The sequence below is a fragment of the Clarias gariepinus genome, chromosome 20 (genome assembly GCF_024256425.1).
Source record: "Clarias gariepinus isolate MV-2021 ecotype Netherlands chromosome 20, CGAR_prim_01v2, whole genome shotgun sequence".
Classification (NCBI taxonomy): Eukaryota; Metazoa; Chordata; class Actinopteri; order Siluriformes; family Clariidae; genus Clarias; species Clarias gariepinus.
Genome location: NC_071119.1, coordinates 7,570,645 through 7,714,823, shown reverse-complemented (window position 1 = coordinate 7,714,823; position 144,179 = coordinate 7,570,645). Strand labels below are relative to the sequence as shown.

The 144,179-nt window shown below is 40.3% G+C and overlaps 1 protein-coding gene across 1 annotated transcript; it reads left to right on the top strand.

The window, feature by feature from the left end:
• The first annotated feature begins 29,724 nt into the window (after positions 1-29,724).
• LOC128508498 (C-type lectin domain family 4 member K-like) lies at positions 29,725-118,040 on the top strand. Its single transcript, XM_053479844.1, has 5 exons — positions 29,725-29,887; positions 116,598-117,107; positions 117,437-117,561; positions 117,693-117,799; positions 117,896-118,040. The coding sequence occupies exons 1-5, from the start codon at positions 29,725-29,727 to the stop codon at positions 118,038-118,040; spliced, it is 1,050 nt and encodes a 349-aa protein (XP_053335819.1).
• The last annotated feature ends 26,139 nt before the right edge of the window (positions 118,041-144,179 follow it).

Here is a 144,179-nt window from a genome sequence, read left to right as displayed (position 1 = left end):
ACGACTTTATGTTTCCGTTTACCTTTGGATAAAAAAAAGCTGTATTTTGTTTGTTTATATAACAGCAGACAATTTCTTCACCTTGTTGGCAGTTGCAAACAATCTTTTGCGAATAAAACTACCATTGTTGGCACAATAAATAAAATCAGACGAGAAATGCCCTCTTGTACAAAGGCACAGTCTGAACGATATTTAACCAGGTTGTTGAAGGCTGGAAAGGCCACGCTCACGATTTAGCAGGCAAAACGAAAGAAAAATGTATGCGTTCTGAGCACAATGCATCAGGCAGTTTCAACTGATAATGGCGAAAAGAAACTACCTGAAACAATTTCCTACTACAACAGCACTAAAGTTGGCGTTGATGTTATGGATCAAATGGCGCGGCTGTATTCAGTAAAGGGAGGCACCGGGCGCTGGCCTGTGGCTGTGTTTTACAACCTCCTAGACCTGGCGATATTCATTGCACATATTCTATATAAACAGTGCATGAATGTGACCATAAGCTGTAAAAGATTTATTCTGGAGTTAGTAAAGGAGCTATGTGCGCACCAGAAAACGGCAAAGGCAGCAGGGGCAATGGCATGCAAGCAACCTTTACCTGAAACTCCTTCTTCACCTGCGAAAAGGAGGCAGTGTCAAATTGGCAGTTATGCGAGGAACAAAACCTTTTATGTCTGCCAGACCTGTAAGCGGCTTGTCTGTGGCAAATGCTCAAAGAATGCACCAAAGCTATGCTTGGAATGTTAATAAAGCGATGCAAGCATCATGGTCAAAATTCAAAATGTTGAAGGGAACTTGTGTTCGTAAGCAAATGAAAATCAAGTCAGCAGATGTTCAGGAAACAAAACTCATGGCATTTGCTAAAAATCTAAAGTAAATGAATTGTAAGCCTTTGAATGGTGATAAAAATACTTGCAAAACATTAGCATACATTGGAGGGAACTTCTGAGGTGGTCAGTGATTTATGATACGGTCGTTCGGAGGGGGTTGTGATCACACCTTTTGTTCTGGGCTGTCGGTCAGATATCTCTCCACTTGGAATGGAAGCACAAAATGGAGGGGCAACATGCAAAGGATTTCAGCATCTCGACGCACAGTATACAAAGCTGTTTATAAAGTAGACACTAAAAAGTTTTTTCATTTTGTAATCTTCTTTCTTGTGTTTACCCTGTACTGTAGAATGTATATTAATTTTTTTTATGAATTACTGTAAATAAACTACATATGCAGTTGATTTACCATAAAGGACTTTTCTGTTTTTTGTGTGCTAAACTAAACTTCAGGGTCAAGTAATAGCAATTTTATTTAGAAAGTATATATATATATATATATATATATATATATATATATATATATATATATATATATATATATATATATATATATACATAAAGCCGGCCTTAATTACACACACACACACACACTCACATATATAATAGCATGCATCTTTATACATCTTTATACATTTGGAATCTGCATCTACATTTTCTGTTACATGTAGAGAATTAGTATTAGCTGAAACTCATGATCAATGTTGTTGGGGTACTTATGTAGTGATAAGTAGTTTCTGCCAAATCTTTAAAACCAACAATGGACTATGGCACTCTCTTGAGAGGTGATTGTTATTCATTTATTTATTTTCTAGGGGCACTAACTACACATCATACAGTATGATAAAACCTTTTTGTGGCATTCGATTTCAGTGTTTCCACACTGTAAGGTGTAAATGTGTAAATTTAACTAAGGTAAATGAAACATGTCTTGAAACATAATGCACAAATGCAGATCAAACATACAGCACAACCACAATAAATTGCAGTGGAAAAAAAAATTAAACATTGTAAATGCGCTAAGGATTTTTTTTTTTCAATTTAGATCAAATTGCAATTTTGCTTTGAGGAATTTTGGCACTATTATAATTCCATACAGATTATGACTGATTTATTTTGGCTGTTGCCGTTTTGCCGCGACCGAGTGCACGGCAGTCATAGACATTCCCCTTGAGCAGTGGTTCTTAAACTGGGGGTCGCAGAATAATTTCAAGGGGTCGCGAGAGGAATAAAAAAATATTCTTTTTTTTATTATAATACACACTTTTCAGTATTACAAGTAAATGCTATAAATAAATATTTTCTGATTTATATATTGTATTTGTATGATATTACTGATTGAGTGTGAGTTTTTAAATTAAGTGTTTAAAAAAAATGTATTCGCCACTCAAAGATTTGACATCACTGTGCAGCGACTGGCTCACTAGTTAGTGCTACAGCGCACAACTGCATGTGAAAACCACAACTGCCGAGATGGATAAATTTGTTATTCGCAAATCTAAAAATGTTGAGGAAATTGTGGACAGTTTGCCTGAGTGATCAGAACCATGTACATCAACCAAGCAAAAGAGCAAGACCCCGTCAGACCAAAGTAGGAAACGTTGGAAATATCAGGAAGAATTCATAAAGTGCAGTTTCAGTATTCACTAAATTGCGGTAGCAGATGAATACACAGAGTTGTCGCGTGCAGTTATGGATGTACTGCTTCAATTTGGATCTACATATTTGTGTAAGCAGTCTTTTTCCGCTGTTACATATATAAAAAATAAATACCGATTACGTCGCCACGAATGAAGCTTTTGTGTTGCCAAAAACAGGTACACCCTTCTCATTAAAATGTAAGCCAAAATTATTTTGATGTATAGTAAATGTAGTCAAAATACTGTAAACAGCTTGGTATGTTTATTGCTTGTTGTGGGGGTCGCGAGATCTTGTCGATCTTCAATTAGGGGTCACCAACTTGAAAGTTTGAGAACCACTGCCCTTGAGTAACCACTGTATGTGTTGCAAACTATTTATTGATGCCCAACTACAGGGTGGGGGTAAAGTAACTAGGCATTTAAAATCGGTAATAAAGTATATATTTCTAATACAATTTTATTAAAACAAATTGTACATGTACTTTATTATATAGGTAAATGAAAGCAAATCTTTACATTACACCGGTGCTCCCAACCAGTTTCCTCAAACAGCCGGGATGGAATACTATATATATTCCACTTTATTGCCAAAAGTATTTGCTTGAGTAACATTCAATTTTTAATCCATAGGGTTTAATATAATCTTGACTCCACTACCAATTTGCAGCTTTAATGGCTTCAACTATTCTGGGAAGGCTTTCCACAAGGTTTAGGAGTGTGCTTATGGAAACTTTTGACCATTTTTCCAGAAGAGCATTTATGAGGTCAGACACTGATGTTGGACAAGAAGGCGTGACTCACAGTCTCCGCTCTAATTCTATCTGGTTGAGATCAGGACTCTGTGCAGGCCAGTATAGTTCTTCCACACCAAACTTGCTCATCCATGCCTTGCTTTGTGCTCTGGTGTGCAGTCATGTTGGAACTGGTGTGGGGTTGTTTTTTTACAGGAGTTAAACTCAGTCCCTTACTTCAGGTTGAACACACACACACGCACATATAAACACAAACAGTTCAGAGGAGAAAAGTTAATGGAGTTCTTTTATTAATGTTCTTCACTGGTGCTTACTAGAGAAAGTTACAAGAGCAGAGTCTTGGGTTTAATCTTACGGTTCAGTTATGAATCGAGCACCAATTTTCAGCAAGGTATGCATCTATAGTTGTTTACTTGCGTTACGTTTCATTCTCATCCAGTAGTTTGCCTCCAGCAAAGGGAATCACAGCGTTGGTGATTGGTTGGTGCGCCGTTGTGAGATGACGGTTTTCAGGAAAGCCCTTCGGTGAGGCGTTGGTTGCCTAATTACTGATGGTCGCACTCTGGAACTTCTTCTGAGAGTTTGTACGTTGCAGGACATTGGAGTTCTGGCACGATGTCTCGTTGAGTGTTCTTGAAGATCGGATGACACCCTCAAGGGTGAAAGGTCGAGCTTGCTGGTTACCTTCAGACACCCATGACAAATCTCTTTCTGATGACCCTGTTGTGCTGCTTGTCCTTCGGGTATTTAATATCATGGCGTGGGTCTGTCCCACAGCCATTTGTCCCAATCAGAGGAGGGTTGTGGGCATAGCTACGCCCACATGGTTTCTCCTTTTCATGCATACATTTAATCTGTGGTTTGGTCTGTCACTTGGGAGGCTATCTCAGTGGAGTTTTAATATTTTGGGTAAAGTGCATCAACATAAGTCTGGTTCGTACGACTAAGATTTCATACACGTCAACGTTCTTTGACTACACAGAGCTTTCATTAGATACCAAACATCCTATATCTTGCATACCCATCCATACCTTTATCTATAACAAGGGTTATACCTGTTAATGACTCTTCTTAAGTTTAGGATAAAATGTTAAACACAACATAAAGACATCAAAAATCCTATGTGAGTACATACATATAATTTTAGATTTGCCCCACTGACATACTTTAATTGACTGGCATTCCATTTGTCCCTGAAGCATTGTATGTTTTCTGTTCTGTGATGTATGCTGCTGTTGTGTTCTCCTGCTGACACTGCTAATGCTATGGATCAAAATTATCAAACTGAATACAGAAAAACAATCAGACCAGTTAGAGCAACTTTTTGTTTTACTTTAAAAGTGATACTTATCTTTTTTGCTGTCTTTCAGAAGCAAGACTCACTTCACTGTAACATTATAAAGAGAAATAAAATTAGTTAATACTACAACAATTTACAACAAGAGACACATAAACATTTGTTCGCAAGAGACACGAGATGTGCCTTCTGTGTGCAGGAAGCTGTTGTCTTCTTATTCTCTGGTATACACTTCTGAACTTTGTTCTAGAGACCATGGATGTATATGTGGTCAGATTTTGTACAAAAAATATTAAGGAGAATAAATGTCACAAGAAAATGTTGATATTCTTTGTTTGGGGTTGTATTTGCAATGATGTTTTGCCGTAATTTATTACAACAATATGACTATGCAAAGTAAACTATCATGCAAAGTAAAGGTTCCAACTGGTATGTGACTTTCAAGCTCAGTTTGGTTTCTCGGGAAGAGGAGTGGGTGAGGAGGAGGGTGTTGTTTAAGAGTAGACTTTTCTTTTCCATATCGGAAATTATGTTCATAACTATGGATCTATGAGACCAAATAATGACCGTCACCACGGTTTCATTTGAAATGACACCATCTTCCGCCTATCCTTGAGACCTAATAACAACAATGTTAGGTGACTGACCTTAGGGGCATCTATCCCCAAGGGATCTCCCTGGTGGCTCAGGAAATACCACTGGTTACGAATGAGTTGTCTCTGCCATTGCAAACAGATTGATCTTTACCATACAGAACTGTCCCTATATAAGTCTCACCACTTCAAGATGGAGACGCCACTCTCCTGAAAGTGGTCTGGTTCAATCTGATGCCCCCCTGGTGATGGATGTGATACCCTGCAGACCATAAATGCAGACAATCTCGAAGAAGTGGCTAACAGCATGCGCAATATTTATACCAGTACATTAGACACTGTTGCTCCCATCAGATTAAAAAAAAGTCAGAGATAAAACACTTGCACCATGGTAAAATAGTTATACTCATGCCCTAAAAGAGCAACCTGTAACCTCAAGGGCGAAAATGGAGAAAAACTAAATTAGAAGTTTTTAGAATCGCGTATAAAGATGGTATGTGCAGCTATAGACAGGCTGTAAAAGCTGCTAGGGCTGAGCATCTGAGCTGACTGATTGCAAGAAACAAAAACAATCCCAGGTTCTTATTTAGTACAGTGGCTTCCTAAAAAACCTTTGATGCCTGCAGAGTGTATCCCATCACAGTTTGGAAGTAAAGACTTTATGGACTTCTTCAATGAAAAAATCGATAGTTTCAGTAAGAAAATAACGGAGGTTTAACCTCTAAAAGCATTTCATAATCCAGTCCAGTCTAAAGCTTCACATTAAGATTTTCAGTGCTTTACAGGTATAGGACTGGAAGAGCTGTATAATCTTATCACCTTGACTAAATCAACAACATGCTTGTTAGACCCAATCCCAACCAGATTTTTAAAACAAGTGATGCATACGGTTGGAGAGCCACTTCTAAACATTATTAATGCTTCATTATATCAAGGTCACGTCTCTAAACCTTTCAAGTTGGCAGTTATTAAGCCTCTTTTATAAAAATCTAATTTAGACCCGAATGAAATAACAAATTACAGACCAATTTCAAACCATCTGTTTATATCAAAAATATTAGAAAAGGTAGTATCAGCTCAAATACGTACATTCTTGCAGGAAAACAATATCCTCGAAGAATTTCAGTCAGGTTTCAGGCCCCATCATAGTACAGAAACCGCACTGGTTAAGATTGCAAATGACTTGTTTTTAGCTTCGGACCAAGGCTGCATCTCAAGTCTTACTTGATCTTAGTGCGCATTTAAGACCGTAGACCATAATATTCTCATAGATTGCTTACAAAATCAAATAGGTATTCAGGGACAGGCATTAAAATGGTTTAGATCGTACCTGTCTGATTGATACCATTTTGTAGATCTGTTTGGTGTAATGCCGGTGAAATATGGGGTCCCACAAGGGTCAGTTTTAGGACTGCTGCTGTTCTCAATATACATGCTTCCCTTGGGTATCATCATTAGAAAACATGGGATTAGTTTCCATTGTTATGCTGATGATACCCAATTATATATCTCAACTAAACAAGACGAAATACCCAAGTTGTCTAGACTAACTGAGTGTGTCTAAGATATAAAAGATTGGATGACCGATAACTTTGTTTTACTAAATTAAGATAAGACAGAGATATTACTTATTGGCCCAAAAAACAGTACACAACAGCTTTTTACAATTTAGCTTGCGCTTGGAAGGATGCACTGTTACTACCAACTCGACAGTGAAAGACCTGGGAATAGTATTAGATAGTAACTTGTCCTTTGAAAATCATATCTCCAATATTACAAAAACAGTCTTTACCACCTTAGAAATATTGTCAAGCTTAGGAACATCTTATTCGTATCTGATGCAGAAAAGCTAGTTCATGCATTCATGACCTGCAGACTGAACTACTGTAATGCATTACTAGGTCGTTGTCCTGCATCCTCAATAAACAAGCTACAGTTAGTCCAAAATGTAGTCGCCAGGGTTCTCATTAGATCCAGAAAATATGATTATACTGTATAACCCCAATTATCATCCCTGCATTGACTACCTGTTAAGTTTAGAATTGATTACAAACTAGCACTATTTATGTACAAGGCTCTAAATGGTTTAGCTCCGACATATCTAGCCAGTCTTTTGATACGCTAATAGACCATGTTCCTTAAGATCACAAAACTCCGAAATTTTGGTAGTTCCCAGAATATCAAAATCTACAAAAAGGTGTAGGGCATTTTCATATTTAGCTCCAAAGCTTTGGAATAGACTTCCAGACAGTGTTCTGGGCTCAAGCACAGTTTCCCAGTTTAAAAGTAGACTCAAGACGCATCTCTTTAATCTGGCATACACGTAATTTATCCCATAACTCCAGTACATCTATCCTGAATGGCAACTATGCTAATTCTTTCCATCTGTTCTTTGTTTTTCTACCTATCCTGAGGCATCTGGAGATTGTGCCAGCTTCAGTAGACAAAAGCCAACCCTGAGCTACACATGCTGCTCCTGTGCTCCCAGTGATCCAGACCCCATCTGCTCTCTGCACCTGCTGACTCATCTCTTTGCTGAACTGGACTTTGTGCAAATTTAAAGAATGTCTGCTATATTGAACTTTCAGTTCCATAACACACATGATGTCACGTAATTTCTATCTGTTATCACCCAAATGAGGATGGGTTCCCTGTTGAGTCTGGTTCCTCTCAAGGTTTCTTCCTATTGCCATCTCAGGAAGTTTTTCCTTGCCACTGCCACCTTCACCCTTGGCTTGCTCATCAGAGACAATCTCATTATTATCTAGACACATTTTTCCCACACATACACACTTCCATAAATTTTCTTTCATTTTTGTGAAAAGCTCTATTCATTGTTAAAAGCTCTATATAAATAAAATTGAATTGAATTGAGTGTGGGGGCCAAAAGGACTGAGCACCTCTATGGTCAAATCTAGTGGATCCCACATGACCAAATGTTTGCTGGACTCTTTTCTGCATCTTGCTTGGTCAGCGGTATCCAACAAAGACTGAGAGTCAGAGTAAAACTCTACCAGGAATCACCGGCATATTGGTTAATTCCATCCTAATAGTTTGAGGCAAGGATGTCTGAGCCAACCGAAGCTGCCTTCACCGAAGACATAGATGCTCCAATATCCCTGGTAAACTGTGAATGTGTGATGAGTGCCGCATCAACCAGATTCACAACATCGTGATCTTCTAAACTGATCACTTTTCTCAGAGCTGCCAAGACTATTGGCAGAGCATTTCCCAATCAGGCTGCTCGAGTCGCTGCATTGTATGCCTGGCACTGAAAATGACTGAGAGTCAGAGTAAAACTCTACCAGGAATCACCGGCATATTGGTTAATTCCATCCTAATAGTTTGAGGCAAGGATGTCTGAGCCAACCAAAGCTGCCTTCACCGAAGACATAGATGCTCCAATATCCCTGGTAAGCAGTGAATGTGTGATAAGTTCCACATCAACCAGATTCACAACATTGCAATCTTCTGAACTGATCACTTTACTCAGAGCTGCCAAGACTATTGCCAGAGCATTTCCCGATCGGGCTGCCATGGTCACTGCATTGTATGCCTGGCACATTAGTTGATCTGTCTTTTGACATTCTTTACCAGGGTATCTAGGGTTACCTGTAACCCGGTCAGACCCTAAAGAGGTTATTGCTGCAATCTCGCTCTCCACTGGAAGCATTTTACCCATACCACACTTGGGGCATAATTTTATTTTGGTGAATCACCTACATTAAACTAGGGTGCCACTTTTTAATTATTCCAGGTTTTTCTCAACATCTGAGAATAATCATCAGCCACAGGGATAGACACAGAGAGCTGAACATGGGAATTACTTGCCCACACACCTTGCTGTTGGGCTGAAACATTAGTTTCTTCTCTAGTGTCAAGACCCAAGAAAGAATGACAGAGTGTGGGCTCCCCACCTCAGAAGCACAAATCCTTGGATTCATCCTTGTCATTCTCTCCAGCCCTCCCCTCACTACCATAAAGAGAGTAATTTTCCTGCAGCGAAATATCTACTGAAGCATCATCACCCAAAGAGGTTGCAGGTGGTTGTGTATTCCCAGTAATTGTGCGTGTTTCAAATTTAACAGCTGCTCACATAAAGCTGCTAAAATTTGTAACTTGGTATCATTTTCAGATTTTTTAATTACTGTGGTCCCCTCACAGACATTTATCCTGTACGACATCAGAACATGAGGACATAGCAGAGATTTTTTTAAAAGGTGTGTCCCTCTTGCGCTTGCAAGGGCGTTCCTCCACGAAGGATCCCTTATCTGCAATGGCCTTCTTGTTATCATTTGAGTGCCTGGCTCTTTCCTGAACTCTTTCCTGAAACATTAACCCTACTGCTGTTGCACAGGGATGCTCAATATTATTAAGCAAATGCTACAGGATAAGCATTCTCTATGTCGATTCTGTGGATGCATCTCAGCCTGACAAAAACAACACTTTGAGTGGCTCATTTAAATAAACCAGTGTGAGCTGTAACGAGGTACCGTATTACAATCAGCTCTAGATGGCTGCAGTAGTACTTGGCATAAATCAAAAGCATACAATCAATTAGTACATGAATCAAGAATAAAACAAATTAACCTGCACTTTACCATTAAAAAAAGTACAAATAAGTCCCGTCAGGTAAGTGTTTCCGTTTGTGCACGCAGGTGCTGTGTGTGTGCGTGTGTGTGTGTGTGTGTAGGTGTGGGTGTGACTAAAGAAGCACAGTGTCAAATTACACACACACGCGCACACACACACACACACACACACACACACACACACACACACACACAAACCCCTCCCACCCCCCACCCCCCCCTCCTCTTGGCTTCTCACACAAACACACACTCTCTGCCTTGAAACTCTACAAGCCCCAGCAGGGGAGACTATTACCTACAATTCCGGAAGAGAGAGAAAAACTGTTGGCTCAGTTGTGATCACGTGACGCTCGGCATCAAAACAAGAAGCGCATGCGTGATACATGATACTTGTCTAACCAAGACAATGCTCGTTTTCCAAGTCAAAATTTATATAAAAAAAAACCTTTGCTCGTCTTGCGGAACACTCGCAAACTATGTTACTCGTAATCCGAGGTTCCACTGTGTGTGTGTGTGTGTGTGTATATATATATATATATATATATATATATATATATATATACATACACACACACACACACATACACTGTCATGTTTAGAAACCTAATTTTAATTATTTTAGCTTTGTGACATGGTGCGTTATCATGTGTGCGCGCATGTGTGTGCGCGTGTGTGTGTGCATGCATGCATGTGCTACAGAAAGATGTGTAAAAAAATATTTGATGTGCAGAAGAGAGCAGTCATGACTGCTACTTTTAAATGTGTTAACATCTCTTGCAAACTTTAAGTTAAACTACATGGAAGCTTTCGTTTTCAGAAAAAAAAATAGAAATAGTTAATGTATACATTTTTAACATTTCCTACAATACCGAATGCCAGCTAACTCCTGGCATATCATTCAAAATCTTAGTCATATATACATTAATCTAAATTGCAGCAAGTGTAAATTCTTATATTATAAGGACAAAATATGAAGGTTTTTCGCAACAAATGCATCTTTATAACTCAACAGTCTTACTTACTGTAAATACTGTAACTGCTGGACTAACAATAACATCTACAGTATGTGTGAGAACTGCAGCTCAACCGTGTTTACACTTTGACCACAAGTGAGAAGGCCCCAACGCCCATCCTCTGACAGAAGCAGTCACATCCACAAAGGGAAGCAGTTTTATGTTTTATTGTGCATTTTATAGATAAAAGATGATTCAATGTTCTATGTTTTAGCCCTGTATTCGACGTCTTTCTTATGACTCACATGCAGTACATTTGTAGATGTGTGATAATTAACATAGAATAATTTCATCCAAAATAATAGTTTTGCATCATATAACCTTAAACTTATTGATTTATTTTATCCAATATCACTCACTCACTTACTCATCTTCTATACCGCTTTATCCTGTATTTAGGGTCGCGGGGACATGGAGCCTATCCCAGAAGACGGGGTTGGGTACACCCTGGACAGGGTGCCAATCCATTGCAGGGCAAACACATACACACACTCACACACCCATTAACAAACTACGGGCAATTTGGGAACGTCAATTCACCTTACCTAGATGTCTTTGGAATGTGAAACCAAAGTTCCCGAAGGAAACCCACCAAGCACGGCGAGAACATGCAAACTCAATGCACGCAAAGATGGGAATCAAGTCTGGCCAGGAATCGAACACGGACCCTGGAGGAGCAAGGCGACAGTGCTAACCACCACACCAATGCACGGCCTTTTCATCCAATACGACTTACTTTATTCTTTATGTAAAAAAAAAAAAAATTCTCGGGTTACTTTGCTGTAAACCTGTTCCCTAAAAAAGTGGGAACGAGATGCTGTGCTCCAATGCCGCACAGCTTGCGTGATTGGACGTCCTTTCAGACAAAATTGATCTGAGGAATGTTTCCGGTTTACTCCTATTTATAACCTGCAGGTGCACTTCATCGGTTGACGTCACCTGACCGAGGTTATATATGCCAAGATTTGGCGTGTTTGATACACACATGCTTCGCAACCGGCAACACAGAAAGATATTAGCGTTTTCACGCAGCATCTCGTTCCCGCTTTTTCAGGGAACAGGGTTACAGCAAAGTAACCTAAGACGTTACCTTTCAAAAGCTACACTCGATGCTGCGTGAAAACACTATGGGAACGAGAATACCAACGCCTCTGCACTGCAAGTGTCTGGACCCCCAAGGTTGTGTAGGCCAAGGTGGTTTCAGAGCTAGCTCTGGGAGGCTGACTCAAGGACCTGTGAGTAGCACGAACATCCAGAATATAGAATCTCACAAATGTGTGTGGAGAGGACCAACCTGCTGCATCATACACTTGCTGCAGGGGAACACATCTTGCCAGCGCAATAGATCTCCCTGGTCGAATGAGCCCTGATTCCTTGAGGTGAAGTGTGACCACGCGCCTCGTAGGCTAGGGCAATAGCATCTCTCACACGATGTGACAGCATTTGGCATAAAAAAAGCTGCCCTGACTTACACCACTGGCTAGTCCAGTGGACGTAAATCTGAATAGTGCATACTGAAGACAGTAAGTGAAGACCCCGGCTACGTACATTTTAAGGGTACTAGGGCATAAGCCCGAGGTCAACTTTTCTTGCAGAACTCTGAAACAATTCAGCAGTGAACTGGGTCTACATGTTTCACCATGCACCACTTTCAAATACCCTCACCTTGAGGGCATACGTTTTTCTATTGCATGAAGGTTCCAGGGCTCCCAACTCCATGTGCCCTGGAGTGTAAATCGCCTTGAGAGACAGAAACTCGCCCTGTGCCTAAAGCAGAACCTGATGCGCTAGCTTATTCAAGCGGCACAAGCACAGTTCGCCCCGCGATTATGTACAAGACTACCGTAGTGTTGTCCACTCGAACTAGGACATGGTAGCCTCTCAACTGCTGGAGGAGGTATTTCAGGGCCAAATAAAGACATCTGTTCGGCGCAATTAATGTGCCACGTGAGAAGATGGCCTCTTCAACTGCCTTGGGCTGGACGGCCATCCAAGACGGCACCCCAGCCCATGAGGGAAGCATCTGTCATTAGCATCTCGTGACAACAAAACACACGTAGAGTGGGACCCAAAGTCAAAAACCTTGGCGCGTAACGCTTATTTGCCTCCTTGGATTGGCCTTGAGTAAAATCCCCGTGCTTTTAGCCACAACTGAAACCGATCTTATGTGCAGTAGGCCCAAAGGTATCATCGTGGACGCAGCTGCCATGAGACCCAAAATCTCTGAAAGTGATGAACAGTCACTTTCTGGCCTAGCTTGGTTTCCTTCAGGGTGTTAAAAATGGATTCGACACACGCAGGAGACACCTGTGCCCGCATTACAATCGAATCCCACGTGACACCCAAATATAGTGTGTTCTGAGCAGGAAAGAGAACGCTTTTCTGGCGTTGAGTCTTAATCCTAAGGAACGGAGATGAGCTCGGACGACATACCGATGTCGAAGCGCTAGCTCCTGAGACTGAGCCAGAATCAGCCAGTCGTCTAATGTGTGGGGTGAGCTAGACCAAATGGAAGGACCCGATAGTGGTAAGCTTTGCCCCCGAAAGCGAACCTCAGGAACTTCCTGTGTTGAGGCAATATTTCTGTGTGAAAATGTGCGTCCTTTAGATCGAGTGTCACAAACCAATCCCTTGGTTGGATTTGAGAACAATCACTTTGACAGTCAACATTTTGAACCTGTCTTTTTTGGATAGCAGTTCAGCCCGTGAATATCTGGCATGCCGCACCCCAGTCTTACGAGGGGGTGCACGGCTCCTTATGCTCTCTTTCTGTGCTTCACGCCTCGCGAGAATCAGACCCGGTGGGGACTGCGTGGCCGACAGTCCCAACTCTTGAGCACGGTGGGGAAGGAATTTCTCGAAGGCTTGTTCATATTATTTCACCTCCCGAACCTAGTGGCAACATTAACAGCATCGACAAACAGGCCGGAGGGCGAGATGGGGGGATCAAGGAGGAACGCACGATCCTTATGTTTGATCCCGTGAGATTTAGCCACAGGTTACTCTCCGCGGAACACCATTGCAGTCAAAAAATAGCCGATAGCACAGGCCGTCTGCATTGTTGCACAAAAAGACAGATCTGTGGCTCAGTGTAATTTCAGGAACGACGTCGTAGAGCCCCGCCAATGCTTAAGTCTTTCAGCAGGTCAGCCTGGTAAGCCTGCAAAACCGCCATGGTGTGCAGTAGAGCACCAGCGGTATTAGCTGCCTAAAAGCTTTTTCCCACCAGGGAAGATGTCAGTCTACACAGCTTGGTGGGGAGTGTGTGCTTTTTCAGGAATGATGATGTCCCAGGAGAGAGGTAGCCCCAAGCGTTTCTTCTATCTGGGACATCATCATATAACCACGCCTTCGCATCAACAATATTCGAATAAATCGAAGATGATGGCATGAAAACACGGGATGAATAAGGCTATTCCATGAAAGAGTTAACTTGTCATGAAGGCTGCCAAGAAAGAAGGGAGAGAGAGAGGCTCCTCCCCCCTGGCCACCCGACAGAAACCTGTCGTCTATATATATATATATATATATATATATATATATATATATATACACACACACACACACACAGTGGAACCTCAGATTACGAGTAATGCGGTATACGAGTGTTCCGCAAGATGAGCAAAGATTTTTAATAAATTGTGACTTGAAAAACGCGCATTGTCTTGGTTTACGAGCATTGAGTATCATGTTTCACGCATGCGCTTCTTGTTTTGACACCGAGCATCACGTCATCACAACTGAGCTAACGTTTTTTTTCTCTCTTGTGCTGTGGAATTTTAGGTAATTGTCTCCCCTGAGAGAGAGAGAGAGAGAGAGAATGTGTGTGTTTTGGTGTAAGTGAATGAGCGCGCGCACACACACAAACACACACACACACTCTCGGTTTTATAGCCCCACTCGCCCCCACCCGGCTTCAACCACAAACACACAGAAACTCAGCTCTCTCGCCGCGATTTAAAAGAAAGGTGCTGTTTAATTTGTTGTTGTTGTTTTCCTTTACAGCAGTGATTCTGTTCGTATGCGCTTACGCGAGTGTGACTAGCGATGTTCCTTGCTCATTTTTAAACGGTTAATTTTTAAACAGTTTTAAAAATGGTCTCTCCGGGAATTGTGTGTCTGTGCACGCACATTGTAAAGTTAAATAAGTGAAAGACTTAACATACAAGCACCATCTGCGGCAGAGAATCACGACTTCACAGTATCTACTATGATGTAACTATGATGTAACAGTATAGGGTCTGTGTATAAAAACTTGTGTGTAAGAGACTGCAGTCAGTAATATGTGAGACAGAGAAGCGCATCAGCTGCTGGTCATCTCAGGGACACTGATGGTATGATAATACCGCTCTTTACTTATACGAAGGACTGATCACTTGAATCTTGATTGAGTTACTTGATATTTAATTAATTCACTATAGTGCTCACTACAAGAAAAAGAGTAACTTATGGTATACTGTGATTGTTGTTTAAGCTTTAAATGTATTCACAAAAAATTTAATATGATGTTGTGTATTACATGTCCTTTAAAGGATTAATAGAATAGTATGTGTTAATTGTCTTAGAAGCTTAGTTAAATAATTTAGTTGGTGTATTTGTTTAAATTTTATTTAACTGGTGTGTTTTAGAAGTAGTGATTTGACTGTTATTTACCAGGAATAGTGATGTACCCTTTTTTCTGGTTTTCATTTAAGGTTATCGACCTTGCTCTCTCTCCCTCACTTAGTCAAATCTATTTTAAACAATTGTTTTGTAACTGCAAAGCTGTCAGACACAAGAATTAAAAGTGATTCCAGAGTTGATTCCCGTGTCCCCTGTAGTTGGCTATGGCTTTTTTCGAGTTTGAAGCAGAGGCTGATGTGCAAATTCGCAGATAACTCGACAGTCGATAACCAAGTGTAGCAGTATGGACAGAGATCAACAGATCAGTAAAGTCCGGAGACAAAGCACTGCTGACACAGGATTAAGAGGATAATATCCTAGGAAAATGGCAGAAGAAACCTTTGGAAATACAGTTGAGCAACTGAAAAGGGAGAGAACCTCTGCTAAAAGTAGCTTCACCAAGCAAGCTAACTTTCTCAACAAAGAAGCACATAATTTGCCAGAATCAAAACTCAAAAAGGAATTCAAAAAGCTCTCCACTGGAGGAAGGAAAGTTTTTGAAACCAATGAGGATTACAAGCCTGGGTTACTGGCAGAAATCAAAGCTCATCTAAAAGACGGTGAAGAGGTTTCACTTTCAGCACAGCAAGAAGCTGTTTTTAAAGAAACAGAGGAAGAATGTAATGCGAGGCTTGAGGAAATTGACGAACTAGTACAAACTAACCTCTGGAAAAAATATGGACAAGGCGAGATGGCGGCTACTATCTCCACGGCAGAGACAGCTTGTGAACGCGCTATTACCATGCCTGTCGATACCGTCGGCTATAGTATGCAACTGGAACTCTTGATGAGACTGGTGAAAGAGGCAGCCAAGGCTCTGACAACCTGGGAAAGGTGGACCCAGACAACTGTAAGAGCAGAGTTAGAGGGTCGCGTATGCAAGCTGAAAGAGCTTAGTAATGAGTGTGAGGCAAGGAAAATTCAATTTGCATGTACTCAAAAGATTACAGAGAATGCACAAGCATTAGAAACCGATGTAAAACATAAGGTGGATGTAATAGCGTCTGCAGCTCAGATTATGCCGGTAGTAAAAATCAAACCTACAAGCCTACCTACGTTCAGTGGTAATAAGAGGGACTTCTACCGCTGGAAGAGGGACTGGGAAAACCTTCAAAGACAAGGAGAACCCACAGGGTCAGCTGAGGTTAAAAAGATTCAACTGGTGGACAGCATCGACAACAAAATCGCCGAAGAGCTCAGGCTTTCCTCTTACGACACAGCTGGTGACATCTTCAGAGTGTTGGAGAACCGCTATGGAAACAGGACCACAATCGCTATGGAAATTGTCGAGGAGCTAGAAAGGATTCCTGCAGTGAGAGATCATCAGCCAAGGAGGGCTATAGAGTTAATCCAAACGGTAGAAAAGGCCCTGGCAGATCTGACGGACCTTGGAAATATCAGCGCAATCAAGAACCCACTTGTAATAAAGTCCGCTGAGAGCAAGTTACCTGAGTTTGTGAAAAGACAATGGTTAGTCTATATGACAGATCCTGCAAATGGCATCACACCAGAGAAACACTTTGATGCACTACTAGAATTCCTAAAGAAAGAAAAATAAATTCTTGAAAGGCCCGAGCTGCTCAAAATTTCAGAAAAGTGAGAAAGGCCAGAAAGAAGTCTGAGAAGTATACCATCACCAGAATGACAAAGAAAGTTTCTACAGAAAGTAGATGCATCGTGTGAGGAGAAGAGAAGCATAGAGACAAAATCTTTTTCTGCAAACTTTTTAAAGAACTAAAACTAGCAGAGAAGGAATCCATTGTAAGGGAACTGGTGCGTGTAAAAAGTGCTTGGGATGTCACAAGGATTCACACAGGTGCAACGACAACTATCTTTGCAGAAACAAAGACTGTAAAAGGAAGCCCCGTCAGACCACTATTACCTTCTTTGTCCAAAAGGGGAACTTAAAAATATGGGAAAGAGCCACCACCAGAGACCCCAGGAAAAGAAGTAGATTTACAGATGAGCAAGAGGAGCTTTTGGCAGAACTCTCACCAGAGCTAGCAGAAAAGTTCAAGAGAGCATACACCAACAAAGCTAAGACAGTAGACTGCTTTGAGAGAGACAAAATGGGATTTTTAGTCGGGAGTGGATTAAAGGAACTCCCTGTTATTATGATGTTGATGGAAGTAACCACTAATGCAGGACAAAAAATTGGCACTCTGATAGATCTGACCTCAGACACAAATTATATTACGCACAAAGCTGCTAATAGCGGTTCTCTTTAAAGAATGCGAGTCGCGCACGAAGCACTCAAAACAACGGTGTGGAAATTGCGCTCCTAATGAGCGGAGGTATGGATCTCCTAACAAACTCCACCATATTGGGGAGTTAATACTTTTATATTCGCTTGCACACATCACACGGAATCACAATACAGTCCTAAAGACATAAAGATCTGAGGAACGTTTCTGGTTCACTCCTATTTATAACCTGCAGGTGCGCTTTATTAGATGACGTCACCTGACTGAGATTTTATATGCCAAGATTTGGCATGTTCGATACACACATGCACAACCGGCAACACAGAAAGATGTTCCCATAGCATTTTCACGCAGCATGAGTGTAGCTTTTGAAAGGGAACTTAAATATTTTCCAGTGGTAGCAATGATGTCAATGCTGACATTATTTTAATCCTAGAAACTGCAAAAAAGCAGGGGGGTTGTACTGAACTCCGACCCCCCTGCCAAAATTGATAACTTCTTGTCCTACTGTGACACGCCTGTGTGCAAGTGTCTGTGAAAACTGTATGTGATAAATACAAATGTGTGAACTTCTAATTTGTCAAAGAGAGCAGTGGTTACCACTGATCTTAGATCAGTAAAACTTTTCTTGTAACCTTAATGTAAAGCAGCAGAGAAGCTTGGTTGTTCATTCAATCTAATTTAATGTGAATTTAAACTGCTAGACATACATGCATGACTCTACAATGCAGCAAGGGAAAGTTTTGTGTTTGTGTGCAATATATGTTAATAATGCATATGTTGAACTTGTACAAAAAATGTACAGTATAAGTGTGAACTGCAACTCAAAATTCTTCACTACAAGGAGCCACTGATGCCCCTCCTCTGATGTGTAACTTTCTCTGATTTCCTCTACTGACAGCAGCACATTTATTTCCCTACATATAGAGTACAGAGAATCAGTCTGTCAGGCATGTCCTCTAAGAGACACAGCATCTTCATGTTTAATACATTCAATATGTTTTTATTTATTTATTATTATTATTATTATTATTATTATTATTAAACTTAAATTTTATTTGTCACATACACAGTCATACACAGTACGATATGCAGTGAAGTGCTTGTACGACTGCCAGTGACCTTAAAAAGAAAATAAAAACTATATATATAATGAATAAATATTAATAAAAAGAAATACAAAAGAAAATAAATATAACTAGTAAAATAAAGTGTACAAATAAAGGCATAATAAAAATATTACAAAATATAGAAATATAGGAATATAGGGGGGAAGGGGAAAAAAAGTATAAATAAAAAATTTTAAAGTGGCAATGGCTGTGCAAATATGCATAAAAAGTGAGTTATGAAAGTGTCATGTGCAATGGTTTTGGATATATAAATATGTATTGCATGAATGTGTCCATGATTGTCCAGTCAATGTCAATGTTTAAAAGATATTACTCCTGTGTGGTGGTGTGATTGAGAGACTTTATCGCCTGCGGGAAGAAGTTCCTTTTCAGTCTCTCTGTGTTGGCCTTTAGGAAGCGGAATCGCTTCCCAGACCGCAACAGAGAGAACAGTCCATTGTTGGAAACTCAAGCATCTGAGGTGGTAAAGACGCTGCCGGGCCTTTTTCACCACGGTGTTGATGTGACAGTACCATGACAGGTCCTGCATGATGTGAACACCGAAGTATCAGAAGCTGTCCACTTTCTCTACTGGGCTCCTGTTGATGATGGAGGTCTGGTAGTTCCTCTCCTGCTTTGTACTAAAGTCCACTATCAGCTCCTTTGTCTTGCTGACGTTGCTGACGTTCTGGCACCAGTTCTCCAGATTTCCAATCTCCTCTAGGTAGACCGACTCATCATTGTTGGTGATCAGGCCCACCACGACAGTGTCGTCAGCAAACTTGATGATAGCGGTGGAGTTGGTAGTGGCCACGCAGTCGTGGGTGTACAAAGAGTACAGCAGGGGGCTCAGAACACAACCCTGGGAAGTGAGGGCTACAGATAGTCATTGAGAGAAGCAGGATAAGGTTTCTTCGGGACAGGAACAATGATGGACTCTTTGAAGCATGTGGGGATCACCGACTGAGATAAAGAGATGTTGAATATCTCAGTAAACACAGGTGCTAGCTGGTCTGCGCAGGCTCTGAGAATACGACCTGAGATGCCGTCTGGTCCTGCTGCTTTCCTGGTGTTCACTCTCTTGAAGGCTCTCCTCACGTCATGCTCAGAGATGATGAATGCATTTCAGGTGTTGGCAGTGTCTTCCTGTCTGTAGCTGTTAGCGCCGCTAGCATTTGCATTGCTAGCGTCTTTAGCTGCAGCCTCGAAATGAGCATAGAAGGTGTTCAGCTCGTCTGCCAGAGTCACGTCCGCGTTTGTCATACCGATTGTTTGTGTTTTATAGTCCGTAATTGTCCTTAATCCCTGCCACAGACTCCTAGAGTCACTCAGTTGAAGCTGTAACTCTAGTTTTCTCCCATAGTGCTGCTTCGCCTCTTTCACCGCCTTCCGGACATATGACGCAGCCTTGTATGTGCGTGTATGTGTATCTTGCGGTGCGAGATCTCAGAGCGTCGCGGATGGTTTTATCCACCCACGGCTTCTGGTTGGGAAACATTCTAATAGTCTTTTTTTCCACGGTATCATCCGCTAGTTTCCCGATGAATCCTGCAACCGCTTCTGTAAACACGCTGACGTCATCATCGGAACTGTTTCGGAACATGTCCCAGTCTGCGTCATCAAGTGCGTCCTGTAACGCGGCCACCGTTTGGTCCGTCCAGCGCGTGACCTCCCTCAGAACAGGAACTTCCTGTTTCACCCTTTGTTTGTATTTTGCCATGAGGAAGATGGAGGCATGGTCCGATTTACCAAACAAAGGACGAGATTGTGCCTTGTAGCCGTCCTTGACTGTAGTGTAACAGTGGTTCAGTGTCTTTTCACCCCTGGTGGGGCAGGTAATATGTTGATGAAAGTTTGGGGCTGTGCGTTTGAGGTTGGCACTGTTAAATTTCCCCGCTACAATAAGCGCAGCGTCCCAGTTTTGTGTTTGGTGCTGTGTTAGTGCCTCATGCAGCTCGCATAAGGCAGTGTCCGTGTTCGCTTGTGGTGGAATATAAACGGCGCTGATTATGACCGATGTAAACTCCCGAGGTAGATAAAAAGGACGACACATGATGGACAGTAGTTCCAGATTTGTTGTGCAGGAGCGTGTGAGGGGAACAACGCTCGCGCTGTTGCACCAGCTGCTGTTCACCATTAAACACACGCCGCCTCCCCTTGACTTCCCAGAGTCCCGTGTCCTGTCCATGCGGGAACCAAGAAGGACTCGGACGGCTGGATGGCGTGGTCCGGCACCGCTGGGTTCAGCCATGTCTCGGTGAAGCAGAGGAGGTTGCAGTCCCTAATTTCTCTCAGGAACTTTATCCTGGCCCTGAAGGTCATCGAGTTTGTTCTCCAGTGACTGGCCGTTAGCGAGCAGGATGCTAGGCAGAGGTGTGCGGTGTGCACAGGCTCTCAGCCTGTTCCTGATGCCGGCTCGTTTCCCTCGGGGCCGCCGCTTCACGTCGCCTCCATTGTTCTCCCTCAGGATCTCACTCAGCCAGCTTGGATCCGGAGTTAAAAACGTCGAATTATGAGTACATTGTACACCAATAGAAATAAGAGTGTCCCTATCATACCTAATGTACTCAATGGTGGTAATTTTGCCGATTTTAAAACACTGAAAACTAACTTAAAAAACAAAAAAACAAAGAAAAGGTGGTCGGAGCAGTCATGACGGCAGCCGACCTCACCGGCGCCATCTTGATGTACATCCATCTTGAATAATATTATTATTTTTATTATTATCATTATAATTATTATTATTCTTATTCTTATTATTATCTGCCAGAGCAGGATGAAATAGTCATAGCCCTGACACAGAAAGAAGCAGGTATGTTGAGATGCCTAGAAGCACTGTTTTTTTTTCAACGCAAAATGAAAATATAGTTGCAAGCAACAATGAGCTGGCTGAATCACCTGTGCCATCGCAACCCGGATGCTCTAGTTGTGTACAACATACAACATGTTTGTGTTTTGAGCATGTTATGATCTTCAAAAAGCCTTGGATGCTGATGTCACTCAATGTGATGTCACTTAATATGATGTCAGCCAGGAAGTTATTAGCCAATTTTCAGAATACATTTACGGCATCAAAATGGCTAAAGAGTTTTAGATATCAAAAATCTGTATGTACTGTAATGTGTCCATTGTGTGGGTTTTGCAAGTGACCCAAAATATCTGACCTTGTGTTGAGTTCATAGTAAAAATTTAGAAATGCCTTGATCCCCAAAAGGGCCTGAATGTTTGGAAAATTATTATTTTAGTTATAGTTAGGTATAGTTGCAAGCAATGATAAGTATGTCTAAGCACCTGTGCCATCGCCATTGTGCCTTTTAAGCATGTTAAGACCTCCAGGGAGTCAATGCTGCCTGGGTACACTGGCCTTTTGAGCATGCTAGAACCTCCTTTAAGACACCCAGACGCTAATGTCACTAAATATGGCACAAGTTTAAGGTTGGACGTGTCTTTCTGGTGCGTCATTAACAGCTGTGCGCAACATACAACCTATGTGCCTTTTGAGATTTTTGAAAAGCCCCAGTTGTTAAGGTCACTCAATGTGGGACGGATTTGTTGGTGATCATAATGGCACAAGTGCTTGGGCTGGTCATCGTTTCTGTGGGATGTGCACTCATTCTGGTTTGCAGAGATGAAATAACTCATTCTTGCAATTGATTAGTGAGTGGAGAAAATGGTGAATCACTATGAGAATAAAGATTCTGTCAGAGGTAACACCAAGACACCAGACTAACTCTTCCTCTATACTTATTTTCTTGTACAGGAAGGTTCTGGAGCCTATCCCAGGGCACAAGTCAGGGTACATCCTTTGATAATGTGCCAATCCACTAAGTGTAATTTGGAAATTTTTAAATTATACTAATCTGCATGTCTTTGGATTGTGGGAGGAAACCTTAGTACCAGGAGGTAACCCACCAAGCATGGGGAGAACATGCAAACCCCACACATGGGCCCAAAAGCAGGATTCAAACCCTCAACCCTGAACGTGCAAGGCCAAAGTGCTATCCACTATGCTACGGTGCCATGAACACGGAAAAGATAACATTTAGGTTGCAATCTCTTCTATGTCTTCTCCCATGTTTAAACATGCAACAAACCTGCAACAACCTAAGACTGCATACTTTGCACAAGAGACCAACTCCTCTACTATGACACAGAGTGACTTGTACTTGGTGAGCTTGTAAGAGTGACCCCACTCTTTTGTTGCTAAACACTTTCCTGAACCTACATTTTCCTGGAATTAGTCACTGACTTTTGGCGTCTGTGTTCTCACCTAAAGGTCAATTCTTACACAACCAAATGAAGACACTGTAGCACTGCCATATAAGGGGCAATTTTAAATAGTAAAAATAAGTCGGCTCAAAGATAAGGAAGCTGCAGCACTTTATTAATTGTGCCCGATAAGGTTTGCTTGTGCCTATGTATTTGTGTATTGGTTCCCGCTCTAACTCTCGTGAGCCTGCATTGCCGGTCGGCACGGGAAGACGGTGACGCACGTAGTCACATGAACCAGATATAAATGCCGGCCCGGGAAAAAAAACTCGCAGAGGGTGAGTATGAAGATACAGCGCGCTGTTTATATGTTTATTACAGAGTTCGGAAAAAGACTGACAAAGGCTGTTTCCTGCGGGTTTTCCGCTCCATCCAGATTAACTCCGACTGGACTGCTTCGCCAGAGTACTCTTGCTCCGGCATCAGCCACCCAGTTGTATCCCATCATTTCCGGTGAGTCCGATTCATCTCCCTCACACACTACTACAATAACACGGACTTTGGACATTCTATACATTCACACACACCCCCCGTTTTTCATTGTATATTTTGTAAATATTATTTTTTTTGTTTTTTCTTGGTTGGTGCACCATTATGTTTAGTTTTTTCTATAATATACATTGGGTTTATTTGAATTGGTCTTGGTTGTGTTGTTCTTGTTCATTGGTTTTTAAAGCACACTGACACAAAGATAAAGATCTCTCGTTTTTTGTAACATCAGGTAATTATATTTTAGCTAAGCGTTACAACACAGCAGCTAATTATTAATTTGTGTTGTTATCTGTCTTTGAAACTTTCATCTCCCATGCAAGGCCCTGTGACCACTAGACTGTTCACTCACTCTCCTGGGTCTAGCCATATGCTCAGTGTTCAAAAACTATTCTAGTGTGACCAGGTAATTTTTAGATGTGTCTGCTACCTTTGCTCTGTAAAACCTTTATAACGGCTTTAATCTGTGGTGGTGTTTGTTAATTACATGATTTCTGAGGCTGGTAACTCTAAATGAACTTAAGATGAGTTTTGGTCTTGCTTTCCTCGGATGGTCTTCATGAGAGCCAGTTTCATCATAGTGCTTGATCAGTTTTGTATTTGTACATGACAATACCGTGTAACGGTACGCCGGGTCACGCCCACGGTTCGAGCCAAGCCATTATCATCGCAACTCCATTCCACACTCTGTTCCGCTGCTTCTGTTTTGCCACCTCATTCACGGGTTTGAGCACACCGGCTCCCAATTTTCATTCATCACTTCGCTCTATGTAAGTGTCGCACAAGCAACCACTCATTGCCGAATTATTGCGTGCTCCAAGGTCTGTATTTGTTCGTGTCTAGTTCTTGCCTAAAATACTTTGTTGCCCTTTATGCCCTTTATGTTTTTGACCTCTTTTTGGCCAACATTTCAATCCTGCGGGCACCGTGTGACATACTGTTCTTCTTGTTCTTCTACCGCTCACTTTTACATCTTAAAATAACAACTACAATTTTTGTAGTTTTACTTAATTACCTAATGCCATATGTGTTATAATTTTGAAAGATTCAGTATTGTTCTAGAATGTAGAAAATGCGTCCAAACTTGTGTCCAAACATTTAGCTGGTACTGTATGTGATACACACATGGGAAGTAATCAAGCATCTCAAGACAGTTGGGTTTATCTCAACCAGTGACTTTGGTTGCTGAAGACATGTGTCTTACTTTATCTTCATAAGTTGCAACTCTTCACATGATGCCCTTTCCATGATTGGTGTATCTAATGGAGTAAATATATAATATGTAGCCAATATTTCAGACATCAAGGATGCTTCAGTGACAGTGACCTTATAGTTGAAGAAGGCATGAGTTCCCTTTCAAAGGCTACACTCGATGCTGCGTGAAAACGCTATGGGAACATCTTGTCATGTTGCCGGTTGTGAAGCATGTGTGTACCAAACACGCCAAATTTTTGGCTTTTATAACCTCGGTCAGGTGACGTCATCTAATAGGACGCACCTGCAGGTTATAAATAGGAGTGAACCGGAAACATTCCTCAGATTCTTGTCTTCACCTAGTTGTGAGCATGTGTGTCTAACCAGCAAAATAAGTGTTTAACTCACCGATAATGAGTTTAAACGAGATGTCCCTCCGTGTGTATAATCCATATCGGAGGGCGATCTCTACACTTTACTGCTTCGATTAAGTGCTACGCGCGCGCCTCGCATTCCGAGCCGCCGCGCATTCCTGGGGCTTGAACTCGTGCATCTGGCAGAGCAGTGAGAGACGGATTTAAAACTCCTTTCTTTCGCGTTCTTATCGGATCGGGAAATCCCTCTGTCCGCTCGCAAGCGCGTGCTGCACTTCTTGTAAATGGGCAAGGATAAACATCCTCTCTTGCTTCCGCGGAGATGGTAATAGCCTCTAAGCACTTAAAAATAAATAAATAAAAACATAGACGGCAGGTTCTGTCGGGTGGCCGGGGGGCGGAGCCTCAACAACGCTCTCCCCCCTATTTCTTAGCAATCTCCATATGAGTTAACCCTTTCATGGAGTAAGCTGTATTCATCCCGTGTTTTCTTGCCATCAACTTATTTATTTATTTAAATATAATTGAGGTAGAAACGCAGAGTTATATGATGACACCCAGATAGAAGAGACGCTTCCAGGCTATCTCTCTTCTGGGACATCATCCTTCCTGAAAAGCTATAACTTCCTTTCAAGCTGTGTAGACTTTTTATCTTCCCTGGAGGGAAAAGCTTTTCAGGCAGCAGGTCAGGTTAGCGCATTGCACACCATGGCGGTTTTGCACGCCTACCAGGCTGACATGCTGAGAGACTTGAGTACTGGCGGGGCTCTGCAAGGTAAGGCGTATTGGACTTACGCCGGGCCACAGACTTGTGCTATCGGCCGTTTTATGGCTGCTATGGTCTCCGCGGAGAGCCACTTGTGGTTGAATCTCAGGGGCATTAAGGAGAAGGATCATGTATTCCTCCTCAATGCCCCATCTCGCCTCCCGGCCTACTTGGCGATGTCGTTAACTCGGTCGCCACTAGGTTCATGAGGCGAAGTTATATAACAAGCCTTCGGGAAATTCCTTCCCCGACTCAAGAGTCGGGACTGTCAGCCACCCAGTCTCGACCAGGTCTGACTGTTGCGAGGCGTGAAACACACAAGGAGAGTGTTTTTGAGCTGGGCACCCCCTCGACAAGATTGGGGTGCGTCACGCAATTCGCGTCAAAAGAGGTCAGACTGGCATATTGTCTTCACTAAGAAGCCCTGAGGTTCATGTGCCCAGGACTGTGGGGGGTGGCCCCCCAATTGGGAGAGGCACGCAGAATTCCTTTTAAAGAATGAAGTGTTCTCCCTGGCACCCCCAGGAGGTTGGTGTTCTTGCTCCGCCACCACTGGTGTTTCGGGCAACTCCAGTCTCCAATAAAATGTTAGTTCTTCGGTTTTTCCTGCCGTGTTTCAGGATGCCGAACATCTAACATCCCCCCCATTTAACCAAGCCGCTGAGCTTTGCCCTTTCAGAGAAACTGGCAGCGTGGAAGCTACTGCCAAGTATATCTCCTTGGGTACTAAGCACTGTACAGCGAAACTACAGGATTCAGTTCTCACATCACCCTCCGCGTTTCAATGGCGTGGTCTCCACTTCCATGAAACCGGAAAGTGCGCAAGAGGAATGGGGGGCTGCGTCCAATTTTTTAGATTTTGCAGGGTTTACCACTATCTAAAAATGAATCAATAGAAATATTGCCACAACACAAGAGGTTCCTGAGGTTTGCTTTCGGGGGCGAAGCTTACCAGTATCGGGTCCTTCCATTTGGTCTAGCTTTTTCACCCGCACATACACAAAATACAGGGATGTGGTTCTGGCTCTTACGACTCCAGAGCATTCGTATTGAATTACATGACTGGCTGGCCCAGTCTCAGTAGCTAGCGCTTCGACATCAGCATGTCGTTCTAGCTAATCTTTGTTTCCTAGGATTGAGATCCAATGCCATGAAAGCATGCTCTTTCCTGTTTAGAGGACAACATTTTTGGGTGTCACATGGAATTTGAGCGTAAGCGGGCACAGCTGTCTCCCGCTTGTGTCAAATTCATTCTCAACACCGTCAAGAAATCAAGCTAGACCAGAAAGTGACCATCACTTTCAGAGATCTTAGCTTTCATGGCAGCTGTATCCACGGTGACGCCTTTATACCTTCTGCACATGAGAGCATTTCAATTGTGGCTAAGAACCAGGGGATTTTACTCTAGGGCCAATCCCCAATAAGGGCTACGCGCCAGGTGCTTCGTACCCTTCCTATGTGGCTCAGACCCCGGTTTCTGACTCTGGGTCCCACTCTAAGTTCGTCTTGTCGTCGCAGATGCTAACCACAGACGCTTCTCTCATGGGCTGGGGTGCGGTCTTAAATGTCCGTTCAGCCCAAGGGAGCTGGAGAGGCCATCTTTTTGCGCGGCACATCAATTGCCTCAAAATCATGGCTCTATTTCAGGCCCTAAAGCACTTTCTCCAGCAGTTGAGACTACCATGTCCTAGTGCGGGTGGACAACACTATGGCAGTCTCATATATTAATCGCTAGGGGGGGATTGTGCTCGCGCCGCCAAATAGCTAGCGCACCAGGTTCCTCTCCCTCAGAGCGATTTACATTCTGGGAAAATTTCATGTAGCGGAGGTGGACCTCTTTGCCTCGCAAGATCAGAAAATGTCCCCTTTACTACTCTCTGACTTCCAGCCCCTGCGTCTGGACGCCTTGGCAGTCCCTGAACAGGACCAACTAAGTCAAGCTGGTCTTCCAGCCAGCGTAATTAAGACTATTCTAAGTGCTAGGGCTGCCTCCCCTCAAATAGAATGTATTTGAAAGTTGGTGCATGACGAAGCAGGTAGACCCAGTCCGCTGCCGAATTGTTTCAGTGCTGGAGATTCTGCAGGAAAAATTTGTCCTCTGGCTTGTGCCCCCTTGTTAAACCACTAGAGTCAGCACCTCAGGTTTCTGACCCTCAAGATGTTTTTTCTAAATGGTGTTACCTTTCTATTGTTTTTGAAGCCCTCTGTCCTCCGCCTTTACAGCTTCGGAGCAGGAGAGACTTTACTCACTGTGTCCAGTACAGGCTCTTCAGATTTACGTCCACCGCATCAGCCAGTGGCGTAAGTCAGAGCAGCTTTTACATGTTTCGGGGCCACAAGCTGCGTGAGAGATCCTATTGCCCTCTCCTATGAGGCGCGTGGGCTCACTTCGCCTCTAGGAATCAGGGTTCATTCAACCAGGGGAATCGCCTCATCTATTACACTAGCAAGAGGTATTCCCTTGCAGCAAGTATGTGACGCGGAGGGTTGGTCCTCTCCGCACACATTTGCCAACATGCATACTATTGTTTCGAAGCCTTCTGTCCTCCGCCTTTACAGCTTCGGAGCAGGGGAGACTTCACTTACTGCGTCCAGTACGTGCTCTTCAGATTTACGTCCACCGCATTAGCCAGTGGTGTAAGTCAGAGCAGCTTTTACATGGTCTGGGGCCGCAACGGGGGGTGGCCCCCACTACACTGGGCTATTGCCCCCTCCTATGAGGCGCGTGGGCTCACTTCGCCTCTAGGAATCAGGGCTCATTCAACCAGGGGGATCGCCTCATCCATTGCACTAGCAAGAGGTATTCCCCTGTAGCAAGTGTGTGACACGGAGGGTTACCCTCTTCGCACACATTTATTACATTTATAGTTTGGATGTTCATGCTACTCCAGGCCCGCGGATCCTCGAGTCAGCTACCCAGACATAGTTCTGAGACCTTCTCGGCCTTGTGCGCACACGCTACACAACCTTGGAGTCCAGACACTTGCAGTGCGGCGGCGTTGGTACTCTCGTTCCCATAGTGTTTTCACGCAGCATTGAGTGTAGCCTTTGAAAAGGAACGTCTCGGGTTACTTTGCTGTAACCCTGTTCCCTGAAAAGGCGGGAACGAGGGGCCCAATGCCGCACTGCCTATGTGACCGGACGTTCGTTCAGACAAATTAATCTGAGGAATGTTTCCGGTTCACTCCTATTTATAACCTGCAGGTGCGTCCTATCAGATGACGTCACCTGACCGAGGTTATAAAAGCCAAAAATTTGGCGTGTTTGGTACACACATGCTTCACAACCGGCAACATGACAAGATGTTCCCATAGCATTTTCACGCAGCATCTCCTTCCCGCCTTTTCAGGGAACAGGGTTACAGCAAAGTAACCCGAGACAATCTTCTGGATGATAGACGGATTATAAAGCTTGAATTATTTTAAACCATTTTTTGTTCATATACTATGCACAAACCTTTGAAGGCTTCCTAGAAGTGCTAAAACCTGGTCATAATTTTAATGACTTTGCTGCAATTACTGTAAATTCTGATTCAAGCCCCAGGGGAAGTCAGAGTCACATAAATAGTTTTGTGTTACATGTGGATGGGTAATTTCAAATATGGTTGTAGCTGCACATTATATGTGTAACCTGGCCCAAAATTAAAATAATTGTAAAGTAAAATAAAATGAAATTATCTTTACCCACAACCCACTTTGTGCTTGAAGTGTCTTGCCATTTTGTCAGAACTGCACCCAGAAATCACCCACGATGTTCACACATCTTACTTGCTATGAAACACATAGGTTAAAATTAAATTAATAACACAAGAAATAGGCTTTCACCATAACCGCAGCACACCCAGACACACAGGCAGTGTTCCTTAAGACAGCTACTCTGAGTGGAGTTTTAGACAATTAAGTCTGTTTATTACAAATTTTGGTTTATTGAAAATAGAAGAATGGAAATGATTGAGGATATTTACGCAAATATGGGAGCTCTTCGAGACAATGGCGCTGATTCCAGTGACATGGATGGATCATATGAGAATATGTATATTAATGAAGGCAATTTGGAACTTCAGAGGACCAGAAGCCCTAAGCAGTCTGAGACCTCACAGTCAGGTAAAATATCATAAACACCTGCTTATAAAATATTTATAAAATCTAATTGGACAAGCTGTCCAATGTGTCCAGCATTAAATGAACACTAACAAAAATCATCTAGAGTTTAAAACTGCTGTCATATAGTGTAGTAGTATGCACACAACATGGCTAACCACAAATTAGGCTCATGAACCACAATTATACAACATCAAGCCATTGCTTCTATAACCCTAAAAAGCTTCAAATTGAAAATGTCTTCTAAAATCAAACTTGTACATGCACACATGATAGATCTATTCCTTTTGTTTAGCTGTCTGAAACAGTAAGCTACTCTGTAAATAGCATCACTTACAACTGATGTACTGTATATGGATGTTATTTTGCAATGACATTTTAAGTGTTTATCAGTTTAGTGATTAAAAAAATGAGTATTATAGCATTAGTATTATATGGATATATATATTGCACGTGTTTACTGGTTGGTGCAACAGGAGAGCATCTCGAGTTACTTTGCTGTAACCCTGTTCCCTAAAAAAAGCGGGAATGAGATGCTGCATGAAAACGCAATGGGAACATCTTTCTGTGTTGCCGGTTGTAAAGCATGTGTGTATCAAACACGACAAATCTTGGCATATATAACCTTGATCAGGTGACGCCGTCTGATAAAATGCACCTGCAGGTTATAAATAGGAGTAAACCGGAAACATTCCTCAGATCAATTTTGTCTGAAAGGACGTCCAAAACGCAGCATCTCGTTTTCCGCTTTTTTAAGGAACAGGGTTACAGCAAAGTAATCCGAGACGTTCCCTTTCAAAAGCTACACTCGATGCTGCGTGAAAACGCTATGGTAACGAGAATACCAATGCTGCCGCACTGCAAGTGTCTGGACCCCCAAGGTTGTATAGCGTGTGCGCACAAAGGCCAAGGAGGTCTCAGAGCTAGCTCTGGGAGGCTGACTCGAGGACCCGTGAGCCCTGAGTAGCATGAACATCCAGAGAATCCTACAGAATCTCACAAATGTGTGCGGAGAGGACCAACCCGCTGCATCACACAATGGCTGTAAGGGAACACCTCTTGCCAGCGCAATAGATGAGCCAATCCCCCTGGTCGAATGAGCCCCAATTCCTAGAGGCGAAGTGTGACCACGCGTCTTGTAGGCTAGAGCAATAGCATCTCTTACTCGATGTGACAGTGTTTGGCATAAAAAAGGCTGCTCTGACTTACGCCACTGGCTAGTGCGATGGATGTAAATCTGAAGAGTGTGTACTGAACACAGTAGGTAAAACCTTTTCTGCTCCGGAGCTGTAAAAGGTGGAGGACAGAAGGCTTCGAGGAAAACTGGGTGCATGGTCAAGAATGAAAATAGTTCGGGTGAGGATTTTTTTTTTTTTTTTTTTTTTTTTTTCTCTTGGCTCTTGACGAAGGCGGTCGCATCTGCTCTCCCTCCCTTATCTCTCCCCGCTTGCTTCTCTTGTCTGTCTTGTGAATATATTCAGAGACTCTCCTCGTCTTGCTCTTGAAAATTAAAAAGGAATATGGATTTGATCAACTGGTCTCTGAATGCAATTGACACGATCTTCTCGACGAGAAGTGTGGGTTCTGGGGAACCTACTTGTCCTGCTGGGACGTTTGCTGCTGGATACACGATGGACAGTTGGGAGAAGTGGCGCATTGTGTGCCTGGCCGCACTGTCTCTGGAGGATGTTGAAGATATCTACCTATTCGGAACTCTGATAACTGGGATTCTGCTGATTGGATTAGGTGGGATACTTGGATATCGAAAAATCTTAAAAGCAGTCAGTCTCAACCCCAAGAGACTGGCTGGCTGGGAAATAGTGGTGACGAGAGCTGTCGGTAATCAGACTGTGGTTCTGGACCGCAAATTGGATAATATCTTGGAGAGACTAGCAGCTATGCAACGTGATTTGGACAGACCTGCAGACCAGTGATGGACATTAAATATCTGTGAAATTGGCAGATATTGTTCGAAACCTGGAAAATATGATTTTCTTTTCGGCTGCCCCTTTTTTTTTCTTCCAGCTACTGCATTCAAGGCCGTGGCTGGAGTCATAACAAACTCCCCGAAGACCAAGATAACGAGACGCTCTGGAATCTTACTCCCTCCCCCCTCAAGGACACCTGGCGCAGACTATTACGGGATGCTACAGGCTTACAAACTGATACGCACGCACTCACGCACACACATAACAGCTACAGATAGACACTCTACCTTCCCCATATCCAACGCCTTCGTGTGCTTATTCCCTTCAGTGTGGGCAGGCGGAATCGGGACCAGCGCTCTCTAGCTGCAGGGACTGGAGCTGTTTGCCTACATTGGACATTTCCTATCCCCTGTACCCTAATCGTTGCAATGTTTATGTCTTGTGTTAACATGTTTTTATGTGCTTGTTGCTGAGGTATTTTTGTACCCCTGATCTCACACTGCCCTTTTCGAAGGACAGTCTGGGAGGGGATTTTTTACCCTCGTTATCCTAATGTATCTTATTCCTTATTTTCTATGATGGCGCCCTAGTGGCTGACGTCGCGACTCTGTGGTCGCAAAATATTTTCGCTGCATATTGTACTTGTATGATTGTGCATGTGACAGAAAATAAATCCTTATCCTTATCCTTATCCTGAATAGCTCTGACTAGCCCAGGGGCAAAGTCTAGGCAGGACGGGAAACCTGCAGATCTCCAATTCTCTTAAAATAAGTATTTATAAGAAAAACCATCTTGAGGGTCAGAAGCCAGACAGGCGCTGACTCTAGTGGTTTGGAAGGGGTGTCAGCCAGACACCATCAGTCAGAACATGATGAGCCGAAATAGCGGCTACGTACATTCTGAGGGTAATAGGCCATAAGCCCGAGGACAACTTTTCTTGCAGAACTCCAGCACTGAAACAATTTGGCAGTCGACCGAGTCTACATGTTTTGTCATGCACCACTTTCAAATACATTCACCTTGAGGGCATAAGTTCTTCTAGTACGTGAAGGTTCCCAGGCTCCCAATTCCATGTGCCCTGGAGTGTAAATCGCCTTGAGGGACAGAAACTCGTCCTGTGCCCAAAGCAGAACCTGGTGCGCTAGCTTATTTAAGAGGCAGGAGCACAGTCCACCCTGGCAATTATGTACGAGACTACCGTAGTGGTGTCCACCCACACTAGGACATGGTAGCCTCCACTGCTGGAGGAGGTGTTTCAGGGCCAAAATAAAGCCATCATTTTGGAGAAATTGATGTGCCACGCGAGAAGATGGCCTCCCCAGCTCCCTTGGGCTGGACGGCCATCTAAGACTGCACCCCAGCCCGTGGGGGAAGTGTCTGTTGTTAGCGTCTCACGACGACAAAATGCACATAGAGTGGGACTTAAAGTCAAAAACAGGTCTGAACCACATAGAAAGGGTACAAAACCCTTGGCGCATAACCCTTACAATCCCCTTGCTTTTAGCCACAACTGAAACGATCTCATGTGCAGAAGGCCCACAGCTGTAGACGCAGCTGCCATGAGACCTAAAAATCTCTGAAAGTGATGAACAGTCACTTTCTGGCCTAGCTTGGTTTCCTTCAGGGTGTTGGAAATGGATTCGACACGCGCAGGAGACACCTGTGCCCGCATTGCGATCGAATCCTACGTGACACCCAAATATGTTGTGTTCTGAGCAGGAAAGAGAACGCTTTTATGGTGTTGAATCTCAATCCTAAGGAACGGAGATGAGCAACAGTAGGTGGACAAGCGGTATGTGACTTTTACCGTCGCGGTGCACAGCAACTGCATTTAGGTTTGTGCATTTGCTGGCTTTTACTGCTGAGTGGCGCTATATAACTTTAGACTGACGCCTCAGGCCTTAGTTCGTTCTCTCTAGGATTAATGAGCAGCAGCTCTTCTAGAGCCGCACGTACGTACTGTACTGTAGTTGCAGATAAAATCAAGTGAAACATTATAATTAAATAAATTTATAATCACAGTAGTAACATTACAGTACAAATTTATAATGTAAATTAAATTAAATATTTTAGGATCGAATTTAAGCTAGTTCTTAACTAGACGTTATTACAGTGAGCCTTTATCAGGTTTTATCACGTGTAATTACAGTAGAAAAGCTTTTGTACGTGTGTAGGGTTTTGTGCCATCTTATACTTTGTGTAGCAGATTTATTAGCTGAAATAAGTGAAACTAAATGACCTTACAATTCAATTCGTTATTTGTATAATTCGTTATTCGTTATTAATTCGAATAATTTGTTATTCGAATTAATAACGAACTTATTTGTTATTATAAGAATGAAATGCAGTAGGCTGTTGTGAGCATCATAAATTAAATTTAATAAATAATAAACATTTTACCAAAATACATTTTACATCCCAGTAGCACCTCCGGCAAAACCTTCTGAAAATGATCAATATATTTATTGCACGCATTTTCGGTCAAGCGGTCTCTCCAGAAAGTTGCAATGGCCTGAAGAAGCTTATCTTTGTTCTGTGGCTTAGCCTCATGTCTGGACACATGAAACATGGCAGGAAAAGACCGAAAAACTAACTATTCTAAAAATAGTTAAACTAAATTTCTTGGAGACCGGTGTTGTCCGAAACACCAGTGGTGGTGGAGCAAGAACACCGACCTCCTGGGGGTGCCAGGAAGAACATTTCATCCTTGAGAGGAATTCTACGCGCCCCTCCCCGGGGGAAGCCACCCCCACGGTCCTGGGCGAATGAGCCTCAGGAATTCTTCTTTGTGAAGGAGACAGTCTGTAGGTTCGACTTCTTTGAAGCTGATTGCGAAGGGTGGCATGCAGCACCCAAGTCTTACAAGGGGGTGCCCGGCTCATAACGCTTTCTTTCTGAGCTTCACGCCTCGCGAGAGTCAGACCCGGTCTGTTCATATTTTTTTCGCCTCTCGAACCTAGTGTGCTGTTCTATTGATTTAATCACATTTAACCTTGTATAAAGGTGCAGTTTAGTGACACCTTCTGGACAAAGATCGGTATTACACTTAGCGTTAGTGTCCTTGTTTGAGTCTAGCAGTAATACCGAAGAGCATATTGTCATGGCTGATATCGATCCCTGATTTAAGTTGATTTGAAGGCACATTCAGTATGTAGACATTGTATAATTATTATTTTACTTATGTTCACGTATACAAAGGCTATATTCATGTTATTTTACATGTTGGATGTATAACTTTATTCTTTATTTAATCGAATGTATTACCTATATGGTTTAGGGAAGTTAAAGCTAATATTATGTCTATAAAAGTTCCCGGTTGTGCTTGTGCGTGTACATATCACTATTTTGTATACTTACATTCTGTAATTTGTATGTTTTGCAGTTTTACGTCATTCCATAAGCAACAGTAAAGGCTAAATATTATCTCCTGAGTCTGTTGTCTTTTGGGGAAACGTTATCTGACTGCCGAGTCAAGCAAGGCGTTTGATGCAGAGGGCAGAACAGTAAAATGAATATCTTTAGTGATCAACTTCCAGTTTATGACTCCATGGCGGGGAGCAAGTCAGCTCATGAGCATCTTTCACCAATGTCCAAACCAAGCTCCAAGTCTGGATCAAGGAAGCGGGTATTGTTGTGGAAAAATACTCAGAGTCAGGCTTTGCTTACAGAAGATTACGACCTTTATTATCATGCAATAACGGCCGGAGCTGCACCATGGACACAACTAAATCTCTGGTCCGTTTTCACCATTATATATGCAGGGCTCGCTGTACATCCCTTCAACATCTGTTTCCCATTAGGGGCCGTCTTTAGCTCACAAAGAAGGTGCCCCAATGTAAAGCTCTGGTTTCCTATGCACGCGCACACAGAGAAGCCTATGTCTCCTCTTCGCACGCACATCCCTGATTATATACAGATATGGTACCTTCTATCCCGCAAAAGTAAGTAAAATCAAATGAAATTAAATAAAAAATTCTCCCATATCCCCCCCTCTGGGGCTTATAAGTCCCACACTAATTGTTTACTCTAGAGTGTGACTCCATGAGTTAGTCTTTCTTACACTAACTGGTGATTAAATTAAATCACTGGATTTTTATCAATGACCAACCTATGGATTCGTACTCTAGGGAAGATCAAGCCAAACTTCTCCGCCCTTATTTGACTAGGACAGAGTAAAAGACTCGACCTCCATGACCTTATACTTCCCATAACATGACATGAACATGTAAATAATACAGTGATTTTCTAGGATTACATCAATTGGATAAATCATATAACCTACAATGTCACATACATAACACAATACAATGTTTAAGAATAGATAGAATTTTAAACAGCCTTGTCGTAATATAATAGTCTTCAACCCAGATGCTTTGCGCATCGTAGAGAGTCAGTTGGAGCCCACAAGAGAGGTTGCCAGCACGTCATTATGGGCTCGTGCCATGGACGATACGTATTAATATATGAACCAGTAAAGTCTCTTATAAAAGTTATATATGGGTGAGTTAGGGATATCCTTGATGACTGTGTCCAGAAATTTATCCTTGTCTGTTGTTGCTAGGAAATGCTGTTAATTTTAGAAAACCTTTGGTTAAATATAAATCACATTCATAAAATTCATTAGACACAATAACATCACCCATTAGCTGCTTTAATTAAATTTCTGCATCTGGAATAAAAGAGAACGTTGTTTAGTGGCATTACACATTGTCATAATTTGTTTAAGGCTTGCTTCCTTCTCGTGCACTTTTCCTGTGGAGGAAATTAAAATTAGTTGTCGCTTCTGCTGTTTTATCTGTGAAAGCAATATAGTGTTAGTTGAACAGAAATGCATTTATACAATATAGAGGACATGAATCATTGTCACACATAATCTGTACAGTTCTTTGTCCTGTCAATTGTGTAAGGGGGAAATCTGGTCTCAGTCAGTCAGTCAGTCTCGTCTGTATCAGAAGTGGGATGCTGCTCTTAAGCAGATTCTTATACTTAATTTGGAGCAGCGGCTCGTTCAACACTGCGCAATTTGGTATCAAACTTGTGCCAATAGTTGGTTATTCCCCAATAAGGATTTAATTTCTTTGCACTTTTGTTACCATTTGATGTTAGGTCCTTCTCTCTTTCTTCCTCAGTTTTCGGTACTCATGTTTTGGGGATTCTTGTGTAATGGTTCAAGTGATACCACGTGGTTTTGCCTGTCACTTGAATCACTGTTGGAGTGGCTGCCACAACTTTGTAGGACTCCTCCCTCCTGGGCTTGTGCCATATCCCCCTGAACACTCGCAGATAGACCTGGTCCCCTGGAGTGGTGGGACATGGAGCGTCTTTTCCTTCATCGCCCTCTTGCTTTTTTCCTGCACATAAATTGCTTCATATATGGCAGTTAGTTTCTTCATATAAGATTTTTGCAGTTGTTTTAGCGGTGGGCCTTTATATGGCTTCTACAGAATAACACAGGCATGGGTCGACCCGTAAGCATTTCTTGCAGGGTTAAGTGTGTATTTCTGTTAGTTTGCATGCTTGTTAATTCATTGGTGCAAAAAGTAAAGCCTCAACCCAATTAAGCCTTGTACTACTACAAATATTATTATATTATTATTATTATTAAACTTTGTTGCTCGCTTTGTTTCTAAGTCTGCTATATTGTTACCCTTAGTGACATAGTCATTTCCCTTTTTATGGGCCTGGCATTTAATGACAGCCAACCGTCTTGGTAGCATCATAGCAGATATTAGGTTACTTGTTTGTTCAGCATGTTAAATGGGAGTTCCTTCACTCCTTTTTAAACCCCTTTTTGTTTCCATACTGCTCCAAACAGATGACATGCACCATGTGCATAGGTTGAATCCGTAAAAATATTTGCCATTAGTCCTTTTCATAATTGGCAGGTGGCTGTGGGCACTTTTCAGCTCAGCTAATTGAGTAGAACACGGTTACGAACAATTCTGAGATAAGACGGTTTAAAGTCTTCTCCATTCCTCATTATTATTGAATACCCAGTGTGACTTCCTACATGGTCTTTAAACTAGACTCATCAACAAAGTAAGTGATTTCTGCATCAGATATCGGTTTAGACTCGATCAGGCCGTAACCTAGTAAATAGCAATGAATTGTCCACACAACCATAAGACATTTCTTTATTGGCAAGTATAACTGTCCCAGTACACCTTTAACTAAAATTTAAGGTAAATTGGAAATTATGGAGCTAGGTTCCTAAGTCTTCCAGTGTTCCTTCTTTGTTTCCAACTGCCCATATTAAATAACACATCCTCTTCACCATCATCCCCTCTACTGTACAAAGACCTATGCCCAGTCCTTAATGTTGTATCTATCTGACTTCTTACTTGTCCTGGTGTTTTAGTGCTCCTGTCTAACCTCTCTCACTTATTTGCACCTTTCCTGGTTCTTTATCTTATCCTCTTTCCCACATAGCTTTTTCACTCTCTGTAAATCTGCCCCTACTTTCTTATAACAATCTAACGGTGTGCTTTCCTCTCTACTCCTTCTCCTCTCCTTTCTTAACTTCACACCTGGCTCTCTGTCGTCTCCATCTAAATCAACATGACCTTCCATTTGCATTTCTTCAACATTCAACATTCCCTTAAACATCTGAAAATGACCTTCTGTCTGCACATAAGTAACTAGCGTTTTCTCTCCATTACTCTCTTTTTCTGTGTCTGACTTCCTCAACTTTTTCTCACTTGCTTTTTTTTTCTTATCAACTCTACTCATTCTTCCTTAAACAGAGCTAGGACCTTTCTTTCCTGCTGTCTTTTCAACTCCTCTGGACACGCTTTTTCTCTCTTGCTGCCATTTTATAATTGTAATTAAGGTTCCATCTCCTCACCATGCCACATCTAAGGTCCCCTCCTTTGGCCATTTTGTAATCATATCTTTAGTTTGCTTTTGCCATTTATTGGAGATCTTAGTTATGAGATCTGCACACAAAGGATGCTTCAGCACTAATATTTTCACTGGAGAGGCTGCCATTATGCTTTATAGACTGTCACCACAACTTAGATATTCTTACGTTATCTTATGCTTATACACTTATTTAGCAACTAAATTAACTAACAACATACAATATTATATAATCACAGAGATATCCACCTTCCTTAACAAGGCTTAACAGTTATAATCACTTTTTAATATACAATATTTCACTATTTGCCTATTAGCTTGCCAAAAAGCACAGTATTCTTATAGACAGTGAACACTTCCATCAATAACTAATTAATGCCACAGTATTAATATGGGGTTCAGACACATGCTATTTATTTATTTATTTATAGGCTTATGCATTCATACTTTGTCCCTCTTTTCCTAGAAAATAGGGCTTATTCTTTGCATACTTGTCCCCTTTGCTAATTAGGGCTCATACACACACATCTCCGGTCCGGCAACAAGCTGCCCCCCCCTCTGAGGGTTGTACACACAATTCCCTCGGGAGGTCCAGCCATGCTCACTGGACACAGAGCTCATGGTATCACTTACCCAGGTTCCATCTCTCTCTCTCTCAGACACACATACTTAGGCGAACATATAGCTCTCACACATTCAGACAGCAACAGACAGACACAACATCAATTAGACACAAACAATTGCAATTGCATTCAACTTAATGGCACAAAATAGTGCTCCACATAGAAAAAAGATATAAAATAAAAGCCACAAAACCTCATACAATACCTATTTTGGGTGGCTATACAATGCTTATGATGTACAACAGTACATTCCTCATAGGAAAAGATATAAATAAAAGCCACAAAACTCATACAATACAAATTTTAAGGTGGCTACAAAATGCTTACGACACCAAAAGGTGTTCCTCATACGAAAGGGTATTTTTTATTAATTGCTGTGTATCCTCACACAAGCAATATTACTAATTAAGCGCAATTCCTTATTAACTTGCTTTCCACTCCTTGTCATCCATCAAGGCCCACTTGACAATGAGTACAAATTAATATCGAGATTATCTACCTTTATTTTGCATTGACATCTATCAAAGCCCACTAGTAAGCTGATGCATGCATTCTCTTCTGGAAAAAAAAAAGCCCATTTTAAATTACTTGAGTTGGAGAGGCCTTTATCAGGCGTCCTTCCCACCATGGGTGATCCCCAGCAAGCAACACAACCTAAGTATATAAGCAAAAGTTGCTTACCTTTGTAAGTGGCCACTTGTTTGTGTTGCTGACCAAGGAAGCCCATGCTGGTTAGTCACCTTTGCCCCCTTACCACCCTGCTCGCAGCGCCAAGATGTTGTGGAAAAATACTCAGAGTCCGGCTTTGCTTACCGAAGATTACGACCTTTATTATCATGCAATAACGGCTGGAGCTGCACCATGGACACAACTGAATCTCTGGTCCGTTTTCACCATTATATATGCAGGGCTCGCTGTACATCCCTTCAACATCTGTTTCCCATTAGGGGCCCTCATTAGCTCACAATGAAGGTGCCCCAATGTAAAGCTCTGGTTTCTTATGCACGCGCACACAGAGAAGCCTATGTCTCAGCTTCGCACGCACATCCCCGATTATATAAAGATATGGTACCTTCTATCCCCCAAAAGTAAGTAAAATCAAATGAAATTAAATAAAAATTTCTCCCATAGTATCGAAAGCATCATGTTTGTCACATCACTCAGGTGGCTCGGCAGCGGTAATCACTGCTGCTGCAATGGCGGAGAGAGCTTTCGCTGAGAGAGAAAGTGAACTAAAAATACAACAAGCTCACCTTGAGACTTCATTGGAGGCTTTAAGACTGGAGAAGAAACCTGCTGCTATACACGCGAAGGCAGAGGCTTTAGAAACAGCTGCAGAAGTAGGAAGCACAAGAAGATTCAGTTTAACGGAACTACCTACAGAGGATGCAACAGAAAAGGCTTACATATCAAAACAGATAGTTAATGTTGAGGAAGCTGAGATGCTATTCCTGGATGGCCTGTTTTATGATAAAGTCAAAAAGGTTTCAGAAAAGCAATAACCACAGTTTACTTCATTCTATGTGCCGCAGGAAGGCCAGAGTGCTTTATATGCCACACCATCCAGTTTTCAGGTTGTTAATGCGGAGAGCATACAGAACCCTGTCATATCTCAGTCTATTTGTATACCTCTTACACTCCCTAGTCGACGTAAGGCATACCCACAGCCGCCAAAGGATGTTCCTCACACATATGCTGCAGCAGGTCAAGATAGTGGAGAGAGGAGCAGAGACAGGCAGGTGGTACATGACTATTCTCAAACAACGCCAAGTACTCACTTGTATACAAATAATCAAATGTTGGATGTGGTCAGGTTCATTGCAAGACGTGAATTAGTGTCTACTGGTCTTACACAATTTAATGATCATCCGGAGAACTTCAGAGCATGGAGAGCATCGTTCTTAAATGTTACTAAAGACCTTAACCTTTCCCCAAGCGAGGAAATGGACTTGCTAGTAAGATGGTTGGGATGTGAGTCAGATGAACACGCAAAACGCATCAGAGCTGTCCACATTAACTATCCGGTACAAGGGCTCAGACTTATCTGGATAAGGCTTTATGAAACATACGGCTCACCAGAAATGGTAGAAAGTTCTCTCTTCTGGAAACTGGAGAATTTTCCAAGAATATCAAACAGAGACAATTACAGATTGCGTGAGCTGGGAGATTTGCTTATGGAGATCCAAGCAGCTATGCAGGATGGAGATCTGACGGGTCTTTCCTACCTAGATACACCACGAGGCGTAAATCCAATAATACAAAAACTGCCATTTAAATTACAAGAGAAGTGGCTTACAGTGGGATCTAAATACAAAGAGGACTACAGTGTTTCTTTTCTGCCCTTCGAGTTCTTAATAGATTTTTTTTGTCAGCAAGCAAAAATGCGCAATGATCCAAGTTTCTCCCTTACAACTGTGCAGGAAGAGTCTCGGAGACCAAACAAAGAGTTAAATAAATCAGTTTTCCCCAGAGCTGTTGCAACACACAAAACCCAGGTCTCTTCTGAGTATTCTGAACCCAAAAATAAGATAAATCCTGCTAAACATTGCTTTTTGCATGATAAGCCTCATCGTCCAGATGTAGAGGATTCAGAATGAAATCTATGGAAGAGAGAAAGTTATTGCTCAAACAGCAGGGCATATGCTTCAAATGTTGCAGCTCCATTTCACCCATGGCAAAGAACTGTGACGAAATCATTAAATGTTCAGAATGTGGAAGCACTACTCACATAGCAGCGCTTCATCCAGGCCTAGCACCATGGGCGACTGGTCCAAAACACCCTGTAGCTGAGATTCAAAAAATGAATGAAGACATTCCTGTGGTATCAGAGGTCTCCTCAGCTTGTACAGAGGTATGTGGAAATAGTCAACTTCCATGATCTTGCTCAAAGGTCTGTCTTGTGAAAGTCTATCCTGAAAACCATCCAGAGAAAGCAGTCAAAGCATATGTCATACTAGATGACCAAAGCAACAGATCACTCGCAAGACCAGAACTCTTTGATTTGTTTGACATAACAGAATGTAACATAGCCTATACCCTCAAAACATGTGCAGGCACGCTGGTAACCGAAGGCACACTAGCTCAAGGCTTTCACGTGGAATCTCTTGATGAAGGTGTAGTCTTACTCTTACCTGCGCTTCTTGAGTACAATGAAATTCCAGACAACCGTTCGAAAATTCCCACTCCAGAAGTGATCAGTAAGCACAGGCACTTAAGACATCTTGCAAGGTACATTCCACAGCCCAACCATCATGCTCCGATTCTTCTGTTGTTAGGCAGAGACATTATCCGGGTTCACAAAGCCCATAAACAAGTAAATGGTCCACCAAATGCCCCCTTCGCACAAAAGTTGGACTTAGGGTGGGTAGTTATTGGGGATATGTGCCTTAGGAAAGTTCACAAACCTAACTTTGTCCAAGCTTATCACACCAACATTCTGGAAAATGGACAGTGTACGCATTTCCATCCATGTCCTAATAATTTTAACATAAAGGAGAAATCGCAAAGGGTGTTGTTTTCTGAGTCTCGGTTCAGGGAGAGCATTCAAGGTTTAAAGGAATAGGATCTATTTTAGAGAACAAAAGATGATAAGAAAATAGCTCTATCTATTGAGGACAAACTATTTCTCCAGATTATGGACAGAGAAGTCTGCAAAGATGATGAAAATTCATGGGTTGCCCCACTCCCATTTAAACAGCCAAGACAATATCTACCAAACAACCGTCCACAAGCTGTGGAACATCTTAACCCTTATATTATGTTGAAAAAAAATCACATTGGTTATATTGCAGGTAATTTTGACCCGCACTGTGTAAATCCACTCAGAACTGTCAAAAAACTGGATTTAAACAACAGCAACTTTATTTTCTATTAGATAAACATTTTAAAAACTGACATACAACCAATTTGAAGTTTCAGAAAAATTTTTGTAAAAACTATTTTGTTCAGTTTTAGATTTTTAGTGTTCAACATTTTCAATGTTGTCCACATGATGGACATAATGTAAATGTGTGCTTTCTGCAAGAATCTATGTAATTCTTGCATTTCACACAAGATGTGCTTGTTTTACTGTCCTTTCCGGAGGGACAGACCTGGCATCTCTTCCGTTTCTGTACACCTGTATCCACTGCAGATTGTATGGATGGCACGAACTTGACTTTTTTAATTACAGCTGCCGGTGACCGAGCTGGCCTGGCTCGCCTCTGGATCTTGGGAGTGACAAAGCTTTTGCCTAGTTCTTCCAGGAAAAGCCGTCTTCGGTAGAATTTGCCAGCATTCCACTGATGATGGATTTCAGTCCACAGGACATACAGTAGGCATTGTAAGCAGACATATCCACAATGTTGTAGAAAATAACCAAGGGCCAACGGGCTGTCCTGTGTTGGCAGCTGTATGTTGCTGTGACTTTGTCCAGATTGTCAACTTCTCCTTTGGTCGAGTTGTAGTGCAGGATCATTTGTGGCTTCTTGTCTTCTCTTGTGGTCAGAGATGCATCTGTGTGCATTGTGCTCATGACAAGAACATTCTTGTTTTTTTTTGGGCAGTATGAAACAACTGTTTTAAATATTGAGGAATGCAGAGATCTTCCCTGCATTTTCAGTATTTCACTGGAAAGTTCTGGCTTATTTCTTCTTATTGTACCCAACATAGTCAGCTTTCTCTTCTGAAGTTCATTTGCAAGGTGGTAGGATGTAAAGAAGTTGTTCTCAACAAGTGATGTTGTGACCTTGCAACCCTTCACTCATCTCCAGCACCACACGGATCCCCTGATTCTTCTCAGATACTCCTCCAGGTAGCTTTCCAGTGTATACTTGCATATGCATTGCATAGCTAGATTTTGCATCACAAGCTGCCCATATTACGATGCTATACTGTACTTGGAGGCTTGCTGGGCATATACTGCCGAAAAGGACAGCGACCCCTGAATGGAACAAGGCGTTCATCTACAGTAATATGGAGGCCAGGATTGTACATCAAAGGAAGGATTTCCTCATTCCATTTATTCCATACATCCCTGATTGCAGCCAGTTTGTCTCTTTCACGTCGACCAGCTCTGGTGTCACAGTTGTCAAATCGGATCACATGAGATATTATGTGAAATGTTTCCAGAGACATTGTTGCACGAAAGATTGGCCTTCCATTCTCTTCATTCCACAGACTTGCAGTTGCTTCTCTCTTAGACCTGTTTTCTCCAGCTAACACCAGAATTCCAAAATAAGCACGCAAATCAATCTGATCCAGTGGCTTCCATTTCTCTTGAAATACACACCTCCCCTCCAAGTTACTCATGTCAAGTATAATTCTCTCTATTGGTAGGGATATGAAGAGCTGAAACGTGAATTAAATATCATCAGCTCGTGTGATGGCAAATCTTGTAGGACCAGGAGTCATTTTGATGACATTGGAAGATGACAGTCTGCCTCGGCGTAGGTGTGGTGATGTTGACCATTTTATAATACCATCTTTAGATGTCCATGTGCCTTCCGTGGATGATGATTGCTGCAGTACTTGGTTTTTATCTGATGTAGAGACTGCAGCAGACTCCTCCTCTGAATCTTCCTCATCGTAGGACAATTGACAGTCAGGATCATCAATAACATTGTTCTTGGGCTCTAAACAATCCTCTTTCTCTGAAATCTCTTCTTCTTCATCACATCCCAGTTAAAAATCTCTGATAAAACTTCTTCAGCTGTAAACCTTCTGGAGCTCAATTTTGGTGTGCTTCTCTAAGAGATGACATGAGAACAGTGACAAGGACAAAAAAGCTTGTCCCGTACACACACCTGGGTCTTTGGGTCTGAATGTTTATTCAGAGGCTATTCAAAACAAAGTACATCAGAGAGATATTGGATTTTGGATCTGAACAGCTTCAAAGTGCCCGGGTCAAAATGACCCGCAACATCATCTTTGTATACAAACTCTGCACTGACATTCCAGGACACATCAGAGTGTCCATATTTTACACACCATTTTATAACCCCAGATGAGGAAAAGTCACAAAATTTCATGAAGATAAAAGAAGGATAAACAGTATTTTGATCAACAAAAAAACTGAAATGGGTCAAATTGACCCTTAACATAATATGAGGGTTAATGTGCTTAAGCGTTCTTTCAGAAAGAAGCCAGAGATGGAAACAGACTTTGTAGCTTTTATGGAAAATCTATTCCAAAATGATCATGCAGAGATAGCTGCTCCAGTCAGTCCTAACGAATAGTGTTGGTATTTGCCTTCTTTTGAAGTATACCATCCCAAAAAGCCATCTCAGATTAGAGTAGTCTTTGACTCAAGTGCGCAATATAAAGGTATCTCATTAAATGGGGTTCTTTTGTCAGGTCCAGACCTCAATAACAGTTTCCTTGGAGTTCTCATGCGGTTTCGCAAAGACCCTATCGCTTTCATGGTAGACATAAAACAAATGTTCTACTGCTTCAAAGTTCGACCTGCAGATAGTAACTACCTCCGATTCCTTTGGCTCCATGAGAATAACCCAGAGAATGAACCCGTTGAGTACCGTATGAAGGTACATGTATTTGGCAACAGCCCATCTCCAGCAGTAGCCATTTACTGTCTTTGATGTGCAGCTCAAGCAGGAGAAAAAGAGTTTGGACAAGATGTCAGACAGTTCGTGGAGCAAGACTTCTATATGGATGATGGACTGAAATCCTTACCCACGCCGAAAATGGCCATCAGCTTGCTAAAACGTACACAGGACATGCTGGCTGATTCCAATTTAAAGTTGCATAAATTGGCTTCAAACAGTAAGGAAGTCATGAGAGCATTTCCATCTGAGGATTATGCCAATGCATTTAAGGAACTGGATATAAGCATCAAGTCACTTCCTATGCAGCGCAGTCTTGGCCTAATTTGGAATTTGGACACGGATTGTTTCAACTTCCAAGTTCAAAATGATGAGAAACCTTGTACTAAACGTGGACTGCTATCGGTGATAAACAGTTTGTACGATTCGTTAGGATTCGTAGCTCCTGTTACAGTTCAGGGCAAAGTATTTTCGAGGGAATTGAACGCAAATGACTGACTTAATGACTGGGATTCACCCTTGCCTGTGAGCAATCAAGAGCTGTAGGAATCATGGAAAAACTCTCTGCAAGATTTGCAACATGTGCAGATGCCAAGAAGTTACGGATCAACATCACTGTCAGATGCCAAATTCACAGAGCTTTCTGTGTTTTCTGATGCTTCAGAGAAAATAATTGCAGCAGTCGCTTACCTAAAAACTGTCGACTCAGATGGTAACTGTCATACAGGGTTCATCATAGGCAAGGCAAGGTTAGCTCCACGACCAGAGCTCACTATACCGCGACTGGAGTTATGTGCGGCAGTGTTGGCTGTGAACATAATGAAAACCAGTACTGAGGAGAGTGAGGAGTACTGCTGTTAAGTTCGACGAGATAAACTTCTACACAGATAGTCGAGTTGTTCTTGGCTATATCTACAGTGAGGAACGCAGATTTCATGTCTATGTGAGCAACCGAATACAGATAATTCGGAGAAGCACTATGTAGCGTTTTAACAATGATAATGACCATGAATAGCTTCCGGCATTCTTTATTATTAATACGTAGGGTTTACATAATAAAGACAACGAATGACGGTTGCATTGTCCACCAATATATCTAGACATTTTAATGTGGACACAATGCCAACGTATCCGTCATCATTAATAAGTAATGTTTAGCTCTGGGTCAGAGTTGTATCGAATCTTTAACGATTCGGTTTAATTTGATTAATTGAATCAAAATTTATAACGTACACTATATTGACTACCCGTCCAGCGTTTAGCGCAACTTAGTGTATCTTACCAGTTCTGGTTATCACATGGCCAACGGCTATAACACAAAATCTAGTATATAAATCTAGCAATTTATGAGCAAGGTAACACGATCTGGGCAAATGTTTAGACTTTAAAATACATGACCAAGACAACAGTACTTTATAAAGAAACAAGGATTTATTTGACTAATCTACGATACATGAAACTACACTACTTAAACGCACGCACACACACACACACACACACACATACACACAAACAGTTTGGCAAGTGAAAATGAATAAAGTTATTCTAGTACTGGTTACTAGATCAACGAAAGTCACAAGAGCAGAGTCTTGGGTTTAATCCTACAGTTCGGTTATGAAACGAGCACCAACTTTAGCAAGGTATGCAGCTTTGTTTGTTTACTTGCATTACGTTTCGTTCTCATCCGTTGGTTCGCCTCCAGCGAAGGGAATCACAGCGTTGCTGATTGGTTGGTGCGCTGTTGTAGAGATGACGTCTGTCTGGAAAGCCCTTCAGTGAGGCGTTGGTTGTCTGGTTACCGATATCTGCGCTCTGGAACTTCTTCTGAGGGAGTCTTCGTTGCAGGACTTTAGTGTTCTGGCACGAAGTCTCGTTGAGAGTTCTTGAAGAGCGGATGACGCCAGCAGCCGCGGCGCAGCGCCCGCAAGGGCAGAAGGCCGAGCTGCTTAGAAGATGTTGTAGGTTGCAGTTGTGATGATATCTTCTCTTCTTCTCCTCACTGTGGACTTCCTGAGGGTTTTTGTCCCTTGGGGGGTCAGTCCGTCCCACAGGTGATTTTTCCAATCGGATGTGATTGCAGGGCTTAGCCACACCTCACGTGGTTCCTCCTTCCATGCATAAATTAGCCAGGTGTTTCAGCTGTCACGTGTGACCCATCCGGTTGGAGTTTTTAATACTTTATAAGAAGGATTTTTGCATGAGCTCTGTTCCTGCTACCAATTACCCATGTTCACCAACATTCTTGAAATAAAGCCAGCTTGAGATTGACACCAAACATTACATATCTTACCCACTCATTCCTTCCTTTATCTAATAAAAAGGTTTGTAAATGCTGATTACACCTTTAACGTTATGCAGAATAATCAAACATATACACAGGAATATAAGGAACTGAGTAAATATATGTGAATACGTTTTGCCCTACTGGCACACTTTAAAGATGTTTAAAATAGTGTCCATGCCGTATGCCTTTGTTCATGGAAAGGCATGTCTTCCAGAGGTCAAGAGAGTGTCCAGGTGTGATGAGGCCCCTTTCTCCCCAGCTCGGGGTGAAGCTGTAAAACTGTCTTCTTTGTTTACCGGATCGCCGATTTACACCCTCGGTTTCGGGGTCTACTTTAAAGCATCTGGCCTTGTAGAGTTTCTTAGTTTTACAGACGTCCCCTTTAAGATAGCAAACCAGATAAGGTTATCAGGATGGTGCCATGCATGCTGGGAGAGGGTGTTCAGGAATGTGATCCATTGACTCTTCTCTCTATGGGAGCCCTGTTATTTGCTACACTACTCCAGAACAGTGGCATTATGTTAGTTTAGAGCATAACCCTGCGGATATTGCAACATGGCCCATAGCACCAATGAAATTGCGAAACACAATCTGGTTTAGTGGACCTGCATTTTTGCATCGACCAAAGACAGAGACTGTCGCTAAAGATCCATATGCACTTGTCGATCCTGATCAAAATCTAGAAATTCGTACACATGTAACAGTGTTGAACACCACTGTCTCAAAACGCTTTGAACGTTTTTCTGGTTGGAATCGTTTGATCAGAGCTATAGGCAAGTTGATTTACATTGCACACTCTTATAAGCAGGACCCAAACAACAGCACTCCAACATGCAAGGGTTGGCACTGTTGTGAACTGCCCCTGAGTACTGACACAATACATCAGAGCAAAGAAGTTGTTGTAAAGCCATACAACGGGAAATGTACGCAGAAGACTTGCAGTGTCTGAAACAGAACAAATCGCTTCCAAAAACTAGTGCGCTATAGAAACTAGACCCTTTTGTGGATGAAAGTGGACTCTTAAGGATCGGTGGTCGTCTGTTTAAAGCAGATTTAAGCTCTGAAGAAAAGAGGCCCCTCATCATACCTGGTAAGAGCCATGTAGCTTTACTCCTGATACGACACTTTCATGAACAAACACATCACCAAGGTCGTCACCTTACAGAGGGTGCGATAATATTTGCCGGCTATTGGATAATAGGAGGTAAAAGACACGTGAGCAGTGTCATCCATTCCTGTGTTGTACGTCGTAGACTCAGGCGGGGCTGTGAAACTCAAAAGATGGTGGATCTGCCCAAAGACAGACTCGGTGCAGAACCTCCTTTCACACATGTGGGAATAGATGTGTTCGGCCCCTGGTCAGTGTCTGCTTGGAGAGGTGGCGTCACAGAAAATAAAAGATAGGCAGTGTTATTTACGTGTCTAAGTGTCAGGGCCATACACATAGAGGTGATTGAGTCTCTAAGTACCTCTAGCTTCATTAATGCCTTAAGGAGGTTCTTGGCAATCCAGGGGCCAGTGAAACAGAGTCGCTCTGATAGAGGAACTAATTTCATTGGAGCTTGTAAAGATCTACAGATACCTTCTAATGTGGATGAAAAGGCAGTGGAACGTTTTCTGTCAGATCAGGGCTGTGCATGGATATTCAACCCTCCTCATTCATCACATATGGGTGGCGCATGGGAAAGGATGATTTGACTCACTCGTAAGATCTTGGATTTTATGCTCCTTCAGATGACATCCTCCAAACTCACTCATGAAGTACTTTCCACCTTTATGGCCGAAGTCACTGCCATCATAAACAACAGACCTTTGATACCTGTGTCAACTGATCCAGCGGATCCTTACATCTTAATCCCGCGACATTACTCACCCAAAAGCCTAGTACAGACTTGATTTCTCCTGGGAATTTTGAGAAGCCTGATCTATACAAACAACAGTGGCGTATGGTGCAAAGCCTTGCAAGTACGTTTTGGGACAGATGGCGTAAACAGTACCTCGCTAAACTACAGTACAAGCAAAAGTGGCAACATCAACAACCCAACGTCGCAAAAGGATGTATAGTCCTGCTCAAAGACTCTCAGTCCAAACGGAATGACTGGCCCTTGGGTATCATAACGGAAACTTACCCCGGTCAGGATGGACGAGTCAGGAAAGTACAAGTGAAGATCATTGGGAAGGATGGACCCTAATTGTTTCCCAGACCAATTAATGAGATCATACTACTCCTCCATGAAGATCCTAAACAGGATGTTAAGAGTTAATCACATTTAACCTTGTATAAAGTTGCAGTTTAGTGACACCTTCTAGACAAAGATCGGTATTACACTTAGCGTTAGTGTCCTTGTTTGATGACATAAAAAATGGGAGTCTAGCAGTAATACCGAAGAGCACATTGTCATGGCTGATATCGATCCCTGATCAGCTGCCTGAAAGCTTTTTCCCACCAGGGAAGTTGGCAGTCTACACGGCGTGGTGGGGAGTGTGTGCTTTTTCAGGGAGGATGATGTTCCAGGAGAGAGATAGCCCCAAGCCTCTCTTCTATCTGGGACATCATCATATAATCGCGCCTCCGCATCAACAATATTCGAATAAATCGAAGATGATGGCATGAAAACATGGGATCAATAAGGCTATTCCATGAAAGAGTTAACTCAACATGAAGGTTGCCAAGAAAGAAGGGAGAGAGAGAGGCCACCCGACAGAAACTTGTCGTCTATTTATTTATTTTTTTTGAGCGCTTGGGGAAATCCCGCTTCCGCGGCCAAATACGATACATGCTTGCTCAATCGCATGCATTACTTACCTGCAGAAGCAAGATTACGTCTTTCCTTTCCATTCACAAGTAGTGCCAAAGCGCGCTTGAGAAGTGGACGGAAAACTTCCTTATCTGATGAGGACACGAGAGAAAGGGGGATTCCCGTCTCGTGCATGCCTGCCAGATTGCACTGTTTAACCCAGGAATGCGGCGTGGCTCGCGGTTCTCTTTAAAGAATGTGAGCCGCGTGCGAAGCACTCGAAACAATGGTGTGGAAAACACCCTCAAAAAGAGCGGAGGTATGGATCTCCTAACAAACTCCACCATATCGGTGAGTTAATACTTTTAAATTCGCTTGCACACATCACACGCAATCATAATACGGTCCTGAAGACAAAAAGATTTGAGGAATGTTTCCGGGTTAACTCCTATTTATAACCTGCAGGTGCGCTTCATCAGATCATCAGGCGACGTCACCTGACCAAGGTTATATATGCCAAAATTTGGCGTGTTTGGCACACACATGCTTCACAACCAGCAACACAGAAAGATGTTCCCATAGCGTTTTCATGCAGCATCAAGTGTAGCTTTTGAAAGGGAAGATGTCTTTGCCTCTTAATATGATGTAGACGCCACATGCTTAACTTATAATCACAAATTTGTGCAACACTTAGGTGGAGCTGAATTACGAGCTTTTTCTGGAAATAAAAAAATAATTAACAGTTAAATTCTAAAAGTGTGTTTACATAGAAAAACAATATCCAAATTTATAGAGGGACAATTGGAGTGGATGCACCAACTAGTAAACATGTGCAAAGAATAAGATGTTGTAATATAATCCACTACAATATAAGCACAAAATACAATATGGCCTGTAATATGGCTGTCACGTAATGTATTTGTTTGTGATGGGAAGGAGGGAGACCCTAGTGATAATCTCAGCTGTCCTTACCATTCACTGCAGGGAACTGCGATCTGAGATGGTGTAATAACGCAGTTACTTAGGATGCTCTTGATTGTTCCTTTGGAGGATGACATTTTCTTAGGCTTCTAAGAATGTAAAAATGCTGGTGGGCTTTTTTTTTAATTATTATTGTTATTTTTTTTGCTATGGTCTATTTATGGAGGACTAAACATAACACAATTGTGTATTCTTGGACCACGGTGTAAGCTCACATTGTCCCAAATGATAACATACATGGGATGCTCTGCCTGCTCAAAAATCTCTTCGCTCAAGCAAAGCATCCCGTAGACCACCCAGGAATGTTAGTAGAATTTCGGTGTTGTATGGCCCAACAGTAACATGACTGTAGAGAAGCCCATAGCTGCTGATGGCAGTACAGATAGTTACATATCCACCACACTGACCAGGCAGTTCAATAATGGCACGTTGACCTATGACGTTGCGACCTTTCCCACCTCCTTTTGGCTAAATTGAATCCAGCTTCATCCACGAAGATGTATTCATGAGGCCTAACCATTGAGTCAAGCTCAAAGATTCTCTGTATACAGTGAAAACAAACTACATTTAGTTCTGTAAATTAGTTCACAGTATGATGCACATGTGCTGCTTCTCAGACAATACAGTATACATTCTAGTACTGAGTTTAGTGTAAAAGTTGACATACTTGCACATATTAACATTGCTGCTCTTTCACTCTCTCACAGTTTCGCCTCAAATGGTACCCGATAAACTTGTTTCATCCTTATCTTGTTGCATTGCAGAACACGGTCAATTACAGTTTTTTTGGATTGCTTAAGCACGATTTTTAAAACAGGCCCCTGTTTTCAAAACAGTAAACACAATTAGCACAACCACACACCAAATTAGCAAAACACTACAGATCCTTTGCATAATTAAACACTCTTGTATAAACTATACACTTGTGTTTAAAAAACACACTTTTTTTTACCATAAACATGCATTTCACATTTACCATACTCTGTTTGCACGAGTTACACTCTGCTGTGATAAACCTAAAACACTTTTAGTACTTCTACTTCCCTATGATTAGCGTAGGCTACCATCAAATACCAAAGTATAAATTTAAAGTAAATCCACCAAACACTACACAAGACCAATGTTGCACACTGAAGAAACTCATTTATTTCTCAACATGCCCAAAATGTTGACATGGAGATTCAGAGCACTGTAACATGTCACTTTACATATTGGACTGTAAGTGTACTGTTACAAAAAAAAAAAAAAAAAAACACTAGACATTGTCTCTTCGCCTAGCTGGATCTGCCCAGAGAATTTCATCAACATCGCAGGCAATGTTGTCATTAGCATGACACCTTGGAAAGAAACGTCTTGAATGACGAATCCATCCTTGTATTGCTGCTACCTCCATCTGGTCATAGGCCTCCTCCATGTCTTGGATGAGGGGTACCTCAGCCTGGAGACGGAGATCATATACCTTCGACCGCCATGACGAGAAAAACTCTTCTATAGGGTTGAGGAATGGAGTGTATGGTGGAAGATATAGGACGATGAAATGTGGATGTTGCTGAAACCAGTTCTGAACCAGAGCAGAGCAGTGGAAAGACACATTGTCCTAGACAACAGTGTATTGTATATGATCGATTTGATTTGCTGCTGCTATGTTGTGGAGTTGGTCCAAGAATGTAAGTGTAAGTGCTGTGTTGTAAGGGCCCATATGGGCATGGTGGTGGAGGACCCTATTCTGTGTAATGGCTGCACAAAGTGTTAAACATGGCCAAAACCATGTTTACTATCTCCCTCTCTTGTTGTTCTGTGAACATAGGAGGCCTTACCCCTTGTCGTTCCTGACCCTCAATCCTATGTAGAAAAAAAACAAACAATAGTACAATATTTTCACAGGACAAGGTAACAAAAGTGCTGATACTGCATAGAATACAGAACTGTAAGCAGTTACTGAAGCCGTACAGATGTTTTTAATATGGTGATACTTTTAGAATACCCATTTTCCAGTCGAAATGTTCTCATCACACTTGCCACTGTGTATCGGCTTAGATTTGGCTGTACTCGCAGTCCAGCCTCCCTCAGCGTCAGGCCGTGGTTGATAACGTGGTCAACCATTGTTGCGCGGATCTCATTTGTCAGATTTGGTCCTCTTTGAGCACCTTCTTGTCTTCGTCTTCCTCTTCTTCTCTCTTCAGCATGGCCTCCTCCCCTTTTCTTCCTCTGTTGATTCCTCTTCCTCCCCTTCCTCCTTCCCCTTCTCGTCCTCCTCCTCATTGTCCTCCTCGTCGTCTTACTCTTTCTCTGACTCTTTCCGCAGAGGTGTCTAATCCAGGTGCCATGAGTAAAAGTCCTCCCCAGTATTTTGTTCCAATCACCTGGATTTGCTAATTACATTTGCTCTTTCCGTTGTGCTTGAAGAACAATGAACTTACCTGTTGCTTTTTATAGTGCTTAAAAACCTGATTGGTGTATCTACAATTAAGCTAACAAGTGTTTAGCACACCTGATGACTGTGTTGAACCAATTGGTTGGACGGTGCGGTAATTTGACAGTCAGTGCTTTCTATTGCAAGAAAGTAACTTCATGATAGATTTTTGTGTGTAATGTATGTTAAGTGTGTTTAGTGTTTTGCAAATCACTGTGTGTAGCGTTTTGTAAAAAGTGTGAGGTTGTCAATGTGCTTATAGTTGTGCAAATATGGGCTGATGTTTTGCTTCTTGAGTGTAAGGTTTTGCTAATAAGGTACTACTTTTAATTTTAGTGTGTAAGCAATCCAAAAAAAAATTTATTACAGTTTTCCTCGATTGCTAAGACACATTCTTGGAAAGCTGCTCTTCTTTTCCCTAAACCATGAACACAAAACCCAATTTTCAAGCTGTACATTTACAAAACCTCTGACTCTTCTTGCAAAACCAAACTTTTACCCCAAAACAGTTCAATCTGTGGTCAAAACTGAACTTTGCTGTCAAATCTTGCCTCAAGTCAATCTTAATTAAATACTCTACTGAGTAGTCACTAAACATTACAGAAAACATAATGCTGAGGACATGAAGTGGTAGAAATAAATGTTTATTTAGACTAAATGCATGTTGCAAAACAAAATACCTGGGCATTTTTTACACTTGTACATAGAAAAAAGAATTAGCAAAAAAACAGAAATCCTGTCCATTTATATGTAGCACTTGTACGTAGAAATAAAGGACAAAAATATACAAATAAAGTACAAAGAAAAGTGCATTACTCCACCACAGCATCATTTCTCCGTGATGGGTCAGGCCACAGGACTTCATCTACATCACAGGCCACATCACATTGCCAGGCAACGGAGTAAAAAAAACCCGGCATGTCGTATCCAGGCTTGACATGCCTCCACCCCCATGTCACCACAGGCCAGTTCCATGGCTTGCAGGAGTGTTACCCTGGTGTAAGGTTGGTGTTCATATGCCTTCCACAGCCATGAGAAGAATTCTTCACTGGGGTTCTGGAAAGGGGAGTACGGTGGAAGGCAAAGTTTGATAAAACCTTGGTTCATATTGAACCACTCTCTAACCTGGAGGCCTCTGTGAAAACTCACATTGTCCCAAACAACAACATAGATGGGCTGCTCATCCCACTGCCCTAACAGAGAATCCCGCGTGTGATTGGGGAAAATAATGAACTGGTGAGTGTTGTAGGGCCTTAGGTTGGCCTGATGGTGGACAACACCATGATTGCTGATGGCAGCACACAATGTGACATTGCCACTACGCTGCCCAGGGTCACCAACAATGGCCTGTTGGCTAATCACACTAAGGCCTCTCCTTCTCTTTTTGATGAGATTAAACCCAGCTTAATCCATGGAGATGTATTCATGGAGTTTTTCCATTGCATCCAGTTCAAAAACTCTCTTTAGAACTAGATATATATTTTTGTAAGTGTTGTAGGCCAGCTACAGTAAATCATTACTTACAGTAACCAACATTTATGTGTCTGGATATATACCAACCTGTACATACTGGAATCTTTGCTTTTTGACTCTATCAGAGTTGCGTTCAAAGGGCACTCTGTACAGCTGTTTCATGCGCAGTCTTATGCGCTTGAGGACAAGGTCAACAGTAAAGAGGCTGATACTGTCGATAGCCTCAAAATGCACATGTTCCTTAATGATCCTCTGCTAAATTTCACGCAGTTTAATGGTGTTGTTCTCACAGACCATGTCGACCATTAGGGTCTCTTGGTGTGGGGAGAACATAGATGTCCTACCACCCCCATGTGGCAGTCTTTCAATTCTACAAAAAGAAAACATGCACTTACAAAAATACATGCATGGAAAAGGCCTACAAACAGTCAGACCTAACCCTCTATTACAATACTACAGTACACTGGCACAATGATGTGCTGAAACATGCTTACTGTGGTACAGTATATAGTTCATATGTATCATTGTACATATGTAATTGTTGTCTACATTTACATACTATAATGTCAAAAAAGGTTACTACCTGTTCTCTTCTCTAAATCTTCGGATTATGGTGGACACAGTGACTCTACTGATGTTTGGTTGTACCCTTAGTCCGGCCTTCTTCATTGTCATACGATGGACAAGAACATGGTCAATCACAGTAGCTCTGTGATTTTATCTGATGTTACTGTTCTTTGTCCTTGTTGACCACCTCGACCACCTTGACCTGCCCGACCTCCTCTCACACGAACTCCTCTTCTAGATTTCTATCCATTGTAGTGCCTCACAAACCAGGGCTCTGGCTTATATTTACCTTCACATCATTAGCCACAAGTGTGATAAATTTTGAGTTGTTGTGTTCAACCGGTGACACCTGAGCTTTACAGTTTTTTCCAATTGCTAACACACAATTTTTTTAACTAGTCTGGTTTTATCAACATACTTAACACAATTCACAAAACCACACACCCAAACTGCAAAATACCTCATATATCCTGCAAAATAAAGCACTGCAACCGAAACTACACATAGCATTATCAAAATCAAACTTTTGCATGAAATGGCACACACTTTATTCATATTACTAAATTTTGGTTGGGCATAATGAAAAGCACCCCCATCTTTAGGAAAAGCAAGGCAAGTTTATTTGTATAGCACATTTTATACACAATGGTAATTCAACGTGCACAAAAGAGAAGAAAATAATTATAAAAAAAATAGAAAATGATAGCACTAAAACTTTAAAATGACTTAAATTTGATTTAAAATAAAAATAAAAACAGCTCGTAATGACAAAGAAATAGAAAATAATAGCACTCAAACTTTTGAAATTATTTAAATTTGATTTAAAATAAAAACAGTTCGTAATGACACTTTTAAAACTACTTAAAATTTGATTAAGAAACAGTTAAAAGAAAATTATATGATAATATATAAAGTAAACCTAAAATCCTGTGCAGTCAGTTCGGACGTAGCACAGTGCTCATTTAATAAATGCACAGCTAAACAGATGAGTTTTAAGTCTCAATTTAAATGTGATTTATGTTTTAGTACATCTGATCTGTCCTGGAAGCTGACTCTACCTGCGGGCAGCATAATGGCTAAAAGCTGCCTCTGTTTGTTTTGTGTGAACCCTTGGTATTTTTAACTGACTCGATCCTAACTATCTGAGTGGCCTGTTAGGTTCATATTCAATGAGCATATCTGCAATGTATTTAGGTCCCAGGCCAATGAGTGATTTATAAACGAGTAAAAGTACTTTAAAATCTATCCTAAATGTTACAGGAAGCCAGTGTAAGGACCTGAGGACTAGTGTGATGTGCACATTTTCTGGTTTTAGTCAGAATTCTGGCAGCAGCGATCTGGATGAGCTGCAACTGTCTAATGGTCTTCTTGGAAGGGCTGGTGAGGAGACCATTACAATATTCCCCTGCTAGTGATAAAGGCATGGACAAGTTTCTCCAAGTCTTGAATGGAAACAAAACATTTAATTCTTGCAATGTTTTTAAGATGATAGTATGCTGATTTACTTACCGCTTTGACATGACTACTGAAACTAGATTCCCCAAGATTCTTGACTTGATTTTTTGTTTTTTGACCCCTAGAGTGAAGGTATGCATTCACCTTCAGAGCTTCATCTTTGTTTCCAAATGCAATGACCTCAGTTTTCTCCTTGTTTAACTGAAGAAAATTTTGGCACATCCAACTGTTAATTTCATCAATGCATTGGCAGAGGGAGTCAACTGGGCTGTAGTCATTTGGAGATAAGGCTAGGTAAATCTGGGTATCATCAGCATAGCTGTGATAGGCAATTTGGTTCTTTCTCGTTATCTGACTTAGTGGGAGCATACACAGGCTAAACAGGAGGATGCAAGAATTGAGCCTTGTGGGACTCCGCATGTCATGGACGTCCACTTAGACTTATGCTCTCCTATACTCACATAATAACCTCTCCCTTATAAGTATGACCTAAACCATTTTAGTACCATCCCAGAAAGCCCGACCCAGTTTTCCAGTCTTTCTATTAGTATGTTATGATCGTCAGTGTCAAACACAGCACTAAGATCTAGCAGTACCAGCACGGATGTTTTGCCAAAATCAGAATTTAAACGTTTATTGATTATCTTTATGAGCACTGTCTCTGTACTGTGATGCGCTTGAAGACCAGATTAAAAACTGTCCAGTTATTGATTTGAGTTTAAGTGGTTGTTCAGCTGATTAAAACAACCTTTTCAATAATCTTGCCTATAACAGGAAGATTTGATATTGGTCTGTAGATTTTCAATATTGTATTATCAAGATTGCTCTTTTTCAGGAGTGACTTTACAACTGCGGTTTTTAGAGAGTTCGGAAAAGTCCCAGTAGAAGAGTTGTTCACCGCTTCTAATAAATCTCTTTCCAAACAGTTAAACACACTTGTCGCAGGTTGACAATTTGAGGTGCTGTACTACTCCTCCCAAGAAGTAGTACAGCACTACTTGGATCCAAGATGGTGGCGTGGCAGTAGCACGCAGCGGCCGCTCCAGAGCCAAAATGGTGCTACATTGTTTACGTTTTGTGTGTAGCGCGTTTATTTTACTATGTGTATGGATATCGTCGCAACTGGTGTCCGTACATACAACAGCCAGACACTTTTCAACCTAAAGAACCCGGTTAATGATATCCACGATGAGCTACACGACCTCGGCTTGCTGCGTGAACCAGGCCTCGAAGCCTCGGCGTTGCCTGATGCCGGAGGAACGGTCATCGGAAGCGGTGCGTGAGAAAGCGGAAGCGCGGCAAGTGGGCGGGAGTCTGTGCTAGGCTAAAAACAAACCCTAGCCGGCCGGCTCTCCCGTCCATCATCTTATCTAACGTCTGCTCCCTGGACAATAAACTGGACTACATCCGACTCCAGCAGGCTACACAGCGTGAGGTTAGAGACTGCTGTGTCTTTGTTTTCAAGGAGACATGGCTCAGCGACAAAGTACCGGACGCCGCTATTCAACTAGACGGGCTAGCCTCGTTTCGCGCCGACAGAAATGCAGCTCTGTGCGGTAAGACTGCGGGGGCGGCTTATGTGTTTACATCAACACGAAATGGTGCAAGAACTTTGTGCTAGTTTCTAGTTATTGCTCATCGCTAGTGGAGTTTGTGACTGTTAGATGCAGTACATTCATTCCACCTAGCGCTAATGCTAAGAAAGCGCTATAGGAACTGTATACAAAGATTAGTGAACTGCAAAATACACACCCGGATGGACTGTTTATTGTTGCTGAAAATTTCAACCATGCAAATCTCAAGTCAGTGCTCCCAAAATTCCATCAGTACGTGGATTTTGCAACGAGAAGGGATAACACACTAGATCTCGTTTACACAAACATCCCAGGTGCATATTGGGCAGAGCCCCGGCCTCACCTCGGGTACTCAGACTACATCTCAGTTATGCTAATTCCAGCATACAGACCACTCGTCAGGCGCTCAAAACCTGTTCTGAAGCAGGTGGAAACCTGGCCAGCAGGAGCCATCTCTGCTCTTCAGGACTGTTTTGAGAGCACTGACTGAACATGTTTAGGGAGGCTGCAACTAACGGCAACTTCACTGACTTGGAGGAATACACATCATCAGTGACCAGCTACATTAACAAGTGCACCGATGACGTCACTGTCTCCAAGAAAATCATCTCACAACCCAACCAGAAACCGTGGATTACTGCGGAAGTTCGTGCACTTCTGAGAACCAGAGACTCTGCCTTCAAAGCGGGAGACAAGGTGGCCCTCAGAACAGCAAGGGCCAGACTTTCTCTGGCCATCAGAGAGGCGAAGCGCGCACATGCCCAGAGAATCCACAACCACTTCAGAGACTGCGGCGACACACGGCAGGGCTTACAAGCCATCACAAACTACAGGACGACATCACCTGTCTGTGACAGCGCTGCCTGTGACCTGCCTCATTCCCATGTGCTTCAAGGCCACCACCATCGTCCCCGTGCCCAAGAAGTCTACTGTGTCCTGTCTCAATGACTACCGCCCCGTTGCACTCACACCCACCATCATTAAGTGCTTTGAGCAGCCCGTCATGAGACACATCAAGACCCTGCTGCCCTCCTCACTGGACCCACTGCAATTTGCGTACCGTCCTAACTGCTCAACAGATGACGCCATCTCCACTACACTACATCTTGCCCTCAAACACTTGGACAAGAAGGACACATATGTTCGAATGCTGTACATAGATTTCAGCTCAGCATTCAACACTATCATCTATCTATTTATTACTATCATCTATCACCCAACAACTGATTGGGAAGCTGAACCGGTTGGGCCTGAACACCTCCCTCTGCAACTGGATCCTGGACTTTCTGACCGGTAGGCCTCAGTCAGTACGGATCGGGAACTGCACCTCCAGTGCACCACCACACTGAGCAGTGGGGCCCCACAAGGCTGTGTGCTCAGTCCCCTGCTGTTCACACTGCTGACTCACGACTGTGTAGCAACACACAGTTCGAACCACATCATTGAGTTTGCTGATGACACGACCATGGTGGGTCTTATTAACAAGAACGACGAGTCAGCATACAGAGGAGAAGTGCAGAGGCTAACGGACTGGTGTAAAGACGATAACCTGTCGAATGTCTCCGCTGAGCATCAACGGCTCCCCTGTGGACATTGTCGACAGCACCAAATTCCTGGGTGTCCACCTGGCAAAGAACCTCACCTGGTTCCTCAACACCAGCTCCCTACACAAGAAAGCCCAAGCGTCTCTTCTTTCTGAGAAGACTGAGAAAGGCCCAGCTTCCACCACCGATCCTGATCACCTTCTATAGAAGAACTATCGAGAGCATCCTGAGCGGCTGCATGACTGTCTGGTTTGAGAATTGTGCCATATTGGACCGCAAAACCCTACAGTGGATAGTGAGGACAGCGGAGAAGATCATCGGGCTCTTTCTTCCCTCTATTGAAGACATCTACACCACACGCTGCATCCGCAAAGCCACCAGCAAAAAGGTACCGAAGCATTCAGCCACACACATCAGGACTGTGCAACAGCTTTTTTCCACAAGCCATCCGTCTTCTATTCAATTCAATTCAATTCAATTTTATTTATATAGCGCTTTTAACAATGGTCATTGTCCCAAAGCAGCTTCACAAGAAAAAAATGAAAGATTTTTTTTTTTTTTTTTTTTTAAGAAAGAAAAGAAAAGAAAATATTTGGAAGTGTGTATGTGTGAGAAAAATGTGTCTAGATAATAATTAAATGAATGAATGATGAATGAAATGTCTCTGATGAGCAAGCCAAGGGTGACGGCGACAGTGGCAAGGAAAAACTCCCTGAGATGGCAATAGGAAGAAACCTTGAGAGGAACCAGACTCAACAGGGAACCCATCCTCATCTGGGTGATAACAGATAGAAATAACATCAAGTGTGTTGTGCAGGTGAAAGTTCAATATATCAGAAGTTGTGTAGATTCAGTTCAGCAGTAGGTGCAGAGGGCAGATGGGGTCAGATCACTGGAAGCACAGGAGCAGGATGTGTAGCTCCAGCCATCATAAAGCAGAATCTAGCTGGAGCAGGTCCTTCTCAAGATGCTTTAGAAACCTCGCAGGGTTGGCCTTTGTCTACTGAAGCTGGCATAATCTCCAGATGTCTCAGGATGGGTAGAAAAATACAGAAAAGATGGAGAGAATTAGCGTAGTTGCCATTCAGGATAAGTGTAATGGAGTATGAGGTTATGGGTTGAGTTACGCGTATGCCAGATTAAAGGGATGCGTCTTGAGCCTACTTTTGAATTGGGAAACCGTGTCTGCTCCCCAAACAGTGTCTGGAAGGCTATTCCAAAGCTTTGGAGCCAAATATGAAAATGCCCTGCCCCCTTTTGTAGATTTTAAAATTCTGGGAATTACCAGAAGTCCGGAGTTTTGTGATCTTAAGGGACGTGGTGGATTATAGCGTATCAAAAGACTGGTTAGGTATGAGGGAGCTAAACTATTTAAAGCCTTGTATGTAAGTAGTACTATTTTGTAATTAATTCTAAATTGAACAGGTAGCCAGTGCAGGGATGATAATATAGGTGTTATATGATCATATTTTCTGGATCTAGTGAGAACCCTGGCGGCTGCATTTTGGACTAACTGTAGCTTGTTTATTGAGGATGCAGGACAACCACCTAGTAATGCATTACAATAGTCCAGTCTGGAGGTCATGAATGCATGAACTAGTTTTTCTGCATCAGATACGGATAGGATACTCCTAAGTTTGGCAATATTTCTAAGATGGAAAAAGGCTGTTTTTGTGATATTGGAAATATGATTTTCAAAAGACAAGTTGCTGTCTAATATCACGCCCAGGTCTTTTACTGTTGAGCTAGTAGTAACAGTACATCCTTCTAAACGCAGGCTGAATTGTGAAAGCTGTTGTGTGCTGGTTTTTGGGCCGATGAGCAATATCTCTGTCTTATCTGAATTTAGTAAAAGAAAGTTATTGGTCATCCAATCTTTTATGTCCTGGACACACTCGGTTAATCTAGACAACTTGGGTATTTCATCTGGTTTTGTTGAGATGTATAATTGGGTATCATCAGCATAACAATGGAAACTAATCCCATGCCTTCTAATAATGTTTCCCAGGGGAAGCATGTAAATTAAGAACAGGAGAGGTCCTAAAACTGACCCTTGTGGGACACCATATTTCACTGGCATTACATCAGACGGTACTCCATTTAGATCTACAAAATGGTATCGATCAGACAGGTATGATCTAAACCATTTTTATGCCTGCCCCTGAATACCTATATGATTTTGTAGGCGGTCTATGAGAATATTATGATCTATGGTGTCGAATGCAGCACTTAGATCAAGTAAGACTAATATTGAGATGCAGCCTTGGTCTGAAGCTAAAAACAAGTCGTTTGCAATCTTAACTAGTGCAGTTTCTGTACTATGATGTGGCCTGAAACCTGACTGAAATTCTTCTAGGATGTTGTTTTCCTGCAAGAATGTGCATATTTGAGCTGATACTACTTTTTCTAATATTTTTGATATGAACGGAAGGTTTGAAATCGGTCTATAATTTGTTATTTCATTCGCGTCCAAATTAGATTTTTTAAGAAGCGGCTTAATAACTGCCAGCTTCAAAGGTTTAGGGACGTGACCTAGATATAATGAAGAATTAATAATGTTTAGAATTGGCTCTCCAACTGTAAGCATCACTTCTTTTAAAAATCTGGTTGGTATTGGGTCTAACAGGCACGTTGTTGATTTAGCTGAGGTGATAAGTTTATACAGCTCTTCCTGTCCTATACCTGTAAAGCACTGAAAATCTAAATGTGAAGCTCTTGGCTGAACTAGATCATGAGATGCTATTAGAGGTTGAACCTCTGTTATTTTCTTCCTTATGCTATCGATTTTTTCATTAAAGAAGTCCATAAAATCTTCACTACTAAAATGTTGTGGAGTACTCTCTGCAGGCATCTTAGGTTTTGTTAGGCAGGCTACTGTACTAAATAAGAACTTGGGATTGTTTTGGTTTCTTGCTATCAGTTGGCTAAGATGCTCGGTCCTAGCGGTTTTTAGAGCCCGTCTATAGCTGCACATACTGTCTTTAAACGCAATTCGAAAAACTTCTAATTTAGTTTTTCTCCATTTTCGCTCAAGGTTACGGGTTGCTCTCTTTAGGGCGCGAGTATGACTATTGTACCAAGGAGCAAGTGTTTTATCTCTGACTTTTTTTAATCTGATGGGAGCAACAGTGTCTAATGTACTGGTAAAAATAGTACCCATGCTGCTGGTCACTTCGTCTAGATCGTCTGCATTTAGGGGTCTAATAAGAATTTGGGACAGATCCGGTAGATTACTTGTGAATCTGTCTTTAGTAGTCGGATTCATATTTCTAACAAATCGATAACGTGGAGAGACACAGCTAATCTGTTCTACGGGTAGAGTATATATCAGGAGGTGATGATCTGTAATATCATCACTTTGAGTTAAAATCTCTATATTAGTGACATCTATACCATGAGATATAATTAAATCTAGTGTATGATTACAGCGGTGAGTTGATCTATTTATATTTTGTTTAACCCCAAAGGAATTTAGTAAGTCCATAAATGCGAGGGCTAAAGTGTCATTAGCATCATCTACATGAATGTTAAAGTCACCTACTATCAACACTTTGTCAGAGTTAACAATTAGGTCTGATAGCAGATGTCCAAATTCTTTTAGAAAATCGGCATATGGCCCTGGGGGTCTGTACACGGTGGCCAGAGTAAAATATAGCGCGGGATTATTATGTATTTTATTAAGTGCAACATTAATGACAAGCACTTCAAATGAGTTAAACCTGGGCCTTATTTTCTGAGTAACAGTGAGTACATCTTTGTAGATAGTGGCGACACCACCACCGCGACCAATTAGACGGGGCTCGTGCTTATAAAAATATCCTGACGGAGTAGACTCATTCAGACCAATATATTCATTTGGTTTAAGCCAGGTTTCAGTGAGGCAGAGTGCGTCAAGGCAATGATTTGATATAATTTCATTAACAATAACTGCTTTAGGCGTAAGGGATCTAATGTTGAGAAGTCCAAACTTTAGAGGTAGACTTCGATTACTTATTTGGCCTTTTTCTGGTTTAATGGTTACCAGATTGTTTCGGCTGGATTTAACGAATTTATTCTTTTTTCTCACTAATCGGGGAATAGACACAGTTTCTATAGTACAAGCTATGTGTGTGCGTCTATTAGTATGGTGAGTTGTATTGTGGCTGATATCTAAAGAATCTGAGGTATGACTTACCGCAAGTCAGATGGTTCGTAATGTCCTGGAGATGTTGTCAGAGAGCACCGCTGCTCCAGCTCTGCTAGGGCGCAGGCCATCTGTGCGGTAGAGCCTAGGAGGTTCCCAGAAAACATTCCAGGTATCAACAAACGGTAATCTCTGTTGTTGACACAAGATTGTAACCATAATTCTCAACAAAAAGGGACTGGACTGATAAACACAAACACACACACACACACAAACACAAACATTATCACACAGCTTAACTCAACTACCTCAAAATATAGGGACTGGACTGACTAATTAACACAAGCGCAGACACACTGACCTACACCACCAAATTATCGTACACACCAACCTGTAAATGCTTCACTGTTTATCTCTTTTGCACAATGATCATTACTGGACTAATTTTTGCACTAATTTTTCAATTCTTGCTGCTGTTTTAAGGAATGTTTATGTTTACCCACTACCTCAACACCATATTTTATGTTCTGTTATGTCGTGGTTGCGCACTGTCACTTTGTTGTTGCTCTTGTTCGCACATTTGCACGTGCACTGTATGTTGTCTATAAAAATGTTATACTTAGCTAGTAAGTTTTTGTTAATTTATGTTGTAATTTATGTTAGGTCTCTCTGTCTTGTCTCTGCTAGCCAGCTAACTAGGCCTCTTGGTTAGCTAGTTTAGTGTCTCTGTTAATTTATGTTGTAAATTTATGTTGCATGTAGCACCTTGGTCCTGGAGGAGTGTTGTTTCGTTTCACTGTGTACTAACTGTATATGGTTGTAATGACAATAAAGCCTACTTGAACTTGAAGATTTTGCTATCAATTGCTTGAAAGGCAGACATAGAAACTGTGAGATTGTGTTTGAGTTTTTCTTACTTCTGCATAATTTGATGTGTTAATAGCCCTTTTAATATTACTGATTTTCAGAAAAGAAGGAAGCAAACTCATTGCATTGGCTATCGGAGAGGAATTCAATGGGAATCTGACTTGGTGGGTTTGTCAGTCTCTCAACAGTAGCAAAAATAGTGCGAGTGTTGTTTATGTTACTGTTTATAATGTTTGAGAAAAATGTCTGTCTAGCTGTGGCTAGTTCCAAATTAAAAGCATGAAGGCTGTCTTTATAGATGCTATAGTGAATTTCAAGTTTCGTCTTCCACCACATCCGCTCAGCTTTTCGACATTGTCTTTTCATACTCTAAAATGCTGGGGATTTTCTCCCTGGTGATTTCTGACCGCCAGTCTTTCGGACCTTTTCCGGAGCAATATCATCAATAACATTCCTTACTTTTGAGTTAAAGGAATCAAGGAGAAGATCAACAGAGTCTGCAGAAACACTTGGTGTTGAAGATATAGCCTTCATAAATAGTGCTGTTGTGTTCTCATTAATGCATCTTTTTCTGACAGACACAGATCCAGATTCAGTAGTAACAGAGATCAATATATCAAAGAAAATACAGAAGTGATTAGATAGTGCTACGTCCTTAATAACAATGAATGAGATGTTTAGACCTTTACTGATGAGTAAGTCTAGAGTGTGTCCACGATTATGTGTGGGCCCATGCACATGCTCAATCAGGTCAAAAGTGTTTAAAACACATAATTTCTTTTGTAATATTGATTTCTACATTATCAATATGAATATTAAAGTCTCCTGTTAGAGCAAAACAGTCAAACTCTGAGGAAATCATTGATAGCAGTTCTGTTAACTCTTCAATAAAGTCTGGAGAGTATTTTGGAGGTCTGTAAATAATGATAAACAGAATGCGTGGAACACCTTTCAGCAAAATACATAGATATTTCAAAAGACAAGTACTGACCAATTGACACTTGCTTGCATTGATTACCATCTTTAAATAGAGCAGCTACACCTCCACCTCTCCTAACAGTTCTGCAGACACTGAAAGTAAAGTTAGGAGGGGCTGTTTCATTAAGAACTGTTGCACTGCAGTTATCGTCTAACCAAGTTTCATTTAAAAATATAAAATCCAATTTGTTTGTGGTGATCAAATCATTGTTTAAAAATGATTTGTTTTTAAGTTAGCGACTATTTAAAAATGCTAACTTTATGACCTTACTTTTTGTCTTGTTCTGTAAACATTTGTGAATGTTATTGCTATCATAGCGGGGACCCGACACACATCACTGAGAGCTGCTATCTGTTTGTTTTATTTCACCTAGACCAGATAAAGGAGGGGGGTTTGATCCCTGGCGCTGTGGCAGCGATCAGAGAGCTCTCACAGGAGGGGTAGGGTGAGCTGGGACAGCAGGCCTTGGTGGTGGTGGAGCTCGCTGTTTTTTACTTGGCATCTGGGGACTTGCAGCAAAAGAGAGGGAGAGTTTGGTACCAGTTCCTCCATTTTCTGTGAAAAGTTTGGAAGTGGAGATGCTGGAAAGATAGATGTGTCTGGTGAGATGGGCCCTGATTCTGGTGTTTCCCGTGGCTGTAGTGAAATTTCTTGAATTCCCTGGCTGTTTTCCAGAAAGTTATCTTGGAGCTGTTGTAGTATGTCACAGTCTGCCTATGATGAGCTCGGTGGGCAGGACTGAGCTGGGATGTCCACGGCAGTGGTTGTTTTGGCTGTGTGGTGTTATCAGTGTCCTTGTGGGATTTTTTAAACATATGATGACTCGAAAGCTGTCTGTGGTCACTCAAACTTCGTCCAGGTGTACGTGTGCCATTCAGGTTAAGAGGATTGGCACTGCCTGCTGAAGAATGATGGAGGGAGAAATAGATATTTTCCTTTAGCACCCTTGCACCAAGTTTGTTGGGGTGAAGACCATCCAGTTTGAACTAGTCTATGGCCACAGAAAAGATTGAAGTTGTCGATGAAGTTGACTCCTTTTAAACTGCAGGTTCTTTGTAGCCATGTGTTCAGCCCAAGCAACCATGAAAACATGTTAGTTCCCCTTGCTGGGAGTGGTCCACTGATGAACGATTGAACTTCAAGTCTTTGAAGTGTTTCAAAGAATTAACTGAAATCTTTCTTAAGGAGTTCCGACTGCTCTTTCCGAATGTCATTCTTCCCCACGTGGATGATGATTTGATTCGCAGTCTTGTGCTTTGTCAGAATGTTCCGAAGTTCCCTGTTCACATCAGAGACGGTTGCCTGTGAAAAACAGCATGGAGTTGTTGTCCTGCTGATGATGAGTCCTGACCTCGGTTTTGCGCTGAGCTAAATGCCGCTGTCTGCTCGACTTTGAGCGCCTGTTGGTAGCGGCGTTAGCTGCTGGCTGATCCGATCCATATGCAATAACATTTGGGGATTTCTCATACACATTATTTAGTGCTTTGAATCTGTTCTCAAGATGAATTGGGGGTGGCAAAATACCAGTGTTCGCAAGTCTTGTCACAGCCATATCTGGGGAAGAGGATGCTATTGCAGCAATATGAGATACTCGTGACAATCTGATGTCTCAAGTGCCTTTAGGTCTTGCTCCCTGTTTGTACCATCAATTTATCTGTCGTTCAGTTTTGGCATGGTTCTCTACACTCGGTATAAACTGTTGAGATTTGCTAGATTCACAAGACTCACCAGCTGTATGCTAAATAGGGCCATGCTGATAATCTGCTAAACGTTCTGCCTGTTTTGGAAGTCAAGCAAGTAACTTTGTTTCAAGAACCGCAATCCAAAAAAATTGTGTGGCAGCTTATGCAGCAGGTAGATTCCACAAAAGGCATTTTTTTTCATCTTTAGTATGCTTTGCCATAATACAAAAATATGTATCAGATTGTTCACATGCACAGAAATATTTGCAGATACACATGCATGCTATTGCAACTTTTTTTATTTTATTTTTTCAGTACAGTAAACAGGTCAGTGCAACATATGCACAGCAGATATATTTACATGGGACTGAACAAAAATGTTCTTACAAAAAACAGTAAACTGAAAAAGAAAATTTCAGAAAAAATATATTACAGTAAAAAAAGAGGCAAGAAAATAAATTAGGCAGCATCTTGCCGTACAGCCGGGTCTGGCCACAACGCCTCATCAACATCACAGGCAATATCTTCCCTTGCCAGACACTGAGGGAAGAGGCGCCTTGAATGCCTTATCCATCCCTGAATTGCACCCACATCAATCTTATCACATGCCTCTTCCATGGCCTGCACAAGAGGCATGCGCACAAAGGGCTGCCCGGTTGTATACCTTCCATTGCCATGCCGAAAAGAACTCTTCTATGGGGTTTAGAAATGGTGAGTATGGTGGGAGGTATTGCACGAGAAATGTTGGGTGGTCAGCAAACCAGTTTGGGCTGGGGCTGCATGATGAAAGCTGACGTTGTCCCATACTACAACGTATCAATATCTTTAATGGTCTGCATCATTCATACGCTCTGGTGGTATGAGAATGTTGTGAAGTCTGTCCAGAAATGTGAGAATATGGGCTGTGTTGTATGGTCCAAGGTTGGCATGACGATGCCATGAATACTGGAGATGACAGCGCACATTGTGATGTTCCCACCACTTTGGCCAGGAACATCTATAATGGCTCTGTGGCCAATGACGTTTCTTCCCCTTCTTCTGGTCTTCGCTAGGTTAAACCCAGCCTCATCTATAAAGACGAACTCATGTGGGATTGCATGAGCATCCATTTCCAGTACTCCCTGAAAACAAAGAACAAAAATCTGTCAATATGGTGTTATCCAGTACACTGGGAAACAATGTTGCGTGTAGTGTAGTCAATATGTATCCACTGGTGCTTGTCTGAGCTCTTTGTTTCTTTGAGAGCTTTTCTCAAACGGCACCTTATAAAGCTGTTTCATTCTGATTTGGTTTCACTTGAGAATGCAAGCCAATGTGGACAGACTGACTCATTGAATGTTGTCGAATAAGGTGTTGTCTTGGATGATGTGGCTTTGAATTTCTCGTAATCTGATTTCATTATTTTCCGAAACCAAGTTTACAATGGCAGCTTGCTGTAACCGGGTGAACATATCGCCCTTTCCTCCACCATGGTGTCGTCTCTCACTCCTTTAGAAAAAAAAAAATATATATATATAGGGCAGTTGTACAGTTCATGCATGGCTGATGTCATACACTAAGTAAACAGGTGTCACCCAACTGATACACTATGACATGAGGTATACTACATGTGTACTACATGAAACATGAAAAACTACATTTTGGTTACATACCTGTTCTCCAGTCTAAAGGTCCGGATGACAGAGGCGACAGTAAAACGGCTCAAGTTTGGCTGCACTTTCTGCCCAGCCTCACACATTGTCAGCCCATGGTTGATGACATGATCTACTAATGTTGCTCTGATTTCATTTGAAAGTGATTGTCTTCTTTGGCCTACCCCTACCGTTCACTCTTCCTCCCCCTCTTATGTTCAACCTCCCTCTCCCTCTTCCTCTCTCTGCAATGTCTTCCATTGTTGTTGTAAAAAAAAAAAGGTTCTCACCTGTGGTCTTTTTATAGTGCTTACATCCTCATTGAAGTGTTAACAAGTGTTAACTCTTGAGGTGTTTGGCCAGGTGGCACATGTAATTTGCCAATTAGCTCATGTAGTGTAATTTAAAATGGCAGTGTTTTGTAATAGCAAGCATGTGACTTTGTCAGATTGTTGTCTTATGCAGAGAACTGTTTTCAGTGCATTTAAAAAAGTGTCATTTTGAAATGCAAAATGTGTGTAAAGCAGAAAAGACTTGTTTAGACTTTTGGAGACTTAAGAAGAAGTTTTGTTTTAAAGTTTTACAGTTTTTGGAAAAAAAAAAAACTGTAATTGTGTTTGACTTTTGCCACCTCTGCTCACCATTATGCAACACAGGTGCATCACAATGACAATGTGTTGACACGATGTGTCTAAACAGGTGAAAAGTGCTTATGGTTTTGCCAAAAGAGTGACTGATTCAATAAGTGGGTTCAGGCCACTGAGAATTTAGTTCAGACAATAGGGTTTAGAGTTTTAGCAATTAAATTAAATAAAAAAAGCGATTAACTTAAATTAAAATCTGTAACAGACTCACACTATTTATTCCCTCAAACTATATGCTGTCTTCTATAATCCGCTGCTGTATTTCGTGCAGTTGAATTGCATTATTTTGATGGACCATATCCACAATAAGTGTCTCCTGGTGTTGTGAGAACATAAATGTTCAATAATAAAAAAAATAAGTTATATATATATACACACACACTACCGTTCAAAAGTTTTAGAACACTTTCTAACTCCATGATTGTTCCTGATTTTTATTTCTTTCTACATTGTAAAGGAATGCTGAAGGCATCCAAAAAATGCATTAATCTCCTTTGAACAGTTGATATTGAGATGTTTCTGCTACTTATGCTCTGTAAAGACTTCATAACGCCTCTAATCTGAGGTGCTGTTAATTGGCCGTTTTTCAGGCTGATAACTTTAAATGAACTTCTCGTCTATGGCAGAGGAGAGCCAGTTTCATTTTGGTGCTTGACGGATTTTGCAAATGCACTGGACAATACTGTTCTTGCAAGAACTATTACAGAAAGACTAACCTCTGTGTCTTAAAATAATAACTAACTGTTGTTTTTGTTGTTGTTACGTAATTACCTAATTCCATAAATTTGTTGTTGTTACGTAATTACCTAATTCCATTTATTTTATACAGTACTAAAATTACAGTACAAATTTAGAACTTCAATATAGGGGTTTCTTAGTTTCATCGAATTTAAGCAAAGTAAATGTTAACACAGTGAGACTTTATATTTTATCATGTGTAACACTCGCGTAGCCAGAAAACTCTGGCTGTGTGTATCAGAAAAAGTGGGTGAGCCACAGGTGTTGTCAGATTAATGGGAAAAAAACTATATAATAAACCTATATAAGCTACATAGCCTTTATAAGACTTTACTTTTATTCAAGTGCACGCACAATGACGACAAAACGTTATGATTTTGTAAAATGAAAGCAAACAGGGATACAGCGCTATTCTGTTTTTATTTTTTTTATTGAACTAATACAAAAAATACAGAACATATTAAACACATTTACAACTAACAGCAAACACAACAACAACAACACACACACGAGAGAGAGAGAGAAAAAAAACATTAATCCAAACAAATAATTATACATAAAGGACAAGGAACTATAGATTTAAAAAATAAAGATATTGAAAAAATAAAATACACGAGAGGATAAGAATTATGTACAAACCATAAAAAAGATATATCTGGAGACACTTCAGTTAAAAATTATATCATAATTATCTAGAAGTCTATTCTTCTTCTTATTAAACTGAATTAATTTAAGAGAATTTGAAATTGAGTCATTTCTAGAAGGAAAAAAAGCAAATACAATTGTTCCTTTTTAATTCTCTGTTTATGAATAAAGTATTTTGCATGTAAAATAAAATAATTAACAACAAATTCAAGCTGTTTATTTTCCGCATTTTCATAATAAAAGATTATATCGTTAACAGTGAAGAAGTAGGACACATTAAGATGGTTCAAGAGGTGGTCTTTTAACAGAATTAAGAATTTTTTTGTTTTCTCACACTCAACAAACAAATGAATCAGAGTTTCATTTAATGTATTACAGAAAGAACATTTGTCCCCTACCTCCAAATATTTAGATAAAACTGAGTTTACCAGGTAAATTTTGTGGAGAATCTTAAAATGAACATTTTATTTTGTTAGAGATGCAGTATTTATTAGGCAAAAGCCAGGCTTTATGCTATTTAATATCTTGAATGTATGGTCTCCAATAAAATTTCCCTCTCGGAGTTATTCTTCTTTGAGTTTGAAAGATCTGGCGAATGTGTTTATTGTTGCATTTTTTATCAGATATATCAATACCATTCAACATTAATTTATATTTTCTGAGCTCAGGAGAACCATGAACTAGGTGACTCTTAATGAGTGTAATTAAACCGGGGCGAATAGCTTTCATTAATAGATTAAATTCTTTGGTAGTAACTGGAAGTCTATAGAGAGTCAGGAACTGCTCATATGTCATCAAATTGCCAGATTTGTTAAACAAAGAAATAATATTGGTAATGTTATTGTCGAACCATCTAGGGAAAAAAAGAGATTTGTTACGAACCATAATTAGTTCATTGTTCCAAATGAGCATTTTGTGAGGAGAAAAGTTGTGAGAAAAACATAGTTTCCAAGCAAGAAGACACTGTTGGTGAAATTTTGACAAATCAACCGGCAATTAAGAAGGGGAATAATTACATTTTAAGAGAAAGGAGAGACCACCTGTCATGTTAAACATATTATTTGGTATAAAGAACCATAAGGAATTACCTTGTATAAGACATCTTTTAATTCAGTTAACTCTAAAAGTATTGATCGTGTCTGCAAAGTCTAAGAAGTCAAGGGCCCCTTTAGTTTTACAGCCGGAAAGCACATCCTTTTTAAGTTTATGTGGTTTATTTCCCCACAAAAAATCCAAGAAAAGCTTACTAATATCGTTAATACATTTATTATTAACAAAAAGAGAGAGGGACGGATAAACAAAATGAGAAAGACCATCTGCTTTGGATAAAAGGACTCTACCCACCAAACTCAGATCCCTTTGAAGCCAGCCGTTGAAAATGAGTTTTGATTTAACAATCTTATCATTAAAATTGAGATTTTGCCTAGATACACTATTTTTAGTTAATTGAATACCTAAATATTTAATCGTATGTTTCACCAGAATATTATTGAAATGAGAAGCATAACATTCGTAGAGTGGCAATAAGTCACACTTGTAAATATTAAATTTTAGACCAGATGCATCTGAAAATTGTTTTACTAACTTTAAAGCAAAAGTCAATTGGGTTTTGTCTTTTAAAAATAAGGTAGTGTCATCTCCCATTTGAGCGATCTTAATTTCTCTATCAAAAACAGATATTCCTTTAAACTCTGGATCATGCAAGATACTTAATGATTAAAGTTCAGTGACCAGCAAAAAAAAAAAAAGGAGAAATTGGGCACCCCTGTCTCACCCCACGATTAATTTTAAATATATGGGATGTTTGCTGATTAATTATAACAGAACTATTTATTCCTTTTTAAAACATTCCAATAGTGTCAATAAATGAGTCACCAAAACCAACTTTTTTTAGGTTTTGGAATAAGAGAAATAATCCCCTGTTTCATTGTAGTTATCATTTCTTTCTGTTCTATACATTCATTATACATACCAAATAATGGGTCTTTAATGTATTCCCAAAAATGGAGATAAAATTCTACTGAAAGCCCATCGAGACCAGGAGATTTACCTTTCTTCATTGAGAATAAAGCTTCCCTAACTTCACCATTTTTTATATTAGAATCACAGGTTGTCTTATAACTGTTGTTGATTACAGGAATATTTTTTTAACTTTGTCAATAAAGAAATTACAATTACTTTAAATGAAATTGGAGGAATAAAGATTACCATAAAATTGAGAGATAAATTTGGAAATTAGAATGGGGTCATTGCAGATTACTTGTTTAATCTTAAGGGACGATAAGGCATTACGTAACCCATTTCGCTTTTCTAAGGGGAAAAAATACTTTAAATTTTTTTCACCTTCCTCTAGCCATTTTGCCCTTGATCTTATAAAAGCACCTTTCGCCATGTCCATATAATACTCATCGAGTTGTAAACTAAAATCTTTCCTTTCCAATTCCTCTTCTTCTGTTATATTCTCTTTTGCAGATAACCTATCTAGTTTCTGTATAAGTTTAGTTACTGCTGCATTTCTGCTAGTTTTAATTAACTTACTTTTCATAATTGCAATATTTCTAACTCTATATTTGAAGAACTCCCATTTTTGTTTACAACTTTCATTTAAATCAGTAAATATTTCACTAGTAAGATTTTTTTATACTAATATTAAAGTCTTTATCATTTAACAAAGAGTGGAATTATTAGAACGAGCACCAAGTATAATCGATATCTGTTTATGATCAGAGAGAGGAGCAGACAAGTATGAAATATTTTGAACAAAGTGTAAAGCTGACTGAGATATTAGGAACAAATCAATTCTTGATCTAAGAGTTTGGTTGCTATTTGACCAGCTGAATTCTCCTAAAGTAGGATGAAAAAAAACGCCAAGGATCCACTAAGCATAAATCAGAGCATAAGGACAAAATCAAATTGTGCGACAGTGAATCCTGGGTAGTCCTAGGAGAAAATCTATCAAGATTGACATCCAAACATTCGTTAAAATCACCACCCAAAATAATATAAGATTCCTTATATTTGTTATGTAACCTTTTATCGTTTGTGGAGATGTGAGCAAATAAAGCCCTATTGCAAGAGTAAGAGTTATATTCATACACATTACATAATATAAGAAAAACATTATCTTGTTTGATGACAATAATCGACCATTTACCCTTGTCTGACTTGACTATCTCCAGTACTTCCTCTTTAAATTTGTGTAAATAGCCACCCCGGCTGAATGGTTACTCCCATGGCAATAGTATATCGAATTACCCCATTGATTTCTCCAAATTTTAGTGTCTGAATCACTCGAATGTGTCTCCTGAACCAATATAATGTCAGCATCACTTCTTTTGCAAAATAGAAATAAGGCCTTCCTTTTTACACTATCACGTATACCTCTCACATTTAAAGACAAGACAGACAAGGACCTTAAGGAACAAACCATAATAGTAATAAACAAACAAACAAAAAAAAAATAAAAGCTTAGAAATGCGAGAAAACTCACCTACTGAAGGAGGTGGAAACAACCATACGAATTATGACAGTATGTAAGATAATTAAAATTAAAGGCTCCTTACGTTCCGAACTTTATAGGAAAATAGGAAAATAACTATGAACATAAGAGTAGTAAGGACAACAAAATTGAATACACCTTACATTTTATATATATATATATATATATATATATATATATATATATATATATATATATATATATATATATACAGTGGTGTGAAAAACTATTTGCCCCCTTCCTGATTTCTTATTCTTTTGCACGTGTCACACTTAAATGTTTCTGCTCATCAAAAACTGTTAACTATTAGTCAAAGATAACATAATTGAACACAAAATGCAGTTTTTAAATGAAGGTTTTTGTTATTAAGGGGGAAAAAAAACTCCAAATCTACATGGCCCTGTGTGAAAAAGTGATTGCCCCCCTTGTTAACAAATAACTTCAATTCAACTAAGTTCAATTTCTGTAGTCACCCCCAGGCCTGATTACTGCCACACCTGTTTCAATCAAGAAATCACTTAAATAGGAGCTACCTGACACAGAGAAGTAGACCAAAAGCACCTCAAAAGCTAGACAGCATGCCAAGATCCAAAGAAATTCAGGAACAAATGAGAACAAAAGTAATTGAGATCTATCAGTCTGGTAAAGGTTATAAAGCCATTTCTAAAGCTTTGGGACTCCAGCGAACCACAGTGAAAGCCATTATCCACAAATGGCAAAAACATGGAACAGTGGTGGACCTTCCCAGGAGTGGCCGGCCGACGAAAATTACCTCAAGAGCGTAGAGACAACTCATCCGAGAGGCCACAAAAGACCCCAGGACAACATCTAAAGAACTGCAGGCCTCACTTGCCTCAATTAAGGTCAGTGTTCACGACTCCACCATTAGAAAGAGACTGGGCAAAAACGGCCTGCATGGCAGATTTCCAAGGCGCAAACCACTTTTAAGCAAAAAGAACATTAAGGCTCGTCTCAATTTTGCTAAAAAACATCTCAATGATTGCCAAGACTTTTGGGAAAATACCTTGTGGACCGACGAGACAAAAGTTGAACTTTTTGAAAGGTGCGTGTCTCGTTACATCTGGCATAAAAGTAACACAGCATTTCAAAAAAAGAACATCATACCAACAGTAAAATATGGTGGTGGTAGTGTGATGGTCTGGGGTTGTTTTGCTGCTTCAGGACCTGGAAGGCTTGCTGTGATAGATGGAACCATGAATTCTACTGTCTACCAAAAAATCCTGAAGGAGAATGTCCGGCCATCTGTTCGTCAACTCAAGCTGAAGCGATCTTGGGTGCTGCAGCAGGACAATGACCCAAAACACACCAGCAAATCCACCTCTGAATGGCTGAAGAAAAACAAAATGAAGGCTTTGGAGTGGCCTAGTCAAAGTCCTGACCTGAATCCTATTGAGATGTTGTGGCATGACCTTGAAAAGGCGGTTCATGCTAGAAAACCCTCAAATAAAGCTGAATTACAACAATTCTGCAAAGATGAGTAGGCCAAAATTCCTCCAGAGCGCTGTAAAAGACTCGTTGCAAGTTATCGCAAACGCTTGATTGCAGTTATTGCTGCTAAGGGTGGCCCAACCAGTTATTAGGTTCAGGGGGCAATTACTTTTTCACACAGGGCCATGTAGGTTTGGATTTTTTTACTCTCTAAATAATAAAAAACATCATTTAAAAACTGCATTTTGTGTTTACTTGTGTTATCTTTGACTAATAGTTAAATGTGTTTGATGATCAGAAACATTTTGTGTGACAAACATGCAAAAGAATAAGAAATCAGGAAGGGGGCAAAAAGTTTTTCACACCACTGTATATATATAAAGGAATATCTAAAATGAATTATAGAATTATAGAAAGGAATTTCTGATTAAATTAACATAGTGAAGAATAACAGCATCTAGGCTGTGTAGGATACAATTAACTGAAAAGTTTGAACAAAGTTTTCATTTGACATCTAAAAAATATTTTTTCCCCCCATTAATTAAAGCAAATGAGCTCCTAAAGGAAGCTCTTTTGCCTTCCTCTCTTGCTTTCTTAATCAAGGGCCACAGTTTGTTCCTGGTGACTCTGTCTTCCGGAGATAGAGGTTCAGTGATGCGCAGGTTATTTTCCTGTAAGAACTTACATATTCTTGCAGCGGCCCAGACTGCATTCTGGATGCGTCGCATTGCAAAGAAAATAATGATGGCTCTGTTCTTACTTGTTTCTTTGGGTCCAAGCCGATGTGTTATATCAACTCCAGCTTGCAGGCTATCACGGATGGAAGGTGCCACGTGTGCCAGGACATCCATCACTCTTTCTCTCACATTCTCTCCTTCACTTTCCTTCAAACCGTGTAGTTTCAGAAGAGGTTTCCAGTTACAACGACGACATTCTTCCAGGCTATATTTCAGAGATTTGTTTTCTTCCTTCAGTGTATTAACTTCTGATTGTAAATGTTCAAGCTCCTTTTTCTGGACATTCACATCAATCACAAGTTGCTGCACAGTGTCAGATAGGTTTTCGATTTGTTTGGCGGTATTAACTGTCGTTGTTTCAATAGTTGCAATTTTCTGAAATGTCATGTCATGCTTAGCCGAAAGTTTACGAATAGCAGAAAGAATATTCACCTCATCATTTTCCTTCCTGTTGCTTGCTATACCCTCGCATTTCTTTTTTTTTTTTTTTTTTTAAAGAAGTTTCTCAGGTGTGTCAAGCAAACCAGAATGAACAGACCCACTGTTGTCCCCAATAGATGAACTGGAATCCAAACACCTGCGGACTTAACGGAGAGGACAGCAAAAGAGTTAGCGCTAGCCGCTAGCATCTTCTCTTTTCCCTCGGCTGTATTAGTCTTCCCACTTTCCATTTATTTTGCCTTCAATTTGCCCATTCAACTCGCACTAAATTATGTTTCATTGGTCAAATAAACTTACAACATTGGTTCACTGTCAAGCAAAAAAGTTTTAACGGGTTGTATTACCGCCTCTCCTACAGATGAAGACGAGCTCACTAAAACACGACCTCTTCTACCGACGCCATCTTGCACGCCTGATACAGCGCTATTCTGTATCGGTTTCTGTGAACTTGAGCGCGTCAGAAAATAAACCGAAACTCGTATACTCGCCTCACAGACGTAAAAAAATATATACTTACAGAAAGCAAAATGTCTGCTTTTATATAAACTAATGGAAAAAATCAGCTTATGTAATTCGTATGAAACGTGGATTACTACAGCACATCCACTCACAGCCGAAACGAAGAGACATCAACTTATCAATGAATTATTAAAATGGCCAGTCAGTTTCCTTGCTGTTTTCCCCGACGCATTCATAATCATTAGTCTAGTTCTGCCGGTGCCATTAAGACGGTGTATTCAGAGGCTCGCCCGCGAGATGTTGTGCGCGCGGTCTACTACACAGCTAAAACATATTTGTATATTATGACTGAGATAGGAAGGCGGCTCACATCGGTATTTCTGGAAAAGAGAAATCTCTTATAAATCTCTCATATCGCATATATAATGAAATAATGAAAATAATGAAAGACACTGCAAGATCAACAACCTAAAGTAAATAGAAATAAGAGGCCCTGATTATTTACCACCGCCGACAAAAACCTTATAAAATTACAGTACAAATTTAGAATTTAAACTTAATATAGGCGTTTCTTAGTTCCATTTAATTTAGGCAAAGTAAATGTTAACACAGTAAGCCTTTATATTTTATCATGTGTAACACTTGCGCAGAAAACTCTGGGTGGGCATCAGAAAAAGTGGGAGGTCCACCGGTGTTGTCAGATTAATGGTAAAAAACAATATAATAAACCTATATAAGCTACATAGCCTTTATAAGGCTCTACTTTTATTTTACTTTTATTTGTGGACGCACAATCCTGTCATCCTGCCATCTGGAAAAAGGTACCGAAGCATTCGGGCACACACATCCAGACTGTGCAACAGCTTTTTTCCACAAGCCATCCGTCTCCTCAACAAAAAGGGACTGAACTGATAAACACATACACACACAAACATTATCAATCAGCTTAACTCAACCACATCAAAACATCAATACATCAAAACATTGAGACTGGACTGACTAATCAACACAAGCGCAGACACACTGACCTACACCACCAAACTATCGTACACACACATCTGTAAATGCTTCACTGTTTATCTCTTTTGCACAATATTCATTACTTTTATAGTCTTGCTGCTGTGTTTACTACCTCAACACCATATTTTATGTTCTGATATGTCGTTGTCGCACTGTCACTTTGTTGTTGCTTGTTTGCACATTTGCACGTGCACTTTATGTTGTCTGTAAAACCTGTAGATAGTCTTCCATAGTTAGTTTTAGTTAGTTATTGTTAATTTATGTTGTAACTTATGTTAGGACTACAGTATCTGTCTTGTCTCTGCTAGCCAGCTAACTAGGCCTCTTAGTTAGCTAGTTTAGCTTCTCTGTTAATTTATGTTGTAAGTTTATGTTGCATGTAGCACCTTGGTCCTGGAGGAACGTTGTTTCGTTTCACTGTGTACTAACTGTATGTGGTTGAAGTGACAATAAAGCCTACTTGAACTAACTTGAACTTGAACAATTACCACAAAACATTATGTTTTTTTTTTTAAATAATGAAAGCACACAGGGTGCGCTATTCTGAATCAAACAATTAGAAAAAATAGGTTTTGTGTCATCTTATACTTTGTGTTCTTTAAATTTGTAGCAGATGTATTATAAATGAAACCAAATGACCATAAAATTCGCATCAGCTGAGGTTATACAGCAGCACTTGTGTTTTTGTTATTGTAAGAATGGAATGCAGTAGGCTGGTATGCATGATTTTCTTTAATAAATAATGAAAGCATTTTACATCTACTAAAATTTTTACATCCCAGTAGCCCCCCTGCTGCACTGTACCACCGCCGGCAAAACCTTCTGCAGATGATCAATATATATTTACTGCACGCAGTTTTGGTCAAACGATCATGCCAGTAAGTCACAGTGGCCTGAAGAAGCTCATCTTTGCTCCGTGGCTTAGCCTCACGTCTGACGAACTCCTTCAGCGCATGCCAAACCATCTCTATCGGGTTGAGATCAGCATGTAAGGAGTACAAGTTAGAGGAAATTTTCATGTGAACATTTTATAAACAAACAAATCTAAAATTACGGAACACAGGGCGTAAGAAACATACTCGGCTGGTGTTTTCACCCAGTTGATCCCCGCCTCGCTGCTGTATGCTTTGGGTCATTGTCTACAGCGTACATTAAAGAAACGGTATAAAACACTTTGATAAATTATAAACACTATAAAACATATATTTAACTAACAGAAATTACAAACTATCACAAGCTCGTTATTTTCTTTTCCCTGGAAGAAGCGATGAGGTCCTTTAAACTGTTGTTGAATGTATGGCTCCAGCGAAAATTTTACTATGCTTTCTTCATAATTTATTTTATTTATTCCTGTAAATTGATAGTAAGTCGATATTCAGTAATATTAATCAACTATACAGCTACTGTAACTCATCTAGTAAAAATGTGGTGTACATCATATCCTGTAGAACTTACCTTCAAAGACAACTATTGGTCCTGGTCCCTGATGGGATATGGCACCCCAAACATGAGGTTTTACGGGATGTTTTGCCTTAGGTTTTGCTACGTGCCGACCCTTTTTTTTTTTTAGAGCACATCAACGCAAAGCATGTTTCGTCAGCAAAGATTACATTGTCAAAGGTCTCTTTGACAGCCATCCACTGCTGAGCTTGGCTAAGACGCAGGGCCTTGTTGAAATCCCGAATCATAGGGTCTGTGCTAAACATCCAAAAACAATCAATACAGTTTATAAATAAATGTGTTAAATCTAAAATATAATCTACACTCGCTAAAATTATTATAGTCGCTTACCGGGCTTTGCTATAAGTCCATCCAAGTTTTTTTATTGACCTTCTAATACTGCTAATTGATAATTTCAATTGCAGTTGGTTCTGAAGCTCGTTTTGAATTTGTTTTGCAGACCGTTCATCATCCTTGTCCAGCATTTCTTCAATGCACCGAAGTACAGCACTATACGAATAAAAATACTGTTTTATTCGATGTCAGATTAATCTACAATTTTAGATTTTATACGAAACAAAAAAAAACGTAACCTACCAGGTCACTTTCAATGGAGCTGTTTTTTTAATTACAGGAGTCAGGGGACGAGAACGGCAATGTCGTCTGATCGTGTCGTCAGACATGAACACCTGACTGCATCAAGAATGTCCTGATATCAGAGAAAAGGTGTCCTGCTATCCACAGAGACTTGATCTTGATGCTCACCTCAGGGGAATTCTTCGTCTTGGTCGATAGTGTGGCAGAAAGCTCGAGCTCCAAAAATGTTATACTGTAGACTAGCAATAAAAAAAGAGACCCGCAGCATTTAAATTAATGCTTGGGGGTGGGTGGCACTTTTTATCACTTATGATATTGGACTCATACACTTTTTGTTGGGTTGACAATGTGTTATTTTGGTAATTAAATAGATGTGATGTCAAAGCGCCGGTTTTATGCGCTTTGACATCCGCTATGCGGATTGCCCCCCTAAATAATCTCTATCAAATATTATATCAGGACATACATTCATAGGTTTATTATTATCGAATATATCATTACTATTATAATTAACCCTAGGCACGTGCTTATTTTATTTTAAAACTCCTCATACAGACTACTACTTGTCGACAATTTTGACTTCGATATTGTTTCTTATTTAAGTTAAATATTGGGCTCAGTTGTGAGTGGGGTGGTGCAGAAAATGAAATATAGCCTTCCTCGTCCCAGGAGCTGACTTGATTTAGTTTAAAGTTGGGGATGGCACCGTATTTGCATTTGAACGCTGTCCACCATTGGAAAGCACAAAGAAACACTAAAACAATCAAAGTGCGAATGAATAATGAATTACTGTAAGAGGCCCTGATGATATAGCATGACTATTATTATGATTTAGTTTAATCATTGCACTATGTTGACAGGAATCACAGTACAACAATTGACAGTACAACAATTGACCTCTAAGCAATATAGAACCTGTATTTTCTTGTTTTATGCTGATCATTGGTTTATCTTTGACTCGTTTGACTTAGACTAAAATGGAAATGTTAAAAATAATGAATTACACATTCCGTCAACTTAAGATTTTAAAGTGGGTACACGTTGTGGCAACTAAAAATCAATGTAAACTGCTTAGTTTGGCCAGCAAATTGCTCTAAAGTTAAGTAAACTTTAAAAAGCGTTGCAACTTGTCACTAAACTTTTTTTTTACGTTGGCAACTGGCTGGTTGTTTTTTACAGTGCAAAGTGCAAACGAATAACGAATCTGCCTTTCTTCTTCTTCATTCATAGACCTACAATGGGTGTTAATATTAGGGCGATTAAACTCTGATAGACCGTATGGGGATTACAATGAAGATTCTCAAGTATGGGCCAATGCTTAACAGGTGCGCAATTATGTTCATATTCAATAATTAAAAAACAATTCTGTAATTATTTAAATAACAACACAAAAACCAATGATGAACGATCATGTAATATCCCAGTTCTGCGTTTTTTTTTTAAGTAATTGTTCTTATATGCCTCTCTGCCAGGGTAAATCGTTTAGTGATAGACCTAATTTTCACAGTAAAAAAAGTACAGCAAAAGCTTTGCATCTGTGACGATACTACGTGAATATTTAATACAACAAATATAATACAATATCTTTTGGAGCAGTGCCACATGAAATGCAAGCGAAAAACGAATTACTGTATTACCTGACGATACAGCATGAATATTATTATGATTTAGTACAAAAATTGCCCTTTAAGCAAAATAGAACATGTATTGTCTTGTTTTATGCTGATCATTGTTTTAACTTTGACTCGTTTGACTTGAAGTTTATTTTATATAAAAAGTGCGAACGGAAAATTAATCAAGATGCCTTGAGTATACTGCATAAACATCATTCAGTACAACAAATTCTCTAAAAAAAATCTAAATAAGACACTATATTGTGGTTCAGTGCCAGATGAAGTGCTAATGAATAAAGAATAATACTGCATACATATCATTTGTATAAGTACTGTATGGTTTTCTCGCTTTTGCTTTACACCTTTGCAACTCCACCCACATTCCACCGCCTTGTTATATAAATGGCACGTGCCATCTACAGTAACTTTACCTAGGACAAACTTCTTTTTGCAAGGTGATTAATCCGGCAGAGCAAAATGAACACCTCATCATTTTACAGCAGACTGAGGAGCACAAAGAAGGTAACAAAAACGACTTTGTTTCAGATCGATTAAACAATATTCTGTCATTCTTTATAGTTTTACCTACTATGTTTTAATCATTGCACTATGTTGACAGGAATCCTTGGAAAACAGAGCCCCCCGCCCTCAACCGCTAACAGTGAGGAAAGCAAAAGCTCCTTCTGCTGCCAAAAAGAAGCGCTTGATACAGAAAAAAAGCGGTAACTTTAAGTTTATATATGAATTTTAATGTAGACATTACAAAGGCTACATTAAATCGCAAATGTGAAACTGAGAAAAATAACGTTAAATATTTTCAGTTGTCCAGTTTACAAATTGCTATAAAGACAACCCATTATTTCCTTGAGGGGGAAAAACGCAGTTGACTCAAGATACGGAACCACAGACAGATTTGTATTAACACATAAACTTTATCCAAATATAGGCAGCAACTCTGTATGAAGGAGTTCCCGAAGAAAGACAGACTGTGGTGGACTTGAGGCCGGCGCTGGAGAAACGCGACGCAGAGATTGGGGCGCTGAAAAAGCAGCTGCGCGTCTGCAAGGCAAAGATGGATGCCCTTCGAAGGAAGTTGCGCGTCTGCAAAAAGGCAAACACAGATCTGCAAGCTACACAAAAAGGACTCGTTGAGACCCACTCTAGTGTTGTAGCGCAACTAAAAGAGGCTCATAGTACACGTTGGAACTGTGCACACACCCCAACCCCAGACTTTCGTACACCGATCAGGTGTACTGCTAGTGGGGATGCAGAGAGCAGGGAAATGTCTTCAGCCACAGCATCCGTTACAAGCTGCCTTCCCGAATTTGCATATACTCCTCCCACTACGGAGCTTCTCGAGGCGCTGATGATTCAGAGTCGAGGGCGGCCAGATTGGCTTGGTTGCTTGCTGTTCCGCACTGTGGTACCGCAGGCTGTCTATGAAGAATGGGCATTTAGGACGAACTGGGATGGTTCCAGAGGCAAACGTGGATTGCCCGTGAACCTAAGACATTATTTGATGGCGACAGTGGGCCAGAAGTTTCCCTTCATGTCTAGCATGGACAGCAAGCGGGTCAAGGACCGAGTGAACGAATTTCCTCGCTCACCAAGGATCACTGTTGCACACCGACGCTTACAATACTAAATATAGTTTTTGCTCCGTTTTATTTTGTTGAGTTCTAAAAGTTTATTTTTACAAGGTTTTTTTATTGTTTTATTTTTATCCTACTGTATATAATGTGTGGTTTCACATTTAAAATACTTGATTTATTCTAATTTTATATTCTATTATGTATATAAGTTTGCTCTAATTGTTTTATTTCTATATTAAAAATTGATGTCTTCAACTGCAGCAAATTTAATTCTTGTCCAAATAAAAAAATATTTTTACAAGCCCTTAAGCTGTTTGTGCTGTTTTCTTTAATAATAACAATAACAAAAGACAGATAGAAACAGAGTCTGTCTAAACTAAATTAATTGCAGCTGTTTGCAAAATGTTTATTTGCGCCACCTGGCGGTTATTTCACAAATTACTTTTAATTGCGACTGATTTATTTTGGCTGTTGCCGTTTGCCGCGACACAGTCATACATACATTCTGCGTGAGTAACCACTGTAGCTTTAAATGAAGCTAATCCTCCTGGATACAGCTACATACACCAGCCTCGGTTAACTGGTAGAGGAGTGGGCGTCGCAGTTATTTACAACGATAATCTGACTATTATACAAAAACACGGACAAAAAATTTATTCATTTGAAGTTCTCTATAGTAACATAAGTGTAGCTACAAACATTAAGTCCTCCAGGGCCGTACTCTGAATTTCTTAGTGAATTTGCAGACCTCCTCTCAAACCTAGTTTCTATAGACAAAGCGTTAATTGCTGGAGATTTTAATATTCATTTTGAGAGTCCAGAAGACCCCGTACGCAGAGCATTTATGAGGTTGGCACTGTTAAAGTCCCCCGCCACAATAAGCGCAGCGACCGGTGTTGTGTTTGGTGCTGTTTGAGTGCCTCATGCAGCTTGCATAAGGCAGTGTCCGTGTCCGCTTGTGGTGGACAAAGGAAGAGAAAAAAATGAAGAAAAACAAGTCATATTTTGCATTATAACCCAACGTTTTTGACCAACTCTACCGCCATCATCAAGTTTGCTGACGACACTGTCGTGGTGGGCCTGATCACCAACAATGCTGAGTCGGCCTACCTAGAGGAGATTGTAAATCTGGAGAACTGGTGTCAGAGGAACAATCTCCTCCTGAAGGTCAGCAAGACAAAGGAGCTGATAGTGGACTTTAGTACAAAGCAGGAGAGGAACTACCAGACCCCCATCATCAACAGGAGCCCAGTGGATAGAGTGGACAGCTTCCGATACTTCGGTGTTCACATCACGCAGGACCTGTCATGGTCCTGTACCATCAACACCGTGGTGAAAAAGGCCCGGCAGCGTCTCTACCACCTCAGACGCTTGAGAGACTTTAGACTGCCCTTTAAGGTGCTCAGGAATTTCTACTCCTGTACCATAGAGCGCATCCTGACGGAAAACATCACGACCTGGTTTGGAAACAGCACCATGCAGGACAGACGAGCTCCACAGAGAGTGGTGCGATCAGCTGAGCGCATCATCCGCACCGAGCTCCCTGACCTGCACTTGATCTACAGCAAGCGGTGCTGGACCAAGGCCAGGAAGATCGTGAAGGACCTCAGCCATCCCAACAATGGACTGTTCTCTCTGTTGCGGTCTGGGAAGCGATTCCGCTCCCTGAAGGCCAACACAGAGAGACTGAGGAGGAGCTTCTTCCCGCAGGCGATAAGGTCTCTCAATCACACCACCACACAGGAGTAATATCTTTTTAACATTGACATTGACTGGACAATCACAGACACATTCATTTATATATCTGAAACCACTGCACATGACACTTTTATAAGTCCGTTTATTTTACTAGTTAAATATATTTACTTTCGTATTTTTTTTTATTAATATTTATTCCTTATATATAGTTTTTATTTTCTTTTTAGGGTCACTGGCGGTCATACAAGCATTTCACTGCATATCATACTGTGTATGGCTGTGTATGTGACAAATAAAATTTTAATTTGAATTCCTTACAGCACTTAACAGGGCGTTTTGTGTATGTGGACAAAGATATTTTTTTCACACGTAGGTCGTGTGGACAGAATTATTTAGGAATAAAAGAGACACACAATGTTTCCCAGCTTTAAGTAGGTCAGCTGTAGCTCATGGCTCCTGATTACTTTGAGCTGTTTGGTGGATGCAGCTTTATTAATTTATAATAATACTTAGCTTTTATGCACAAAAAGGCTATTAGTTGCTGGCTGACAGTAAAGGAAGAGAACAAACTGCAGTAGCTTCCTGTGGTTAAAACAGTAAAGCAACAAAACACCACAGTGAAATATGAGACGTGCATTATTATAAAAATGCCTTTTTTGACATTGTCAATATTCCACTATCTTTCTTAATATAATTTATTTACCAAAAAAAAAAATCTTAACTGTATTACGCTCATTTGTGTTCGTGTACGCAGGGCGCCAGACAAACGACTGTCTATGTAGGAGCGTAAATTTTTGAAAAGCATGTGATTTGAAGCTGAGCTCTAATTGGATTTTTTCAAGTCATTCTTGGGGTACCAAACCCTCCCACTTTTGTTCTTAGCGAATCAATATTGTTTTTAAATATTTGGGCTCATGTGATTGGACCATTCTCAACGAGTCTTATTAACGGTAAGCAGATTGTTAGTTAATGTATTGAATAGTGATTGATGTGGAAGCCAGATAAATAAGAGAAAATTCTGTAATTTCTTTTCCTAAAATACCACTTCGCAAGGCGATCGGAGGAAGAAAGAAAAAATGTTAAAGAGCTTGGACCAGATCTATCTGATCCTCCAATTAAGCAGCGGTCAAGTCAAGTTAAATTTATTTATAGCACATTTAGCAAGGATGTCACATCAATAAGGCAGTTTAGGAAGACCCTGTTTTGTTTGACTGTTTCATTATGTTTAGCCACTTGAATGCGAGCACCTTCATTTATTGCATGCTCAACCCTGATCCTTCCCATGCAACTTAATCTTGCACATGCACTCACATGTTTATTGCTCTTTTCATGTCTTTTATATGCCCTGTCAAAGTTAGATAGATCTCCAAACCCCACCTTTGACCAAACAACACATCCGTGAGATGGTTTCATCAAGAGGCATGGCCAGCAGTACATTTTATCTGTCACAGCACTTCCAGTCAGCCAGCTAACTTTGTCATACCAGGAGAGCTGAAAAGACCTGTTATTTTTCCCCATCTTTTGCACTAAATCAATCTTAGGTGTTGATCTGCCCTGCTGTTTAATTTAATGCTGTTTTTCCTCGTAAGGAACACTTTCAAATGCTTTCGCCAAAATCAGGTTGACAATCTTAGCACTGTCTGCCATCGTGTGCAGTTTTACCCACGACGCTAGCCTAGCCTACAGATGTGGCCATTAAGACTGCGTGTTTTCCCGCGAGATGCCGCAATAAAGCGCGCGGCGTGCCGCGACTTGCCGTAAGCAACATTTGGGAATTTAAATAAATGTGTTGTGCTTCACGAAGAATTGTATATAATTACTATTAGCCTAAAACAATATTGTTTCCAATGCTGAAGCAAACATGAATTTTATTTTGTTTTACAACACATCTTTCATGATGAATGTGTGTATATGTGCTTCATAGTATTTTCACAATGATGAAATGAGATGCCCAAATTCGTGCTTTAAAAGTTTCTTATATAGTTTTTGTAATGTCTTAACAGGGACAAAACAGTGAAAGACATTGCAATGCCTCTGTTTAACCCTCTGAGGTCCGATGTGATTTTGGGGCCCTTGAGATGTTTGGACATGCTCTGATATTTGTGCTTTTTTCAGCTACTTATAATATATTATTGACCAACCTATATTATTTTTGTAATCAGCACAAACTGTTCTACAATAATATGTGACCTAAATAAATATAGGTGTTTGCATTTTATAGGAAAAAAAATATTATGCGTCGTTAGTAAGTTTTGTGAAAATTAAAGTAGCTGAAATAAGGCCATGAAACTCATACAAAACATTTGTTCACAAGACTTTTTGAGAACTGGGTTGGTGGACTAGTGTTTTTGCTTTAAAATGATGTGAAAATAATCTCACAGAAAACAATATAGTGATTAACATTTTTAAGTCACTTTTTGAGTGTAAAGGCTCTATGCAAGAAGGCGTGAACTATCATTACAAATGGATAGTCAAGTAAATGCCGTGGTAAAATCCTGTTTTTTCCATTTGAGGCGAGTAGCAAAGATTAAGTCTATATTGTCAAGGCGGGACCTGGAATCAGTTGTCCATGCTTTTATAACCTCTCGTCTTGACTATTGCACCACTATGGCGCGCTTACAGTTGGTGCAAAATGCCACAGCCCGTTTTTTAACTGGTATAGGCAGACGAGAGCATATTACCCCAATCTTGGCTTCCCTTCACTGGCTTCCAGTGTATTTTCGGATCCGTTTTAAAATTCTTTTATTTGTATTTAAGTGTTTAAATGGTCTTGCTCCAGCCTATCTGGTGGAATTGTTGCACCCATATGTTCCATCTCGCTCTCTCAGGTCTACTGACAAGCTGCTTCTTGAAATTCCAAAAACCCGTTGCAAACTTCGAGGTGATCGTGCCTTTTCAGTAGCTGCTCCTCAATTATGGAATGAGTTAGAAAGTTAGAATGAGGGAGAAACACGTCATTAAAATGAACTGAAACTCAGCAAATACTCCACAAAGAGACACAAAATACATATCTATAAAAAGTTTGAATTGTCTACTTTTACATTTACCAATTTAACTCGAAAACAAATAATCTGTTTTTATGCTGTTTTATTTCTCATTACAGCTAATGTGATCCCGCCTCCCTGTGCGCGCGCTGTTCCCGCATTAGCTGTAATGAGCCGATACAGGAGAATCTGTACCACTCCTTACTTTCATACAGATTACATAAAAACAGATTATTTCTCACAGATCTTTCACAACAGTAGAGCTTATCATAAGAAGTGTTGCTCGATCGTACACCAGAAAAGATGAGACACATCAAAACAATAAAAGAATAACTAAAAATACAGAGACCAGACGGCAAGCCACACACACCGGGGCCATCTCCTGACCTCCCTAGCCCTAGTAGCGTTTGTTCCTGTCGTTAACTTTTAGAAAAGCAATCAAGTGATCACAGCAGCAACAGTGATGATGCAGCAGGTATCAGTCAAATCATTTTAAAATCATCATCATCCACATACTAACAAATGTCCAGTAAACTTTTCAGTGTGAGTCTGGTAGTCACATGACTGTGTAGGGGCCCCTTTAAGGCCTTCCTGTTTAAGTTTTGCCACAGTGTGTCAGTTTCTCACTTGTGGTTTGGAAACACGCTTTCAGTACAGCAGCAACACATCCAGTCACTAACGCAGTGAGAGTTTAGACAGACACTCTGAGTGCAGTTTTATCAGTGGTGTTTTCCCGCAGTCGACTTTGTGTGTCATTTTAATGGGAAAAAAAATCTTTAACAGTTTTTAGTAATAAACTCCTACTTGCTGTAGCTGACATAGTTGCCAGTTTTGCTTTTTACTTTTTTTTCATAAAAAACATGGTTGTTTGACAGAAAAATCTAATTTTACATTCCGCTTGTTTGTGACAGATCAGTGAGCCTGCACACCTTCTCTAATTCATTGTTTTTTTTCCTTTAGTGATTTATTTTTTACATTCTAGAACAATGCAACTTATTAAGCACCATGATGAAACTGGTGCTCATGAAGACCTTCCCAGGAAAGCAAGACCAAAGCATTACCTCTGCTGCAGAGGAGGAGTTCATTTAGAGTTACCAGCTACAAAAATCACCAATTAATGCTGTTTTGAAGGCTTTACAGAGTATAAGTAGCAGACACATCTCAACATCAACTGTGCATAAGAGAGTATTCCATGTTGAATGCCTTCAGCACTGTTTTACAATGTAGCAATAAATAAAAATCTGAAAAGACCATAAATTTAAAATGTGTGTCCAAACTTTTCACTGGTACTATTGGTACTTGGCAACTGCTCACACCTAAGTACTAATACCTGGTTTAATGACCATGGTGTCACTGTGATTGACTGGCCAGCAAACTCTGCCCACCTAAATCCTGTAGAGAATCCATGGTGTATTATGGAGAGGAAGATGCGAGACACCAAACCCAACAACACAGAAGAGCTGAAGGCGACTATCAGAGCAACCTGGTCTTCCATACAGTAACACCTCAGCAGTACCACAGACTGATCACCTCCACGCCGCATCGCTGCAGTAATTCATACAAATGGAGCCTCAACCAAAGACTGAGAGCTGGACATGTTCATACTGTTCAGTAGTCCAACATTTATGTCCAAATAATTATTGTCTTAAGTAATATTCTATTTTTCTGACATAATGAATGTTGAGTTTTCATTAGCTGTAAGCCATAATCATCTAATTATTATATTATTATTTTGTGTTAATGTTCACGTTGTGGCTACAACATACTATAATATGTGATTTATTTTGGGTCTATGAAGCTGTGGTTTTGCTCGATTGACTCTATTTTACAGAGTATTTTACAGCGCGTGTCTGTGCACGTGCATGTATGCACGTGCACAGATAGATTTTATTTATTCATTTCGTCTACAAGTAGAGCTCTATCAGTAAGTCTGTCACTGAATGTTAGTAAATTTACACAAGATAATCAAGTCCACAATTCAGTTCAACAAGATGTATGACTTTAGCGAGTATGAATATCACTGGGATCCTATACGTTAGTGCAGATAATAATATATAATAAATTCTCTCTCACCGTGTCGGTCACTTTTGATGTAGTTAAGCAGAAAGAAGGGCGGAGCTTCCAAACTCACAGAGATTCCAGACTGACGTGCAGAGCTGTGAGTGATGGAGACGTACAGATCCAGACTCTGACTCCCTCTACACTCGACTAGCGGGAAACAAACACAACATGGGGCTTAATCGAGCTTTAAACTTTTAACTTTATTTAACCCAAAACGACTCTCTGATATGTTTCCGCTAAACTACACTAAACAACTTGAACCTTGAAGCTGCTCACTCCTAAAGTATCTTTTATTCTCCGTGTCTGACCCTCGCCGTCTCTAATCGCTTCTTGTGCAGGGTTGCCAACTATTTTCAATGGAAAGTAGCTAAAGTCTGCTCAAAAAGTCGCCAAATGTCACTAGATGACGTCATGCGTATATTTGCATATTGATGACGTAATTACGTCGTATTTGCATTCTGCGTTTTCCCTAACCCTTCACGAGAATAAAAATGTTATCAATTACGTTACATATTTTCTGTCAGAAAACATAACGAAACTTACTGTATTAACCAGCAGTTACATCCTCTGCAATTAAATAATTCCGAAATTTATAACTGCGTTGGACAAAATCATTACTGTAGGCAGGCACGTGCACACATTGAGATCAAAGGGGGCTTGAGCACCTGCCCTTTTTATTCCTGGAGAGAAAGTGCACCTTTTTCTGGGGTGCTTTTTTTTTTTTTTTTTTTTTTGAAAAATAATATAAATTCCTGTTTGCGCACAGCTCTCCTGTCAAACAAATATATTTATTAAAGAATAGTATATCTAAATATCAGGTCAGGAGTTCAGAAGCGAATCGCCCCCCCCCGCCCACCACCGCGCACATCGGCGCATATCATATACACACACACACACACTTGCAGGCAGCAGCAGCCCCTTCCAGCAGTGTTTTTTTTTTTTTGGCTTGTGCTGAGGTGAGTGGAGCTGGTGATGAACAAAAGATTAAACTACCAGTGCCTCGAATAAGGCTCGAATTTACTGCTGATTAGCCAAAGACAAATGTATAGTTAACCTGTGTTTTGCTAGCATGCATGCCTCATGAGCTACTAGACTAGCTAATGTGTAAGGGATAATCGCTATATATTATCCCGCTTATTACATGGCTATCTACCAAATAAATAATTATTTTGACACAAAATATTAAAAGGGAGTTTATTGATTCAAGCCCGATTGTATTGCTTCCGCTAAAGAAGATAGTCCACTCCGTCTCTACGGTTAGAATCCTGTGAGTCCATAGCAACGCTCTGATCTTCATGTTCTCTTCTACTCCGCACAGCGGGCTTTTATCAAGAAATAACAGATTTTATTCTACATTGGAATTCAACCAAGCCATCATGTGATAAAATAAGTTAGTAATAAGCTTACTAAATAAGCTTAATAAAGTTACTAATAAGCATATATCATAGCATAAATTGGTGAATTTAGAAGAAATACACAGATGCAAACAGATGGAGGATCGATACACGCTACAAAATGTAGTAAATCTGAGTAAATGCATCTGGTACATTAATCAATAATTTTTTTTTTTTCTTTTAAACCTTTATAAAATAGTAGTCCATACAACCACAAATACATACATGACATTGGCTTTTATTGAATTTGTCTCAATTATTTTGGTAAGTTTAATTTAAACAATCAAGTAAGATTTTCAGAGATTTTGTTAAGTTAATAAAGCTCCCACTCTTTCTCATCTAACTCTAAAAAATCCTCTATAATGGCACAAGTATATAATCTAAATATATACTTGAAACTAGTAGCATAGAAAATGTTTTTAAAACATGCACATTGTGGAATGGTTTCCTTTGCTGCTCTATAAACCTAGTGAATACTGAGGAGACCATGGTTTCTGTGTGAACTGATTATTTTGTAGACATCTTTTGAAAATTAAACAATTGCATGAGTTTGAGGAAGGATAAAATTAACTTTTTAAATTATTTTTTAAAGGAAATCAATGTTGTGTTAATATATATTCTTTTTTGTTAAAAAAAAAGGGAAAAAATACGTAATTATGAGAAGTGTCCTTTATTTCATTTGAGCCCCTGCCCCTCAAAATGTCTATGCACGTCCCTGACTGTAGGTAAGTTAAAGACAGCATATGTGTTGTGATATTATTAGTTATATTTACAAGTAAAATGAAAATAGATATAATTTATGCCACAGAATGCTTTCCTTATTCTCTCACATAGCATATGATATTATATAGTATATATTTAAGCGTATTGTATACTGTGTTTATATTTTATTATTGGTATTTTATTTTTTGTATATTTTTAATAAAGTGATTTAAATTTATATTATACATGTATCTGTTTTTATGTGTATATGAGTTTAATAAGTTTAATGAAGTTTATCGTTGTGTATGAGTAAGTCACGTACAGTCAATCAGATGTAGCTCAGTAAACGATCTTAGACGAGTTCAGAAACTGGAATGAACTTAAGCAATGTAACAGTGAGTAATATAAGTGCATCAGAAGAAAAAAATAAATAAAATAAGAAGAAGCGGTCAAATTAAATAGTTTTATTTCAAGCAAAGGAGAAGCAGGTAAGTGATTGGTCCGTGGCAACACCGTTTGCACATGTGCAGCTCATTCACATCTTTGTCAGCTGCCATGCACGGGAATATGCTGCTCCTATCAGCCGGAGCAACCGTAGCTGTACCGGGAAAGCAAGACCCCGCGCTTACAGGACAGTACTGGTGACATTTGAAAAGTTGCTAAGGTTTGTCCAAAAGTCGCTAGATTTGTCTCTAGGCGCTTTTTTAAAAAAAAAAAAAAAAAAGTCATCAAGGCGGTCTGAAAAGTTGCTAAATCTAGTCACAAAGTCGCTAAGTTGGCCACACTGTTCTCGTGCGCACAGGGGGCGTGTCCAAAGGATGCCTCGCTCAGTGTTCCCAACTACAGTAAGGAAAGTAGCCATTGGCTGTCCTGTGCTTATTATATACTCTAGTCGTTTTATTTATGCAATAAATTATTACAACAGCGTTTTAATTTGAATAGAGCCACCCAAAAAGAGAAGAACTATTTTTTTTTTCCAATTTTTCTACATTGAAAATATCTCCTAGTAATGCAATGATGTAATTGCTCAAACAATTATGATTAGATGCTTTGAAAAAAAAAAGCATCTTTTTTGGTGGGGGTATTTTGTTCTTTACTTAGTTTTCACAGATACTTTTTACATTTTCTTTGCACCAAAGAATACCATCAGAGTCCCTGTTACTTGTGCTGCATCTACAGTGAAACCTCGGATTGGGAGTAACGCGGTTTGCGAGTGTCCTGCAAGATGAGCAAAGATTTTTAATACATTTTAACTTGAAAAACGAACAAGTCTTTGTTTACGAGCAACGAGTATCATGTATCAAGCACATGCTTCTTGTTTTGACACCGAGCGTTACGTGATCACAACTGAACGAACGGTTTTTCTCTCTCTTGCTCTGCGGAATATTATTGTGGGTAATGAGTCTGCTGTGTCTTAGTGCTCGTCTCTTACTGGCATAAACAACATCAGTGCACGCGTGTACTGTTTACTATAACACTGTGACCACGTGTGTGTGTAAAACATATTTTATTTTGTGTCCGTATGTGTGTGTACAGCAAGCGTGTAAAGTCTCATTAGAGAGGTTAAAGATCCATTTTCTCTCTCTGCTCAAGGCTCAGCCTGCTCTTTGTGTCTGTGTGTGCGCATCATTGGACATAGTACCACACACACACGCACAGACCCCTTCTACTTTCACCTTTACAGAAACACACACTCTTTTTCTCTGCTCTACACAAAAACACTGCTCTGTTGCGATTCTTTTCAAGGTAAAGTGCAGGTTAATTTGTTTTATTTTTACTTTACAGCAGTGATTTCGTTAATGTGTCACTCCATCGAGTATAATTAGAGAAATTTCTTGTATATTTTTCTGATAAAACAGTGTTTGCGTTATGTGCGCACGTGTGTGTGTGAAAAGAGTGGAGGAAGGGTAACTGTGTAAGACAAGAAGGGGGAGAGGGGGAGGGGCTCCTTACTTTAACCTCTCACACACACATACACACACACATATACAGATACACACATACACAGCGCCTCACACAACAGAAACACTTATCTGCGGGAATTTATTTTTACTTTTTTTTAAGATAAAGTGCAGGTTAATGTTTTATTTTTACTTTATATTTTGTGGTAATTGTTTACATGTATTTATTTTTTTAGGGCTGTGTAACAGGTAATTTGAGTTTCCATTATTTCTTATAAGAAAATGTGATTTGGTTTACGAGTGTTTTGGAATACGAACTGCTTCTGGAACAAATTATGCTCGTAATCCAAGGTTTCACTGTATTTTCATGCACTGCTGTTCCAACTTGCATGACCAAGCACAAATTACTTAAATGTCTGCAAGCTCAGGGTAAACTAGGAATAATTGGAATGAAGAAACTTCCATGACAATAATAACCTCTAGTTATTACGTTATGTACACTAGTTAGTTCCAGCCTAACAATTTCAGTGGATGAGAGGCATTCCTTGAGATCTGATAAGAAAATAACAGCCCTGGAACCTCTAACAATACATATCTGTCCACTTCACAGGGGTTCTAATAACCTTCAACCCCTGAAGAAGAATACTACTTACTGTGTAACAAGAAATTCTACATCCTCCACTGGACTCTAGCTTTAGATTTGAAATTCAACCCTGGAAGTGATAGCTAGCTGAGGCTACAAGTGGAGACAATAAAGAGAAACTTATGAGATTTACAGAGCTGCCCACCACCTCTATGGTTTATTCCCCTTACGTTTTGACTGTGTACTGTACTCGTAAGAATTTAAAACTACTTTTAATTACATTAATTTAGGTCACCAGCTCTGGCCATTGTGTTGGCAGATAAACAAATAAACAAATCATAATCTGTTAATAATAAATGGTGTTTGTTGGAACTTTGTATAAAAGCAATATCACACTTGCGGTCATGTTGTTGTACTAGATATCAGCACATATCAATCACAGCACCATGACCTCGTGTGTGATATTGCCTAAGTATACACCAATCAGCCATAATATTAAACAGTGTTGTGTAGGTGTTGTGCCACCTGGGCAGCTCTAGCCCCTCAGGGCATAACTCTACAACTCCTCTAGGTGTGTGCTGTGGTGTCTGGCTCTAAGATGTTGGCAGCAGATTCTTTGGGTGCTTTGGGTTGCTGGGTGGGGCCTCCATTGTTCGGACTTGTTTGTCCAGCGCATTCCATAGGTCCATGATCAGATTGGAATCTGGGGGATTTGGAAAGCAGATCAACAACCTTGAAACCGGCTAAACCCATAAACAGCTGGCTGTAATTCACTGGTTTATCTGGTGTCTTTCAATTATAGGTAGCATTTACATTTTTTGTAGCAATTTGTGGTATATGGCTTTTCTGTCGTATTGGACCAGGTGGGCTAGCCTTTGATCCCAACAGGCAGAGTTTACTAATATATACTCTAATTGACAATCAACTGATATCCAGTTCACTTGTTCATTGTGTTAGTGTTGTGGCTGATCAGTGTAAATGGTAGACAACATGGAAAAAAGTTTAATGTGTAATGAACTATCATAAAAAATATACATACATGTCAGTCTTGAGGAAGTCTTTATAATAAACTTGTTTCAAAGGCATCTTATATAAAAATTCATGTTTAAGTCATGTTTAGACCAATAGTCATGTTTAGGCCATGTTCAGATCAATCTTTATTCTCAATGAACACACAAACATAAGGGGAAATTTTTGTATTTGCTGAGGCTCAAACAAGCACATCAGACACCACCCCAAGTAATAATTTATCCTCTTCTGCATGTCAACTAATTAATCTAACAGAACTGATTAAGAACTGCTTCAATAAAAAAAATAAATGTTATTTACGGCATGTAAATGCTGAGCTTTAACAAGAGCATACACACTATGTGTGAAAGTTGCAGCTCAAATGTCTTTACACTTTGACCACAAGAAGCCGCTGATGCTACTGTACTCTTCTCTATTTTTTAACTTCCTCTGTCATCCTTTACTGACAGCAGCACGTTAACTTCCGAGTACAGAGGCTCAATCTGTCAGTCATGTCCACACAGAGATGCAGTCATTTCATGTTTTATTGAGTCTTTTATAGATTAAAGATGTTTCAGTATACGTCTAAGCAGGATGAGATGGTAGTAGTTATCTATGAGTTTGTAGACAACATTAAAAGTAATGACCCCGACACAAAGGAGGGAGACGATGACGCACATAGACATCTAGAAGCCCATCACACAGGTATGTTTTTTTTTTTTTTTTTTTTAAGTTTGCGAAGCCTAGATTAGAGATGTTTTAGTGTGTTTCTGAGTGAGTGAACGTGATGGAAATATGCCATGTGCTGTTGTCTAGCTTATTCCTGTATCTGGCTCTGTCATGGTACTGAGTAATGTGCTCATCGTTTATGTTTCTCTATTTCAAGTCAAGTCTAGTGGGATTTTATTGTCATTTCTCTATACATTTTCTCTATATAAAGTATAATGCAATGTCATTTATCTACCAACAGCAAACACTTACTCACTCATCTTCTCTACTGCTTTATCCTGTTTGAGGTGGGTCGCTCAAATCCGTTTTTTTGCGCTGTCATTTATCGACTTCTCTGATTTTTTTAGCTGACATAATGCCCAAATATGATCATGTTCTTATAACTGGGGATTTTAATATGCATGTGTCTTGTCCAGATAAACCACTGGTAAAGGACTTCTTAAACCTTATTGACTCTTTTAGCCTGGTACAGTCCGTGTCCGGCCCTACACATGAGCACGGACACACATTAGACCTTGTTCTTTCATTTGGTTTGCCTATCACTAATCTGGAGATCTCTGACTTTGTACTCTCAGATCATATGCCTGTGTCATTTAATGTTGGTTTTTCACATACTGCAGTTAAATCTCGTGCTGTCACTCGGCGATGCCGGGTTATTAACCCTTGCACTGTCATACAGTTTTCTGCTGCATTCAATCAGCTCTGTGCTCCTTCTGATGCCTTTGGAGCAGAAGAGCTACATTGGACTTTGGGGCTTCATTAAAAACCACGCAGCCTAAGATCAAACCTGAGCCTTGGTTTAATGACCACACTCGGGCTGTTAAGAGGGAATGTCTCCGAGCAGAACGCAGATGGAAAAAGGATAAACTGCAAGTGTCGTTTTAAATTCTAAAAGACTGCTGGCCCCCCTACCAGAACACTGTTAAAGAGTCAAAAAGGGAATATTTTGCAACAGCCATAATCCATGTGTGTTATTTCAGACCATTGACTCTGTTCTTAATACACCATCAAATGTCTGTTGTCAAGATCCATCTAATATGTGTAATAATTTTCTGAGCTTTTTTTTATAGAAAAGGCTGTCGCCACCAGGGCTCTATTTCCAATATGCCTTTTCTTTCCAAAGTGTTAGAGCAAATTGTTTCTTGTCAACTGAAACATGTTTTAGATGAAAATGGCATATTTGAAGTTTTTCAGTCAGGTTTTAAAACACTTCATAGTACAGAATCTGCTCTATTAAGAATGACATCCTGCTGGCATGGGATTCCAGTAACAACGTTGTTCTGGTCTTGCTTGACTTAACAGCTGCCTTTGACACAGTGGATCATAATATTTTAATATCCCGCTTAAGTGATCTAGCGGGTATTGGTGGCACAGCACTAAGTTGGTTTAAATCTTATTTGACAAATAGATCTTTTTCTGTTAGTTTTTCTGACTTTGAATCATCTTCTCTTCTTTGCCATGTGGCGTACCACAGGGTTCTATTTTAGGGCCACTGTTATTTTTATTCTATTTATTTCCTTTGGGCTCCAAAGCATGGGATCCACTTTCATTGTTATGCTAATAACTGTCAAATCTATTTCCCATTGAAGCAGAAGGATGGGATCTTCATAAAACATTACCTGACATGCCTAGATGAGATAAAAGCTTGGTTGGCTTTAAACTTTTTAAAGTTTAATGAACTAAAAGCAGAGGTTTTGGTGTTTGGACTCAGCGGTCCCTGTGAACCATCCTCTGTTCATTTGGAACTCTTGAAAGTATGTTTTAAACCTGTTGTAACAGGTGACAGTGATTTTAAATTGGATAGCCAGGTTAGTGCAGTGGTGAAGTCCAGTTTTTATCAGTTAAGGCGACTGGCAAGAGTGAAATCTTTTTTTTCTAGGCAGCATTTTAAATCAGTGCTCCATGCTTTTATTATTTCCCCTTTGGATTATTGTAATTCACTTTATGTGGGGGTTAATCAATCGCTACTCTTACGTCTGCAGATGGTTCAAAATGCCGCTGCGAGAATGTTAACAGGAACCCGCAAAAAAGAGCATATAACCCCTGTGCTGGCTTCACTGCACTGGCTGCCTATGTCTTATAGAGTGGATTTTAAAATTCTTATGTTTGTTTTTAAATGCCTTCAAAGTCTGGCCACGCTTTACTTATCTGTGCTTTTTTAGCCCTACACACCTTGTCGGTCTCTTAGGTCAGCTGATCAGCTTCTCCTGGAAGTACCCAGATCTAGGAGGAAGTTCAGAGGGGATAGGGCTTTCGCCATCGTGGCACCCAAACTGTGGAACAACCTGCCTCTGTATGTTAGAATGGCACCTTCACTGTCAACTTTCAAAATACGTCTTAAAACCCTTTTTTTTTCTTTGGCTTTTGGCCTCAGGGAGATTTAGTTTCTTGTATTTATAAATGTTGATTGTTTTAGTTTTAAATGTACAGCACTTTGTGCTTTATAAATAAAGTTGATGATGATGATGTATTCAGGAGGCTTAGGGCATGAGGCGAGGTACACCCTGGACAGGGTGCCAATCCATTGCAGGGCACACACACTTACACACACTCTACAGGCAATTTGGGAACGCCAATCAACTTAACCTGTATATCTTTGGACTGTGGGAGGAAACCGGAGTACCCGGAGGAAACCCACCAAGCACGGAGAGAACATGCAAACTCCATGCACACAGAGAAGGGAATCAAGCCTGGCCGGGAATCGAAACCGGACCCTGAAGGTGCAAGGCGACACTGCTAACCACTACACTATCGTGCCGCCCTACAGCAAACAAACTCCATAAAATGCAAGCACACATGAGTGTGAGAGGAGTGCAGGAAAATGAACACAAAGAACAGGGCAATAATACACAGGACACCAAAACACGTAACTTTAAACTATTTAGTATTTGTTTAACAGCAATAAACAGTGTGATACCGGCGGCAAATCAATACTCTTAATGCCTGAACTGATGAAAAAATTATGGATAACATTAAAAAATGACTTTTAATTTAAAATAAATAAATAAACACTAAAGTTTTGAGTATATGTAAATACTGTATAAGTGAATACAAAGCACAAAATATTTACATACTACATACTGTAACTCAACTACAACCAATAACAGCAAAGTTGTTGGTATTCTTAGTGAACAAACCAGCTTCAAATTTCAGCAATTCTTTTGTAAAAATATAATCATGTTTGCCTTATCTGGCAAAAAGATACACCTCTCCAGACTTCGGTAAGGTTGGTGCGATTGTGGCTGGAGACGCACACACTGCGAGCTAATGTCCGCAAGCTGTCAAAAATGGTGCATCTCTCTGCATTATAGTTCATCCTATGTGTCTTCAAACTGTATGTTTCATTAGAGTTTATGTGTTTCCCCCTTTATGCACAATTGTTAAAAGACATTTGTTGCATGTCACAGGCCTGGAACCTTTTTTTTTACAAAATACATCGACACTTTAGATCATGTAACTTTAGACATTTAATTTAACCACATTTAGCTACCTTCACAGCTGCCTTCACAGCAAGTGTCAGTATTGCATTCACACACTGTACTCACGCAGGTCTCTCTTTTTTTTTTAAGTCAGAATGTGAAGAAAAAAAATGTTGACATGTTACTACTGTACATAAATTCGTTGGATTTGTTTTATTAGATCTTTCTGACTTGCGTTCAGTGGATTTTCTCAATCAAGAAATTGTACAGTGATGATGCCTCTTAAGTCCATTTCAGCAAACAAAAGGACAAATATTTTTATCACTCTGGCATTTAGGTGGTACCGTAATGAACACCAAAATCTGTGTTTTGATTCGGTTCTAGTACATTCAAGTTATAGAGGTACCAGTGCCAATATTGCACCAGAGTTTCAGTACCCAACCCTAGGTATCAGTGGTGTTTAGAGAGTTGGCTCTCTTTAGCCTCCGTAGAAATGGGAGACAATACTGGGCTAGGTAGTTGGTGCTGAAAGACCCTGCACACCCTGAGCAACGCCCTACTCTATCTCAACCAAATCCTGCACTGTCTCCGCTCTCATCAGTGCTCTCTGCCTTGTCTTACAATGCCTTGGTGCCCTAGACTTATTTCCTGCATTATAGACAACTTGCACCAAAAACCATTATGTCAAATATTCAATTAAATCAAGGACTTTCTCCAAGTAGTATGTTGGCCTGTGCAGGGTAGGGGGAATTTGCCAACTTTCAAAAAGCATAACAAAAAAGAAAAAAGTTAGCAGAGTGCAAAACCATGCTACTAATGCTTTCTACATATACACTCAAAAAAATAACTTGTTGAATGAACATAATTAAATTATGAAAAGAATTTTCACCTGATTTAATGGCTTTCTTTCAGCGTTAAGCAATTTTGTTGGCCCAACTTAATGTTTTTAGGTTCAGTCAAATTAATCTTATTAGGTTCATTTAACTTATAAATTAATCTTATTAGGTTCATATAATTTAATACTGTTAACATAAATTAATAGCGTTGGTACAACACATTTTTCAGTTGTAAAATAAGTTGATCCAACTCAAGCAAATTAAAATTTCAAGCCCTGGTCAACAGAATTCTGTGAAGGAAGGAAGCATAAGACAAACGGGATAAAATGGAGATTTTTATTTTACACCAGCAGCAACTTACAAATGAAGTCTCAATTAAAAAAGATGTACAAAACATAAAACACCACAAATAAGTATTAATCATAGAATTTTTTTTTACCACCAACAGAAAGTTTTGTACATTATAACTGTATGTTATGACTTTTAAATATGACCGCGAGAGACGGTTGGTCAGGAAAATCCTGAAGTCAGATGCAGACGGCCACTTTCAGTCACAAACTCCTGTGAAAAAATACAGAGATGATTCAATTAAAATTCATGATACTTAATTTAGCAAATGAACAATATTTATACTTTGTTCCTCTCGCTTCACAACTCATGAGAACAGACCGAAACCAGAACCGAACCGCAGATTAAGCACGCGCATATAACTGTCGGTATTTTAAGTGTGATTAAAAATACAAGAAATAGCTTAAACCAAAATAACGTGACTAAACATCGCTAAACAGCAGGTGACATTGATGTTCACTATTTCGTTTCTATTTAGAAAGATGGGAATTAATTCCTGCTTACCTTTTCCACACGCCCGCCAAACGTTTGTCTTCTCAACACACTGCATTCTCTTCTTGCGATATCTTCTCGAGATGTTTGATCTGATATTTCCAGTTTTCATAGTGACAAGATCTCTTTGGTTTATCTCAACATGATAAAATCTAATAAATGTTAAGTTGTTGAATTTCATGTAAATACAACATAATTTATTCATGTTCATCTTGGAAACATGAAATTATTATGTACAAATCACATATTACATTTAAGTACATGTAACAGTTAGCCAGGTTCATTTTTTTGAGTGTACCTGCTCAGCACAAGGCCTATTTTGCATGGCGTGAGACTTCGCTCCATGTGTGTGCATTATCTGTACAGTATGTAGTTGTAGGTCTATGTATTGTATGTGGCTGGAAATTTTACACAATGCTACATACTGTAAAGCCAAATTGCTAAATTCTGCAGCTAAATACAAAAAGGTGTCCAGCTTTTTTAGATCCCAAATAAAAGCCAAAGAAATCACTGACCACATCCGTAGATGCTTTTTCTGGTGAGCCAGTGATCTGCACCAATGGTTCTTCTCTCTCTCTCTCTCTCTCTCTCTCTCTCTCTCTCTCTCTCGCAGCACGTGCTGTGGGATTGAAGATAATTGTCTCCCATGCTCGACCATTGTGTGTGTTCCTTAACAGTAAAGTCAACATCCGTGCATGTGTCTGTGTGTATGTGAGAAAGTTGTCGTACACAATAAACTCCCTCCTCTTTCTCCTCTCCTCTCTCTTCCTCACACACAGCCCAATTATTTTCAAAGGCAAAGTGCATTTGGTTAGTTAGTTGTTTGGTAGGTTTTATTTTTATTTTATTTTCCTATTAATCATTTTCTATGAATATTTTGGGTTGTGGAATAAATTAAGTTTCCATGATTTCTTCTGGAAAAATGCGCTCTATAAATATAAGATAATATAAGATTTATAGTCAAATATAATATAATTTTTATATCCTAAAACTGATATTACAAATACACTGCATGGCCAAAAATACTTTTCCATTCCCATCTTGGCACAAAATTTTGGCAGCAAACAGCTGTATAGAATGTTTTTTTTTTTGATTGATAAATTTTGATTCACTGGAACTAAGAAGCCCAACACTGTTTAAATATGACTGTTACCATGTGCATCAATGCATGCTCCATGAAGACATGGTGTGTTAAGGTTGGGGTGAAAGAACTTGAGTGTCATGCACAGAGCCATGATCTCAACCACAGTCAACCCTCCTTCAAGATAAACTAGACCACTGCATTGAAATAATCTCAAGCCTTCTTGGCATACTATTGTAAAATAATCGCTTGCTGTGGGGTTAACACGCTCTGATGTCTTTAGCTATGGTGTAGAAACAAAGAGCTAAGGCTAAAATATGGTGGCACTATTTAAAGACACAGAATTGCTCATTGTTTAATATGGTGAGTCCACAAAAAATGACTATTGCTTAAAAATGGCATTACAGTGTTCTTTCAGGGTAGCCAAAGACCTACAGAGAGAATTGCTGTCAGGGAACCCCTGGAGGGCACCCTGCACCCATTGTGTGTTTTGTTTTTCTTGGACTTTACTGTATGTTTGGTGCTTGGGACTTTTATGTTGACATCATTTATTCGTTGCTTCCGATTTCACAGTTGTTCATGGGTGTTCAGAATACTCTTGACTAACTACCTTATTTATGCCTCTGTTTGTTATAGTGTCTTCATCTCACATTTGGTATGTTGTCACAATATAGTTCTGTTTTGTTGTAAGCTTTATAGCTAATCTGGTTTTTCATCATAGTTTGATTTATTCTTGTTTGTTTTAGTTTTGGAAGTGACCCTGTGGGTCCTTCGCAACATTTTGTGAGTGTGGGAAAAAAGTAGCCCAATGCTAGCAAGCTGTGAATCACTACATTTCACTCCGATACACCTCAGTAAACCATGATCTTACTGTATAACATAAGATATAACATCATTTTTTTGTAATCTCTAATTACAACTGGGCTGAATGCTTATGTGGCTGAATGAACATTAATCTCCAAACACTCCTCATGAAAAGGTTTTGAAGCTTGTTATAACAGAAAATATGGGACTGCATCTGGAATGAGATGTTTAACTGTAACGCTCGGGATTTTATATTTAAGCTAGTTACACAAGTACGGGGTCGAGAATCTAAATGTGGGCAAATAAAACTTACTTCTGGTGTTGCGCAAGCTTCGCAGAGCAAGAAAAGACACAAGACAACAACCACAATTAACAAACCAAACCCAAAGTGTATTAGGTGCAACAAACAGACAAATAAGGTGCACCAACAAAACAATGTATGAAATGTATGCGTGTGTGTGAGTGCATATGTATGAATGTCCAAGTCCATGAGGTAAGTTGAGGAGGTTCCGCTTTTGGTGGCAAGGCGTAGTAGAGCTTAGAGGCCGCAGCGTGGGGCTGAGCGTCGGAGGGTCCGGCCTGGGGCGGTGTAGAACCGAGCACTGGGGCTCCTTCCGTAACCTTCTCCTGGCTGTGTTGGTCTTCCCTTTTCTGCAGAAAATCTTTCGCCCCCATGTGGTCCTTCTCTGTAGTGGCATTGTTAGGAATCCTGGGTGACTGTAGATGTTGAGATTGTAAGGACGTAGGGGTGTAGGCCTGGAACTTGTGGATGGTGGGCCCAGCTTCTTCATCTGCTTCTTCCAGATGACATTGTGGTGTAAAAAACAGTCAGTTACAGCTCTCTCCTGTTTTTTAAAGACTCTTGGCAGTAGCGCTCTAGCTTAGCTAATTTAGCGTCTACTGCCTGCCGAAAACTGATTTCACGGTTAACACTGCTGTTTATGGATTCTCTAAAATCCCTCTCTAACGAGCCCACTTTCTCTGAAAGAACCACTACATCCTCCTTACATTGCTTTAGTTCAGTCTGCATTGTTTATACCCTATCAGCCAGAGGTGTGGACTCGAGTCATGTGACTTGGACTCGAGTCAGACTCGAGTCATGAATTTGATGACTTTAGACTCGACTTGACAAAATATAAAAAGACTTGCAACTCGACTTGGACTTTAACATAAATAACTCGGACTTTCACTTGGACTTGCGCCTATTGACTTGTAAAGACTTGCTACTTCCCAAAAAAAGCCCAAAGATAAAAAGTATGTTAACACGGTCCGCTCTATCTCTGTTTATGTGTCTGTGCGCGTGTGTGTGACAGAGCGCATGCGCGCATTCGGCACGACATCCAATCAAAGTACCGTAGATTCTTTTGATTCGACAGCGTCCAACACGTGACAACAACGTGCACGCGCCAGTTCGCGAAATGATACCGAAGGTAGTTTCGTTTGGCTATAAAAAATTGGCTATATGCGCGGACCACTGAGTAAAGGCAAAAAAGGAAATTGTTAGCGTTTTTTAATCCCCTGACGAACTCTAGCCATCAGGATGTGTTTCCCTTGTTATCTTGGACATATTTAGAATGATGAACCTCGGCTGAGTCACTTGTAGGCTGTAAACATGTCAGTACATGCGTTGTATTGTTTATATTTAATCACTGGTATACACTACCCATGATTTGTTTATGCTATTTTATCAAGGGATTTCTTTTAAATACAGTATATATTTAATATAAAGAAATGGACCACTACGAGTGCTGATTTCTTTCATATGCAGTTTGGGTTTATTCAAATAATGTGACCTAGTGAAATGACATCACGCGGATAAAATGCTAATTATCTCGCATAATAATAATAATAATAAAAATAATAAATAATATATAATTATTATTATTATTATATAATATTTAATTATAATAATACTTATTATTATTAATGTTATAATATATAATATTTAATTATAATAATATAATAATAATTATATTTATTATTATTAATTTATATATAATAATTATTATTACTATTATTATTATTATTAATGTCTTAAGACTGTATCTGACAGGTCTCTATTTTGGCATTATGGTTTTGCTAAAAAGGCATATTTGATATGAAATATCAGACAAAATACTGACAAGTTTACAGCCTACAAGTGACTCAGCCGAGGTTCATCATTCTAAATATGTCCAAGATAACAAGGGAAACACATCCTGTTGGCTAGAGTTCGTCAGGGATTAAAAAACATTAACTGTCCTTTTTATTCTTTACCGCGCTCTGTAGAATCTCAGTGGTCCGCGCATAACCCTTCACAGGCGAGCCTTCTTCTAAGTGCGCGCTCCCTGTGCCCTTTTCACGGGGGTGGGGCTAAAAAAACGCATCCTGATGGGGGAACAAACTTCGACACCGCATGAGGTAGCCTACGTGAGTAAATCACACAAGGTAGGGAGCAAAGTTCTTTAATGTTATGTGAAGAAAACAACGTTATTGTTTGTATGAAGTAGCCTACTTCATTGAGAATATGTGCTACCATTTTACATTGGTACTAGCATTTACTAACATTTGTATTTTTATATATCTGAGCAATGTTCTTTCATAAAAAAAGGTTTGTTTAATAAATACAGATCTTACAACCATACATAATCTGTATACATTTTATTTTTCTGCTAAAAAGACTTGAAAAGACTCGAAAGTCAAACCATAGGACTTTGGACTTGACTTGAGACTTGTTGCCTTTGACTTGGGACTTGACTCGGGACTTGTCTGTCTTGACACGGGACTTGACTCGGGACTTGAGGGCAATGAATTGAGACTTACTTGTGACTTGCCAAACAATGATCTTGTCCCACCTCTGCTATCAGCAATATTTGACATATGACCCATAGTAACATCATCATCATGTCTATCTAATATATACAATGAACTAAGCCAAGCTGTAGGGTTAGGACATGTCTCACATGCATATACATTATCATCATTTGGTAGCAAAAACAAAGTTGGCCCTCCTGGCACTACTTTGCCTTAACATAAACATTAGCCATGATAGCGTCTCCAATAGGGCCACCAATATGTAACGCTCGGGATTTTATATTTAAGCTAGTTACACAAGTACGGGGTCCAGAATCTAAATATGGGAAAAGTAATCCACGGGTGCAACAAACAATCTCTCTCTCTCTATTCCAAATCCAGCGGGCTGCTTCATCTTTGTCCTTTGCCGGTTCCAGCTTCATGCCGGAAGGCATTACCCGACGCGTCATCGAGATTCCCTCGCGCATGCTCGCGAGAGCTTAACCCCGGAACCAAAACGCCGTCCTTTGGGGAACAAAATTAACCATATGGGGTTGTTAAAAAGGCCTAGTGGTTTTATTTTTTATTTACCACTTTATATTTAACCTAAATAAACTAGCCCCTTTTGTGGCTGCGCTACACAACAAGCACATATAAGTGTGATGGTCAGGTGTCCATAGGTGTACAGTATGGTCTGATATTAAGCAGAGCTACTGTCACTACCAGAAACCTTTAGTTTCCTATAGAATAACATTTATTACTCCTCTTATACAAGATACATTTGTCAGTGTTAAAAAAATGCAATATTTTTATTTGGCATTTTGCATTTAAAATTTTTTTAGACTTAATGTTGTTTTGCAGACATTTCACCAGTTTGTTCCTGCATCACAGATTTAAACTTTGGCTTCCTTCAGCAGCTTCTCTTTTTTTTTCGACTAGAGGCCACTGTTTCATTTGTAGTTTTTTTGTTTCCCAGGAGGCACCTCGGAAAGAAAAAAACATTATGGTAACAAAGTTAAAATAATAATTTAAAAAATGTCCAGCCCACTTTCCATGCCAATGTGTGACGCAAATCCTGACTGTGTTCTATGTGATTGTTGCCATGAACTATTTTTTGACATAACTATGTGTGAAAGAGGTCAAGGGTTAACACTGATCTTAGACCAGCAGCGCTTCCGTTTTGCAACCTCAGTTTCTATATATATATATATATATATATATATATATATATATATATATATATATATATATGCATAAAACTTAAAGTAAATCAACAAATAATTTTAGATTTACTATAGGAATGTGTCGACTAATATGACAGAATTCAACCTACTATAAAAATATAAATCAATCTTAAAAGCAGCAAGTGAAAAGCTTAATAGCTTTAGGTAATTATGTTATGAGTAACAGAAGTATAATGAATTATTGCAAATTATATATCATTATAAAATAAATTATTTTTGATATGTATATAACTGCTTTACTTTAAAAAGCCTCTAATATATGAATTAAAACTGCAGCTCAGATGTTTTCACATTTTGACCGCAGGAAGCCTCTGATGCTCCTCCTCTAATGTGTGACTTCCTTTACAAGCAGCAGCACATTTAATTTAGTGTACATTAGGAAGTAAGTACAGCAGTTCACTTCTGCTCACACTGAGACACAGTAATTTAGTCTTTAGTGAGTCTTTTATAAATTAAAGATGTTTCACCGTTCTTCTGAACAAATAGAAATGGTTGTGGATATCTATGAGAGTATTGATGTTGTTAGAGGTCATGACCCCGACTCTGAAGGAACTGACACAAAGAGAGACCCAGATCCACATACTGGTAAGGTTTGGGTTTGCAATGCTAAAAGTGTTTCCATGTGCAGAAATGCAGTAACTCAGGCTTATATAGATTATAGATGTTTTAGTGTTTCTGGGTGAGTGGGGGTAAGAGAAGGACAAAACTGTCTGTTGCTATTACATCTGTTTGGGTTTGTCTTGTCTGTGTTATATAGTATTAGTAAGGAGTCCACTTTTCTGTTGGCTTATCCTCCAAATGTTTCTCAATATTCATCTTGCCACTGAGAATCTGGTTAATCATAACCTGGATTGAGATAAACCTTTTAGTTCTCCATTACTCTTGGGAATACCTGCGCATATCAGATGTACTCTGCATGGTTTCTCTGCTTTGGAGGAGCTGTTGTGGACCCTGGGGTTAACATGGAGGCATGCAGGTGTAAAAATCTGGCATTGTGGCCTGGGAAGAATCATCACAGTAATTTAGTTGAACATGGACATGATAACTATTTTGTTGCTATTCTATGACTGTTTTCTAACTGGTTGGTACTCAGTGTTGACCTGGAAGTGGACACCTGGATCTCACATCCCTGCACACCTTGTCTCAGGCCAGGTGTGGTGGATCATTGCAGTCTTTGGCCTCTGGTTTAAGCACCTCGGGAGGCTTATGGTCATGAGCTGACTAGATTTGTCGTAGTAAATGCTAGGTCAATAGCAAATAAAACTTTCATCCTGAACTATTTCGTCACTACAAAACCCTTAAAGAGATATATGTAATGTATAAAAAAATACAATTATCTGGTGAGCACCAACAAGTTTCTAGTGCACACCTGATATATTTATTATTATTATTATTATTATTATTGTACACACAGGGGTTGTACTTCACTTCTTGTGCACTGGACTTTATATAAGTAACAGAAACTTGAGCATCAATGAGTATAGTTCTTTATCTGAGGTTACCCACAGGATAGTACTTTCTGTAATACTCCAAGAATTTCGGGACAGGGAGGAGGAGTAGTGATTGTTTTTAAGACAGATTTTAACTATAAGCAGCTAGCATTAGATCACTATTTCATTTTTTAACTGAAAATGTCTGAGTTACATCATATCCTGTATTATACACTATGATGTGTAGCCCACCCTATTTAATCAGAACTTTATTAATGACTTAAATCTTTATTAAACATTTTTTGGCTTGAATTATATCTGGTATATGGCAGCATGGTGGTGTAGTTTAGGTTCTTCTCTCTAGGTTCCAGGTTCAATTCCCAGCCAGTCTCTGATTCCAGTCTCTGTGTGCATGGAGTTTGCATGTTCTCCTTGTGCTTGGTTGATATTCTCCAGGTACTCCTGATTCCTCCCACAGTCCAAAGAAATGGAATTGATTGATTGATTGATTGAGTGAGTGAGTGATTGAGTGAGTGAGTGAGTGAGTGAGTGTGAGTGTGAGTGTGTGTGTGTGTGTGTGTGTGTATGTCATCCCTACACTGACTCCCTGTTCAGTTCAGACAAAGTTCAGGGTCTTGTAAGTACTGTAACTTACAGTAAATAATCTAGCATTATCTTACATTTGTGACCTTTTAATGCTATACAATCTAGCACATCTCTCAAGTGTGGTCACCAAATTAAACTTACAGGAGTTGGACAATAAAACTGAAATATGTTTTAGGCCACAGTAATTCATTAGTATAGTGAAGGGCCTACTTTTGTGGCCAATACAGCATCAATTCATCTTGGGAATTATAGATACAAGTCCTGCACAGTGGCCAGAGAGATTTTGAGCCATTCTTCTTGCAGAATAATGCCCAGGTCACTACGTGATGCTGGTGGAGGAAAACGTTTCGTGACTCGCTCCTCCAAAACACCCTTAAGTGGTGTAAACATATTTTAGTAAAATATACTTGTGTATGCAGCAATGTAACAATATAATGATATTAATCAACATAATATTAATCTTAGTGAAATAATATAGAAGTAGGAAGAGAGTAAGACAGGGCATAAAATGTACTGGGTTCACTCAGAGGTGAGACAAGAAAAGCAGATGACCATGAGACAGGTCATAAAACATAAACAGTAAGGGGATGAGTAGTGATACTCAGTGTACAGTGTGTACCCAAAGTACATGAGAAAAAACCCTAGAGTGACCCAGACATAAACTGTACTTATTTTATAATTAGCTGTCGAATGTATGATTAATAGACCAGATGAGGCGCCAGGTGCCGGACCCGACAGAGACACAAGCATAAGATAAGGCGCCATTTTCCGGACTTGGAAAATTGGATACACATGCCTCACATCCACCTGCAGTCGCGTACACATTTCTAAGTAATAATATAGACAAAAAAACAAAAGACACACAAACAGTTTTAAGAATACTGTGCTTAATAAGAATTAGAGACAACGCAAAATACCATCTACATAATGAGAAACCAAGAGATACATGAAAAATTCAATATAAAAATCCAAAATATAAGGCCCAACATGTAATAAATTTTTTTTTTTACCAATAAAGAAGTAAAGCAACGAGATAAGTGTATACAGAAATCACTGAACACAAACATTATCACTTAAGGCCAAACATATTTTTGATTATAGATTTCTGACTGAATGTTGAACATTTTCTCATGGACATCCCAATTACGCATAGACCTAGATTCTAATAAAGACATAATTTCCCAAAATTTCTGCCACACATGCCTGCAAATGTTTAAGTGGCCAGTGTGTTAGAGAAATGTGCAGGGCATCGTCATGCCTTGGCATCGAGTCAGCAAAAAACACTTTATCGAGTATCATTCATCCAGACATTTAGGGGGCGGTAGTGCACCACCTACTTTGCCTGCCGCAGATCAAATGAAGAAGAAGAAAACAAAGTGGCCAATGAAGGTAGGTTTTATATATGAATTATAAATTAGGTGTTTAGATATTAAGGAGATGAAATATATAAAAAAAAAAAAAAAGAGTCTGTGGTCAAAAAACACGTTTGATGCATAAGCAAATGAGCCATAAGCATATTATAAAGAAATAGATATATACTGAACAAAAATATAAACGCAACACTTTTGTTTTTGCTCCTATTTTTAATGAGATGAACTCAAAGATCTGAAACATTTTCTACATAAACAAAATAACCATATCTCTCAAATATTGTTCACGAATCTGTCAAAATCCGTTACGATGAAGAAGAGTCAAGTCGAGACCCCAATGAGGACGACGAGCATGCAGGTGAGCTTCCCTGAGACGGTTTCTGACAGTTTGTGCAGAAATTCTTTGGTTATGCACTCCGATTGTTTCAGCAGCTGTCCAAGTGGCTGGTCTCAGACGATCTTGGAGGTGAACCTGCTGGATGTGGAGGTCCTGGGCTGGTGTGGTCACACGTCGTCTGCGGTTGTGAGGCTGGTTGGATGTACTGCCAAATCCTCTGAAACGCCTTTGGAGACGGCTTATGGTAGATAAATGAACATTCAATTCACGAGCAACAGCTCTGGTGGACATTCCTGCTATCAGCATGTCACAATTGCACGCTCCCTCAAAACTTGCGACATCTGTGGCATTGTGCTGTGTGATTCAACTGAACCTTTCAAAGTGGCCTTTTACAGGTGGCCAGTCTAAGGCACACCTGTGCAATAATCATGCTGTCTAATCAGCATCTTGATGTGGCACACCTGTGAGGTGGGATGGATTATCTCGGCAAAGGAGAAGTGCTCACTATCACAGATTTTGACTGATTTGTGAACAATATTTGAAAGATATGGTTATTTTGTGTATGTAGAAAATGTTTCAGATATTTGACTTCATCTCATAAAAAATGGGAGCAAAAACAAAAGTGTTGCGTTTATATTTTTGTTCAGTATATTTAATTAAATTCAATATATCATGAAGTATATTGTTAAATATAAAATTCAATACATTAAGATATATACTGTATTTCTAAATATATGAAAAGTGTCAATTCCTTATGTATTTTTCAATATAATGTAATACAGTGAAACCTCGGATTATGAGTAACGTGGTTTGCGAGTGTTCCGCAAGATGAGCAAAGATTTTTAAAAAAAAATTGATTTGGAAAACGAACAAGTCTTGGTTTACGAGCACCAAGTATCATGTTTCTCGCATGCGCTTTTTGTTTTGACGCCGAGCGTCACGTGATCACAACTGAGCCAATGGTTTTTCTCTCTCTTGTGCTGCGGAATTCTTAGTGCTCGTCTCTTACTGGTATAATCAACATCCATACACGTGTGTACTGTTTACTATAACACTGTGACTACGTGTGTGTGTGTGTGTAAAACGTATTTTATATTGTGTATGTAAGCGCGTGTGTACAGCGCGCGTGTACTTTTTCTTATAACACACGTGTGTGCGCGCGTGTAAAGCAAAAGAAAGGCTCATTAGAAGGTTAAAAATCAATTTTCCCACTCCCTTTCTGTTTCAGCCTGTGTGAGCTTGTGTGTGCGCGTGCGTAATTTGACAGTGCCGGGTCACACTCTCTCTCTCTCTCTCTCTCTCCCCCCTTAAGTGTGTGTGTGTGTGTGTGTGTGTGTGTGTGAAGCGCCCCCTCTCTGCTTCACAAACATACACACACTCTGCCTTACACAGAAACTCATTGCGATTATTTTCAAAGGTAAAGTGCAGGTTCATTTGTTTGTTTGTTTTACTTTACAGCAGTGATTCCATTAGCATGCGCTCACATGAGTGTCATTAGTGTCATTTCTCCCTCAGCCTCTCTTATGTGTGTGTGTGTGCGCACGTAATTTGACACCGTGCCGGTTCACACACTCTCTCTCGGGATGGGAGGGGCTTCACACACACACACACACACACACACACACACACACACACACACAGCATCTGCGTGCATAAAAAGAAACACTTATCCGTCTGGATTTATTTTCACTTTTTTATGCTAAAATGCATATATAATATATTATATATTTGTTATTATTTTATATACTTATTTTCTGGGGCTGTGGCATGAATAATTTGAGTTTCTATTATTTCTTATGAGAAAATTTAATTTGGTTTCTGAGTGTTTTAGAATGAATTATGCTCGTAATCCAAGGTTCCACTGTATATTGTAATTGTAATATATTGTAATACAATATATTATTCCGTATATTGTGAATATATTTAGACATTACCCAAATCCAGGACGAGGCTATTGTGCATTCTCAGTGGCAGCCCTTAAACTCTGGAATAACCTGCCAACTACAGTCCATTTTAACACTTTTTTATACTCTTTGACATTTAATGTCTCAGGCCTGAAGTTTGCATGTTCTTCCTCCTGGTACTCTGGTTTCCTCACACGGTCTACATGCCAAGTAGGCTAATGACTATTTCCAAAATTGCTTGTCGTGTGTGTGTGTGTGTGTGTGTGTTATTGCCCTGTGATTGATTTACATCATGGGAACACAAAAGAAAAATCATACACACATAAAAATTCCTAAATTCATTATCTTAATTAACATAAACCTAAAGCTGTAAACATAAAAATCACACTCTAAATGAAAACCATAAATTAATAACATTAAAAGTTAAACATACAATCAAACAGCTGATTTGTTTAATGTTTGTGATTGCTGATTTACACTTAATGAAAAGAAAATAGGTTTAAAACTAATAAACATGATAAATTATTAACCAGCTGCTCATGATGAGGGAGAAACAGGTGAACTGAATTCTCTGTAACACTGATCTGCAGTGAGATCATGTTTGACGCTGAACCAGTCAGATCACAATCTTTTACTTAGTTGCCAATAAGCACTAAGACTCAGCCCAATATAAAAATTCACTGAGCTCAGTGAATGCAAACATTGAATTGTAAACACAAACTAAGGTGTTAAAACAAAGCAGAAAAAAATTTAGAAGTGTAATTGTAAAATTGTATTGTAATTGTAAATGTAATTGTAAATCAGCAAAGCTGTGTATGCTTTAAGTGTGTAAGTGTAAGCTAATCTGATGCCCAAAACAAACCAGTGCATGTTTCCTTGTTAGGGAGTACAGATAATGTACCATAAAACGTACATGATTCAACCGTGTCCAGCAGTCATCCTCTAAGGTTTCTAACATTCGAACTAAGGTTAAAAATGCACGTGTAAAGCTGTTGTATAAACTGCACACACACTGCTCATACCTCAGCTTCAATTAGTGTGCATATTTAAAAAAAAAATTATGCTATTTCTTGTCTTCAGCCCAGTGATTACACTACAGTAGCACACATGGCTTTGTTATATAACATGATGTACACACAACATCTAAATTACATTTACATGTTCTGTGAAATTACATACATTTCATAAAACACACTGTGGACATAAGCGTTGAATACCTTTCATTTATACCGCTGTAATGACTTCAACGTCAGTGAAAGTGTGTTAACATTATTGTCTTGGCTTGAACATTCTCCAAAACCCTTTGAACACATTTAAACCACACAGATCAGCCACTGTGTCACACAGGAAGTGTCTTCACTTTACTGATCACATGACAGAAAGAAGTGACGTGATTGGCTCATTACAAGAAAATGAGTTTTGCTTAAAAGTAAAAATCCTCAAAATTTGCTCAAAATCCTAAACTTTAATTATTCTAAAATGAGGTTATAATAGCAGTTTTCAAATTAAAACTTTTGTTATAGACAATGTTTTGTTTCAGAGAAGAATAATTCTACTGAGAAGAAGTGTTTATATGACTGATATTTACAGATTAATGGACTATTAAAAGTTTACACAACTCTCCGTTCAATTAAAAGTTCATTCTGAGTGGGCCAGACATGATCCAGTTTTATTTTATTTTTTATTTTTATTTATTATTATGATTATTAGTGGAATATTAAGATCTATGTAAATGCATGACAGATTCTACATTATACACACACTAATATTGCACTTATGTCAATAATTACAAAAATTATCATGGTCAGGTGTTAGGGGCATGGTCTATAATTGAATTTAATATTGTTAAACACTTTTCTGTGGTCACGTATCATTAGGTGGAGAAACTACATGGAGAATATGTTACAGAGTGACTACAGTGTGTTTGGTGCTGCTGTGTGTTCTCCTCCTGACGGCCATCACAGTGGTGTGGATTAAATACAACAACCTGAATACAGAATACAGCCAGTTACAGACCAGTAACAACAACCTGACTATAGAGAGAGACCAGTTACAGACCAGTAACAACAACCTGACTATAGAGAGAGACCAGTTACAGACCAGTAACAACAACCTGACTATAGAGAGAGACCAGTTACAGACCAGTTACAACAACCTGACTATAGAGAGAGACCAGTTACAGACCAGTAACAACAACCTGACTATAGAGAGAGACCAGTTACAGACCAGTAACAACAACCTGACTATAGAGAGAGACCAGTTACAGACCAGTAACAACAACCTGACTATAGAGAGAGACCAGTTAAAGACCAGTAACAAAAACTTAACCACAGAAAGAGACCAGTTACAGAAGGAAAAAAAGAAAGTCCAGAAGCTTTTTAAACCAGGTGAGTAATACTGTAAAACTGTCACATGATTGTTAATGAACATCGTCTTAGTTTTAATTATTCATAGTTACATTCAACATCAACAAAACAAGTTTCTCCTGTTATTAGTGGTTCAGATTGTAGCAGCTAGTCTGTAGTAGTCAGTACTCGTTGTTGTTGTTGTTGTTGTTGTTGTTATTGTCATGATTACAATAGGAAACCAGAAAGCAAAGTTGTCAGTGGTGTAACTTACTCACTTACAAATAATAATTGTAAGGCCTAAAAAATGTTGATCATTATTCTCAGTTTTTTTTTTTTTTATATATATATATAAATTCCTCTGATTACAGGATGGGTCCATGTCAGCTCCAGTCTTTACTACATCTCTACTGAGGAGAAGACATGGACTGAGAGCAGACAGGACTGTATAAAGAGAGGAGCAGACCTGGTGATCATAAACAGCAAAGAGGAACAGGTGTGTGCATGCGTGTGTGTGTGTGTGTGTGTGTGTGTGTGTGTGTGTGTGCGTGTGTGTGCGTGTGTGTGTGTGTGTGTGTCAGAGAGAGATTTTTGTTTATTTGTATATTTCACTACAAATCGTGACAGGAATTCATCAAAAAGCAGCTGAGCAGCAGAAAAGCTTGGATTGGTCTGAGTGACAGAGACACAGAGGGCGAGTGGAAGTGGGTGGACGATACAACACTGATCACTGGGTAAGAAATCACTGAACTAATAATTTACTCATGATACAGTTACTGACTCTTCATTAGTCTGAGAAACACAGCAGGTCCTCTGATTCTCTCCTTCAGGTTCTGGATAAGTGGAGAACCCAACGGTAAAAAAACCGAAGACTGTGTTGTAACTGGTCATAAAACTGATCCTGTGTGGAACTGGGCTGATTATCCCTGTAATGATAAGTTTGTTTGGATCTGTGAGAAGACAATCTTTAACTGAACTGCTGTATGTGAATAAAAAGCAGTAAATTGAATGTACATGTGTATCTGTGTGTGTGTGTTGTGTCTGTAAAATCCTCATTACTGTTAATAACTCTGTAACTATCATGGTGTCACCTGTTTATCTTTTAGGTTTATTTATGAAACGCTACAGATTCTACAGTAGTGACGTGTACAAACACCAGAGCTGTGGGCTTTCATTTGGGATTTAACTGCATTTGGATGATTTTACAGTCATGTGTGTGTCAACATGGCCGCCAGATTAACTCACGTTAAATCTAATTTACGTGTTGCAGCCTAAACAATTACCTTAAAATAACTAAAGTCCTGATGTACCTGTGCAATCAGACCACAGAGACTGCATCACTCTCCCCTAGGATTCAGCAATATAGTAATATTTCTGGACCTTTGAATGAATTTAAAATCATGTTTTAACAGATCTTACATGAATGAACTAAAATCATTTCAGTGTAATCTGTCATACAGAGTCAGACTTCTAAGCATAAACAGTGTATAAGAGTGAATTAAAGACAGATGAGAGTGATGCACTGGCACATCAGTTATTAGGAGGTGAGACAGTGATGTGCTGATTTATAAATGAATAATGTGATTTAAACTCACTTCAATGTAAAGTTCTTTTAACAGCAGACAAGCAGCTTCACAGAAAGCCCAGGTGTAGATTGAGATATCGGCCTCATCGAGAGCATCCTGTCAGGAAGCATCACAGCCTCGTCTGGATCAGCACCAATTATCTGAACACACGATGCACATGATCCATCCTGACCTGCAGTCTGTCTACAGCAAGTGCTGATGGACCAAGGCCAGGAAGATAGTGAAGGACCTCAGACATCTGAACCATGGACTCTCTGTGTTACAGTCAGGGAAGTGACACACACACACACTCTCTCTCTCTCTCTCTCTCTCTCTCTCTCTCTTACACACACACACACACACACACACACACACACACACACACACACACACTCTCTCTCTCTCTCTCTCTCTCTCTCTCTCTCTCTCTCTCTTACCCACACACACACACACACACACACACACTCATCTACACTACATCCTTACAAATACAGAAGTTGTATCCCATGTTTATAAATATATTTATTTATTACTTACAGTAACCTTTTGACCTCAGCCTGATACTGCACATATCTTACTGTATGTGTGTGTGTGTGTGTGTGTGTGTGTGTGTGTGTGTGTGTGACAAACAAAAGGTGAAATTACTGTAAAAAACCTGTAAAATTCAGTCCAGTGGAATACAGATACAAACTGTACAGTCTTGTCTTTCATGTCTGAGATCAGGACTGTTTTTACAAGCAACCATGGAGTAGAAGTTTCATTCTACAAAATAACCAAACTATAATAATCTCATGATGAAATGAGAAACATAAGACTGAGTAATAGTAGGAGGGGAGTATTAGCCTGAATAGAGCTGTATGTTAATCTCTCTACAGAAAGCTATTAGGAAAGTATATTAAATATAAAAGAATGTTTTAACTTACTGTACTTTGACACAACACAGAACATGATAGCACCTGATAGAGGTTATCACCTTTAGTATACTGTATATAAACACACTCAACCCCAAGAACTGTTGTATAAAAGTAATGAAACACTTGAGGTCATGCTGTTTTACTGAATCAACATGGCTGTGACATCTTCTGTACTCAATACAACAGCACAACTTAGAGTTGATTTGGTTCAGATGACACACACACACACACGCACACACACACACACACGCACACACTCACACACACACACACTGGGGAAGATGTTAGCTTACTTATAATTTCTCTTTAAAGTATCCTGCTTGGTTTAATCATGGTCTGACTAAAACCCGGGCTAACAGCGATCAGCTCTATTACAGCAGACCAATAGATCTAATCAGCAGTCAGATCTTTTGGTCTGCTGTAAGCAGCCGCAGGAGTAGGGTTGGCTACCAAAAAACCTATATAACCGGTATGTACCGGACCGAAACAGAACGTGAATTTTGGTGCCTCATTTCAGTGCCATTTAAATGCCTGAACTGTCAATTTAAATATTTGTTCACTGGGGCTATGATGACACAGTTGTAATAAGCATTAGATTCATCAACACACATGATCGCTAGTAAAAATTTAAATACTGCATTCATGGTGTGTCAAAAATGATCGGGAAAATAAATTATTTCCTTAATTAGAAAAATCTTGAGAACTTCGGAAAGCTTTGATAATAGAAATCCAAAACGTTGCAGTTGTCCTTTTTATTTTTGTAGATTAAAAGTTTATTAGATTAGATTAAAAAATTAAAAGCACAAATCATCAGGAAATAAGAGACCATCCGAGCTTTCGTTAAAATGCCCAAAACTAAACGGTAGAAAGTGTGGCTATATTTCACAAGAAAGGGTTCCGTCACCGCGACGTGCAGCAAATGTTTTACAGCAGTTTCGTGTTAAGCGGGAAACACATCAAATCTAATGAAACAGTTGAGGGCACACGAAATAAAGTTAAAAGCAGAGGGACGCACCATGTATGACAGCTTGCGGACAACAGCTGGCACTATTGGTGTGGGTGAACCCCAGCCCCATTCATACCAACCGTAGCAAAAAGGAGTCCACCGATTATGATGACGACAGCAGCCTTTCCGCAGGTTAGAAGTAGAATAATTTAATGTTAATTGCAAAATGCAAATCTTGCAACAAATGGTCAAACGATTTGTAAAATACTAATGTACAGTAACATGGATTCTGTTTATAATTATGGGTTTCCAGTTAGTACTACAACAGTGACATAAGGTGGCTTATTTTTTTTTTTGTATTTACTTATATATTCATATATACTTTAAACTTTTAATATATTGTTAAATTTTAAGCATTACATTTTTTGTTCAATAAAAATGTATTCTTGAGTTATCCACCATCATTTTGTGGCTTTTGTAAAGTATCGGTTCAGGCAGTGTTTTGGCACTGGTATCGTTTTAAAAGTATCGATTTGGCACCGCTATCGAAAAAATACCAAACGATGACCAACCCTACGCAGGAGTGCACTCTGATTAATCAGAATAGTGGAGCAGCACCATTCACAGAAGGATGTGTGCTGAAGACACCTGTGAGGAGAGGACGATCACTGGAATTGATTCTACAAGGCACACACACACGCAAGAACACACACACACACACGCAAGAACACACACACACACACAAGTCCTAAAAAGATGCTTTTAAATTCACCTTAAATTCATTAATCGGCGTGTATAAACCAACAGCCTTAACAAAAGGCAGCGTTTTGATCAAAAGGATGAACGCGTGTGAAAAAATGCAGACATGAAGGACTATACTCGACAAGAATATAGAGAATAAGAATCATGTTTATAATAAGATAACTAATTGAATATTAAAATTATATCACAAAGGAACTTTATCTAAACGCCAGACCGACCAAATTTCTCATTCACTGCTGAAGTAGGTAAATATGCTTATACTGTAGATACGTACTGTAGGTTACATTTTAAAAGTACAATTGCAAGTAAATTACAAACTGCATGTAATGTTGTAAAATATAAATAAAACAGTATAAGACACAAATATATGATATGGTAGTATATATGCAATAAAAAAGGGATTTACACATGAGTGCTCAAATGTAAAGCAAACACAATTATTGATTTATTGCGTATATTTAACTTCATTCAGCCGTTTAAGTTAACGTTCCTACCAGCCTACTATTATTTTCTGTTCAAATTTAAAGATGCCCGCGTGTGGTGCAAATAGACTAATTAAGTCAGCCTAATACAATATTGTTTCCAATTCTGAAACAAACATGATTTTGTTTTAGTCTATCGTTTGAATACAACGCGACAGCGCGCTCCGAGGTGAAGCGCACCCACAGTTACTGTAATGCCTCTTCTCACCTTTCATTCAAAGGCAGATTGACCTGTATATCTACCTACATGTGAAGCGCCCGTCGACAAACACAAACCGCACGGCAAAGAACAGCTTTATTTATTTCAGTCATAAATTCACAATCACATTCCAGCTCTTATTCCCAGCCGTGGTCAAATAATGGATGAAATAATTATTCAATGCTGGACACAAACAGCAAAAAACATGGTGAAAAGCCCTAAGCACTTTTGTGTTTATGAAATAATATTTACATAATATGATAAAATTATATAGATATATATATATATATATATATATATATATATATACAGATGTGGCCATTAAGACTGCGCGTGTTTTCCCGCGGGATGCCTCAATTTAGCGCGCGGGGCGCCGCAACTTGCCGTAAGCAACATTTGGGAATTTAAATAAATGTGTTGTGCTTCACTGAATATCCACCAGATGGCGCATGGAAGGACTTTATTTAAACGCCGGACCAAGTACTGTACAACGAAGAATTGTGTATAATTACTTAGTCTAAAACAATATTGTTCCCAATGCTGAAGCAAACATGAATTTTATTTTGCTTTACAACAGATCTTTCATGATAAATGTGTGTATATGTGCTTCATATTATTTTCATAATGATGAAATGAGATGCCCAAATTCGTGCTTTAAAATTCTTAATAAGTTTCTTATATATTTTTTGTAATGTTTTAACAGGGACAAAACAGTAAAAGACATGGCAATGTCTCGGTTTACATGGTGTTGAAATTAATTTAATTTCCTGATAGTAGGCTGATAGTCTTAACTATGCGAATGTCCTGATTCGTGAATATGCCAACATATCTTATTTAAAACGTAAAAAATGTGTCGACATCATCAGAAGACATGAATGAACTATATATATTATATTATTAAGTAAATATTATTTTATGACCACAAGCTTCTTCGGGCTTTTTATAATAAGCATCATATTTGCTGTTTGTGTCCAGCATTTAATAATTATTTCATACATTATTTAACCACGGCTGGAAATAATAGCTGGAATGTGATGTGATTGTGAATTCATGACTGAAATAAAGCAGTTTGTCTTTTGTAAAGTACTTTCACTTTACAAAAGGCAGCGTTTTTATCAAAAGGTTGATAAACGGTTGTTGTACAGTATATACACCGCGACAGCGCGCGCAGTTACTCACTTCTCACCTTTCATGTAGGTCTGCTCGGACTAATTCGTTTTAAAACCCCTTAAAATGTGTGTGTATACAGCCCAAAACCTCCATCAGTTATTAAAGATAGCATCTATTAGAAAAAATGCCCCAGTGATTTCGTAGCTTCAGGAAATCTCCCGGCGCTCTGCGCATAACACCGGGCCAACTCATGTCGGAAAGAATTTATAAACGTTTTCTAAACGTGGGCTTTTGTTTTATTTTTACTTATAATATTTGTTAATTTAATTTAAATGAGGTTTGGGCTCAGGACTTCGATTCGGCATCGTGATTCTCCTCTTTAATTCACTCCATAGTTTTAATCAGCGCTCAGTCGCATGCATGGAGTTTTCCAGAGCGCACCGGCAGAAGTAGACTAATGATTATGAACGCGTCGGGAAAACAGCAAGCAGACTGACTCTGACCATTTAAAAAAACATTTGCGTTCATTTTCTGTCGCGCTCAAGTTCACCAAAAACAATATAGAACAGCGCAGCTTATTTGCTTTCAAACATTTATAAAATCACGTTTTTTCGTTATTGTGAGTGCGCTTAAATAAAAGTTGAGTCTTATAAAGGCATGTAGTCTTATATAGTTTTATTATATAGTTTTTGCACATTAATCAGAGTCCTCATCTGTTACATTTTTGAGGACAATAGTTTTTTTTTCAGCCTGTCACGGCGTGCGCCCAAATCAATATCGCTCCTCGCTCACTTGTTGGTTTACAGTGGATTTTACTACGCGGTGTGAGTGAGACGCACGCACACAACGCGGAAGTGCGGCATGCAAACGGGGCAAATGGAACGCGCCCCAGAGACTTCAAAGAAGAGCCAGCGGACGGAGGCAGGAGCTGCTGTCCGCGGATGGCCGTCGTACTCGTATTTTATAGCGCAGGGTGCAAACCCGGGAGCATTGGCATGGATGAGCTACAGTAGTTGATCAATTGGAATGGTTATTACCGTCGCGCTCACCGCCGCGTAAAAACGTCAGCGGCCAGAATAAATCAGTTGCATTTCAAAGTCATTCGTAAAATGGCCGCCAGGTGGCGCAAAGTGACATTTTCGCTCGTTGCCGTAAATACAACAGTGACCGTTATACAGCGTATCTCTGTATCGGTTTATTGTTATTTAAGTTCTGGATTATTTCAGGTACTTTAAACACATTGTTGGGTTGCTCATGTTGGCTCATATGAGATGTAGTTTACAAATGAACACCTGGTTGGGTTATTTTGACCCAACAACTGGTTTATTCATTATTCTTTCCTTTCTCCAAATATCAGCCTGCAGAATGTTTGAAATATTACTGTTTATTGTGTTACAGGTGTAGTTTTAAGAGTTGTTTAGGCAGGAATGCGTGTGTATACAGCTCAAAACCTCCATCAGTTATTAAAGATAGCGGCTATTTAGAAAACATGCTCAGTGATTTCAGGAAATCTCCCGGCGCTCTGCGCATAACAGCGGGCCAACTCATGTCTGAAAGAATTTATAAACGGTTTCTAAACGTGGGCTATTGTTTTTTTTTACTTATAATATTTGTTAATTTAATTTAAATGAGGTTTGGGCTCAGGACTTCGATTCGGCATCGTGATTCTCCTCTTTAATTTACTCCATAGTTTTAATCAGCGCTCAGCCGCATGCATAAAGTTTTCCAGAGCGCACCGGCAGAAGTAGACTAATGATTATGGATGCGTCGGGAAAACAGCAAGCAGACTGACTCTGACCATTTATAAAAACGTTTGCGTTCATTTTCTGACGCGCTCAAGTTCACCAAAAACAATACAGAGCAGCGCAGCTTACAACACTTACAAAATCACAACACTTACAAAATCACAACGTTTTTTCGTTATTGTGAGTGCGCTTAAATAAAAGTTGAGTCTTATAAAGGCATGTAGTCTTATATAGTTTTATTATATAGTTTTTCTACATTAATCTGACAACAGTTTTTTCAGCCTGTCACGGCGTGCGCCCAAATCAATATCGCTCCTCGCTCACTAGTTAGGCGGCCTCCCCTTCAGACATGCGAAGCAGCGGGACCGCAGAATTACACATGACTGGTGAGCTATCGTTGCCCGGGCTTGCACCCCGCGCTATAAAATACTCGGGGTTTGTTGGGCTACAGTGGATTTTACTACGCGCTGTGTATGCAGCGCGCGTGCAACAACGCGGAAGTGCGGCATGCAAGCAGGGCAAATGGAACGCGCCCCGGGGACTTCAAAGGAGCGAGAGGTGGGAGGGGGGCGGTACGGCCATCCGCGGAGAGCAGAGTCAGCACTCACACCGCGTAGTAAAATCCACTGTAACCCAACAAACCCCAATCATCACCAGCCGTGCCTTATTCCGTCATGTCATGTGGGCATTATAAGCTTTGTATTGAAAACTTCTAAAAAAGCGCTCAACCGCACGCATAGTTTTCCCGAGCGCGAGGAATTTTTTTGTGCTAAATAATGTTTATGCAGTATAAGAATTCCTATTAATCCTGGGTTGTTCTTTTAGTGTCACTATAGTGCTTTACAATGCCAGACAACATTCAAATACAAATTATTCACCCTCCCCAGGTGTGAATCGGCTGTTCTCACCTATACATTCGGAGGAACTGAAATGCACTTCTCCCCACTTTAAAAACCTCTTGAATCTGAGGCTCTTCTGGAGACTTTCAGTGATTTCAATTTGTGTAATTTTAATCTCCTGGATTCTAGATTCTAAAGTTGACATTGTTACCTTTTTTAATCATTGGAATGGAAGAACTTGTTATTTTCCTTATGATAGCATAAATTGCATTGTTTTTAATCAGTCTATACACAATAATATTCTTTGGTATTTTTTTTTTTTTTAAACGGGTATGGGGGCTATCTTGGTTCAATAATCTCCGTGCCTGGTTTAGGTTTAGTATTCAGTGCGCATCTGTTATATTACAACTATCATAACACTCAAATACCTTTTATTGGGGGTTAAGTGACTGATGTGCCTAACATTTTTCAGCTGAGCCTTTGTTTCACTGAAAACGACCGCGACACCCCTCTCTCTCTCACACACACACACACACACACACACACACACACACAGAGCCGACCAAATCATTAGCACGTCCCTCCCCCAAACAGCACAGACATTTACTTTCTATCCATTTACTTACACCTGAACTGAGTTGTTTGAGTAACATGGGTCGAACCCGTTACAAATCATAACAGTCTACTGCATTTCATTCTTATAATAACGCAAAAACACAAGCGGGGCTGAAAGACCGACATCTGCTGACGCAGTAGAACGTCCTAACACTGTTTTAATTTTATGGTAATTTATTTCAGTTAATAAATCTACTATAAATTTAAAGAACACAAAAAATAAGATGACACAAATCCCTACACGCTTTTTTTCTAATTACAAGTGATAAAATCAAAAGGCTCACTGTGTTAACATTTATTGTGCTAAAATTTTATCCTAATAAGATTTGATTTAATTTGAATTCTAGAACAGTGGCAGCTGGAACACCTAAAATAGATGCAGAATTATTTTTTATAATCTAAATAAAAATGCTTTTTTAAACGTGGGCTATTGTTATTTACTTGCAATATTTGTTAATTTAATTTAAATGGGGTTTGGTCTTCCGGAATGTTGAGCATCAGGATCCTCTTCTTAACTTTCCTACGTAGAATCAGCGCTTTCAAGTTCAAGTTCAAGTAGGCTTTATTGTCATTACAACCATATACAGTTAGTACACAGTGAAACGAAACAACGTTCCTCCAGGACCAAGGTGCTACATGCAACATAAATCTACAACATAAATTAACAGAGACACTAAACTAGCTAACCAAGAGGCCTAGTTAGCTGGCTAGCAGAGACAGGACAGAGAGACCTAACATAAATTACAACATAAATTAACAAAAAACTAACTAGCTAAGTATAACTATTTTAACAGACAACATAAAGTGCACGTGCAAATGTGCAAACAAAAGCAACAACAAAGTGACAGTGCGCAACCACGACATAACAGAACATAAAAATATGGTGTTAAACGTAACAGTTACAGAACATAAAATATGGTGTTGAGGTAGTGGGTAAACGTAAACATTCTTTAAAAACAGCAGCAAGAGGAATTAGTGCAAAATTAGTCCAGTAGTGATCGTTGTGCAAAAAGATAAACAGTTTGTTGGTGTAGTGGTGTAGTTGGTGTAATGAGCGTTGTGCAAAAAGATAAACAGTTTGTTGGTGTAGGTCAGTGTGTCTGCACTTGTGTTGATTAGTCAGTCCAGTCCCAATATTTTGAGGTAGTTGAGTTAAGCTGTGTGATAATGTTTGTGTTAGTGTGTCTGTGTGTGTGTGTGTGTGTTTATCAGTCCAGTCCCTTTTTGTTGAGGAGACAGATGGCTTGTGGAAAAAAGCTGTTGCACAGTCTGGATGTGTGTGCCCGAATGCTTCGGTACCTTTTTCCAGATGGCAGGAGTGTGAAGTGTGTGTGAGAGGGGTGTGTCCGATCAGCCACAATGCTGGTGGCTTTGCGGATGCAGCGTGTGGTGTAGATGTCTTCAATAGAGGGGAGAGAGACCCCGATGATCTTCTCCGCTGTCCTCACTATCCGCTGTAGGGTTTTGCGATCCGATATGGCACAATTCCCAAACCAGACAGTGATGCAGCCGCTCAGAATGCTCTCGATAGTTCCTCTATAGAAGGTGGTCAGGATCGGTGGTGGAAGCTGGGCCTTTCTCAGTCTTCTCAGAAAGAAGAGACGCTGTTGGGCTTTCTTGTGTAGGGAGCTGGTGTTGAGGGACCAGCTGAGGTCCTTCTCTAGGTGGACACCCAGGAATTTGATGTTTTCGACGATTCCCACAGAGGAGCCGTTGATGCTCAGCGGAGAATGGTCGCCTCGTGTCCTCCTAAAGTCAACAACCATCTCCTTTGTCTTGTCAACATTTAGAGACAGGTTGTTGTCTTTACACCAGTCCGTTAGCCTCTGCACTTCCTCCCTGTATGCTGACTCGTCGTTCTTGCTAATGAGACCCACCACGGTCGTGTCATCAGCGAACTTAATGATGTGGTTCGAACTGTGTGTTGCTACACAGTCGTGAGTCAGCAGTGTGAACAGCAGGGGACTGAGCACGCAGCCTTGTGGGGCCCCAGTGCTCAGTGTGGTGGTGCTGGAGGTGCAGTTTCCGATCCGTACTGACTGAGGCCTACCGGTCAGAAAGTCCAGGATCCAGTTGCAGAGGGAGGTGTTCAGGCCCAACAGGTTCAGCTTCCCAATCAGTTGTTGGGGGATGATAGTGTTGAATGCTGAGCTGAAATCTATGTACAGCATTCGAACATATGTGTCTTTCTTGTCCAAGTGTGTGAGGGCAAGATGTAGTGTAGTGGAGATGGCATCGTCCGTTGAGCGGTTAGGACGGTACGCAAACTGCAGTGGGTCTAGTGAGGAGGGCAGCAGGGTCTTGATGTGTCTCATGACGAGCCGCTCAAAGCACTTCATGATAGTGGGTGTGAGTGCAACGGGACGGTAGTCATTGAGACAGGACACAGTAGACTTCTTGGGCACGGGGACGATGGTGGTGGCCTTGAAGCACGTGGGAACGACGGCGCTGCTCAGAGAGATGTTGAAGATGTCGGTGAGAACATCTGCCAGCTGTTCAGCACATTCTCTGAGCACTCTGCCTGGGATGTTGTCTGGTCCAGCAGCTTTACGTGGGTTGACTCTGCGTAGAGTTTTCCTCACCTCAGCTGTAGTGAGACACAGCACCTGGTCATTCGGAGAAGGGGTGGTCTTTCTCGCCGCCACGTCGTTCTGCCTGTCAAACCGAGCATAGAAGTTATTCAGCGCATCTGGAAGGGAGCCGTCACTGTCACAGGCAGTTGATGTCGTCCTGTAGTGAGTGATGGCTTGTAAACCCTGCCACATGCGCCGTGTGTCGCCGCTGTCCCTGAAGTGATTGTGGATTCTCTGGGCGTGTGCGCGCTTTGCCTCTCTGATGGCCCGAGAAAGTTTGGCCCTTGCTGTTCTGAGGGCCACCTTGTCTCCCGCTTTGAAGGCAGAGTCTCTGGTCCTCAGAAGTGCACGCACTTCCGCAGTAATCCACGGTTTCTGGTTGGGTCGTGAGATGATGTTCTTGGAGACAGTGACGTCATCGGTGCACTTGTTGATGTAGCTGGTCACTGATGACGTGTACTCCTCCAAGTCAGTGAAGTCGCCGTAAGTTGCAGCCTCCCTAAACATGTTCCAGTCAGTGCACTCGAAACAGTCCTGAAGAGCAGAGATGGCTCCTGCTGGCCAGGTTTTCACCTGCTTCAAAACCGGTTTTGAGCGCCTGACAAGTGGTCTGTATGCTGGAATTAGCATAACAGAGATGTGGTCTGAGTAGCCGAGGTGGGGGCGGGGCTCTGCCCGATATGCGCCGGGGATGTTTGTGTAAACAAGATCCAGCGTGTTTTTTCCTCTCGTTGCAAAGTCCACATACTGATGGAATCTAGGAAGCACTGACTTGAGATTTGCATGGTTGAAATCTCCAGCAACAATAAACAGTCCATCCGGGTGTGTATTTTGCAGTTCACTGATCTTTGTATACAGTTCCCATAGCGCTTCCTTAGCATTAGCACTAGGTGGAATGTACACTCCGATAATGAAAACAGTGGTGAATTCCCGTGGTAAATAAAAAGGTCTGCATCTAACAATCACAAACTCCACTAGCAATGAGCAATAACTAGAAACTAGCACAGAGTTCTTGCACCATTTCGTGTTGATGTAAACACATAAGCCGCCACCGCGAGTCTTACCGCACAGAGCTGTATTCCTGTCGGCGCGAAACGAGGCTAGCCCGTCTAGCTGAATAGCAGCGTCCGGTACTCTGTCGCTGAGCCATGTCTCTCTAAAAACAAAGACACAGCAGTCTCTAACCTCACGCTGTGTAGCCTGCTGGAGTCGGATGTAGTCCAGTTTATTGTCCAGGGAGCAGACGTTAGATAAGATGATGGACGGGAGAGCCGGCCGGCTAGGGTTTGTTTTTAGCCTAGCACAGACTCCCGCCCGCTTACCGCGCTTCCGCTTCCTCGCGCACCGCTTCCGATGACCCTTCCTCCGGCCTCCGGCATCAGGCAACGCCGAGGCTTCGAGGCCTGGTTCACGCAGCAAGCCGAGGTCGCGTAGCTTTTCCCGCAGCTCATCGTCGATATCATTAACCGGGTTATTTAGGTTGAAAAGTGTCTGGCTGTTGTATGTATGGACACCAGTTGCGAAGATATCCATACACATAGAAAAAATGGTTATGCGTAAAAAAATTATGCGTGCTTAATCGCACGCATAAAGTTTTGTAAATTCCTTTAATGTTTAATAGTAAATAATGACCCCTGTTGCGCTGTACCACAAGTTTAGGACAATTATGATGATCTGCTACGGCGTGCGCGTGTGATGGGTGTACGCCCAAATCTACTATAACTACTCCCTTACTCCGTAGGCTCCCTGAATAGGCGGCAAAGGGACGGGGCCGCCTATTTGTGCTGGCTGGCGATAATTAACGTTAATATGATCTCGGGCTTGCTCCGCATTATAAAAGCAAGGCGCGGAGGTTTGTCTGAGGTCTGGGAAGTACGTGATGTAATGGAGAATATAAAAAAAAGCATGTCAGTGGGGAGATGTGACGCGCCCCAGGGACTTTAAACAAGGACACTAGAATTCCGCCCTTTGATCTCCGCGCTGAGGACAGCGCGAGAAAGAGCTGCGCGAGCTCCCGCGGCATCTACACTCCCGCACCGTGCCCGCCCTCGCAGCCCCGCTGCCGAAGAGGAAAAGTGTGGTTAGGTTTTTGCGTCAGCGAGAACTCGCGCCGGCCATCGACAGCGGGAGAAGCGCCGTCACGAGGGAGCGTGCAGGAGCGCTGCCTCCGCGTGCTCAGTTCTGCCACTCGCACCAACACTTAGCATCAGCTGTGTGCCCGCATGCCAGTGTGGCACAGCCCCCAGAACTGCACATGCACAACCTTTATCCCATTCTTTCCATTCTCCCTCCAACACTTTCCTTCCCCATTTTGCCTAAATAAATTACCCTTTTCCCGTAAGACCTCGCCTCGTGTCTGTGCTTTATGGTGCCGCCCGTGCAACATGGGTCGAACCCGTTTACAGATCATAACAGTCTACTGCATTTCATTCTTATAATAATGCACAAACACAAGCGGGGCTGAATGACCAACATCAGCTGACGCAGTAGAACGTCCTGACAATGTTATAATTTTTATGGTCATTTATTTTAGTTAATAAATCTACTATAAATTTAAAGAACACAAGATATAAGACGACACATAACCCTACATGCGTCTTTTCTAATTACACGTGATAAAATTTGAAGGCTCACTGTGTTAACATTTTTTTTGTTTAAATTTGATCCTAATAAGATTTAATTTAATTGAAATTCTACATTTGTATCGTCATTTTAGTTCTGTGATTATAAATTTGTTTAACTACAATGTTTTACTTGATTTTATCCGCTACTACGTGCAGTTCTAAAACTCCGTGTCTCATTAATCTAGCAGAGAATGAACTAAGGCATGAGGCGTCAGCCTGTAGTTATATAGCGCCACTTAACGGTAAAAGCCAGCAAACGCACAAAGCCAAACGGTACCGCCGAGCGCGGCGACGGTAGGACCTACATTCCGATTGATTAACCACTGTATGTCCAGCTCTGTACCGAATGTCATGGTGGCATTATAAGACTAAAAAGTGGCAGCTGGCACGCCTAAAAATAGACGCAGGTTAATTTTTTTATAGTCTAAATTAAAATCCTCCTCTTTAGTGCCTCCTATTCCTATTAATCCTATTGTTCTTTTAGTGTCACTGCGTGTGCTTACAATGCCAGACAACATTCAAATGCAAATTATTCACTCTCCCCAAGTGTGAATCAGCTGTTCTCACCTATACATATTAACCTATACGTTCTCACCTAAAGTGTTTAGGTGAAATTCCACCTATACAAGTGTGACAAATATGAAAAGAAAAAAAATAGGAAGGGGCAAATACTTTTTCATGGCACTTCACATGTAGTCAGATTGTTCCACTGGGCTGAAACTGTGGCAGGTGGAGTTATAGCACTTTTCAAATCACACTTACTATACACTGATATGAATAACTTTGAATGATGAATGCTACGTTAATATGATCTCGGGCTTGCTCCACATTATAAAAGCAAAGCGCGGAGATGGAGATCAGGGAAGTACGTGATGTGGTGGAAAATAGGCAGTGGCGGTTCTACACTGAATTGCTCCCCGGGCGAGACTACCCCCCCCCCCCCCCCCCCGTCAGCGCCACTTCTAACCAACCAAACCCCCTCTCTGAAGTCTGCTCGGTCTTGTTAATTTGTTTTAAAACCCCCAATTCTGTGAATTCCCCCAGCAGCGAAACCGGTTTGATGACTTCACACCTGTTGTAAAGGTGAGATGGGGGATTACAGTAACTGTGGGTGCGCTTCACCTCGGAGCGCGCTGTCGCGTTGTATTCAATGAATAGACTAAAACTAAATCATGTTTGCTTCAGCATTGGAAACAATATTGTATTAGGCTAACTTTATTAAAGATTATACACTTTTGTATTCTTTGTCCACACACGTGGGCATCTTTAAATTTTTAGATATTGATCCTTTCTCGATGCAGCGAATTTTCTGAGCAAATTAATAATAATTTCCATGAATGAAAAGCAGGAAGAAGAAAAGGTTACGCGAAAATAAGAAAAAGCTTTAGAGGTAAATGCTGTGAAATGCTTCAAATGAACAGATTCTGCCTATAACAGGTCAGGGACAGTGAGGCTGGACCCAGCAGCGCACCACATCCCACATCATAATACATGCTGATGATGACCAACACGTCTCCCCTGATCTACCAGAGCCAAGTAAAAAGAATGGCAATCAAACAGAATAAAATTAGTAGCAGCATTAACTTGTGCTAGTTATTATGATGGTGGTCAATATTAATTGAAATAATGTTTCTCAGCATTATTTCGTGTTAATATTGACTACCCTAATAATTAAATAAGTAACTAGTTTACTAGCGTGAGCTACTGCTGCTACTGATTTTATTTCAGCTTACCTGTTCAGTTTTATTGCCATTCCTTTTAAAATATTGTCTTTATAGATTTATATGTTGTTTGTCTTGATGTTCTTTTTTTTCGTTTCTTTGACCCAATATATGTTCAGTGATACTTCAAATAACATGTTTAAATAGCATTGATTTCTGTATTGTGTTATATTTTTATATTAGTAACTGGTGTTAAAAATGTATCTCTACATTAATGAGCCAATGTATTATGGTGTGGGCTGCTGTGGGCCAGGAAGTCCAGGGCCACTTTTTGGTCCCAGTCCGCCCCTGTAATAACGAATGGAGAAAGCGCAGTCGAAGCCCGGGGATTCTGCGTTCCGCGAGGGCCAGTCGTGAATAGCTGACACTCAGTGACAGCCAATGAAATTGAAGCATTTTTGTTGCTTTCCACGTGGTGTGGCGTTGCTTAAATAATATCCGTATAATATCCGTATATCCTATAAAATCGTCCAGACCCTGGTTCGAATCCCGCTCTGGGTGAAAATGTAATAAATGTGAATCCTTTGTTTTACACTTTTTGCTTATGATAATCATTAAATTACAGCAACTGTGAGGTGAGTGCTAATGTGTTTCATAGCTTAAGAAAAAAAATTCTCAATTGCAAACATGCATTTAGTACTGAAGAATAACTTGATAATGTAATGTCTATATCGTGGTATTTTAGCGAATAGCACCGGAATTTTGAGCACTGGCTGGGAATTGAACCCGGGTCTCCCGCATGGCAGGCGAATCACCTACCACTGAGCCACCAGTACCCGTCTGTGTTTAAAGCGCATAAATATAGGACTTTGTAGTCCTTTTGCACACGCGCGGGTGCGTTACAATAATAATAATAATAATAATAATAATAATTCTGAATGAAAATGATGAATAAATACATAACAGTTTGAGCTTGACACGTTTATGAGCTCTGTCGCTTGCCGTCAATGGGCGCCTAAGAGACATAACATTTTTCGGCTTCAGTAGACACACAATACTTTAGACTGAAACACGACTGCCCCCTACAGGTATTGAAGGGCATTTTCACAGCTTGCTGCGCGCACTCGCGGCAAGTCGTGGGATCCCTTTTCCGAAAACGTGCGTTTTTAAAGGCCAGATCTGTAAGTCGATATTCAGTAATATTAATCAACTATACAGCTACTGTAACTCATCTAGTAAAAATGGGGTGTACATTATTTACTGTAGAACGTCTTTCAAAGACAACTATTGGTCCTGGTCCCTGACGGGATATGGCACCCCAAACATGAGGTTTTACGGGATGTTTTGCCTTAGGTTTCGCTACGTGCCGAGCCTTTTTTTTGTAGCACATCAACGCAAAGCGCTCCAAAGCCACAGTTGTTTCGTCAGAAAAGATTACATTGCCAAAGGTCTCTTTGACAGTCATCCACTGCTGAGCTTGGCTAAGACGCAGGGCCTTATGGCATCCCGAATCATAGGGTCTGTGCTAAACATCCAAAAACAATCAATACAGTTTATAAATAAATGTGTTAAATCTAAAATATACAGATGGGGCCACGCCAAATAGCCGCGGCCGTGTGAATGGCGTACGAATGGCGTATGGCTGCCCTATGCACGCTGAAATCCCCCCTCCTTTTCCTTCGAGAAAGGCGTGTCAAGATTTCACAGTAAACACGCCCATTCAAGCCCTATTTATGCATTTACCTGGTTCCACCACTAGATGGCGCTTCGTTCTCAAGGACACGTTAACACAAGCCAGCAATTTAGCTGCGCTGAGTTGCAATCACGTGATTTTTAACAACCCACCTCCGCCGAACTGACGCTGCCAAACTGCACTAGAGATGAAGATGGCGGATTAATTGACTATTCGCGTTAAGTGGTGTTTTAATTTATAAAATTTGTTTGGGATTAGTTTACAGTTTATTTTCCAGTTTAGTTTTTATTGGCCGTTTTGAAAATCACTGGCAGCACCAGCAGCGGTCAGATGTGACTTTAGATAACTTAATGATCTGTTTACCAAGTCTGGAGTTAACATTACAGCTTACTGTCAGTGTCACAAACCCACAATGTCACTCTTCTTTTAATCAAAAAGACACCAAAGCTTCGAAAATACTATTAATGTCCCAATTACAAAAGCTGCACTACCCGATGAAGAGTGTTTATGCTCTCTGAAAATGCCTTTAGACTCTGACCGCGTGTTGTCTGGATAAATTCAGCATTTATTTATTCTTTGGGTAAGGTTAATCTGCAGGTTATGTCTGTGAATATAATGTGATGCAGTTCATGAAGGACACAAGCTGAGGATAGATGTACAGGAGCTCGCGAGCTAAACGCTCATAACCGGATTTATATTTTCTCAATTTGGCCGTGACTTTGCGCGGTAGCGCGAGCGCTTAGTTACCGAACTGGATAAAAACTCTGAAGTGTTTATCACTTAAGGAGTGTGTGGGGGGAGGGGGGGAGGTGAGGAGGCTTCAGTACTCGGGAAGTTATAGTTTGGCTAAAGATATGAACTAATGTATACGAGTGTTATATCGCCTAACTTATTTGTATGAAAAGCGCATTAAGTAAATTCTCGGTTAATTTAATGCAGACGATAATACAGACAGACCGGGGTTAACACTAACAAAGTTCAATGGTTAAAGTTATCCCAGTTTATTTACATTCCAGAATTCCCCAAAACAGTATTTTACACACTCTGTGGTGTAGGTTTACTAATATCTTTTATATTTATTACAACTAGATATTCTGTAAAGTTTATTTATCTTTGTCTTCACTAAATTCTCCTGTTGTCTTTAAGCAGAGCTCCGCTGTGGAGGATTGGGGGGTCAGACGGATGACGGTTGGCCTTTTGGAGCTACTGGAGGAGCCTGAACAAGCTGTTGAGGGAGCTGTAGGAGGGATGACGTCACAGTGCAACAGCTTTAGAATGATGTTTGGTCAGGTCTACTGTATATTCTGAACATAGAATTGCAAAACGTTTGATACTTTAGGGGGGAAACAAAGAATTAAACAGTTCCATCTTTAATATTTTTAAAAAATGATATTTTAATATAAAAGAACCAGATAGAGACTGATAAGCAGCTGGTGTTATCCGGGTATTTTAATGACCTTTAAGCAAAAATTAAACATGTTCTCACCTGTTTAATAAAACATTTTGTTTTACCTTTTACTAGTTTCGGAAGAATAAAATTTATTTTTAAAGTCATGTGTGCGTGTTTTAATTGTTGGGGGATTGTTTGTGTATTTAAAAATACATTTACTAAAACCAACAATTTCAATGTGCAAAAAATGGGACCTGACGTTGTTTTAAATAGTTTAAACAATTGGGCTAATAATAATAATAATAATTATTATTATTATTATTATTATTATTATTGTTATTATTGTTATTATTATAATATAACACTTGATCATATGTATCTGTGCTAGTTTGTGTTTGTGATTATGTGACCCATACTAATTTTTTTCTCAGTATAATTTTTTTGGGGAGTTTTAAGAACTCCATCAAAAAAGCAAAGACAAACTTAAAAGGAGTGGAAGGTAAAAAACCTCAGTGGAGAATACTGACTATGACATGGTGCTAATTGCTCTGTGTGTGTTTTTGGCGGGGGGGAGGGGTACTTCAGACTTACTTGTCTGTGCCCAAATGTTTGTGTTAAACCAACAGAGAAATGCAGGAGCGCACACACACACACACACACCTCTCATCCACAAACGCTTTAACTGTTGTCTTGTAAATTGTTGATTAAACCTATGAACACAGCTGTTCAGCATCAGTCCTAAACAGCGCAGGGTCTGTTTTTGTCCTTAATTAAAAGACATCAATATGTTAATAATTTACACAATGGTAACATGTTTATATTTAATGTTTATTTTGCAGGAAAAGGTAATAAGCAATATTTAAAATAAAACAACCAGGAGTAATAAGTATAAGTGTTTTATACATTAAAGTGCTTTGTATAACCAAGTGCCCCAACAGACATAGCAACAGTGTGTGCGCTGTGGGGGATTGGAAGGTGAACGAAGATAACCATTTACAAGACAAAAGACGTTCAGAGGTGTGTAATGCCCTAAAACGCCCCCCCCCCCCCTCCACGGATTGCCCCCCCCCCATTACGCAATCGCTATCTTCAAAGAAAAGCCGCCGCCCCTTTTTATTCAAACGCGTTAGCGAGTGTTTTTCTTTCCCTACGCTTGTGAACACAGTTGCGTTCAGTAACACGATGGAACCAATTACCTAAACAGCAGCAACAACAACCATTATGATCACACTTTGTTGAATTTATATTGCTTAAATATTTCGCAGCTCTGTCCTCTTTGCATTGCTACGTGTTTATTTACTTCCTTTTCGTATCGCACGTACTGTAATGCACTCTAAAATCGACACTATCAAACTTGGAAATGATATAATATCTAATCAAACATCACGTTATTAAAAGTAACAAATTTGTCACTACTCTTCTCTTATGCAGCATGGCTAAAAATATAATAAAAATTACACCAAAGTGCTGCAGGTTTGGTGTCCGTGAGCTTTTTCTAATCAGAGTTACACGGGGGGCATTTTGTGCCTGCTCGAGTTATACTCCACTTAGATATTGCACAGAGGAGAGTTCACTTCTGTTTTCTTCATCCTAGCTTAATTTCATCTCATGAAATAATAGTAAGTTTTGGAAAGTCTGAGTTCATCTTCCCAGCCAGTGTTGTGTATGGGCAGGGTAGCGTCATGGCAGGATTGGTGTCATTTTTATTATCTTTTTAGCCATGCTGCGTAAGAGAAGAGTAGTGACAAATTCATTACCTTCGTTACTAGACTATTTTGTCTGCAAGTTAAATACATCTATACATTAATAATTTACACCACGATAACATTACTGCAGAAGGACCTAAAGAGACGTTCACAGTATATTTGAACTGTAGACAGTGTTTATTTTGCAAAACATTACAAAACAGCCATGTCCAATAAACAGTGCATCTTTAATAATCCACATTGGTTTCGAATCAGTAGTAAAATTAACGAAAGTCTGAGAAGCCCCGTAAACTTGACCCTGACAATATATATATATATATTTGTTCAAATTAACATTTCAGAGTAGCCTATATAATTTGTCGTGTCATCTGTTTACAGCATTGGCTGATTTTGTGATTGAGACCCATGGGTTACATTGAAATATTTTTATTAGTAGTAGTAAGCCAGGCTTTAGTAACCTTGGATAAATCACAATATAAGCCCTCTTTAGCGCACACGCTCTCTCTCACTCTTTCTCTCTCTCTCACTCACACACACACACACAAACAAATAAAACATGAAATCGAGTAAAACCAAATGAAACTATGGCAAAAATATATAAACAGTAAAAATTACAGTAGTATCCTGTAGGTGATTCCTGTCCTGATAACAGGCGCTAACCCTCTGGACCTGTTTAGTTCTGTTAGTATTGTGTTCAAGTGTGAATGTTTATGGGGATTTAATCTGTCTCTGCTGCCGCATCTATTCACTGTAGTGATAAGTGATTAATGTCCCATTAGATCTTTGATGGGGGGACGTTATGCTGGTTAAATGACTAAATACATACTGATCCATATGAACAGATATTTGTTCCAGATGTTATGCGTTATTAATCGATTTGTTATGCCAATTTTTGACTATCAGTAAAAAAAAAACACCAGCGAAAACATTAAAAATATAACGAAAACAAACTCAAGCAGAAGTTAAAATTTAAGCTTTACTTTGCAGCAAAATATTATTTACCAGTTTATTAAACGGAAATAGATGAAATACACCATAATGTCGAATACTGTACATAGACCGTATTTGTATTCCATACCTACAACGATCGGTATAGATAAATTACAGATGTTACCATGTCTTTAAGGATTATTAAGAATGTTGTGAAAAATATTGCAATAAGTAGTTTTATTAATAAATAAATTAATTAAAATAGCATAAACATCGTGGGTTGTGTATTGAGTGATTTAAATCTGTTTTATGAATTGTTTTTATCCCTCTTTTTTACCACATCATCTATTTATGAAACTATGTTGACGTAAGTTATGTTTATATATATTAAATATGGTATACGGATGCTTGGACACTGCAGAAGCAGTCAATGCTCCATCTGGCGGAATTATACAGCATTGCAACCATCTTTTTAGAAAGCGCATGGGGGCGTTTATGGGGCGGGGCATCGTTAACTACGTCATCGCTGGGGATCACATTCCGTGCACGGATCGACCATGGTCCTATAGCCTTCCTCGTCCCAGGAGCTGACTTGATTTAGTTTAAAGTTGTGGATGGCACCCTATTTACATTTGAACGCTGTCCACCATTGAAAAGCACAAAGAAACACTAAAACAACAACCAGCCAAAGTGCGAACGAATAATTAATTACTGTAAGAGGCTCTGATGATATAACATGATTATTATTATGATTTAGTTTAATCATTGCACTATGTTGACAGGAATCACACAGTACAACAATTGACAGTACAACAATTGGCCTCTAAGCAATATAGACCCTGTATTTTCTTGTTTTATGCTGTTCACTGTTTTATCTTTGACTCGTTTGACTTAGACTAAAATGGAAATGTTAAAAATAATGAATTACACATTCCGTCAACTTAAGATTTTAAAGTGGGTACACGTTGTGGCAACTAAAGATCAATGTAAACTGCTTAGTTTAAAGTAAACTTTAAAAAGCGTTGCAACTTGTCACTAAACTTTTTTTTTTACGTTGGCAACTGGCTGGTTGTTTTTCACAGTGCAAACGAATAAGGTTCTGCCTTTCTACCTCTTCTTCATTTATAGTTCAAGTTCAAGTTCAAGTAGGCTTTATTGTCACTTCAACCATATACAGTTAGTACACAGTGAAACGAAACAACGTTCCTCCAGGACCAAGGTGCTACATGCAACATAAACTTACAACATAAATTAACAGAGAAGCTAGACTAGCTAGCTAGGAGGCCTAGTTAGCTGGCTAGCAGAGACAAGGCAGATATTCCTAACATAAATTACAACATAAATTAAAAAAAAAAAAAAAAAAAATAACCAAAAGACTATCTACAGGTTTTTTTTTTTTTTTCCAGACAACAACATAAAGTGCACGTGCAAATGTGCAAAACGAGCAACAACAAAGTGACAGTGCGACAACAACGACATATCAGAACATAAAACATAAAACATAAAATATGGAATTGAGGTAGTAAAAAACAGCAGCAAGAATTGGTATTTGTGCAAAAAGTAATGAATATTGTGCAGAAGGGATAAACAATGAGGCATTTACAGATGTGTGTACGATAGTTTGTGTGGGTCAGTGTGTCTGCGCTTGTGTTGATTTGTCAGTCCAGTCACAGTGTTTTGATGTATTGATGTAGTTGAGTTGTAGTAGTTAAGCTGAGTGATAATGTTTGTGTGTGTGTGTGTGTGTGTGTGTGTGTGTGTGTGTGTGTGTGTATCAGTTCAGTCCCTTTTTGTTGAGGAGACGGATGGCTTGTGGAAAAAAGCTGTTGCACAGTCTGGATGTGTGTGCCCGAATGCTTCGGTACCTTTTTCCAGATGGCAGGAGTGTGAAGTGTGTGTGAGAGGGGTGTGTCCGATCAGCCACAATGCTGTTGGCTTTGCGGATGCAGCGTGTGGTGTAGATGTCTTCAATGGAGGGAAGAGAGACCCCAATGATCTTCTCCGCTGTCCTTACTATCCGCTGTAGGGTTTTGCGGTCCGATATGGCACAATTCCCAAACCAGACAGTGATGCAGCTGCTCAGAATGCTCTCGATAGTCCCTCTATAGAAGGTGATCAGGATCGGTGGTGGAAGCTGGGCCTTTCTCAGTCTTCTCAGAAAGAAGAGATGCTGTTGGGCTTTCTTGTGTAGGGAGCTGGTGTTGAGGGACCAGTTGAGGTCCTTCTCCAGGTGGACACCCAGGAATTTAGTGTTTTCGACAATCTCCACAGAGGAGCCGTTGATGCTCAGCGGAGAATGGTCGCCTCGTGTCCTCCTAAAGTCAACAACCATCTCCTTTGTCTTGTCAACATTCAGAGACAGGTTGTTGTTGTTGCACCAGTCCGTTAGCCTCTGCACTTCCTCTCTGTACGCTGACTCGTCGTTCCTGCTAATGAGACCCACCACGGTCGTGTCATCAGCGAACTTAATGATGTGATTTGAACTGTGTGTTGCTACACAGTCGTAAGTCAGCAGTGTGAACAGCAGGGGACTGAGCACACAGCCTTGTGGGGCCCCAGTGCTCAGTGTGGTGGTGCTGGAGGTGCAGTTCCCGATCCGTACTGACTGAGGCCTTCCGGTCAGAAAGTCTAGGATCCAGTTGCAGAGGGAGGTGTTCAGGCCCAACAGGCTCAGCTTCCCGATCAGTTGTTGGGGGATGATAGTGTTGAATGCTGAGCTGAAGTCTATGTACAGCATTCGAACGTATGCGTCCTTCTTGTCCAAGTGTGTGAGGGCAAGATGGAGTGTAGTGGAGATGGCATCGTCCGTTGAGCGGTTAGGACGATACGCAAATTGCAGTGGGTCCAGTAAAGGGGGCAGCAGCGTCTTGATGTGTCTCATGACGAGCCGCTCGAAGCACTTCATGATGGTGGGTGTAAGTGCAACGGGACGGTAGTCATTGAGACAGGACACAGTAGACTTCTTGGGCACGGGGACGATGGTGGTGGCTTTGAAGCACGTGGGAACGACGGCGCTGCTCAGAGAGATGTTGAAGATGTCGGTGAGAACATCTGCCAGCTGTTCAGCACATTCTCTGAGCACTCTGCCTGGGATGTTGTCTGGTCCAGCAGCTTTACGTGGGTTGACTCTGCGTAGAGTTTTCCTCACCTCAGCTGTAGTGAGACACAGCACCTGGTCGTTCGGAGGAGGGGTGGGCTTCCTCGCCGCCACGTTGTTCTGCCTGTCGAACCGAGCGTAGAAGTTGTTCAGCGCATCTGGGAGGGAGCCGTCACCGTCACAGGCAGGTGATGTCGTCCTGTAGTGAGTGATGGCTTGTAAGCCCTGCCACATGCGCCGTGTGTCGCCGCTGTCCCTGAAGTGATTGTGGATTCTCTGGGCGTGTGCGCGCTTTGCCTCTCTGATGGCCCGAGATAGTTTGGCCCTTGCTGTTCTGAGGGCCACCTTGTCTCCCGCTCTGAAGGCAGAGTCTCTGGTCCTCAGAAGTGCACGCACTTCCGCAGTAATCCAGGGTTTCTGGTTGGGTCGTGAGATGATGTTCTTGGAGACAGTGACATCATCGGTGCACTTGTTAATGTAGCTGGTCACTGATGACGTGTACTCCTCCAAGTCAGTGAAGTCACCGTAAGTTGCAGCCTCCCTAAACATGTTCCAGTCAGTGCACTCGAAACAGTCCTGAAGAGCAGAGATGGCTCCTGCTGGCCAGGTTCTCACCTGCTTCAGAACCGGTTTTGAGCGCCTGACGAGTGGTCTGTATGCTGGAATTAGCATAACAGAGATGTGGTCTGAGTAGCCGAGGTGGGGGCGGGGCTCTGCCCGATATGCGCCGGGGATGTTTGTGTAAACAAGATCCAGCGTGTTTTTCCCTCTCGTTGCAAAGTCCACATACTGATGGAATCTAGGAAGCACTGACTTGAGATTTGCATGGTTAAAATCTCCGGCAACAATAAACAGTCCATCCGGGTGTGTATTTTGCAGTTCACTGATCTTTGTATGCAGTTCCCATAGCGCTTCCTTAGCATTAGCACTAGGTGGAATGTACACTCCGATAATGAAAACAGTGGTGAATTCCCGTGGTAAATAAAAAGGTCTGCATCTAACAATCACAAACTCCACTAGCAATGAGCAATAACTAGAAACTAGCACAGAGTTCTTGCACCATTTCGTGTTGATGTAAACACACAAGCCGCCACCGCGAGTCTTACCGCACAGAGCTGCATTCCTGTCGGCACGAAACGAGGCTAGCCCGTCTAGCTGAATAGCGGCGTCCGGTACTCTGTCGCTGAGCCATGTCTCCGTGAAAACAAAGACACAGCAGTCTCTAACCTCACGCTGTGTAGCCTGCTGAAGTCGGATGTAGTCCAGTTTATTGTCCAGGGAGCAGACGTTAGATAGGATGATGAACGGGAGAGCCGGCCGGCTAGGGTTTGTTTTTAGCCTAGCACAGACTCCCGCCCGCTTGCCGCGCTTCTGCTTCCTCGCGCACCACTTCCGATGACCCTTTCTCCGGCCGCCGGCATCAGGCAACGCCGAGGCTTTGAGGCCTGGTTCGCGCAGCAAGCCGAGGTCGCGTAGCTTTTCCCGCAGCTCATCGTGGATGTTGTTACCCGGGTTATTTAGGAACAAAAGTGTCTGGCTGTTGTATGTACGGACACCAGTCGCGACGGTATCCATACACGGAGTAAAATAACCGCGTTACACACAAAACGTAAACAACGTAAACAACGTAGCACCATTTTGGCTCCGGAGCGGCCGCTGCGTGCTACTGCCGCGCCACCATCTTGGATAGGTATAGACCTACAATGGGTGTTAATATTAGGGCGATTAAACTCTGATAGACCGTATGGGGATTACAATGAAGATTCTCAAGTATGGGCTAATGCTTAACAGGTGCGCAATTATGTTCATATTTAGAAATTAAAAAACAATTCTGTAATTATTTAAATAACAACAAAAAAACCAAGAGTATGATGAACGATCAGGTAATATCCCAGTTCTGCGTTTTTTTTTTAAGTAATTGTTCTTATATGCCTCTCTGCCAGGGTAAATCGTTTAGTGATCGACCTAATTTTCACAGTAAAAAAAAGTACAGCAAAAGCTTTGTATCTGTGACGATACCGCGTGAATATTTAATACAACAAATATAAGACAATATCTTTTGGAGCAGTGCCACATGAAGTGCAAGCGAAAAACAAATTACTGTATTACCTGACGATACAGCATGAATATTATTATGATTTAGTACAAAAAATGCCCTTTAAGCAAAATAGAACATGTATTGTCTTGTTTTATGCTGATCATTGTTTTAACTTTGACTCGTTTGACTTGAAGTTTATTTTATATAAAAAGTGCGAACGGAAAA

What these genes read in the sequence shown, in the direction of transcription:
- LOC128508498 (XM_053479844.1), top strand. Translation starts at nt 29,725, where the DNA reads ATGGAAATGATTGAGGATATTTACGCAAATATGGGAGCTCTTCGAGAC. An exon ending in GTCTGAGACCTCACAGTCAG is followed by an intron (nt 29,888 to 116,597) that starts GTAAAATATCAT and finishes ACGTATCATTAG; the next exon opens with GTGGAGAAACTACATGGAGA. An exon ending in GATACAACACTGATCACTGG is followed by an intron (nt 117,800 to 117,895) that starts GTAAGAAATCAC and finishes TCTCTCCTTCAG; the next exon opens with GTTCTGGATAAGTGGAGAAC.